The sequence below is a fragment of the Terrapene carolina genome, unplaced genomic scaffold (genome assembly GCF_002925995.2).
Source record: "Terrapene carolina triunguis isolate 2854851 unplaced genomic scaffold, T_m_triunguis-2.0 Scaffold90, whole genome shotgun sequence".
NCBI classification, from domain to species: Eukaryota; Metazoa; Chordata; order Testudines; family Emydidae; genus Terrapene; species Terrapene triunguis.
In genome coordinates this window covers 1,839,625-1,957,829 of record NW_020664441.1, presented here as the reverse complement: position 1 = coordinate 1,957,829, position 118,205 = coordinate 1,839,625, and the positions used below count along the sequence as shown (strand labels likewise).

Here is a 118,205-nt window from a genome sequence, read left to right as displayed (position 1 = left end):
GGGAGGGTGTTTGGGTGCAGGCGTCATATGGTCACACTGCACCTAATCTCATAGAATCCACTGGACATTTCATGAATTTTACTTTTTATTAGTGTCATTTGTGAATTATAGATCCAAAATCCTTCAGGGATTGTCACAAATCAGTGTTAACATTCTCAACTGTGGGGTGTGCACTGGCTGAGCCTGGGGCAGTGGGTTGGGGTGCAGGAGGAGGTGGGGGGCTCTTGAGGGGAGTCTGGGTGCAGGAGGGGGCTCTGGGCTGGGGTGCAGGAGGGGGTGCAAGGTGCATGCTCCGGCCAGGAGGCGCTTACCACAGGTGGCTCCCAGGTGGCAGCGCAGCGGGGCTCAGGCAGGCAGGCTGCCTGCCTGCCATGGTCCCATGCCACTCCCAGAAGCAGCAGGAGCGCGGGTGGTGGGAGAATTTATGGAAGTTCACCAGATCTTTGTGTAACTATGACCCACTGTGGTGAGCTCTGATCACTTAGACATGGTGTCCCTGGCACTTTGAGCTTTGGCACCAATACCCTAGGGCAGTGGTCACCAACCCCTCGATCGCGATCAACTGGTCGATCCAGAAGCCTCAGCCAGTCGATCGCAATCTTGGGGGAGTGGGAAAGTGGGTCTCCGTGCGCTGCCCATGCCTGCAAGCGCCATCCCCGCAGCTCCCATTGGCAGCGCACGAAGGCACCTCTCCCCTCCCTTCCCCCAGGGGCCACAGAGACGTGCCAACAGTCAACTGCTTCCAGGAGTGGTGTGGGGCCACGGCAGGCAGGCAGCCTCTGAGCCCCGCTGCACTGCTGGACTTTTAGCAGCCCGGAGATTGCGATCGACTGGCTGAGGCTCCAAGATCGACCAGTTGCTCGCGATCGACGGGTTGGTGACCACTGCCCTAGGGTATTGGTGCCAAAGCTCGAAGTGCCAGGGACACCATGTCCAAGTGACCAGAGCCCACCACAGTGGGTCACAATTACACAAAGATCTGGTGAACTTCCAGGAGCCCAGGTGGTGGGAGAATTTATGGCAGTCACTCTAGGCTTTGGCTCATCAATTCATGAGTCAGCATTCTAGCACTCGCTTTGTCAGCCTCTATCCCACTCATGGCACAGCCTAACATAGTCATGGTTTAGATGACTGCCACTGTAAAGGCACCTTCATTGCTAAGCTCCTAGATCTGCTAGAGAAGGTGGCACAGAGCAAGAGGATGCGGAAGGATATAAGGAGTGCTCAATCTTGCCCACACTCTTGATGACTTTATTGAGTCTGTTCTGCATATCCAACAGGAGATTGTACCAGCTTTCCGACAGTGACGTCACCAGACCTGCAAGAGAGGAGAGGGCAATGAGGGGCAGGGCTGGACGCAGCAGTTTCCTGGCAACTCTTGGGCCACATGTTGCAGCTTCCAGCAGGCTGGGAATAGCAAGCTCTTGCCTGGCAGTTAATGGGTAGAGATGGTCACAAGTGCTCCCCCCGCCCAGGAAATTGAAATGGAAGTGAAAAAAAATCATTCTCTTGCATATTTTCCACAGAAAACTTCATTTTTCAGCAAAAATTCAGACCCAAAAAGATTAAAATCCAGAAAAGCTGGTGCCTCTTGGGAGCTGTTGTTCAGGTACCTTATGCTCCCATTCCATGTAGGGCAGGCTCCCTGATGGGACTACATCTCCCATGATGCACCACAGTGTCGCCTCTTGGAGAGGGATGGCAGCACATCATGGGACATGTAGGCAGTCTGAGGAGCCCAGTCAAGGAAAGCGAGTGGGAACATGAGGAAACAACTACAACTCACATGAGGCACCGCAGCAGCATTTCTAAATAAAAAAAACTATTTTTTTTTTTAGCAGAAGTATTTTAATTGACACCAAAAAAATCAAAATTTGCTGGTGAGAGCATACACTGTGCAAATATTTTAAATTTTTCATCAAAAACCAATTTGCCCAGCCCAACTAATGGCTCCAGGAGGGCTCTGTTATCGAATCCACTTTAGCAGCTTCCTTTCAAGGCCCATATTAGTGCCCCATCCAGGATCTGAGATCCCACACAACAGGCCCTGGCAGCAGGGCGAGAGGCAGCCGAGGAGCACTCCCCTTACCAATCATTCCGTTGACCGTGCCGAAGAGCACCGAGCCCTGCGTCGGTGTGGACGTCTCGCCCAGGTTCTGCATGACCAGGGAGCCATGGCAGAACACGTTGACAAACTCCCCCAGGTGGAACAGCCCCACTTCCTGCAAGTGCTGGCGCTCCTCATCGGTCGTGGCAGCGCTGAAATGCAAGGACCCTGGTAGGCACCGGGGTAAGAACACAGACCAGAGGCACCACAGAGACATGTCCCCCTGCACACAAGCACACTCCCCATTCCAGTACTCTGAGTTAACACACACACCTCCCCACAGCCACATTCCACACACAGAAAAGAGGCAGGTCCTGCCAGCTAACACCCACCTGTAAAGGGAGGGGATGATAGGATGTACCACCCCACCACCATTATCAGGCACTGCGTCATGCCCAGAGCCAGCTTACCTGTCCTTCTGGCACACAAACAGGTTAAAAGCATTCTCTGCTCCCAGGAAGTTGTCATCGTCCAAGATCTCCACAGCGCTCATCCAGTTTGGGTTGAAGTCTCGAGCAATCTTAAAGGGGATGACACACACCAGGGGAGATCAGGCCCTGCTGTGAGCCCCCAAGGTGATATCCTCATGGAGCCACCCTGCCCCACCCAACACCAAGGTTACAATGGCATGGGGGAAGCCCAGTGATGAAGTCAGGTGGAAGGAGGAAGCACCAGCCCATGTCAGAGCTAGAGGAAGGAGGTTTGCACATTCATAAGGCCCCTTGGAGGAGCAGCAGGACAGTACAAACTCCAAACAGTTGATGGGATCATTATCCCATCTCCCTAGGAGAGGGACTCTGTGCCAGTTTTCTGCAGAAGTGGCTCTTTCTGGAGGAGCCTAGGAAGGTGGGGCCTTTGGATGGAAAAGCAGGCTGATCCCTGGGAGGACTACACCAGAGAGCCAGCTACCCCAGCAGCACATTCCCTACCCCGAGAACGTAACAAGGATCCTGGCAGGGCAACCCATGTTGCTTGTGAGGGGGGCTGGTCTCTCATCAGGACACCTTGTACTACCAACCCTGGATCCCACCACAGGAAGCCAGGACAACCCACCTCCTGGCCCGATGGCAGGCACCAGATATTGCACAAAGCATCCTTTCCTCAAGGCCTGTGACACTGAACCAGATCCCCCAGCAGCCTGTCTCACAGGAGCTCACAGAGATCTGCCAAGGGGTGGATTCAGTAGATCCTGTTCTTAGGGACACTGGGCCTCAAAGGGAAGCCAAGCTCTGTTGGCTCTCCTCTGGTCAAACTGCCCTCTCCTTACCCCACAAGCTGCTCTCCCTTTCCTGAAAGCCCCTTGCTGTACCACAGGATCGAGACCCCAATCGCTTGGATCACCCTGGGTGGGAAGAGTATCGATACCTCCTCAAAGTTACCCTCCATGGGCTTGTAGGCGAGAAGCAGGACAGAGCGCATCAGATCTCCAACCAGGATGAAGTCGCCCTTGGTCTTTACGTAGAGAGCCATGATGTTATTATAATGGTTACACTCTGTGCGCAGCTCCTTCTCTGCCGTCCACTCATACAGACGCACCTGAGGGAACAGACGTGTGAGCCAGGGCCAGCACAGAAACACGAGAGAGACACAGCAGCCCAGAATAGCCCAGCACACCAGAGCTCAGGAGCTCTTTCAATCTCGTGGCTGAGCCGCCTCCCAACTCTGGAGGAAAGTCTTCCCTGGGATATCCAGGGCCTTGCTGGAGCCTTACCGTGCTGTTGATGCTGGCTAGGAGCTTGCCGTTGAACTCCACCATGGAATACACAGCCCCTTTCACTTCCTTCTCGGCCAGACTCTGCAGTTTCCCTGGAACGCACCAATAGACTCTTTGGTTACCCTCTGTGCCCCCCCAAGAGCAGCTACAAGACCCTCTGTGGAACCCAAACAAGATGCTCTACTCAAGTCTGTTCTCTCCCTAGAAAGGCTAAGTCCATTTCTCAGCCAGTCTGTGGGCAACTGCTGGCCCAGTGACAGTAGAGGAAGGATGTGAGAGGTAAGACTGGAAAGACCATGGGATTCAGACTCTGGCTCCGGAAGGAAGTTAGGGTGAAGGATTACTGTGTCCTAATGGGAGATGGGGAGAAGTTACCATAATTTGGAGGTTGGTTCACAGCAGACCAAAAGCCCCCAAGCAGCAGAAGAGTCTGGGGGGACAAGCTTTCTCATGGACAACTGGCAACCATCTGTCAGCAGGCCTGTGAGGGAAGCCAAAGTGCCTGTTGCAGTGATGTCCATTCCCAAACCTCTGGGATTAGGGGGTGACCTCCCTCGGATGATTGGAGTGCTGCCAGGAGAAGGACCCCGTACAGGAACTCGGCCTTCTCCCTCTTACCATCTGAGTAGTGGAAGACTACAATGCGACCCTGTTTGGGCTCAGCCTCCTCAGGATACACCATGGCCGTGCCCACGATGAAGTACGTGTTGGGGTCTTTGCCCAGCTTGCAGGAGACCAGGCTTAGGGCGTATTCATTCTGCAGGAACTGGTGAGCGTGGAGCACTGGGCGTAGGAAAGAGAAAAGCAATTGGGTTGTGACTAAGAGCCACCTCCCCTCCCACGCTACTGGACCAGCCTATCAAAAGGAATTAATAGCCTGCTCCATGTGCCCAAGTGACAGAGCCAAGAGCTGTCCTGGAGACCCCCTCTTTTCCTGACTGTGCTTCCGCTTAGTATAACCCCCTTGGCCTCACACCCAGCCCTCCTCCAGGAGTCCCCATCCCTTTGCCTTTCCTTCTGATAAAGCCTCTTTTTCATAGAACTGCTGGTCTCATCCATGCCCCTTTGCCGAATGTGCATTGCAAGGGAAAGTGTTCAGCAGGTGAGCTGGGCCCCCTCCTGGGGGCAGGAAGAAGGGAGTATTTGGGGTTGGTACCTTCAAAGGTGTGCTGGTCTATGATGAGTAGATTGTGCACCTCCACCTCCTCTCCGAAGGATGTCTCGTGCGGAGCAGTGCTGCTGGAAAACAGCTTGCTGGAGCTGACGCTGCTGGACAGGGCCTGGGACAGAGAGCGAGAGATCACACCCTCAAGCTACTCGCAGCGGCCTGGCACATTGGGAGAGCAGAGAGGCTGAATGAGAGAGAAAGCTGGAAATGCAGGGCAGGGGTAAGAAGACGAATGAGATCCCAGACAAGCCTCTTGGCCAAACGGGCCACCGACGTGGGGGAACATTTCTTCCCATGGGAAAATCCAGATGCAGCTGCTCAGGGGCACATGAGCACATTGGACTCTCCCTCAGAGAGTCTTCTGAAGCCAGACTGATGGAACAGCAGAACAGAATTCAGGCTAAGGGCCCTTTAAGAAACACACAGAATGATGAGATGGAAGTTTCCATGGCAGCTTCTGAGAGGACCTTTGTATCAGCCATGGAGAAAAGGAAACAGCCCAGGATGGATCAGTGATCCTATCTAATGAGCAATCGGAATGGTAAGGCCCAGGGAAACGAAGGAGACCTGGGGCTCCGGGCTGAGAGAAAAGGGGAACATGTGGCAGGGGAAGCTGCAGAGTCTGCTAGAGATAAAAAGATTCAAGAGTCTAAGACAAGAGTCCCACCCTCCCTCCTTCCCAGACTGCCATGGGGTAGGGTAGTGGGGTCCACGTACTCAACCTTGGGATGAAAAGATGGCCAAGGAAAATATGTATCATCATTTGGCTTGAAGAGTCATGTTTCCAACAGCTGCTAATCCAGCGGCCCAGCTCCTGAGCCCACATGCCTTCCCAGAGCTTCCTCTCACCTGGGTGCTGGCACTGGGTCTCAGTGCAGTGGTGCCCCCACTGGCATCCTGCACCTCAATGCGACTCGAAAGCACGCCAAAGCACTGAGAAACCTCCTGGTAGCAGATCTTCCTGCAGGATAAACAGAGCAAGCCGTGTGGGCAAGGACTCCTCAGGGGGACGGGAGAGAGCATCGCTGAGGCTAAAGAGAACACAGCGGCTCCTGGGACACTAGGCTGTTATATTGCTCAATTCCCAGACATCTCCTTGCTACAGCCCCCAGGCTGCTCTGAGAATGCCAGCCACCAATCTCATCGATTTATCCATCTCACCACTTCCACACAACAGTGGAAAGGTGGGGCGGCTCCTCTTTGGAGAACGACGAGCCGTCCCATCGTCCTTCCCCGCTCACATACAGGGCGCGGGCCCAGAATCCCTAACACCCCACTGCTTACCTGGGTGACTCGTAGAGGGGAACCGTGCGGATGTGCAGCTTCTGGATCTCGTCGATGGTGCCGATTGTCAGGGTGCTGTTGTTGGCCAATGCCAGACTGTAAAGAAAGGAGACTGTCAGTGATCAGGGTTGTAAACCAGGTGCCCAGAGAGGAAGCCACTGACTCCAGGGCTCTGCGTAGCTAGGATGCTGGGAGAACAGCCAGACTAACACAGCACTGATCTCCTGATTCTAAGGGTTACTGGGACCCAGCCTGGGCAGGAAAACCCAATGCCGGTATATGGGGAGGGACAAAGTAAGCGATGGCAAGTGTCTTCTCATTCAACACCATCAGGGCAACAAAAGAGCTGGATTGATTGTGCAAGTGAGGAAGAGGAGCGGGTCTGACAGCATCTAGGAGGAGGGTTTCCCTTTCCCATTCTCCATGCAGCTGCAAGCTGGCCTGTGGGTATAGTGCTCACTGAACATGCCATCACCTTCCACCTTCTTGTCAGCCAGACCTGAGCAGGGAAGGCACGTAGGGGTGTTATGCCCTTAAGACACTAGATCAGGTAGAAGGATGCAGCTGGGAACCCTCCAGACATGCTGCTCCTTACCTCACTTGGGCCAGTGCAGAGTCCAGAAGCCCGTCCCCTCTGGCGGGGGGGGGGGGGGGGGGGGGGGGCGGGGCGGCGCGGGGGGGGGGGGGGGGGGGGGGGAGGGAAGCTTGCTAACCTGTCAGGGTAGCCATCCGAGTTGAGGGGACACATGTAGTTCACCTCCTTGAGGTTGACATTGGAGAAGACCAGTTTGTGGTTACTGCTGTAGATCACAGTGGGGCGGTCAGAGCAGGCAAAGACATTGGTGGTGGAGAGTGAACGGAATGTCCTTAGGACAGTGGGCTGGGTGCCCAGCGTCACTTTCTTACGGTCGCTCAGCAAACCTATAGTAAGGGAGCAGCAGTGTTAGGAGCTGCCCAACCAAAGGGGATGGGAGCTTTTGGAAGAGTGGGATCAAGCCGTGAGACACACTGGCTGGAAGGGGCCCACGTGGAGACCAGAGGCACTATGCTCTCAACAGAGGGTGGCTGTCAAAGGGCCTGATGCAAAAAGCCACCCCATGTCCCCTCCAGGAGAGGGAAGAATAGCTCTCCCTCGAAAAGCAGGCAAGGGGTGATCCCCCTCCTGTAGCAGGAATCCTGATTACATCGAGTATCTGAACAGAACCTGCCCATCAGACTCCCCAGGGATGTCAGGGTTGTTACAAACAGGTGAGATCCCTGCCCTGTCAGGGCATGGCCTGACCAGGATGGAGAGGGGAGGGGCCATCATGCCATGGAGCCCAGCCCACTAGGGATCAGAGAGAGGATTCAGAAGAGGGAGAAAGGGCATCTGATCAGTCTCATCCCCCTCAAAAACCAGAGTAGGAAGGGCCATGTACTTACCTGTCTCAATGCTGAGCCCAAAGTAGAAGAGAGCCCCATCTCCCAGGGCGCAGAGGAGATAGTGGCTGCTCTCAAAGGTGGTCATCAGAATGGAGCGGGGAATGATCTCTGCAGGGGTGGGGAAAAGAGAAGGCCCCATTAAGTGTCACACACAGCTTTGTTCACTGCTCCCAGTACAGAATGCCCCAGAAGCAGCGCCTACCTCCTCCCAGCATCTCCTTGTGCAGCAGCTCAAACGAGGGCAGCTTTAGGATGCGGGCTGAAATGTCAGTCCAGAGGCCGATGGCACACAGAGGGGACATGCCATTAGAGTCCCCCAGTGGGGTGATGTCCAGGCAGGCCACCTCATGCTCCATCTCTGTGCAGCTGGCAGGCAGGAAGGAAATGGACAGGTCAATAACCAGGTCTGGTTCCTCTGGCCCCCAGCAAGGGCAAGGGGATCACACCCACCTTATTTGCCTGAGCTCCTGGGGCTGGATCTCCAGGTAGTAGAGTGCTCGCCCCACAGCCACCACCACCTGGCTGCTGTTACAGGAAGCCACGCTGATGTTCTTCCCCTTGGGCTCTTTCCATTCACTCACGAGGGCTTTGGGCTCCTGAGTGACCAGCCGCACGGAGGCAGAGGTGATCTGGAGGAGCGGGAAACACTCCAGCTCAGACGCAGGGCACATTCACCCTCAACGACACTCAGCCCAGGTGGAATGCTGCCACCCTCCCCATTACTGGGAGCACATTCTGTAGGCCTCTTCCTATGATACCTCACAGCCCTTTCCATTCCAGCCAGAAGCCCCCTCCTCTCCCACTGGCCTAACCAGTACCTGGATCAGTTGCTGATGGGCCACGTTGCCACAGAAGAAGGTTTGCTGATCATCCACGAATCCTGTCAACTCAGTTTCCTCCACTTCCTCCCCATTTAACATCAGAACCCTACAAGAGGGAGAGAACTCATTAACTAGGTGCAGAGCACACAGCCCAGAGCCTGCCCCAGCATTAATCCCAGAGCCTTACCTGGTCTGGCCTACAAAGGACAGCACCAAGGTGTTGTCGGTTTCACGATGTGAATCTGACCTCAGGGGCCATAGGCCTGCACAGGGAAAGATCCCACTATTACTCAGAGTAAACATCTCAGCAAAAAGCTTAGGGAGATGCCCCTTGACACACCCCATACTCCTGCCCAGCCTGCATGCAGGACACGTCCCCCCTGAAGCTGTAGGTCACAACCACACAGACCTGTAGAACAGGCTGACAGAGCTGAAGGCTGGCACATATGCTCTGCGCTCCCAATGGATTTACGCACCTTTAATCCCTGGCAGGTCGATGCTGGCGTGTTCGTGAATCCCAATCCCGTTCCGGATGATCCTCAGGGAGCCCTCCTTAAAGGCGCCAGAGCACGTGACCAGCTAGAGAGAGCAGGTACCCATTAACGTTCCTCCAATTCCTCCCAGCTAAGGTCTTGGTGAGGGGGAAGGGGTATGGGGGGGGGCATCTCCTCCCACTATGAGAAGAGGCATCCAGGTAAGGGTCTTGGTAGAGGGAAGGGGTCTGGTGTCCCCTATGTCCCAAAGGAAATTCTTTGGAGGTGGCTCATCACCCCTTCCCCACCCCAGAGTCTGATCCTCCAGAGCAGTCTCATGGGAGGGCTAATCTTCCCTCGTGAGAAGGGATCCACGGGAAGCAGCCACCCTAAGACCCCTGCTTTGCACTCACAGCACCACCATTCGCTGCTCCCAACACAGAATACCCCACAAGCAGTACTTATCCTCCCTCCCAGCATCTCCTTGTGTAACAGCTCAAACAAGGGCAGCTTGGATGCCCAGCATGGAGCACAGTCTACTCCCCCTTTGTAGTGGGCATGCCCCCGTCTGGAGCAGATGCACTCAGCACTAACAAAGGGAAGGCAGAGCCATTATTACCTGCCCTTGACCCTGTCGCTCTAGATCCACCACACACATGTCCACGATGGGGCCCAGGTTGGTGAAGGTTTCCATGGCCACTACATAGGAGCCTTGTTCGTTGCTGTCCACACTGAGCTGTGAACACAAAGTCATTAGCTCCCAAAGTAAATGCAGGGAGCAACCAGAGGTGGGCAGCAGGTGGGGAGGAATCTGAGCTGCTAGCAGATATTAAACTCCCATAATGCTTTGTACATAAGTTGCAGAACACTGTGGGACATGAATCAAAGTGCTGGTATTCTGTATCTATACACCTAAATGTTCTCTGTACACAGGTTGAACCTTAGTCTGTGACCAAGTGATGGAATGTGTGTAATCTCTTGCTGTGATCCTATCAACCCACAGAAAAAGTCAACAGATGTCTAGGAAACCAAGAAAAGAGACCACTTGTGACTGACGAAGGATACTTGTTATTGCAGATGTGTTTTGTGATTGATAAGATAATAAACTATTGAGATGTTTTTAATTCATCAGGATTTGCTTGTTGTCAGAGACATTTTCTGTAATAACAACTTTGTCCAAAATACCTATGGGCTTATCAATCATGTACACTGAAATACCATAAAGGAAATTTCACAAGTAATTAGGCTGTTGAAAAAGGAATTCCTTTGTCTCTTTTTGTAAAGACCCATGGCACATAAGGAGCTGAGGTTTTGAGACTTAGTTGGGAGTGAAACAAGAACATTTCTGCAGATCGGTTTGGTAATGTACAGCCTTCCTTTCTGTATTCTGTATTGTGCTATATCAATCCTTAACTAATAATCTGATTCATAAATACTGACTGAGCCTGTTTATTCGACCTCTTATCAATAACAGAACCGAACCTCCAGCGAACAGAGCAGAGAGGCCTGCAAGAGGCAATGGGAAGCAAGGCAGAGCCTCCCTTGACCCATCCACACCTCTTGGGATCCAGCAGGGAGGGGAAGGGTGAACAAACGCGGCTGCAGATAGAACTAGATAAGGAGAGGGCTTCTTCTCACCTTCACGAGTTGGGAGTCCCCAAGCCGAGAGCCGACAAAGACAACACCATTATCTAGGTAGGTCAGGCACTCTGCAATGGATGTCTAGGCGAGGAGACAGATGGACCAGCAGGTTAGGGGGAAAGAGGCTTGTAGCAGATACACAATTCAAGCTCACTGGAAAGCCCCAGGCCAGAGCAGGGCCCTCTACCCTGCAAACACCAATCCCAAACTCCAGCTCCACGGGAAAGCCCCTGGAAGGAGGTTGAGATCCGTAGCCTGAAGGAAAATCCTTTTAGAGAACCACCAAAGAGTACAATGACAGACCGAAGTACCAGCCCCAATGCAACCCCTGAAGGTGGGGACACTAGCAAAGGACCCACACTTGGTCACTCCCACACACATCCTGGTGCCTCAGGGGGTTTGGAGCTAGGAAAATAGCAGGGAATTAAATCCCACCCCATCCCAGTCTCAGTGGAGACTCGCTTCCCTCCATTTAAGTCCCTGAGCTGTGCTTGCAGCTCATGAACTCCCTAGGCAGAGACCACACATGGCACAGCAGCAAGGGGGAAGAGCGCTACCTCTCCAAGCAGCTCCACACGCAGGTCCTTCAGGCTGACCGTGCCATCCATCTGCTCTTCCTTCTCCAGAAGCAGCATGAAGAGACGGCCCTCCATATCCCCCAGGAGGTAACGGGACCCATTGGGATCCACACGGTTGTGGCACACGATTGTACTTTGCTGCAGGCAGAGAAAGAGGTTGGAGTTACTGGGCCCCCTAGCTTGGTGTCCAGCTCCCAGCAGCTGCCAATGCCGAATGTGTCAGAGGAGAGTGAATATGCCCACAATGCACCTGGCCAACAGTACAATCCTGTGTGAGGTGCTGAATTCCCCCAACCCTTGTGGCAATCCACTCGCTCCTTGGGACAGTGATTTGACTCCCCGCTGATTATATTGTGCCAGTGACTATACGTGAGTCTGTGGTGGAACTTCCCCATTATCAACTACTCAGAACTGTCTCAGGAATTACAGGTCAGGCTGAAACGTCTTAGGCCCATTCTCAGCTCAGGAGTGACCCCCTCAGAAACCCCCATTCTGCTGACTGAGCACTTTCAGCAGATAAATTGTCCCGATGCAGTTTTGGGCCCAGACAGCTGCATGCCAGCTTTGTCTCAGGACTCTGAACAAGTGGTTTTCTGAGTGACAGATGCTGCCCAGCTTCTGGTCAAGTCATTTGGTTTGGGATTTAATGGCATGCTCCTGCAGCCCTTACCCAAGCAAATCTCCCATTGACTTTCAGGGCAAATGTGCCTGTGCTAGGTCCGCAGGGCAAGGCCCAGAGAGACTCCCAGGCAGCATGTTACTTTTCTTACTAATGCAGCACGCATCAAAGCATGAGCCTCCAAAGAGCCTGAGCTGACAGCCTGTCAGACACTCAAGCCATGATGCCTGTATCTATTTCCCAGAGATCTATTGCCACATTCTAGCCCATTGTTGTCTCAGCCTTCAAATGATCTTCTGATCATATCTCTGCTTTTCTTTCAGTCTAACACATACTCACTCCCCTTGTTGCCTCTGTGATCTAGTTGATGCTTCCTGTACAACTTGCACCCAGGAATCATACCCCTCTGATTAGGATCAAACCCCCTGGTTCAGATGCCCCACCTGGGCTCCCCTCTTCCCAAACCAAGCATTCCCTCACACACAGTGTTGTATTCAAGCTTCAGATCTTTCACTGCTACAGATCCTACCTTTGCTGTGAGCCTCATTCAGCTACATCTCTGCTTTGGCTTGGACGAATGCCCGAACCTCACTGTGCTACCTAATGTATTTCTTTCTCTGAGGCCCCAGAGCCCCAACAGGCTTTTGGCTTTACTGCATTCTCCCCGGCACTCAAAGCAGAGAGCAGCCCCACCCATATGTGGCTATAGGGGGACCAGGCACATGCCTTCTTCAACACAGAACACATCCCTCAAGTGTCCGAAGGCAGGGATCAACAACTGTACTAGACACTCATTCATGCACCCAAAGGCCACATCCCTACATTGTCACATGGGAGTAGAGGAGTCCCATCCCACAGACATGCGAGGGGGAGACAGCAGTTTAAAATCCCAGTCTGGAGACTCCTTAGTACAGGTGGGCCTTAGAACTTACTACATGCAGTACCTAGGCACAATGTGGAAACTGAAGTGCAAGGGAGCCAGGCTCCAAGAGCAGCTGTATCCATGGCCCTAGGGATCCGCATTCTAGAAAGAAACTCTCTCACCTTTATGATGGGTGGGGCTATAGCCAGATATTTATCGCCATTGTGGTAGGTGATGGACTCTTGCCCAATGATGATAGCTCCTCCAAAGGGCTCAGGCACTGCAAAAAGGGAGAATGCAGACAGCCTCGTTAGAGAGTACCTGTAACAAGGGTGAAGCATCGTCACTGAAGCAAGATGTAGTAGGTAAGATCTTCTATAAAGAAGAACTGACCTGCAATTACCATGGACGCTTCGGCCTCTACATTCTCCTGTTTCCAGGGACCCTTGTTGAATTCCTTCTCTCGCAGGGATACCTCGTATGTTTTGACATGGCGGCCCTGGGGATCCTGCAGAAAGAGAAGCAACAGAAATCACTGCAGCAGGCAGACAGAAGTGGGTGTTTGATTATGAACATAGTGAGATTACTTGCAGAGTAATAAGGAGGCTGCAGGGCTGTAATGCCTGATTAGGGGCCGCAAAACAGCAGGGAGCATGGAGTCTGACCCTCCACAACCAATATCATGTTAGAGTGGAAATGCTTAAGCAATGCCCTAATCACATTATCTGATTCTCTCAAATACAATATAATTTTCTACAACCTTAGCTGCATGTGCATGCAGTACCTTCTAGAGCTGTGCTACTTGACTTGCCCAGAAGGCAATGAAAATACAGACTGTCTTGTTATATTTCACTATTTTCTTTGTCACAGTTTCTCTTTACTGACAGTCTTTTTAAATAAGTCGCCTTTTCTCTCATGATATTTATGACAACACCCATTATTTGTACTGCAGTAGCATCTGGGACCCCAATCATGGATCAGTCTATTGTGCTAGGTGCTGTACAAACACATAATAAAGACAGCTCCTGTCCCAAAGAGTTACAGTATAACAATCTGAGAGACAACAGGTGGATACAACAAATGGAAGAGCACATAGTAACAATGAGATGATACTGGCTAGCATAAAAAGCAGTGGTCTCAGCAGACCCACTCCCTGACCATTATCCAGTTTACCCATGGACTCTGCTCTTCTATTCAGCCAGCAGGGCAGCCTTCCACAGATGCAGTTTAGGAGATCAGGCAGTTAACTATCAACCTAACCTAGCTGCAAACATGTAAGCTAGTGTGACAGCCAGCATGCTGACAAACACCAGGGGGACTGAACCAGGGACCTCCAAAGCTAAAATTGACCCAGAGACTCATGCTCTGTAGCTGGGGCTGTAACAAACTCATATCCCCTGTGGATCAGGCACAGAGAGGGTCATGTAACACACACTGACTAGAGGGTTACATAAACTCTTGCTATTACGTAAAGTTATTATTTTGCAGTATGTTGTGTAAGCACAGTTTACTAGTACTTTTCACAAAAATGATTTTTCTGAACTAATGTTTATCTGACACACAGAATAGTGCTCTGTACTACCAGGTTACAGAAAACCCATACAGCACTATTATTTCGAAACTGTATGGGATCCAGGAACTACAGACTGTATTGTAAAGATGCAGGTGCCCAAATGGGCAGAGTTAAGGTTGTGAGCATGGTTCTATTATGAAAAATTACTCTTTTTTTTGTCAAAGGGCACTGTTAGGCTCTCCGTGTGTTGTGTCTTGGCAATTTTCAGATCCAATCAACAGTTTCTAAGGAAAAGATTTTTACTAACTGCCTGCTCTGCAAAATCAAAGTTAAGCTGGGTTCTTTCCGGCTCACACTTCCAGCTGCATAATCTTTGTTGAACTTAAATCACTCGGTTGGCAATGCTCTAACTCAAGGAGCGTGAGCTGGATTCTCTTCTGATTGTGTTGGCAAACCAGTGTTAACCAAAGTAAAGAGCAGTAACAGCTTAGGTTTATCAGTAAAGCAAGAAACAATTACAAGGAATACAAATGGGGAATAGATTTGAGTGTAAAGCCGCTGTTTTAACAGTAGCTTTTCAGAGTAAAAATGCATTTTAACTCTGGCATTTCTGGACCAATATTGAGTCCTTTCAACTGGGATGTTTTCTTAACAGTCTTTTGTATGGAATTTTATTCCTATTTGTGGTATCAGCCTTTGGCGTAAAAAAAAAAGGGACATCCACCAACATCTAAGAACATGCACTGCAATTCTGCTCAGTCCAAATTCTCTGATCAGGATTAATAAATTGAGAGAGAATTAGACACGAAAAATAAACTCGGAAACCTCTCCTCGCCTACACGCACACAATTCAGAGAGACAGCAACCAAACCAAACCAAACGTTTTATGTCAGAATGAATGAGTCAGACAGAATGCGCATCTCACTCTGCTGCAAGGGCAAAATTTACTGCGCTGCATTAAGTGTTTGTAGGCAGACACAAATCAAACCAACCCTCCCTTCTTATACCAGGACTGTTTATTTATTATAAACAGGGCATTCATAGCTTCACTCTTAATTAGAAACGTTTACAACCCCCAGGTCTGTGGAAACAAAGCCCTGTTTTGCTACTGACTATATGAAAGACCCTTGTCTCTGCTGCTTTGGTAGAAAGAGGCATGTTGTGAGTACAAACCTGGAATTCCTGAGTTCTTACCCAGGCTCTGACATGGACTCTATGAGCTTGGTCAAGTCACTACCACTCTCTGCCTCAGTTTCCCCACCAGCACAATTGGGGAAATGCTTTCTTAATCTCACAGGGGTAATTTGCACTTTATAAACTGTTGTGTAAAGGCCATTATTTATACTTATTAGCTTTAAGGAAGCCACAAACATCCCAAACTGGGTGCAATGGTTACACAAACCTCATTGCTGTAGCATGTGTAAGTTTTATGGAGCACAGATATAATAAAAGCAGTACAGGCAAATGTCATGATGGAAGGGTTCAACATCACTGTGGTTACATGGACATGCCCTGAAGAGGTCATCGCTAAAGATGAGGGGGAAGCTCAGGCTCCCTTGGCCTCTCTGCTCAGACTGCCAACAATTAGCACACTGTGGCCTAGCGGATAGACCACTGGACTGGGAGTCAGGAGACATGGGTTCCATTCCCAGTTCTGACACAGTCTATGTCACAGCTCTACTATGTGTCTCAGGTTTGCCATCTGTAAAATGGGGATAATGTTACTGACCTCCTTTGTAAAGTGTGCAGATCTACTGATGAAATACACATTATAAAAGCTAGATTATTATTATTATTACTTGTGCTCGTGACTTTTATGTGATCTAGCCATTAAGAACTAAACTGAAGCTACCAAACTCATTTCACACAGGCACCAAGAATCCATCAGGCAGCAATGACTTTCAGTCAGTGTCTACATTGCCAGTGCAAATCTAGCCCAGGCAGATAAAGACAAAGGGCTCCATGTCCTCTCACCAATTTTCTCAGCCAGCCAGCCCACAGAGTTGGTTTGTTTTGAGATGTGTAAGTGGAGATTTAACAGTGCTCAGAAATGTTCCCTTTGGGAGACTATCCCAACAGTAAGACAGGCTTGAGGCTCCTACAGAAATGAAAAGTAGCCTTAACCTATAGCTGAACAGGATTTACTGACTCCTTGTAACAACTGAGAAGGAGGCAGATCAGGGCCCAACATCACCTTCTATAAAGAAATAGCCAGAACCTGTAAACCCAATCTGAGCTCTCCTCAACCTACCCAATGCATGCTGAGAGACATTTCTACTAACCATTTAATGAGAAATAGTCACATCTAAAGCACCAGTCATCCAAGAATCTCAATGCTCCTAAAGAGGGAAGACTTGACCTCCTGTGGAGTGCTAATACCCATGTGGCACAGACAGAGGTGAGGTGGCTTTCCCTAGGTCACACAGTCAGTCAAGTCCTAACTCCCAGCCTCTTGCTCTAACCACTAGACCACAATGCTGCTTAGCATAGGTTCCAGGACAGCATAAATGACTTGGACAATTACAAGGACATTCAGGGGCTCCAACTCACACCAGCACTGCCCACTGGATTTCCAATACCCTCTATTCAGGGACAACTCAAGGAAGTCACCCAGGGTACCTGGTAAACAAAGCAGATGGTAGGAGCCTGGCAGCCATAGAGGAATTTGACATCGATGACCTGCAGCTCCTCCAGGCGGATGTTAAAGGCCTTTAACTCCTTGTTGTCCCGGTCCAGAGGAATGACCTTGAAGAGGCCATCATAGAGCCGCAATCCAATCATCCGACACTCTGGGTCAATTATGCCAATTATACCCGTCTCTGACGGCCGACCAATGCGATCCTGGGAGAGAAGAGACTACTATCAGAAAGAGACCCAAACAAAGAAGCAAGAGAAAACTCAGTGAGGTCAAGAGACAATGTCCTTTCCGCCAATGAGCCATGACATCCTCCAAAGATAAACAGCCAGCCTCAATAACTGGACTCTCAGTTTCCTGTAGCACAAACACTTTGCAGTCTTTTTTCTAGGGAGGCAACATGGCTTAGTAGATAGAGCACTGAACAGGGACACACAAGACCTGTGTTCTAATCCTATGTCTGCTTGAATGACTCAGACATGTCACCAACCTGTGCCTCAGTATCCCCATCAGTAAAATGAGAATAATGATGCTTACCTCTTTTATAAAACACTTTGAGATCTATAGATAAAAAACACTATCTGAGACCTAGGTATTATCTGTAGATCTCTTAGCACATTACAGGTAGCAAAACTGTGGCACAGAAAAGCATCTTGGCCAAGAACATGCTCAGCAATTTACTGGCAGATCAAATCTCCTCACATCCAGTCTTGTGCTCAATCCATTGCATCACAGCTGCCAATTATACCTCAATATTTGAAAACAGATGAAAGGTGCTTTGGCTTGACAACTGGTGAGGAGGGTTTTGTCTGAATACTAGTGTAAGAGACCAGGCACAGACACAGAGTCAGTTGCAGGATCAGGATCTTAGGTTGCGAGCTCCACAAGGCAGAGACTTGTAATTATAGTTTGTCTATGCCAACAGCAAAATAAAACCAGCATTCACAAAAGGAACCTAACAAAATAAAACCAGCATTCACAAAGGGAACCCACCAGCCTTTACTGCACTGCCCACCCAACTTACCTGCACATTGCCATGGGCTCGGGTGATGATATCAATGCTCTCACCACTTTGCTTGTACTCAAGGATACAGGCATTATATTTGGCTGTCAGGATGAACAGCAGATCCTTGCTCTCCCCCTAGGAAGAGGGAACATCAACATACTTTCAGGAAAACTCCATACAAAGGAAACCCATCCAAACTCCTGGCACTGAATCAGAACAAATTTCACCCCTCATTCCACAATCTCATCCCTTCAGCACCCCAGCCAGCACCATACCCCACCCCACCACCAGGCACCACACTCACCTTTGGGTGGAAAAGCTCCATAACTGCAATCTTGCCATACATGCCCACCTCCTTGACGGGCCGCAGCCCCTCTGCCGTGACCACATAGATCTCAAGGCGGGTGTTCTTCGCTATCAGCAGGTTCAGGTCCTCCGAGGACGTGAAGTGCCCTGCGAGATAAAGCATCACAAGGCTGCAAACCAAGGGAGCAACCCAGCAGCTGTCTCCCCAGAGGGGCTCACACTACACCTCAAGCGCCCCGCTTATTCCCTCAGCACCCTGCTCACCCCCTTAACCCCACTCACCCGAGTGCTCCCCAGCACCCTGATTGCACTCCAGCCCCTGGGACCCCCAGAACCCTGTTCACTCGCCCCCACACACTGACTGCCCCCATCCACCCACCCACTGGGCCCTTCCCAGCTCGTGCCCCCGCCCCGCGGCCCTGCCCCCCAGACACTCCCCGCCTCAGCCCCAGCCAACTTCTAGGGCGCCCCCCCGCCCCGGCCCCTCACCCCCCCGCGCGGCCGGTACCGGTGACGCAGCCGTTCACGGCCGTTGGCTTCTGCGCCGTCACCACGTAGTTGTAGGACATGGCGGGGGAGGGGCGGCCGAAGAGACACAGAGAGCGAGGCCCGCGCAGCCCTCACCGCCGCCTCCCGCACCAGCGAGATACCGCCGCCAGAGCGCCGCCGCCGCGCGGGGCACCACGGGACGGCTGCCAGGAGGACCCGCGCGCGCGCAGAGTGGGGCCCGGATGAAGAGGACGCTCTGGCCCGCCTGGAGGACCCGCTACGAGCATAAGAGTTGGCAGGCGGGCGGGTGAGGAGGAAGGGGAGGGGGGCGCTGCAGAGCAACCCTCCCGCTCGTGGATGGTACCGTGCCCCCACCCCCCCGTTACTCCCCATGGGTGGTGTCGTGCTCCTCTCCCCGCCCCCGGCACCCTCTGTGGGTGGCATCGTGTCCCTCGCGCTGCCCCACATCTGTATGAAACCCGCTGTGGGTGGCTCCCTGCCCCATCCCTCCCACCATGCCCATGCTGGTAGCACCATGGCTGCCATCTCTGCTGCTTTGCCCCGCGATGCCCCTGGTGGAAGGGGCCGTGCCCGCTCTGTCAGCCCCATGGCCGCCTGCCTTAGTTTCCCCACCACCATGGCCCCTCGCGTTCCCCTCCTGCTGCCTCTCCCTGTGTCTCTGCTGGCCCAGGGAGCGGGGTTGTGGTTTTACACCGAGTACCAGGCTTGGCCTTTGGGTTGGGGGCATGGCAGGCAATAGAGGGACGCCCGTCTCACTGGAGCACTGAGCAGGGCCAGGTGGGCGTATCCCTGGGATCACTCTTCCCTGCCTCTTGGCAACGTCCCCTTCCTGGCGCCAGCAGAGTTTGGACTTAGGTTGAAGTCCGTGGCCCTGGAGGCAGGATTCAGCCTCTTCACAATCCCACAGGGCTGTTTTGCTGTCCTGTTCCGTATCCCGCTCCCTCCCTGTCCGGCCGGAGTGAGACAGACATCCCCCCAGACTCACCCCCAGAGCTACATCTCCTATCTGACCCCTGATCTTTTGCCCCAGGTGAGGGCAGCTCTGCTAGGAGGAATCGGGCCCCTTCTTGCTGGGATTCGTTCTGCCCACAGGGGTGCCTCAATCCCGCCCCCATGCAGGTGAGTCCCACAGCCTCAAAGGAGCAGGGATGGAGTGGGGGGGAGGGGCTATAGCTGGGGCCCCAGTCACACTGCAATGGAGGTGTAAATCCTCTGCCCTGCATGGGCTGACTTGGCCATGTGCCCCTCCAGCAGCATGAGGAGTCCTGGTACCCTGCTGTGATTGGGAATCCAGGGTAGTTGTTGTGCTGGCTGCATTTGACTAGTCTCCAGTCCCAGGTCCTGTTCGTGAGGCCTCTGGGTCACTGGGAGATTTGCCTGAGTAAACGCCTCACAAAGACCTCAGAGTTTGGTCCCTGGCTGGCAGCAGCACAGCCATGCCCCAGACACATGTCACAGTGGGGCTGTCTGAGCAGAGGCTGGCCAGGCGGGGGCCAGTCCCCATGCAGAGCAGGGCTGGGATCTATTGGGGAGGCCCAGGATTGTGCGAGGAGGGGTGTGTCAGCATAGAGCAATAAGAGATGAGGGTGTGGAGATAGGGATGGTGCGGTAATAGGGACCTACGAGGAACCATGCCTCTGCTTCCCCTGTAACAAGGAACTCCCAGTGTCCTGCAGGGGAAAGGCACCGTATCCCATTCCTCAGCCCCTGAGCCAGCCAGTTCCGCTGCCCTGGGTTGGATGGGAGCCAGTACCCTCTTGAGGGGAAAGGTCCTGTGGTCCATTTCTTCCTCTCCCACTAGCCAGCAGTCCTCCCAACAGAGCAGCGTTGTTTGAGCCCCTGCAATTGTTTATTCAAAGCACATCTGTTTCCAGTAACTCATCTACCCCTAACTACCCAGGTAACACCCTCCCACGCCAGCCCCTTCCCAGCAGCAGTGCAGTCAGGAGCTGCATGACTCCCTTCTCTTGCTGCCTCCCAGGTCTCCAAGAAGCTGGTGAACTCGGTGCCAGGCTGTGCGGATGATGCGCTGGCTGGGCTGGTGGCCTGTAACCCAGCCATCCAGCTCCTGCAAGGGCACCGGGTGGCACTGCGAGCCGACCTGGAGAACATTCGGGGACGGGTTGCGCTGCTGTCTGGAGGAGGGTCGGGGCACGAGCCCGCACATGCAGGTATGCGGTGTCAGGAGCAGGGAGCTGGGCCAGGCTGGAGGCATGGTTGGGGAGTGGGGGAGCCTGAGGCTGAGTTACCAGCCTAGGGCCCAGGAGACAATCTCATTGTCCAGCATGGTGAGTCACTAATGCAGAGCGGAGGTACAACTGCAGGCCTTTGGCTGTGGATGGCAGGGCCCTGCTACACAGGAGTGTGCCAGGGTTGGTGCTAGTGGAGGATCCCATTGCTGAAGACATGACAGGAACCAGGGAGGTCAGAGTGGAAGCAGTGCATGCTGGAAGTGAGGCTCTCCCACTGAGGCCCCTAACAGGACACTCTCTCTCTGCCCCCCTGCCCAGGGTACATCGGGAAGGGGATGCTCACCGGAGTAGTGGCTGGCGCTGTCTTCACCTCTCCCGCAGTGGGAAGCATACTGGCAGCGATCCGGGCGGTGACGCAGGCTGGCTCAGGTACGGCAGTGCGCTGTCAGGTGAGGGGGCCCTCCTCCTAAGAGTGGCAGAGAGTAACTGGGGCACCTCACTTCCTTCTGTCTCCCTCAGCCGGGACCCTGCTGATCGTGAAGAACTACACTGGGGACCGGCTGAACTTCGGGCTGGCACTGGAGCAGGCGCGGGCGGAGGGGGCCGACGTGCAGATGGTGGTGGTGGGTGACGACAGCGCTTTCACCACGCAGAAGAAGGCAGGGAGAAGAGGGCTGTGTGGCACGGTGCTCATACACAAGGCGAGTGGGATGGGGCAGCCCCCCAGTGCCAACTAGCTGGGCTGGGGCTGTGCGGCACAGTGCTCATAAACACTGTGAGCAGATCGGTCCCCAGTGGCCACTCACTGTGCAGGGCCCACTGCAGGTCAAAACCATCAGCCCTCAATTACTTTCCCAGCAGCCTTGATCTAGCTCTGCCTGCTGGGGTCAAATCTCCTGGATAGGCTGAAGGGGGCTGATCAGCCGTTCCTGTCCAGGGGATTTAGCTGTCCACATCCAGGGCCCCGGTTGTAGTGCCAGAGACTCTACGAGCTGGGGATGAAGCCTCAGACCCTGGGGTTAAAAGACAGTCATGTTATCAGTCAAATACACAGGCCTGTGTCCCTGCTCCACTGGAGCTGGCGGGGTTGTAACTGACCCCATCTCTGCTCTCCCAAGAACAGTCAGCCTGGTCACTTTCACTTGTGCATCTAGTCAGGGTCCAGCAGAGGCTTTGGAACCAGCAGGAAGCTGTGATGTTTGGGTTGCAGGCTCCGCCCACCCACCAGGGAGTGTTTGAATCCAAGCACAGAGCTGTCTGCAGTGAGTTCGTTGCTTTAAGTTGCAGGAGAATGGTTCTCTGTGATGATTAGCTTGGTGAAATACCCTAGGCAGTCATTATTGCAGTGACTTATTTGTATTTCATAGCAAGTAGAGGCCAGAAAGATCAGGGCTCCGTTGTACCAGGTGCTGCCCAGACACAAGGAGAGTCAGTCCATGCCCTGAAGGACGCGTGATGGAAATGCACAAGACAGGCCAAAGAAGGGTCATTATCCCCCTTTTGCGGAAGGGACCTGGGGCGATTCTCACAGGCAGTCTGTGGCAGAGGCAGATATTGAACCCAGGTGTCCTGGGTCTCAGCCCAGTGCTGTAGTCACAAGACCTTGTCTGTTTGCATCCACTTCATCTCATCCATGGATTGGGAGCTCTCAAAGGGCAGGACCATCTCTTTGCTGTGTGTGTGTGGTGCCCAGCATTGTGGGCCTGGTCCAGTGTTGGGGCCCGTGGGTGCTACAGCAGCACACATGCTAATCAGATGCCTTGCTCCGTGTTGGGTTTTAGCCCTGGCTGTGGCCCTGGACCATGGGATCAGGGCTGGCTACAGGGAGGAGCAGCCTCCTGAGTTGGCACTGATGAAGTCTTTCTCCTGGCAGGTGGCTGGGGCGCTGTCAGAGGCAGGGGCGAGCCTGGAGGAGATTGTTCGCAGGGTGACAGCTGCTGCAGGAGCCATGGGTGAGTGCTTAGGGACTCTTGGCATGGGCTGGGGTTGGCATTACCTCTCGCCATAGTGCCCAGGAGCTGCCAATCGGTGAGGGAGGAGATCTGGGAGGGATGTGGCCCCACAACAATAGGGGGCTCCCCCCGGGGATGTCTCAGCCAAGAGATCCCGCTCTCAAGTCCCAACCTAGATGGTGCCCCCATGCCTAGATGTTCTTCTAGACCTGGCTCCTGCCCCTGCAGAGCCCCAGCCCTGCCAAGTAAGATCTGTCTTCCTCCCCCTAGAGGGCTCGGTGCTGATTACAGCCTGGAGTCGTTCTCCCTGAAAACATGGAAAGATCCCTCTGGCCCAGCTTCCTGTACCTGTCACCGGTGAAGGTGGAGTTAACTCTTTCATTCCCTCCCCATGCAGGTACCTTGGGCGTGAGCCTGTCCCCCTGCAGTGTCCCTGGCTCGGGGCCTACTTTTCAGTTGGCTCAGGACGAGCTGGAGCTGGGCCTGGGTGAGGAATTGCCTCCACATCTGTCTGTCTGTGTGTCTGTCACCTTGTGCCTGTCCTGAGTTTGGCTGCATCCCTCTGCCCTTGTCTTCCTTCAGCCTGTGGGTCTCTCTCTGCAGGTGGGGACTGGGTGCTTGAGTCCAAAGGAGGTCCAGGTACCCATCACCTACAGGGCCCAGGTGCCCATGGGCCTGAGATGTTCATTGTCAATGGTGCCTAAGAATCCACTGTTTAGGATCCTGGGTACGGGCCGGGTGGCCGCGCTGCCCAGAGGGGGTTACAGGCCGGGTGGCCACACTGCCCGGAGGGGATTATGGGCCGGGGCCAGGCGGCTCCCATTGGTCACTGTTGTAGGTGCCCATGGTCCAGGCCCCATTTCTGGTTTGGGATCAGGTGCTGGCAGAGGGGATAGGGGGCAGTCGAAGGCCTTGGTGACCCCTCCTGTCTCCACAGGGATTCATGGTGAGGCAGGCGTGCGCAGGATGAAGGTAGGTTGGTTCCCCCCCCTCGCCTGCCCTCGAGCCTGCCGCTGCCCCGCCCTCACCCATCTCCTCCTCTCCCTGCAGATGGTGCCGGCGGACGAAATCGTCAAGACGATGCTCGATCACATGAGCAGCCCTTCCAACGCCTCGCGCGTGGCCTTGGAGCCCGGTGAGTGACCCCCTCCCCTGACCTGCCTCCCTCTGTGCAGGGCAGGGCTCACACCCACTCTCCTCTGCCGTCCAGGGGCCTCCGTGGTGCTGGTGGTGAACAACCTGGGCGGCCTGTCCTTCCTGGAGCTGGGTGTGGTGGCCGGTGCGGCCGTACACTGCCTTGGTGAGTGCCTGGCCTGGCCTGGCCCGGCCCAGAGCTGGTGGGGTGGGGACAGGCACAGGACAGTGCAGGGGAGGGGACGCCGGGGGTCTCTCCCCACCTCCCATGGGTAGAGGCTGTGCCTGGGTTGTGTGTATCATGCTCCGCAGCTGTGTGCCTAGGGCCCCTCGGCACTGCACCCTGGACCTCTCTGCCCTGGATTTCTGGGCTTGGATCATCCCACGAGGTCCTTCAGCTTCCACTCCCCACCCCCGATCTTCCTGCATTGCCATCCCGCTGGGGGCGGGAGGGAGGGAGAGGGGACTGCTTCCTTCCCTCCCTCCCCCACTCCAACCCCTCCTCCATCACCCCTGCAATCCCCTTGCTGGGTACCCCCTGCACTCCTGAGCTCTGGTTCCTGTTCCGCTCCTCACGGTCTCCCCTCCCTCTCGCCGCAGAGGACCGAGGTGTTCGCGTCGCCCGAGCTCTGGTTGGCGCCTTCATGACAGCGCTGGAAATGGCCGGTGTCTCCCTCACCCTCCTGCTAGCGGATGATGAGCTCTTGAGACTGATTGGTGAGACCCTGGGGCATTTATTTCCCCCTGGCATTGAGCTGGGGATTATACAGGGAATGGGGGCAGGGGAGGTACCCCTGGTGCTGGATGACTTTGCTGTGGGGGAGGTGAGGCTTTCCCTCCTGGCATGAGGGCTGGGGATGAAATGAGGGTTGATGGCCCTGGGTGAGGGGCTGAGGGTCCATCTTTCCCCCATGAGAGGGATGTGGGGGAAGTGATGCTCTTGGTGTTCCAGAGGCTGATGGCAGTGGGCCCCCTTCTGGCACACGTGGGCAGAGTAGCTGATGCCCAGCACCTCGGGCCCTTGGCCTCAGTGCCTCCGGTGGTGGCATCTCCTCCCAGCGGTGGGTGGGCTGTGATCGGCCACAGGTGGAGAGGGCCGTGTGTTCCCTAACTAGCCCTGCGCTAATCCCTCAGCCCTCCCAATCTGCCGGCTGGGAGCCAGGCCCTACAAGGGGCTGGGGTTCTGGGCCTGACCCTGCCGTCTTACTTCCCCCTAGATGCTAAGACCACAGCTGTGGCCTGGCCCAACCTGGCCCGAGTGACCGTGACAGGCAGGAGCAGAGTGCTGTCTGCACCTGAGGAGGGACCTATGGTGGAGGAGCCCGTCCCAGCTGGAGGTACAGAGCGGGGCCCCTGTTCCTGGCCATCACCGGACAGGGCTTTGGGGACACCGGCTGAGGCCCTGCTATCGCCCTGCCTGCTGAGGGCAGAAGGAGTGAGCGCAGCATTGAGATGGGTCGGGGGACAGAGACCAAGCAGCCCTGGTATTCCTGCTGCAGGGAGGGAGCATGGGACTGAGGAAGGGCTGGCCATCAGGACTCCTGAGTTATCTCTTTAGCTCGGTGGGAGCGGGGGGGGGGGGGGGGGGGGGGGGGGGGGGGGGCAGGGCTCCTGGGGTCTATCCCAGCACCGGGGGGGAGTACAGGCTAGTGGTTAGAGTATGGGGGCTGGTGTTCCCATCTGAGCAGCTGACACTCTGTGATCATAGGCAATTTACTTCTCCCCTGTGCCTCAGTTTCCCCATCTGTAAGACAGGGTGCTGTTGGTTCCTTTCTGCCTGGCTGGGGGAAATGGGGGTCTGTGCTCCTGGACTCGCTGACATCTGTAGTGTGCTGTGCGATGCCAGGACAGAGGGCACTGGGCTGAGATGGGGGTGAGGTTGAGTGGGACACACAGGCATGGGCATGCGTGTGTCACGGGATCTAATGCCCGGGCAGTGAGTGTGCGAGGGCACAGGCGTGAGTGTCACAGGATCAGCTCCACATGCCGAGCCAGGCGCCTCCTCCCTCATCTAACCAGCCCCCTCTCTCCCTCAGCACCAGCCTCCCAGCGGGTGCGGCTGGTTCTGGAGCGGGTGTGCAGTACTCTGCTGGGCCTGCAGGAAGAGCTCAACGAGCTGGACCGCGCGGCGGGGGACGGCGATTGTGGCAGCACCCATGCCCGGGCCGCCAGGGGTCAGTGCTGGGACCCAGCATCTGTCACACAATCCATAGCAGCTCCCCCGGGCTGGGGCTCACAACAGGCACAGGGATCCCGCTCGCTGGCTTCTGGGGGGTGGCCTCCTTCCCTCTGTGGGAGGGCAGAGGAGCTGGCGGGGAGCATCTCAGTCCAAAGTGGATGGTTCTGATCCAGTCCTGGCCAGGAAGGACCAAACCAACCCCCTCTGGTAGAGGAGTCTCCATCCGCTTCCTGGCCACCCCTCAGTGCCCACAGCCACGGGGACTGGGCAACCTGGGGCTCAGGCACCCTGCATTGGGGGAGGGGTAGTTGCCCTGGCGCTGCCTGAGGTGCACCCACTGAGAGCACTCTGCCTGCTCACCAAGGCTAAAGTCACTTCCAGGAGCCATCTTCATTATCCCCTGGGCATGGGGCTCCCCTCCCCCACATTATCAGCCCAGGGGTACAGGGTCCCAGGCTGGCTCCCCCAAGGCTCCCATAGAGCAGGGTTCCCAGGCTGGCTTCCCTGAGGACTTCGGATTTCAGGATCCCTCTGCCCCCTGAAGCGCCCCCCCCCGCAAGCCCTTGCTGTCCCTGGGGTGGGGCCGATTGGAGGGAGCCAACCCTCGAGCCCAGCCCCTTTGCCTCTCACCCGAGGTGCCGCGTGTCTCCAGCCATACAGGAGTGGTTGAACTCGACGCCCCTGCCTGCCCGGCCGTCCCAGCTCCTCTCCACCCTGGCCAGGCTGCTGCTGGAGAAGATGGGGGGGTCCTCGGGGGCGGTGAGTGCCGCGGATGGGGACTTGGGTAGGTTTATCCCTGCTGAGCTGATCCCTGCCCCCTCCCCCTTGGCGGGGGGTGTGTTATGGCCCTTGTGGGAAGATATGAGGCCTGCGGGGAGGTTGGGGGTGGCATATGGATCCTGTGTCCCATCGCCCCATGGGAGGGATGGTATTTCATCACCCTGGGGGAGTAGGAGCCTTGCCGTCTCTGTGCCCACCACCCTGCGTCAGGGCAGCACTGCTACTGAGCAGCCTGGCATTTCCCTTGCAGCTGTACGGGCTGTTCCTGACGGCGGCCGCGCAGCCCCTGCAGAGCCGCAGCGACCCCGCGGCCTGGGCTGCTGCCATGGAGGCCGGCATCGAAGCCATGCAGCGGTGAGTAGAGCCCGCAAGGTGGGTGGGAGAGTCACTCGGGTCCAGGGGGAAATTGCAGCAGTGCCTGGCCCTGCCAGGGGAGGGGGGATCCTGAGTGGGAAGGGCAATGAGGCATTCCCACCCCTACCAGTGGCCCGTGACCCCTCCGCGGTGGGTCCATGGCACTGCTCTGTGCTCGCTACTGATCCCTTTCCTTTCTGTGCCAGGTACGGGGGAGCCGCGCCCGGGGACAGGACCATGGTGAGTGACAAACAGCTGCTCCCTGGGCACATGATGCGATGGGTACCAGGCAAAGCTCTGCCCATGCCTGTTACACTGCCACTGGGGACCCTCTTGGTGCTGGGCCTGCTCCCATCTACAGGCAACACTGAGGGCAAGGGAGGCCATTCAGTGCTGATACAGAGGAGTATTCCCCATCTGGCACTGTCCCCTGCTGATTCAGGCAGGCATTGCCCCCTGGTGAGCCCCAGAGGGATCCATGGGGCAACCTCTGCTCAGTAACCCCCACCCCAGCTGCTTGCCCCATCTCCCAGGGGCCCTGCCCTCACCACTCCTCCCACTTGTGTCTTGGGCAGCTGGATTCGCTCTGTGCTGCTGCTGAGGAGCTGCGTGCCCTGCAGGCCCCTGGCACCGACCTGCTGCCAGTGCTGGCCAAGGCAGTCCAGGTATGAGAGCTCACTTCCCACCAGGCCCCTCTTCTCTGGTGGGACAGGGAGGAGCTAGTGAAGGGGTGGAGCCTGAAGCTGAGTGGGCCCGTGAGCAGATTCCAAAGGTGCATGAGGGGAGTTGAGTGTGGGGCTGTGACCCTGTTGGTCTCATGAGCAGAGTTGGGGCAGGCTAGCACTTGGGCACCTTGAGAAAACTGCAGGAAGGGGGGTGAATGGCTCTTAGCAAGAACTGAGCCAAAGCCTAGCGTGAGACATGGGGGGTGCTGTGCCAGTGGATGGCTGTCTTTGATGGAAATGTAAAACACAGGCCCAGGCTATGTCTGGGCAGAAAAATTCCTATGGTGCGGTTTGCAAAAGCAGGGGGTGATGGGTGTCAGCAGAGCTCTGGAGGGGCCGAGATAGCAGGGGAGCTGTGGGTCAGGATTGAGGGGCATTGGCACAGCTCGCGGGGGCAGGATGGAGGGGCATCGGGAGAGTTGTAGAGGGAAGCCCCCCTCCCCCGGCTCCTGGCTGCATACCTGACCCCGTTGTGTTCCCCGTGTCCCTTGGGGACACTCCCGCCCATGACCTGCTCCCTCCCATGGTCTCTTGGCAGAGCGCAGAGGCTGCGGCTGAATCCACCAAGAACATGGAAGCAGGCGCTGGCAGGGCCAGTTACATCAGCTCGGCCCGCCTGGAGCTACCGGACCCAGGGGCCGTGGCAGCAGCGGCCGTTCTGCGTGCTGTGCTGGAAGGGTTACAGAGCTAGAGTGCGTGACTCTGCCACCTCCCCCTGCTCCTGGGCACCTCCCTCACTTTACCCTCCTCCCCCCGCAAGTCCCTGGGGCCCTTCTGTGCTGACTTGCACACCCTTTGTAGGCAAGACAAGGAGAAGTGATGTTTATGGGAGTCCTGGCAAGAGCTGGCTCAATGCTCCTGGATCTGCCCAAAGCAGGATCTCATCGGCAGGAATGGGGGCCAGCAGGGAGACTGGGGTCATCCCTGTGCCCACTGTTCACTGGGTAGCAGGCTCACTGTCCCCGCAGTTCATCCCTGCTACTGGCTGCTCTGAGCACGGTGGCTATAATAAAGAGCTCTGCTCCAGAGGTCATGGCCTGTTCCTTTCTGTAGCAGCAGATGTGTGCCTGCCGCCTCGTTCTCACAGCACAGAACAGCTCCCCGCCCGGGATGTTTCTGGCTTTGGAGTTGCTGTGCCTTCTCCCCCTGCCCCCACCCCCAGAGAATCTCCGAGCACCTCGTTCCAGCTGTGGGTGAATGAATTGTCCCCATCCCAGGAAGTGGAGTAGGTAATGTCCAGATTCTCTATTGCATGGAGGGGGAAACTGAGGCACCCAGCGCTGACAGTCATACGGTGAGTCAATGCAAAGCTGGCACTAGCTCCGAGCTCCAGAGCTGAGGTTTCAGCCCTGGCCCATGCCTCCTCATACAGTGCACCTGGGTGTGCCCAGTTACCAGGGCCCTGTGCTACAGCAAGAGAGGACAGGGCAACCACTGAACTGAGCAACAGAGTTTCCAGTGGAGCATAGGAGCCAGGAAAGCCATTGGTGGGGGGGCTGTGCTCATCTGCCTCCCCTACCCTGGCACAGAGAGCCATAGCTGAGCTGTGGCAAGACCCTGAATAGAGCGCCCCGGGCCCCTTGTTACCAGGAAGCTGGTGACAGATGGGAGGAAGGGGGTGGCACATGGAAAAATCTATATCTGTCTGAGCTTGGCTAAGGGCTGCTGGGGCCCCACACACACATGCTCCAGCAGCTGTAATGGCTACTTCACTGTAAGCACAACACCGGCTCCTGCCGCCTGATGGTGAATGGGCTCGAGCTCTTCCTGCTCTCCTGGCTGGGGTCTCCCCATGCAGCTTTCAGGCTGGGTAGTACTGAGGAGGGATCTTTCTTCCTCTGTGTTCTCCACCTCCTCCTAGCAGGGGTCTCCTCTCTATGTGCTTGCAGGCTGCTCCTGGGCTGGGGACCCTGCCCCACTCTTTGATTCCCCCTTCCTGTGCGGGGAGAGCCAGGCTCCCCTGGTATGTTTGCTCAGCACTGCCTGTGCTTGAGGGAGCTCCCCTAGAATGTCAGGGCTATGAATTCTCAGAGCAGCAACTCAGCAGGTCTGGGGAGGGGAAGGGATGTGGAAGGGGGCAAGGTATGGGGGGGGTGGTCTCTGCATATGCTGGGGCTGGGTAGAGAGGAGGGGGCAGGGGCTGTGAGTGGGAAGCACTGGGATGAAAGAGCAGAATGCGGCCATGGCTCAGCTTCGTAGTGAGATCCAGTGGGCTATGGAGGCCAACTCCCTACACTAGCTGAGTTTAGCCCCTGCAGAGGAGCACCCAGGGTCAGTCTTGCCCTGGCAGGGGCAGGTGACGGGGGGGCTCATTGCTCCCCACCATGACTACACCCTCTGTCAGCCCTTCAGGGCTACTATGCAGATATTTTATGCTACATAGCTCCTTTGCTGGGGTTTTATTTATTCCTCAGCCCTAGCCTGTTACACCAGGTGTTTCAGGCTTTGTACTTCCTCAAAGAGAGTCATTACCTGCCCTCTCTTAGGGCTTATGGTTACTTTAACTCCATGCCTCTGCCCTCCCCAGCCCTACCTTGCTGAAGGGATCATGCTGCTCCTCACAGCTCGGTATGGTTTAGTTCTGCCCTGCAGGGCCTAGCTTTGTGCGGAGGGGCTAGCAGGCCCTTTTTCCTCTGGGTAGAGCCTTTCCCCAGGCTCTCTTCAAGCTCTCCCTGGGCTCCCCTTTTCCCCCTAGGTATAGTCCTGAGCAGGTGTCACTCCATCCCTCAGCAGGCAGCACCTGTTTGGTCTTTAGGGACATTAGACTTGCTTCATTTAAGGGTCCAGCCCCCTGAGATAAAGGGCCTGGAGCAGGGGGCTTCCCTATCTCACTGTCATTTGAATCAAGGGTCGGGGGGAAGAAGTGCTGAAGCCAGGCAGAGGTCTCCTCCAGCAGATCCTGAGCTGGTTATTCCAGCCCAATGTACCACCCTGAAAGCTGCCACTGGAGAAACTCACTCAGCCCATGTGCCCTGGGAGAGCAGGAGCTGGCACCAGCCCAGCTGCACAGGTCACATAGCACTGCAGGAGGATTGCCCCAGGCCAAGGGCCATCCCCACTCCACCCCATCCAGCCGGCAAGATTTGCAGGCTGCTATGGGATTATGAAACAGGGCGAGGCACTGCCAGCACGTGGTGTGCATGGTCATGAATCCAACCAGGCAAGGTCTGCTTCCTGGAGCATGGACCAGCACGGTCCCAGCACATGGAGGGACCAGCTGGATGTTGCCACAGGCAAACACTGCACCAGCTGGGGGAAGGGCCGGAGCTGAGCAGAGTCCAGGAACAGGTTGAAAGGGACCTAGGAGTGGCAGGGAGATTATCCTTTTCCTGGATCAGCACAGAAGGGAGACTGTGGCACTAGCTGTTACCTGCCAGAAGCAGCTCTTCCAGCTGCCGGCACAATCCATAGCTCCAGCTAAGCCATGACATGGCAGCATTGCTGGGGGTGGGAGGGGTTTGAGACATGAGCCCAGGTAACCAGCACAGGGGAAAGTGAGCAACCAATGTGCTAGAATTAGAGCAATGAGGAAATCCAGCTCTGGGTACACACACACCCCTTCCTCTCTCCTGGAGCAGGGTTTGCAGCTGAGCGCAGGGCATTTGAGGCAGAGGGCGAATTCATCAAGCCAACAGATCAGAGCACCCTGCCGGCACCAGCCAGTTCATGGAGCTGAATGGTTAAAAGGAGTATCTTCACCCCAGCAGCCTGCACCACTAGGCTCTTTGTCCTGCCTTGCTCTGAGGAGCCGGATCGATAAGGGTGGCCTTGCTCCCAGACTGTTAGAGCCCGCTGAGGGGAAATGTATCTGAAAGGCCAACCTCCCTCTTGCCTTTGCTCAGCTCCAGCCAGTTACTCCCAGCACTAAGCATATTGAGCAACAGCTGGTTTTTAGGAGGCTCAGTTTCCACCCCTCCCCCAAGTTCCTCCCCCAAGAAGACACCCCCTTGACTCCAATTCCAAAACAGTGCTATTTATTAAACAAAGGGTAGTACCACCACTGAGGCCCCGGCGTTTCAGAATAGCCTATTCAGGTGTACGGTTTCCCAGCAAGACATCAGAAGTACCCCGGATATTAACATGGCTAATGCTAGAGATAGGAGACAAAGCCCGGGGGAAGCCACACACTTCAGCCAAGCTTATGAGAGAGAGAGACACACACACACACACAGTGGGCTGGAATACACTTCCCAGTTTGGAGCTTTAAGTCATGAATTCTTAGCAAGGACTCAGCAGCCAGCTCCTTTCCCTGGAATTAGGTAGATGTCCAGGCTACACCCCATGAGCTCTCTTTGCAACAGTCACTCTAATTCATTCCCGTAAGCCCCAGTACTCAATGGGATGATGCTGGATTGCACCCTGCCTCTCCTGGGTACAGGGGCAGCTGCTCCAATTGCTCCCACTGTCTGCTTTGGCCTCTTTTTTCCCCTTCAGCCTAGGGCCACCTGATTTTTCAAGGTTGTCTACAGAGCTGGTTGGACATTTTCCACAAACAGTTTTCCATCAGAAAGAGCTGATTGACAGCAGGCAGTGCATTTTGGGGAATGCCTGGAGTTAGCTGAACATTTGCGGGAAATCATCCCTGTCAAACATTTCACTTCTAGGTAACAAGCCAAACTGAAGCATTGCTCCATTGAAACAAAAGGTGTTGAGACCATCAAACTGAAATCCTCACCGTGCTGTGTGTCACATGGAGTCCCGCCACCGATTTATCATCCCAGCTCAGAACAAAGCCAGAGATTTGGAAGTCTGAGAATTTCCCAGGGGACAGAAAACTCAAATTCCAACCAGCTGTCGCTGCATTCCACCTCTCCAGTAGCATGTACTGAGCCTCTGTGTGGATGCTATCAAACCCCCTGGGCTGGTCAGCTTCTCACATACAACAAATACATTTAATTGCCTCTCTCTGGAAACACTTCTAAGGAAGCCTCCAGTGTCTTCCTAAGATCTCAGCTTGAGCCACGTGGGCTCACTCCCAACTTACCGCAATAGCACACACCCAGAGAAGCAGAACTCACAGCCATAGAGGATAGGAAGGGCCATCCGTCCCACGCCCCTGCAATCAGTCATGGGGAAATATTCCCCATTGAGTCAACCATACTCCCTGTCTGCCCTTCTCTGGGGGGTCTGAACCCTTCCCACCATGTCCTTATCTGTTACACCATGTGGGGATGGGAGGGATTAATACCTGGCGAACAATTTAGCCCTAATCCTGTACATGAATCCTTAAACCAGAGTGAAGTATCTGCTTCATGGGGACCCCACACCACCCCGGCAGATCTAGTGCCCAGAATGGACAGGATCTTGTCTCAAAGCTTCTGAGCAGCTCGTGGCAGATGCCACCAAAGGATGCGTAAGCTATGAGTCCATTTTCATTAGTGCTGGCTGGGTCAGGCACCAGAGCAGTGAGTGTCTGTTGTACAGCCCCCAAATTACGTCATGCCAATGGTAGCACGTAGGCACTGGAAGGAGATACAGCTCACGGTGCCTGCTCGCGCTGAGCCGGGACCTGGGAGAGGCCAGCCATGAAGACTGTGAATTGGCCAGGCACTAGAGAGCCTCCAGGCCCAAGCACTTGGAAATTCTTGCTGGGGTGGCTTTCGGGGCTCAGCGCTGCTGAGGCCAGAGCCAGACACCCCAGGTGAGGTAGGAAAGGCAGACCGGAGCCTGGTGTAGGACTGTGCAGGGTGGAGCTGTGATAGAGCACCAGAGACGGCAATACAGCCTAGATCCAAATGGAGAGCTGCAGGTGAGTGGATTCTGAGCTTGAGCTGTTCTACTAGTCAGAGAAGCTCAGTACAGAGTTTATCTGTGGATCCTGGTCAGAGGAGTGAACAGCATGGCCCCGGACAGCTCCTCCCACCTTCGCATCCCCAGGGCAGTCAGGCACTGCAGCCGGACTCCCCAGCCCACCTGCACATCACAGCGATGCATGGACAACAGCTTCCTGCTCTGCAGCCCTCTCCTGGCAGGAGGAAATGTGACTGCTTCCTCCACTCAAAGAGCTGGGACAAGGGAGAGGGAGTATGACCAGGGCTGGAAGCAAACCCCATGGAGAGCAAATGCTCTGAGTAGGGTGACCAGACAGCAAGTGTGAAAAATCAGGGCAGGGAGTGGGGGGTAATAGGAACCTATATAAGAAAAAGACCCCAAAATCGGGACTGTCCCTATAAAATCAGGACATCTGGTCACCCTAGCTCTGAGCCCTAGCAGAGACTCTCCCAAGGTAGCAGGGGACAGCGCCAGAGAGCAGAAGTGGGTGCTAAGCAGGCAGTGGGAAAGGGAAGCTGGCTGGAGCTTGGCACGCTGATGCCCCAGGTGCATGCACACTGCTACAGCTGAGCGGCCAGCACAGGCTCCTTACACACAACCGGGCCCCGCCTCCTGCAGAGCCGACGCCAGGGCAAGCGCCACAAAGCAGGATTTTATTTTAGTTCAGGGTACTTGATCTAGGTCGTAGCGTCAGCCAGGGCCCCTAAGGCACAGCAGCACAATGGCAAGAGGGGCCAAGGCTGCTTGGTGAATCCCAGGAAGAAGCAGCACGTGCAGGAACCCAGAGCAGAAGGCAGGGGAGTGGCAAGAGCCAGGGATCCGGGAGAGCAGCCGGGTGGTGAGGGAGCATGGAGAGCACCTCCACCCCTTGGCCCCGTGCTGGCCAGGCTCCGGAGATGACTCAGCGCCAACTGCAGGAGCATCAAGCTGCCCTTCTCACCGGAGAGTCTGGGCAGCGGCTCCTCCTCCAGGCGGCTGCTTCACTTGTCCTAATGGAGCAGGGGCTGCGGAGAAAGAGGCCATGAGCAAGGCACCCACCTCTCCCAGCACTGAGTCGCTTCCAGCACCACATATTGCTGCTCCACCAGGGTGGCTCCAAAACCGCCCTGGCCTTCGGTGCCACCAGCCTGTACTGGACATTCCTGTCTGACTGCTGCCCCCATCTGCCCCACTGGCTGAGCCGCCGGTTTCCTGGCTCGTCACGTAAGCAGGTGTCTTCCCAGGCAGATCAGCGGCGAGTTGACTCGTTATTTCTTGCCCATGTTTCCAATCTCATCTCCCACCCTTCCCCTACCACTCCTCCCCACACGCCAAACCCCTCAGCCCTACCCCCGCCACACATCACCTCCATATTGATGCACATAAAGGTAATTCCGCACATGGATGTAAAATATTAGAGGGAACATTGCACCCACTCTTCCCCTCCCACATCCGCCCTAAACCTGGCCTAACTGCAACACTCCACATGCCCAACTCCTCCCCGATCCCCAACCCCACGACATCCCCTCCTGCCCACGCTGCTACTCCTCCACAGTTCCCATGTCCTGGGCCACCAGCAACGCGGACTTGGTACCTGTCGGGCCTCCAGTGACTCTGACTCTGGGCGCTTCCAGGCCGGCATGGCAAGAGCCCACAGCACCAGCAACCCAAAGACCAAGATCAGCATCCCCAGAGAATTGGCGAACCAGGCCTCAGGGGGGAGTTTAGCGTAGGGAACCGTCTTGTTCGTCCTGAGAGAGAAGAGATGGAGCCACCACCTTCATTCGGAGCCAGCACCAGTGCAAGCACCCTCGCCCCTTACAATCCCAGCTCCCTCTGGAGAGCCCCTGGAGGGGGAAACCCTGCCAGCACCCCATCAGATGGGTGGGGAGGGGCCTCTCCCACTTCCTGGAGCATCCATTGGGCCCTGTGAGATCCAGCCATGCCTCAACCCATCTCCAGGGCAGGAGGTTGTAGCCCTTCCCTGGGCACCTTGCCCAGTCATCTTCACAACCCACTCCCACCCAGCTCCCCAGCCTCTTGAACAGCTACCTAGAGCTGGGGATGCTTCCCAAGTCTCCCCTTAGTCATCCTCTCTGCACCAAGCCTGCGCAGCCCTTAGATCTTCCCTTCTGGGACTGTCACCATTCAGCCACTTGCTGGCATCTCTCAGTCACACAGTGTGTATGTGTGGTAGGGGGAGGTCACCCTACCCATGCTTGGGGTGACTCCAGAGCTCTGACTAACATAAGCCAAGAGTGGAAGACAGGGGTGGGTCACTGCGTTGTTCTGTGCACTCCCCCGAAGCTCTGGTATGGGCCACTGTCAGAGACAAGACACTGGGCAAGATGGACCCTGGTTTGGCCCAGCTCTTAGGAGTGGTGGGGGAAGCCCTCGGCCAAATGGAGGCCCACACACCCCACACCAGCTCTGGCACTCACAGGCTGAAGAAGAGCTTCTCATTGATGCCGGAGATGGATGCTGCCATGGCCAGCGCGAGGATGATGGAGCCGAAGAAGACGTGAATGGGCTTGTAGATGATCCGCAGCCAGGCAGGGGACCAGGGTAACAGGAAGGCAGCGAACCCCATGAGCCACTAGGATGGGGGAACAGAAAAGAGTTTGGAGCACAGAGTGGATCAAGCCATGGCACAGGCAGCCAACAGCAAGAGGGGGAGCCAGGGCAGAGCTGGGCATCAGAGGGGGAGGCTGGGCACCCACCTGGCAAGAGAAGAACAGCACAGCTGCCAGCCCCAGCCAGCTGTGCAGCGAGTACATGTTGGGGGTGCCCTGGGCATTGTGGAACCCGAAGACGGCGACGAGCCCCAGCACGACCAGGACAAAGGCTGCTAGGGTCAGCGCCGCGTGCAGCAGCTTCCACGGGAGCTTGGGGCCCGCCCAGGAGCTGGGCACCCGGTACACCAGCACCGCTGCAGGGGAGAGAGGCCGGCACACTCAGAGCAACCCTTGTATCCACGTCCCAGCCCCCGACGTGCCACCCAGGGACAGCACCCACTTACCTGCCCCATACAGCACCAGCATGCCCGTCACCATGAAGACCGGGTGCCAGTTAAACATCTTGGTGGAGCCATCCCAGGCAAAGCCTCCGCGCCAGTGCTGGGACCAGAACCCTGTGAACACCACACACAGGAGCCCCAGGGTGCCCAGCAGGGCCGAGAAGGGCAAGAACTGGAAGGTGGGCATCACTCCAGCAGCAGGGACTGCACCTGAGGGGGGAAATACCATGCCAGCTGATTGTACTGCCCAGCCTGTGCCCTGCTGCACTCTGAGCAAATCGCTGCCCCCCACGCCAGACCCTGCACAGCCCATTAGGCTCTGCTACCTCTCGCCCGCCCTCCCTCCCTCCCTGACCTGCCACCCCTCACCCGCCCTTCCTCCCTCTCCTCCGCTGGGCTCCGTCCGCCCCTCACTCGCCCGCCTGTCCTCCCTCCACTGGGCTCTGGCCACCCTCGCCCGCCCACTCAGCCTCCCTCCTCTCCAGCCACCCTTCACCCGCCGGACTCCGTCCACCCCTCACCCACTCGCCCGGCCTCCCTCCTCTCCAGCCACCCCTCATCTGCCCTCCACCGGGCTCCAGCCACCCCTCACCCGCCCGCCTTCCCTCCTTCCCCTCCACCGGGCGCCGTCTGCTCCTCGCCCACCCGCCCTCCACCGGGCTCCGGACGCCCCTCACCCGCTCCTCACCCGCCCACCCTCCCCACCTGGCTCCAGCTGCCCCTCCCCTCCGCCCAGCTCCAGCAGCCCCTCGCCCTGCCTCTCCACTGGGCTCCACCACTCACTTTCCCTCCTTCCCTCTCCAGCAGCCCCTTGCCCGCCAGCCCTTCCTCCGACCTCCACCAGCCTCTGCCAACTCCTGTCAGCCAGTGCCCTCCTGTCTCGGAAGGCTGGTTATAGAACCAGGAGCAGGCGGAGCCCCAGAGTTAATCAGACCGGATCAACAGCTGCTTTAAGTGCAGCCTTAAGTAATAAGCTGCAGGTGGGCGGGGAGGAGCAGCCAACTGCCCTGAGCCCAACCAGAACGGATCCTTCTGGTTGGGAGCCGGCAGGGAAAGTCCTCAGAGACAGAGATGATCTTAGATAATCAAGCCTCTGCAGCCAGAGCTCAGAGGGCAAGAGAGGCCTCTGCCCACCCTGCAGCCTTCACTCCCCTTCCCCTGGAGGACAGCAGGGATCCCAGGTTCCCAAGTAGAGAAGAGCCCTGTTCTCCCCCCTCCTCCCCAAGGAGTCCCTGCCCTGCAGCGCTCACACTCTGAAGACCTGTGCTGAGCCAGTCAAACCCAACAGCCAGGAGCTGGGCTTTGGGGATGCTGTGCCCACGCGCCAGCAATCAGCATGACATGGACCCAGCCCCCGCAGCACCGAAGGCTCTCCCACCAGCTGCCACGAGTATCCACAATGGGCTGGCCAGATCACCAGCTGGCACCAGAAGCACAAGCAGAGCCCAGCAGCCTTCCCAGGTGGAAAACACAACCTGATCAGCCACAGAGAGGGAGCTACCTTCAGCCCAGGGGTTTCAGATCCTCCAAAACACCACCCACTCCCCCAGCGCCCAGAGAGAAAGGAAGGGCCCTCGTCACAGTCACCGAGCCTCCTGCCTGCCACCCTGACGGCTGCACCTGTGCTTGGCACTTCCTGTGGGGAGGCAGCGGGTCATGAGATCCTCCCAACTTCTGCTTTCAGATCAGCACTGCACAGGCACCGGGAGGGGGAGGAGCATAGAGCTAAAGGCACTTGAGACCAACAGTAGAGAGCTCGGGGGAGGGACATCATACATGGGAGTGGGGCTGATCCCCCTGCCTCGCTCACCCAATGCTCAATCCTGCCCTGCAGCACCCCCTGCTATTCCCATCACAGGGCCCTCCCCAACTCTGCACCCTATTTCTGACAGTACCCCACTATGCTGTTCCTGTACCCCCACCTGAGATTGAGTCTTTAAAGCCAGAAGAGATTATTAGATCATCTAGTCCAGTGGTGGTACATCTAGTCTACTGGTGACTCCTTTCACATAGCAAGCCTCTGAGTGCGACCCCCCCCCTTATAAATTAAAAACACTTTTAAATATATTTAACACCATTATAAATGCAGGAGGCAAAGCAGGGTTTAGGGCGGAGGCTGACAGCTCGCGACCCTCCATGTAATAACCTTGTGACCCCCTGAGGGGTCCCAACCCCCAGTTTGAGAACCCCTGATCTAGTCTGACCTCCTGTGGAACACTGGGTGACCGTTCTTGGGGCGCCCAGGACTGAGTCACCTCTAGCTGCCAGCCACAGGGAGCCTTGCTTGTGCTTTAACTGGGTGATAGCCCCCTGACACCGCCAGCCTGTTAGCCACCAAAACCATCTCCGCTGGGCTAGGCCAGTCCTCACTTTGCCTTACAAGTTAACAATCGGTGCACCCCAGTCCCCGGGCCCCTTCGAAGCTTCCCCTATGATATCCAGCCTCTTCTCCACTGAACACCCACAGTAATACCAGCTCTACTGTCCCCACGGGAACAGCGCTCACACCAGCTCCGGATCAGCTCCTGGTCTAATACCACAGCACTGAGATATATTTATAGTGGAAATAAGGATGATAAACTACTCAAGATTCAAGAGATCATGAATAAGGATGATGGAAACAAAAGGGTTACATATAAAATAAAATCATAACATGATTCCTAGAGACTAAACTGAGCAGGCTAACCTTCCATCTAAAGACTTTATATCTCACCCAAACATCCTTCGCAGCATTTCAGGCAAGGCTGTGATCCCGTTTTCATGAAAGTAACCGCACTGCCCAATTACTTCCTAGGTGCAGGACAAAGGGGCGTCTTCCTTGCCTTCCCCAGAGTTCACTGTTTGTACCCCGAGTCAGCATAACCCCTGGGGCTTATTGTCCTGTGTTTTGCTATCCTGTTGTTGTCATATCCCCCTGTTGACTCTGTGACTGTGGGTTTCCACTGTGTCAGCTTACACTGCTTGATTTAGACATCAGCAGACAGGTGACTAGACATGCCTGTGTCCAACAGAAAACCCAGACCTGAAGAAGAGCTCAGTGTAGCTCGAAAGCTTGTCTCTTTCACCAGCAGAAATTAATCAAATAAACGGGTGAAAGTAAGCCGGTATGGACTGGTACGGCCTACCGGTAAAAAGTGGCTGCCGGTACTGGCTCGTAGCAGTCGACGTTAAAGCGCTGCCGCGGCAACACTTTAAGCAGGGTCCTTTGCCACGGCAGCGCTTTAACGTCATTGCCCCTTTTGCCCCCCCGGGCCACCGATGGGGGGGGGGCGCAAAAGGAGCAGCTGCCCTGGGACCAGCAATTTAAAAGGACCCAGGGCTCCGGCCGCTAGCACAGCAGCAGTGACCGGAGCCCCGGCCCTTTAAATCACCGCTGGAGCCCTGGGCGGTGCGGGCCAGGCAGCACGGACGGGCTGACTGGGGGACGCTGAACCCTAGCCCCGCCCCTTCCACCGAGGCACCGGCCCCCGTACTGGTAAGTGTTGAGTGTTACTTTCACCTCTGCTAATAAAAGATATTACCTTGCCCACCTATACGCACCAGGATATTCTTGTAACCCTGTGTCAAGTGGCGCTGAGGGGTTCTTAAGGTCACACGTAGGCCATTATATTTCACCCTGGTAGCCCTGTGTGGAATCAAGTAACTTGTAACACTTCCCTACAGCACTCCCAGTCTGGCCTTGTGCTGAGCTGACGCCATCAGGAGAGACGTCTCTCTGCAATGGGACAGACTCTCCACACAGGGTTACGCCAACCCTATGACTAAGTGCACACCAGCAAGTTCTCAGGAACTGGAGGGTGGCATCTCATTTGCTTAGAGATCTGCATCCTCCACCAAAAATACACCCAGCCACCTCAAGGGAGGAAAAGAGCTGCTCATGGGTTAGATTACCAGCAGTGAACACTACAGCCTCCCAATGATCTCTAGGAGTGGGTGGCTGCAAACTCCAATAGGCCCTGGGCCTCACTTTGTGTATCCCAGTCTAGTGTCATTCCTCTCACATGTCTGCAGATGCAGGGACCTTCAGTCCTATCCACTGTGGTTTATGCAGATGAGCACACATGGACTAACCATGCGGTGATACAGAGTTTAATATCTGCAGCCACAGGAATCCTGCCTGCTGGATGGTCAGCAGTTAAAATGCCGGAGATCAGGAAAGGAGTCTAGGAGTTGAAAGCTCTTTAAGACAAGTTTTACGCCCTCTTACTTGCATCCAGTGCTCAGCACAATAGGACACCGGATTCTGATTGGAGCTTCTGCAATAATGGTCTTCAGCATGTATGTGAAGAGCACCATTTCCTAGTCAGGATCTCAATGTGTTTGTGCATTGAGAGGTTAGATAAAACTGCTAAGCAATCGGACAAAACAGTAAGTACCTCTCGGCAGGGACCAATCAGCGTCATGCACAGCTGTAGCACTCGTGATCATTTGCACCAACGGCTCTGCCCCGACTCACTCTGTAGCCCCTCAGCCTCATCTTCCTCACCAGAAAAATGGGGATTGTGATGCTTGCCTGTTGCCCAGGAAGGGCTGGAATGCATAAAGCACTTTGAGAGAGCTGGAGGGAAAGTGCTGTACAAACATATTGTCTATTATACCCAGGAGCTGCTGGTTCCCAGCCCCCTGCTAAACCCACAAAGCCTGAGGGAGGATCAGCAGGACTCCTGCTGCCCCCCACCCAAATAGAGCAATTCCAACCCAAACCCTTCGGGAGAGGATGCTCCAGAGATGCTGAGAGGATTTCAAAAGGACAGAAATCCCAGTCCCGTGTCCAGTCTCACACAATAGCACCAACTCCAAGCATCCAAAAGTTACAGGTCCAGTCCTAAAAAATCATGATTGCACCTTAAAAAATCATAAGGCCTTTTTAAAATAAATAAATAAATAAATAAATTTGGGGAGAACAAGCTGGTGGGAGAAATCTGAAGTGCAAGAGAAACAAAAAAATGAATGACTCAAAGGAGCTTGAGAGAGCAGGTCATGATAATGAGACCATCAAAAAATGCACACAAACAGGCCAAAGAAGGCTACAAAGGCAGTTGCTAAGGCAAGAATGGAGGCTAAAGAGGAATTAGCTGCAGGAAGATGATGGCAGGAAATCGGTTTTTGGGTTGGCAAAAAAAAAAAAAAAAAAGAGGAACACTAAAGCACAAGAAATGAAGAAATCTTCATATGTGAAGGATAGGTACTGTGTGGTGGTAACTAGCCCCAAACAAGTTGTAGGAGCTATGGAACAAATATTTCTAAAGGCTGTTAAATGAGAAGAGAGTTGCAAGTGCAAGCACTGCTGATAATTTTGAGGAAGCCTCCAAAAGTATAGAAGAGACTGAATAGGATGAAGAATGGTAAAGCATTTGGAGAAGATGAAATAATTGTTGGTATGATCAAGGTAGTTGGAGATACTGGAGTAAAGTGGCATCACAGATTACTCAGAGTTTGCTGGGATCAAGCTAGGATACCAGATGACTGGAGAATAGGGTTGATTGTGCCGCTCTGGAAGGGTAAAGGTGATGCAAATGTTTGATCTGAACTGCTATCACAGCATCACCTTGTTAAGTCAGCCTCAAAGTCCTGGAGAGAATTTTGAAGGCAAGGATGAGGTGCAAGGTGGAGGAGAATATAGGAGAGAAGCAACATGGCTTTAGGAAGGGAAGGAGTCAATAGACACAATATTTTCAATGAGACAGAAGTTTAGAAGAATGATAAGTGGAGGGCATAACTACTATGTAGCATTTATTGATCTGGAGAAAGTGTATGACTTGGTTCCATGGGAGCTGGTGTTTGCAGTATTGAGATAGATGGGCAGGGGTGTTCAAGAAGTGGAGATGATAAACGAGCTGTATCAAGGGTCAACAGCTAAGGTGAAAACTATACATGCAATTTCAGAATTTTGAAGTGACAATCAGATTGAGACAAGGCGGTATGCTGAGTCCACTTCTCTTCATCCTAGTTATGGAGTTAATTAGTAGCAGAACCAAGTCTGTGGAGACACAGAGAAAACTAACGTATGCTGGTGACCTGGCCCTTTTGGTTGACAGCAAAGAGGAATTAGTAAATATCCTATGAGAGTGGGCCTCTGTGTTTGAAGGTAAACATAAAGATAACTGAAGTTGTGCAAGTAGGCAAGGCTCTTGATAGAAGTTTCAGGAGAGATGCTGAATCAGAAGAATTTGTGTACTTGGGAAATACACTTAGTACCACTGGAGGGTGGGGAGAGGGAAAGCACCCAATGTGCATGGGCCACAGTGAAAAAAGTGGCAGGAGTACTGTGGGAGTGGCAATTAACTAACAAGCTACAAGGAAAAGTGTATGCTGCCTGCATTTGTCCCTGCCTGCTCTAGTTTGGAAACAGTGGGTCTTACAGAGATGGAAGAGAAAACAAAAGATATAGGTAGCAGAAAATACTATAGTGAGAAGAATGGCAGGCAAGCAGAGAGTAGACAGAGCACACAGGGAAGAAGTTAGGGGGAAGTTGAACTTGGGACTCTCAATGAGAGATAGGCAGGAGAGCACCAGAGCTCGTTAGAACGACCAGCAAAGAAAGCACAGGAGAGAGAGGACAGCAAGAAATGGCATGGAAGACCAATGATACAACAGAGTCAATCAAGAGAAGTTTGACAAAAGGGCTGGAACTTCGAGTCCTAGACCTACAAACCCAAGTCATGGACCCAAAGGAGTGGCAAAGAATCATGGGCACCTCTGGGTCTGTGTAAATGGAAGAGGTCAAGAAATGAAGTGAATGAATGCGAGGCTCACTGTATTTCCCGCGTGCTGTATGAGTCTCCGAGAGCATGCAGGGTCACAATTTCCAGATTTTCTCTGCAACCATGACGGCTAGAAACTTACTTAACTCAAAAGGGCTGATTCTTGTGCAATCTCCAGCAGCTGAGGCCTTACGAGCGAACACTAAGAATCATGAGACTCACAACAAAGGGGTGAGCTGGCACCATTTAACAGGGCAGGATTCAGAGCAAGGCATTGGCGATACAGGGGTGCCTATCCCCCAGCCTGTAACTAGCCCCCTGTGAGCAACCCCTTTAGCATGCCAGGTCCCCAGGATCCGCACAGTCCCCTGAGGGCAGGCCTGGGGCCAACACACCATGAAAAGTGGGCCTTGGGGCACCAGTGAGCCGGGTAGGGTAACAAGAGAGCAAGTGTGAAAAATCGGGACAGGGTGGGAGGGTAATAGGAGCCTATATAAGAAAAAGCCCCCAAAATCAGGACATCTGGTCACCCTAGAGCCAGGGCTCCCTGCAGCCAGGCCAGCCCCTCGCACCTCCACCCAAGGGTCAAAGCCAGGCCCGGCTGGGGAACTGGGGCCCTGTGCCAAGGGAGTGCTGCTGGGCCATGACACTGGACTGGGGGAGGAGTCACCAGGTCACCTGCTGCCCCACAGCAGCGCACCCCATTGCCCCTTGGACTGGTCCTCTGACCCCTCCCCTGCGTCCAGCTCGCACCTCTCCTCCGGCCCCGCCGCGGTGCACGCTGGGAGCGGTAGTTCCAAGGGTCCGCGGACCCCCCGCGACTCACCATGAGCAGCCGCGCGGTCGGCTCGCCTCCCCCTTACAGCCACGCCCCCGCGCCAGACACCTCCGGGTCGCGCCCGCCCCCGCGGCACTCTGGGAAATGGAGTCTTCGCCGTCCAGCAGCCTCCGCAGCTCACAGAGACGGGGAGACGAGAACTCTGCCCCACTCTATGATCCAAGGCATCCGGAGGTGCCCCTGGGTTCTATCTGAGCGCTTCCGGTTCCGCCGGCCGGACCGGTCGCCAATGGCTGTGCGGTCTCCATGGGGATGGAAGATGGCGGCCCGAGGTATGTGCGAGGTCCGGCCCGGCCCGGCTGGGGGAAGGCAGTTGCGCCCGGGGGAACCGCAGGAGGCGCGATCGGGCCGCTGCGCCCTGGTTATGCAACCAAGGCCCGGGGGGTTCCTGGTGGGGACCGGGGCTCGGGGGGTTCCCTGGGCGGAACCATTGGAGGGGGGCCGAGGGGGCCCCTAGGTCTGGAGGCATCAGAAAGCTCCTGGGTCTCCGGGTCCCGAGTCCCCGGAGGCGCTGAATTAAGAGGGATGTCAATTACGATGTCCCAGAATCACCCCCGTAAATGTTGGCAGGGATTCGCCCTGGCCTTCCTGCCCCCACCTATGTGCGATCCCCTAGTATTGTTGCCCCTCCCACGGGGGGTGACCCAATTTGTTACCCCCACCCCCAGGCGGTGTACGCAGGGCCGGCTCCAGGCACCAGCCCACCAAGCTTGTGCTTGGGGCGGCACCTGGAGGGGGGCAGCGCGGCGCTCCGGCCGCCGGGGAGAACGGGGCCACAGCCGGGCTCGCCGCCCTCCCCCCGGTGCTCTGGCCGCCCTCCCCCCCGGCCGGGGCTCCGCTCTCCCCCCCGGCGCTCTGGCCGCCTCCCCCCTCCCCGCGGCGGGGGGGTTGGCCGGAGGCTTTTTTGCCTGGGGCGGCAAAAAAGCCAGAGCCGGCCCTGGGTGTACGGTACACGCGCGCGCGCGTTGTAGCAATTGGGGGAGGGGGCTGGCTGGCTGGCTGTGAATTGCATTTCCTCTTTTCTTCTATGGACAGACCCATATCCCCTCCCCACAGGTGGGTAAAACCTCATCCCTGGTGTGGCAACCTGCCTCAGCTCCTATTCCTTGTCTCCTCCTCCCTGCCCGGGGTGATTCTGAGTCTCCAGGAAGGATCCCTCTGCTCCAGTCTCAGGCTGTGCGTGAGTTGCCCCAGATAAGATCACCCCATTGTCCTCTGCTCAACCCCGTGTCCCTTCACACCACTACCATTGTGGCTGTGCCCCCGCTGGCTCCCAACCCCAAATATATTTATGATCCTCTTCCCTTATGGGTGTCTGTAACCCCCCAAGATTCTGTCTCCTCTATTCTTCCTCCAGGGTCATGTCCCCCCCACCTTTCTCCAAACGCATTCTCTGCCGGTCTGTGGCCTGCCATAACCCTAAAGTAACCTGGGTCAGGCAGAACGAGAGCCCTCTGACTATGACCCACAGGGTAGAGAGCACCCTGGGTTAGGGCATGGCTCTGTATGGAGCCCCTGAGATCCTCTCCCTGGTATGCCTGCAGCCCCTAGGTAGGAGAGCACCTGTGTTCTGGGTGAAGGGAGTCCAGGGTTACTGCTATGACCCTTAAGGGTGTTCTCTTGTAAACATCTTGCTCTCTAGCCTGGAGCTTGGCTGCTGGGTAGCTGAAACTGAGAAGGTCCCATGGATTTGGGCCCAGGTACTGTCTGGGAGCATGTGAAGCAGTTTGGGGAGAACCCCTGGCCAAGCTGGGCTCTTGGTTGAACTGCAGCTTCACCCCTAGGTCAGGTAGGCATTTGCCACAGGCCCTGCTGGAGATAAACCCCTTTTGACCTTCTCTTCCAGACTCCAGAGCTCAGCTGTAGGGAGCAGGGAGAGGCTGTGGTGCAGGAGGGGAGCCGAAGCCCCTCTGGCCCTGAGGATGAGCTGGCTCTGTTCTCTGGAATGCACACGCTGAGGGCCCTGGGAAAGGAAGATGCTCCGGACTAGTAACTACAGCCTGGTGCTCTCCCTGCAGTTCCTGCTGATCGTCTATGACCTCTTTGTCAACTCCTTCTCGGAGCTGCTCCGCACGGCCCCCGTCATCCAGCTTGTGCTCTTCATGTGAGGCGGCAGGGGCTAGCGGTTGGAATTGGGAGAGCTGGGTTCACTTCTCAGTTGTGGGAGAGAGTGCAGGCTAGTGGTTAGAGCAGGGGGCAGAGTCAGGAGCCCTGGGTTCTCTTCCAGCTCACTGCCACTGTAGCCAAGAAAATGGGGACGAGAGGACACACTGAGGCAATGGAGTGGAGGGGGAGGACTTGGGGAAGGTTTTTTCCTCCTTCCCCCACAGTGTGAAGCAGTACCTGACTGCTTTCCTCTGAAGCATCAGTTACTAGCTGCCATGGAGGTGGGGGGCGTAGCTGCAGGGAGAGCCTGGTCTGTGGACAGTGGCTCCATTCCCAGAGCCAGCCCGTGTTCTTGGCACTAAGCCAAGTGTCAGTTACATAAAGATCTGGGGAGGAACATCTGTGTCTGCCCAGATCAATTATCAAAGCAGGGAATTACTGCACTAGGAGGGGCTGCCTGGGCCGGAGGAACCACCCAGAGCTGGCTGCCTCTCCTTCCAGGGGCCTGGTGCACGGTGGTGTTCCAGCACAGGCTTTGTGTTTTGCTGTGTAGGCCAGGGCAGCTGGGACACCCCCTAGGACAGAGGGCAATGCTTGTGTTGGCCACTGTGTCCAGCACATGGCCCCAGGGAGGGCTGTGGTCTCTGGAAGTGTGCTCATGGCATCTGTCTCCCTGCAGCATCCAGGATATCGCCATCCTCTTCAACACCATCATCATCTTCCTCATGTTTTTCAACACCTTCGTCTTCCAGGCCGGCCTGGTCAACCTCCTCTTCCACAAGTTTAAAGGGACCATTGTCCTGTCGGCGGCTTACCTGGTTCTGAGCATCGCCTTCCACATCTGGGTCATGGTAAGGCAGGGCTTGTTCTCAGGGGGCGTAGGAACAGCTGTACACATCTGTCTAGATGGGTAGCTCACCCTCTTCCGGAGCAGCTGGGAGCCTGGTGCATCTGATATGATACCCACTTCCTGTAGTCCCAGAACCACCCACTGGTCTGATGTCCTGCCCCAGCTGGACACTGGTCCATCTGCTCTGCTAGCCCCCTTCTGGCATGAAGGTTTAGAGAGGGCCAAAATTCCCCATCGTGCACCAAGCCAGTCCTGCCACACTCTGTAAGCAGTGTGTTGTCTTGGCCTCCTGCTGGAGAGCAGCTTATCCTGAGGGAGGAGGGCTGACCCCTGAGCCTGGAGAGGTCAGAGCTTCACTCCGGGCCCCTCTCCCCTTGCAGCTCCAGAGAGGGAGGATTGCTGCTCTGTGGAACGTTTCCGTCTCCCAAGGAGGCAGCAGCGCATCTCTGGAGAGTGTGGGGCACTCTAAGGAGAGGAGTCAGGTACCAGGAGCTGCCGCTAAGCACCCTTGCACCTGGGCCCTCGCTGATTGGGGGATTCACCCCATGCTTCAAGCAGGGGGATTGGGCCTGGAGTAGAAGCGGGGGAGGGATACCAGCCCCACTTCCTCTCCTCTCCCTTGGAGGGAGCTCAGCTGGGCTCCGTGCAGCCCTTCCCCAGCACCTTCCTCCCAGCTTGTGACAGGGAGCATTGTTCCTCCCCAACTCAGATCCTTTCTTTGGGGGCACATGTGCCTCCCCAGCCTCCCCCTCTCTTCTTGGAGATTGGCCATGGAGCCGGGCAGAAGCACGCCCCATCTGCCAGATTTGGGGAGAGCTGCTCCTCCCACTAGGCAGCATAGTCAGTTATGGCTCTTTGGGGACCTGATCTGACTCGGGTCTGCGAGCAGCCCTCCCGGCCACTTCAAGCGGAGTCCCCACTGCCGAGAGCAGGAGCGGGACCTCACACAGCAGCCTGTTGCATGGCCATCGGCAGGTGCTGGTGTCCTGGGCCTTGTGCTCTCTTGATGCCATGGTGGGAAACGTGGCTGGGGGAGGCAACTCCACAGTGAGAGTTTATTTGGAGGGGGGATAGTTTGGGATTCAAAATACATTTGAATCCAACTCCTCCCTTGGCGGCTGGGGCCAGAGGATGGCGGAGGCATTGGTTCTGCCCTCAGGAGCTGTCCCAGGAGTGATCAGAATGCTCACAGTGGGGAAATCAGAGGTGTTCACTCCTAAAGGGGTGGAGTGGCTGCACCGATCCATCTAGTGTGGTAGCCCACCCCCTCCTGGCACAGCTCGGGCCATTGGCCAGTCTGTTGATATCCCATCACTTCCTCCCAAAGGGATTTTGCTCCATCTAAAAACCCAAATCACTGCTCAGCAGAAGCCAGGCCTCAGAGAACACCCTCCTGGCAGGGGACTGTTGGAGCTAGGGTGGAAACTGACCCGTGTCCTCAACTGTGGTACCCATGAGAGGGCGGTACAGCAAGAGCCTTTCCCTTTGAAATCCCCCTCCTTCCCTTTTCAACTCCCCCCTGAGCAGCAGCTCCTGGTCTTGCCGGTTCTGATCAGGATCTAACAGATGAACAATTGCATCCTGGGTTGGATCCTGTGTGGGAGCTCTAGGGAGTAGGGTTTACACGGATGCCTGGCTTGGTCGGTACTTGCCCTGGAAAGCTCCCAAGCCTGCTTTAGAGTCTTGCTGGAATGGCTTCCCCACCAACAAGGCTAATCCTTGGGTGAGCAGTGCCAATGTCCGCGCAGGGCACTGCATGGGATAAATCCCCGCCAGGAACCAGCGCTCAGGGGCGCAGCTGGTTGCAGCAGCCACAGGCTGCGAGTGTCTGTCCCAGTTTGGGTTGGAGCAAGCACAGCTGCTGGCAGCTCTGCTTGTGCCCTGCCCTCCTCTCAGGAGAAGGGTAGGGAGGGTTGCTCTCTCCCCATCCTCAAGACACCCACCATCCCCTCCTCGCCACTCCCATTAACTCTTTCCTGCCCTGTCTCTTAGGCACTGCGCCCTCCCCCCTTTGATCTCACCCGCAACTCGGAGTCTGTCTCTGCTACCTGCTGCAACAGTGCCAGTCTCTTAAAGGGCTAGCTCCACAAATCCCATTTCTCTGCTGGGGCTGCTGCTTGGCTCTGAGACGCCGGGGTGAGCACTGGGGTGACCGGCTGGCTGAGTCTAGTAGTACCTGGCCCAAAGCCACAGGATAATAAACCAGCCTCTTGTGTTGGATTCGACCGTTTGGTGCTGCAGAACATCAGTAATAAGAACCACTGACGCTTGTAACCCGCTGGAACAGAGCATCATGGTGAGGCAGTGCCAGCCAGATACCAGCTGCCTTTGCTGCCATGAATGCCGTGGTCCCCCTCTGCCCTGCTTCAGCACCCCGCAGCCAGGGATTTCAGAACACCTGCCGTCCAGCGACACCACCCCCCCCCCCCCAATGAAACAGGGAGCCACCAGCATCATCTCCCCTCCCTCCCTCCCCCCCCCGCCACTGCACAGAGGGTGACACTGAGGCACAGAGAGGGGCTCAGAGTCAAATCCTCAAGGGTATTTAGGTGCCTAACTCCCATTGAAATCAGTGGGAGTTAGGCACCTATATACTTCTGAGGAACTGGGCCTAGGTGACTTGCCCAAAGCCCCCGAGTTAGTGAGTAGCTGGGCAGCGGGATTTAAGAGGATTTTCTAGGATCTGTGTTGGGAAGCTCGACTGGGTCTTGGTGTTCTGTATAAATCCGCTGATCTGATTAACCTTTGAGTGCACCCTGAGCTGCTCCCTGCCACTCACACCCCCGCTCGTAAGGAGGAGGAGGGAGGCCTCTAGACGGCTGGGCCCCAGGGACGGGCTCAGAGAGGGGGGTGTTCTTGTTGGGAAAGGGTTTCTTTGGAAAGTGGATCAGTACAGTGATGATGCATTTCTCCCCCTGCTGAGGGGCTCAGCCACTAGCGGGAGTCCTCTAACACTGGGGAGATAGGGAGCTGCTTCCCACTGGGGATCTGGAGTAAGTGACATGGGGAGGTGACTGAATGGAGCAGCCCGGAGAAGAGAGGAGCAAGGAAGTGAGTAAAAGGACCCAGCGTGCTGAGCTCTGTGGTGGGCTGGGCAGGTGCTCACGTGGCCGTTTCCTGTCCCTGATTTCCCTTGTGCCTCTCTCTCCTTCAGAACCTGCGCTGGAAAAACTCCACCCGCTTTGTATGGACGGACGGGCTGCAGGCCCTCTTTGTGTTCCAGAGGCTGGGTAAGGGCCAAGCTCCATCATGTACCCCAACACGCACACACAGACCACAGCCCCAGAGCAGAGCTACCAGAGGGCTGGCCCCATCTGCCTTCCCTGCAGTCTCCCTAGGCTGGGCTTGGGGTGGGTTTGTTAGGGAATGGCAGTTCTATGTTCCCATGAGCCATACCAACCCCTTCCCATTGGTGCTGGATCTCAGTGAGGCTCTGCCTGTCCTGAAGGTCCCCAGGGCACACTGGGGTGATCCAGCAGGTGGAGGATGGGGTGGGGGAGAGGACATTCCCCAGCCGGCTGTGTTGTCTCACCTTCCTCTCGCTGTCCCCAGCGGCCGTGCTGTACTGCTACTTCTACAAGAGGACGGCCTTGCACCTGGGGGACCCCCGCTTCTACCAGGACTCCCTATGGCTGCGCAAGGAGTTTGCTCAGGTCCGCAGCTGATGGCTTCCTCCAGGACCCAGAGCCGTGGCCGGTCCATGGCTGCTCCCAGCTGGCTGGCATGGAGCCCCCCATTCCACCTGCACTCTCTATCAGCTGTCTGAGAAGCCAGTGTCTCTCAAGCCTGGTCTCGCACTCCATCTCATGAACTAAACAGGCTGGAGAGGTCCCATCAAGAGACGTGTCATCCTCGCACCTGCTGCTTTGCTGGTTGTCCGCTCAGGCTCTCCCTCATCCCCAGGCTCTCCCTCATCCTCATTCCACTCCCCTCTTGCAGATCAGCGAGCTGTTCCTGCCCCTTTCTCTCTAGACCCAGCTGCAGCCTCCCTGAGGAGTGATCTGAAGTGCCAAGCAGGTTTGGCTGAGGACTCCTGTCCTGTAACTGCAGCATGGCTTCTCTTCATCCAGAACAATCCTTCCACCAGCCCTACGCACAGCTCACTCGCCGCCTGACCAATGGGGTTCTGTTGGTATCTGCTCCATTCGGCCTCCGCTTTGCATATCTGGTGGGATGAGGTGCCAGGATGCAGCCTGTCCTAGCCGCGCAGCGTTAGGCCTGTCCTGGTGGTAGACCCTCCTTTTGTACCTGTGTATTTTTGTAAATTATGAGACAATAAATTGGCTTCATTTTCCAGAAACCTCATTGTGTGTGCATGTTTTGGGTGCACCCTCCGTACCCCAGGCCCTGTTCTATCCTAGGGGTATGTGTCCCCCTCCCCCCCAAAAAACACTGTTCTGTTCTAGCCCACATTGCAGCTAATTCCCCTACTGGGGACAGGAGTCCAATGGCCAGGACACACTCTCCATGCAGCTGCTGAGCTGCCTGTGATGTTTAGTCATTCCCCAGTCATGGATCAGGGCCCTGTTGAGCTAGCCACTGCAGAAACACAGAACAAAGATGGCTGCCACCCTAAAGAGCTGACAATATAAGCAGTAGGCAGGAGACAATAAGACAATACTGGTCACCTTGACTGGCGGTGGTAGCAGTAGGGTCTGCGTTCCTACCGCACAGTAGGCATTACTGAATGGGCAACCGCTGAATTCCTCCATCAGCTTGTTGGAGGGCTGAGCAAGGTGCAGAGCCTTGGTAAAGGCCAGGGCAGAGGTGTGTATCGGGAATGGTGCCGTAACATAGGGCAGGCAGAGTTACATGTAGACCCACATAACACAGCCCTTGTTTCCCATGACATTCCAATCTTGGAGGGGAGAGAAGATAAAGCACTTGCTAGCCTAATGATCTCAGCTGGATGGAGAAACCCTTCAGCTTGCCAGTGAGCTGTGTTTTCAGCATTGGTTTATTTCCAAGCTGCCTGCTCCAGAGGAAGGGGCCTGGGTGGTGTCTTGTGGTGATCAGAGCAGAGGGAGTACAGCTCAGGAGTTAGTTATTCAGAAATAAATTCTGTAATTCAGAACCATGGTATTTCCTTTTTCCAGACAGGCTGGGGGGAAGAGGTGGGACAGTGACCCAACTATGTTGCTTAGGGGAAGGGAATGGGGGGTCACTGGTGAGCATTACACCAATGCTGGGGGAGGGATATCTCCAAATGACCTGTGCTGTCTGTGGGTTGGGGTGCTGAAGGAGGGAGCAGGGTCTCATTGGGAAGCAGTGCCAGGGGTACTGCAGAGTGACCAGCCTTGCTGTTAGAGAGGGAGATCAGGATCCATAGCGGACTGTGAGGCACTCAATATTAGCCATGAGCCCCTGGATAGGAGGAGGAGCCAATAGCTGCGTTGCCAACTCTTGTGATGGGATGACAAGCCTTGTCATAAAGCTCCTGGAGGCAAGAGGCCGGGGGAGCATCGCAATGTCCCCAGCTGCGGGTGGGCAAAGGCAACGAGCCACGCAGGCAGGAGACGGGCTTCGAACTCAGGAGATGTTAAACCAATAATCAAGGGCGGGGACGAGGGTGTCTGAGCCTGTAGGCTCCCGGGGGGTCCCTGGGCTGGCTGGAGGGACCCCCCGGGACAGCGCGGAGATGCCGGGACTCCGGGAGCGGTTGCTTTACGCAGAGCCCCAACCCCGGATGCCCTGCCTCTGCCACCGCCACCACCCAACGCAGCCCCCGCTGCACAAAGCCCGGCGGGTCCTCCAGCACCATCGAGCCGCGGGGCTGAGCCGGTTGGAGCGGCGCGAGCCGCTCTGGTCCCGCACTTCCGCTTCCCTGGTCCGCGTTGCCGGAAGCGATGTCTCTGGGTGACAGTTTCCATGGAGATGGAAGATGGCGCCCAGAAGTAAGTGCGGGGCTGGGGGAGGGGGTCCCGGATTCCCTCCTCCCCCCCGCCCGGTGCATGGGACACCCCCTCCCCCCCAGGAGCCTTCACTGAGTGCGGGGCGGCAGCATCCCGGGGGGGCATGCCGGGGGGCTGTGCCACGTGACTCCTAATCCTTGCGGGAAAGACACGTGACCTCCCCATTCACACCTTCGGGGCGCACGTCCCCCTGCCCCACCTTCTACATGGGATGCCACGTGACCCCCCACTTCCCTGACCACCCTGGGGCTGCCACGTGACCCCGTCCTCGCGGGAAGGGCCCTTGACCTTCCCCTCCACGGGGGGGAGGGGCACATCCCTTCCCCCAATCCATCCCAGGGGGCCACCTACCTCCCTTTCCCCCACCCCATGGACGGAGCTATGCCCCCCCCAGCCCTGTTTCCCCCTGATTCCTTCCAAGCCTTTCTCCCCAGGTGCTGATGGAGAGGGTGTCCCTGCCCAATCGCCACCTCCTGCGCCTTCGGGAGCTGGTTTAAAAACAAAACGAGCAGATTTTATATTTCAGGAAAGCACGGAGCCACCCCACACACACACACAGATCCATTGACCCCAGCTGGCTCAAAGGGTGCTGAAAAGCAGCTCGCTCTCAGAGCCCAGGCCTGGAAACTTCCCTGCAAAGCGCAGAGCTACAGCCAGCAGGGGCTGGAATGGAAACGGTCAGGGTCGGGCAGCGTTAGCTCTGGCAGTGAGATCCATTCTCATCACTAACCTGATTACGATCTATCGATACCTTGAAAACAGCGCATACTACAGGGTTCTGTCATCTCATAGACTTTAAGATCAGAAGGGACCATCATGATCATCTAGTCCGGGGTGGGCAAACTTTTTGGCCCGAGGGCTACATCTGGTAATGGAAATTGTATAGAGGGCCATGAATGCTCACAAAATTGGGTGTTGGGGTGTGGGAGGGGGTGAGGGCTCTGGCTGGGGTTGCGAGCTCTGGGGTGGAGCCAGACATGAGGAGTTCAGGGTGCGGGAGGGTGGCTCCGGGCTGGGGCAGGGGGTTCGGAGGGCAGGAGGGGGATCAGGGCTGAGGCAGGTGGTTGGGGCGTGGGAGGGGGCCAGGGGTGCAGGCTCCAGGCGGTGCTTACGTCAAGCAGCTCCCAGAAGCAGCGACATGTCCCACCTCTGGCTCCTATGTGGAGGTGCAGCCAGGTGGCTTGGCGCACTGCCCTGTCTGCAGGCGCCGCCCCTGCAGCTCCCATTGGCCATGGTTCCAATGAGAGCTGCGGGGACGGCGCTTGAGGTGGGGGCAGCGTGCGGAGCCCCCTGACTGCCCCTACGTGTAGGAGCGAGAGAGGGGACATGCCGCTGGTTCCGGGAGCCACACCCTGCCCCCTGGATTAAAATATCTGAAGAGCCGCATGCGGCCTCCGGACCGTAGTTTGCCCACCCCAATCTAGTCTGACCCCCTGCACATTGCAGGCCACAGAACCTCACCCACCCACTCCTGAAATAGACCCCTAACCTCTTGAAGTCCTCAAATCATGGTTTAAAGACTTAAGGTCACAGAGAATCCACCATTTACAGACATATTCCTGGGAACTTTATTTCACCCCAGTCAGAACAGAAGACAAGAGCTATGGGTCTCTGGCTTGTTACTTCCAAAACAACATGTTCTACTGCTAAATGACCAGCCCGCACACAGCTGAAAGCTTGTCTGCCACATCACTGCTGGTGGAGTCAATGCTTCACCTTGGCCTGAAGCACCAACCAGATAGAAACAGCCGGCTTGAAGAGTGCGAAGCCAGCTCCTGCTGCTGAGTTTCACTCCTTGCTGCCTGATACCCTGCTGTAAAGTGGGGCAGGTGGCACACTACTGTGTGGCTGGTCATGTGTAGGAGCTCTTTGATCTTAGTTGGGCCTGCTGCCCTGCCATGTTTTCTCTTTAAATACAAGTTTCCTGTTCTCAAAAATCCTCTTCCTGCCAAGGGTGGCACCAAGCAGAGGGAGAAAAACCAAAATGTAGTGGGGAAAGCTTCTGTCTGCAGACAGAAAGTGGAGAGGCTTAGAGAACCACACTGCCTGCTTCTAGCGGAGAAGAGCCAACCACGAAACAACGGCTGGAAGCTGAAGCTGAAGCTGGACAAATTCAAATTAGACAATAGGCCGACATTCCCAACAGTGAGGGGACAGACCACGGGAAAAAATGACCCAGGGAAGTGGGGGAGTCACATCACCTCTCTGGAAGATGCTTTAGTCAAACACAAGTTACTGGACTCATGCCAGATGTGAGGTCAGCCCCGAGTGGCAGCTCGTCTGGCCTCTGGGGTAACTTGGCAACCTGTGCTATACAGGAGGTCAGACTCAGTGATCCCTTCTGGCCTTAGATGCTGTGAAATCACGATAGCACCCAGCAGCCCCAGCTGAGATCAGGGCTCCATTCTGCTGCACTAATGCATTGCGAGAACCAGCCCCTGCCCCAGTGAAACAAAATAGATAAAAGCTGGGAGAAAGCACTGGAATGGGTTACCTAGAGAGGCGGTGGAATCTCCTTCCTTAGAGGTTTTTAAGGTCAGGCTTGACAAAGCCCTGGCTGGGATGATTTAGTTGGGAATTGGTCCTGCTTGAGCAGGGGGTTGGACTAGATGACCTCCTGAAGTCCCTTCCAACCCTGATATTCTATGAAAGGAAGGATTCTTATCCCCATTTTACAGATGGGAAACTGAGGCCCAGAGAGACTCAGGGTCAGATTTTGAGGTGCCTAAAGAGGCAGGTGAGCACCTGTCTACATTTTTAGGTGCCTACATCTCTTTGTAAGTCTGTGCTCAGTGGCTCGCCCAGGGTCATGCAAGGAGCCTGTTGCAGAGCTGGGAAAGGATCCAGGCCAGTACCTTGACCACCTATCCTCTCAGTCAGTCCCTTGTGTTCAGCCTATCTCAGAGAGCCAGACAATCCCTCATCCTACGAGGGCGGGGCTCCCATGGGGAGTTAGGGGTTAATGCAGCTCAGGCCCTTTTGGCTTCCTCTGCCCTCTTTGGAGGGAAGAATGAGGCCGGCAGGCCTGCATGGGGAGCAGCACCTCGCCCATTCATGCTATTCATCTGCCCATCCCCCAGGCCGCCAGCTCTCCTCTACACCGCTGGAAATCCTGCTCTTCCTCAATGGATGGTATTATGCCACTTACTTCCTCCTGGAGATCTTCATATTCGTCTATAAAGGTGAGTTCCCTCCGCTGCCATTCCAGCCTCCATTCCAGATCACCAGGGACTACTACGGAACAGCCTTTGGCAGCAGGGCTGCCCTCTGTGCTGTGGTATCAAGCGCCACTTGACTGAGGGCAAGGCAGGCAGGACAAGCCCAGTGGAGTGCCAGCTGACTTATTCCACCCAAGCCCCTCAGGCCTCCCAGCCCATCCATGCGTTTCAGCCACTCCCAGCCCGTTGCAGGGCTGCATCTGGTGGGAGGGAGGAGTAAAAGGAAGCCTTTGGCTCTGATGCTGGGCAAGGGCTGGGACCCATTATATGAGCCACTCTCTGCACTGCATTTCTGTGGTCCTGCTGGCACCTCTCTGGGGCTCTCCCCCAGACTTGCTGTCCCTGGAGGAAGGCCTTCGGGCTGAGAACCACTAGCTATTCACGGCCATCTCCCCTTCCTTAGGGACCTGTCCCGGTGAGGGACAGTGGCACCCCAGAAAGAGGGTTTGGAGGCCTTGCGCTCCTCCTGAAACAGGTGACTTGTGTCCACAGGGCTGCTGTTACCATACCCCTCTGCCAACCTGGCCCTGGATCTGGTCATGCTCTTCCTCTACCTCGGCATTGAAGTCACTCGGATATTTTTTGGTGAGTGCCTAAGATTAACAGCCAGCTCTGGAACAACAGGGCGAGCAGCCCCCTGGGGGCAAACAGCTCTGAGACGGCTGGACTGGTGCCTGATTTCACTGGGCCGCCAAGCAGCCAGCACATGATTGGCTTTTGCTCACTCAGCTTGGGGATGGATCAGTGCCTAGAGCTGAAGAGCTCTTTGCCTGAGCCAGCCAGGTTTCTGGACCAGGGGCCAGAGGCCTAGAGAGGAAAGGCTCCATGTCCCATTCCCTGCCCTTGGGCTGGATTGGAGCCTGTGTCCTAGAGGGGATAGGCTCTATATCCCAATCCCCCAGCAGTCTGTCCCCCCAGTTGTGCCCCTCCAGGAAGCTGCATGCGTGGATGGCTGCAGGGCAGGGAGCGGTTGCCTTACTAACTGTGCCACGTGGCAGGCTCCAAGGGGAACCTGTGCCAGCGGAAGGTGCCGCTCTCCATCAGCCTGGCCTTGACATTCCCGGCGGCAGTGATGGCGGCCTATTACCTGCTCCTGCAGACCTACGCCCTCCGGCTGGAGGCCATCCTCAATGCCATCCTGCTGCTCTTCTACGCCGTCGAGCTGCTCCTAGGCATCCTCACCCTGGTCTCCTTCTCCAGGTACCCCACCCCCTCCTGCCCTGAGCAGCAGCACCACTGGGAGGCAGTGGGAAACTGAGCAGGTGTGGGCAGGGTCTGGAAGGGTAACATGGGAGGAGCTGGGGTGGACAAACTGGCCAGGAGGGAGACAGGATCCAAGGGGTGAAAAAGCACTGGGGCTGGGGAAGACTGGACCATTCATGGGCTAGTGGAAATGTGGGAATAACTAGGTCATGAGCAAGGAGGGAGGCTGTGGTGGAGACAAGATGAGGGAGGGAAAGTGTGGAGAGAAAACGCTGATGATACAAACGGAATGGCTGGGCAAGTGGCTCATGCACACGCCTGGGGATCAGGACTCCTGGGTGCCATTCCTGACTGCCCCTGCCTCGGTTTCCTCATCTGCACTCCTCTCCTCTGATTGGCTGCTACGAGGACAGATTCCCGGGGGGGGTGGGGAAGCAGTTGGGGTGACAGGGTTGCCCAGGGATGTGAGGGAAGCTTCCCCCCCCCCCCAGCCAGAGCCGTGTGCAGGGTGGGGTTGGAGAGGCTGCTGAGGGTCTGCAATTGACGGCCAGGCTCTCTCCTGTTTATTTCCCTCTAGGGTGGACTCATACTAAGGCTCCATCCAGGCTGTTCCAGGCCAGACAAGGTGACGCGTTGCCCCAGCGCCTGGGACTGAGGCCACACATTCCCTCCCTCCACGGCTGGTCTGATGGCGGCGTCTCAGCCCCTCGGAGCAGAGCTAGACCCAGCCACAGCCTCATTCCACATCAGCCCCTCCTGGGCAGGAAGCCACCGCTGGCGTGCCCAGCGACTTGGAGAGAGACTTTAACTCGCATCCCAGACCTGGCGCCTCATGAAGCAGCCATTCCGTGTGCCCAGGCATCACTCACCCGCTGCAGGCACTGCCCTCCCCTGCCTGCCGGGCAGTGGGGGTGGGGGGGGAGAGGCTGCTGGGAGCTGACATGGATCCCATTCCGGCCCCTACAGCCAGGGCTTAGAGTTTGTCCGAGCCCATGCACACAAGGCCAGGTGGCCCCTGGCCCAGACCGCACCCCCATGGATCATGCCTGCACCTTCTGTATCCTCCCATTTCAGCACAGGGGCGGAGGGGCAGACACCCAGGGCCCCCCTTGTAAGTATTAATAAGCTCCTGTCTATCGCATGTGTGACTGATTGGGAGGTGCTTCCACCCGCTCCCCCAGATTCAGTGTTATTAGCTGTAGCAGTGACTCGTGGCACTTTTCCCCCTCCTCTCGCATCCTCCAAATCAATACTATTTTCCAATAAATATTTATTTTTCTGCTACTGCTGCTGCCTGGAGCCTTTTCATTAGAGTAGGGCTTCCCCCAGGAGACAGCAAGGAGGCACCTCCCCCTGGGCCACTAGGGGGCAGCCTGCTCCCACTTCAGGGCACATGAATGTTCCCTGCGCTACAGAGCACTGCTCTGGCTGGGAGAAGCCCCATCCAGGGCCGGCTATGGCTTTTTTGCCGCCCCAGGCAAAAAAGCCTCCTGCCGCCCCCCGCCCCCCCCCCCCCCGCGGGGAGGGGGGAGGCGGCCAGAGCGCCGGGGGGACGAACTGGAGGGTGAAGTTGCTGGGGTGGTCTCCACTCGCCATGACCAGCCCGTCCTGGTCCAGGCTCCAGTACTTGTTGGCTGTGGGCCAAAGGGAGCAGTTAGGGCCGGGTGACATGGATCATGGCGGAGGGGGCGACCAGAGTGAAAGGGCACACTTGTAACCTAGGGGAGGCGCTGCTGCAGGATGTTATGGGTGGAAGCACTCCAGGAGATGCACACCAGAGTCTTGCTGCAGAGCGGACACTAGGTGGGGCCAGCATGGACTCTGCTCCTAGGAGGATTATGGGAGGGGCAGGGGGCCCCTTGCCTCTGAAGTGCTGGCTACTGCACCAGATGGGAAGGGGAGGAGCTGGGGGCCTTCAGCAGTTCATTGACTGTCCCCCCAGTGATGGAAGAGGGCATTTCCAGCCTGGGCAGAGGAACCCTGGGCAACCCCCCTTCCTAAGACATGGCCAAGGGCCCCCCCCCCCCCTTCCAGTCGGTTCCCCTAGCACCCCAATCCCCAGGGATACCCCAGTGCCTGGCACACCCTCATCACCCTGCACCCCCACACTCCAGCCCCTGGCACAGATCCTCGGCCCCCTCCCCATGCCTGGTACTCCCCAGCCCCCTGGAGTCTCCATGTCCCAGACCCTGGCAGGAACCCCGTGCCGCACCGACTCTGAAGTGGCAGAAGCCGTCCTCGCCGAGTGTCAGGGCACTGGCATCGTAGGCTGGCCGGTTTCCGTCTAGGCGCTGCGTCCCGGGGAACAGCCCCACGAAGCCCACCTCGCTCTGCAGGATCAGCAGGGGCCGGTTCACCAGCAGCAGCAGGAACTCCTCCCCCTTGCCTGAGGGCACAGATCCCAGCAGGCAGCGTTAGCTCCAGCTGGCCCCACACGGGGCACAGGATGGAGGCTACCAGCTGGCCCTGCGGAGGCGCTGTGTGGTGGCAGACAGGGCCAAAGCTCTGTCAAGTCAGGTCAGGAGGGGCTGCTGCTGAGAACCATCCCTTCGGTATATGGGGCAGGCCAGGGCCCACTCCCCTGGGGATGGGGGGAATGGGGGTGACGCTCTAGAGCAGGGCCCTGGACCCCCTCTGCCCCACCTCTCCAGGGCAGGGATCGAGCAGAGAGGCCAAAGCTGCTGTGTGCCCAAAATCACCATCGCTGCTGAAGAGCAAGCCCTGGAAACGGACGCTCTCCTTGCAGGGCAGTCCTGGCCCCTACCCCAGGGCCTCATTCCAAGGCCAGGGCGGACCCTGGCTGCAACCAAGGGGGGCAGTTAGTGCCAGTGATCTGGGCAGAGACGTCACGTGAGCCCCACAACAGCCACTGCACCGGAGGGATTTATCAGTGCCGCCCCGGGGCTGGATGGGAAGCGTGGGGCACTGAGGTGAAGGGCCTCTATCGCATTGCCAACCCCCCTCCCCAATTAGGGGTATCGGCTGCGTCCCACCCCTACCTGCCGCCTCGGGCACCAGCAGCAGCTGCCCATTGGGCCTGGTGGCCATGTGTCTGCCGTCAGCCATTCGCAGGGTCACCCTCTGCTCCCGGTACTGGAGTGAGAACCAGACCCCCTTGTCCTGGGTGCTGGTGCTCACCACAGAGTCCTTGGGGCCCTGCAAGGAGGCAGCATTAGGGGGCGGGAACGGGTGCTCAGCCCTCACGTTCCCCCTTTGGGGGGGACCAGGAGCTGCTCCCGTTCCCAGTTGGGGTCTGGCCACAGGCCCTGTCCTTGGAGCCATGTTCCCCTGCCACAACCTAACACCTCCCTAAGAGAGGGGCGAACATGGCTTTGGGGCAGGGCTAAGGAGGGCACCAGCTGGGCACAGGGCTGGGCAGAGGAGGGACAGAGGGACTGAGATTCAAAGCTCTCCTACCCAGGCCCCGGAGCAAGGGGGTTTAACCCCTAACCTGCTGGCACCTTCTGAATAGGCCACTCCTGGAACGGGGCACACTCTAGCAGCTGGGATTGGATAGCAGGGCAGGGGAGAGCCAGGGCCAGCCTGCCCTGTGCTGGCAGTTGCCTACATCCCTGTCCCAGCGATGTGTTCGCCCCCTGCTGGTGGATCGCCAGAGCTGCACTGCGGCAGGCAGCATGCTGCAGGCCAAAGCCGGTAGTTCTGTCGATCTCCCCGCATCGGGGGATCTGTGCCAATCCCCTGGCTCCGGCCACACTCACCACAGCGAGATAGGTGCCGGAGGAGCTGCGAAAGCAGGCCTGCTTGGTGACATCGTTCAGCAGCAGCTGGAAAATCTCCGTGTTGCCAACGGACATGGCATTGGCATAGATGTCAGCCCCTGTGGGCAGCAAGAGACACATGGTAAAAAGGCGGGCAGTGTGGTGCCAGCCTGGAGAGTCAATAACACCCTCCCCCATGGCCCAGAAGGGCTGGTATGTGGATCACTGCTGCCCTCTGCTGGCTGCAGCCGGACTTGCTCCAGTCACGGCAACTTCCATCCACCACAGCAGATGGGGACACGGCCCTGTGAAGAGATCCCAAGGGCTAACTGGGACCCCCTGTGGCTGCCCACATAATGCAGAGCCCCCTTGAAAATATGAATGGAGGGTAATTAACAATGGGACACCTGCCTGAGGCTGTAGGCAGACAGCCTGAAACAACAGCTAGGAAAGGAAGTGCCGGCTGATCCGGCAGCTCTATGGACTGTTAAGCATGAAACCTACTGACTATCTGTCAATGCCAAACCCCATGGGCCATGTTCAACATGTGGGGGTAGCCCAGTATACAATGCTTTACACAAAATAAACAGCACAGTGCAGATTTCCATATTCCACTGGGTGCAATATTGCAAACGACTTGTATCTTTGTCAGAGACCACCGGATTTTGCTGCAGAATTCAGATCACGCCGTAGTTTAATATGAACCAAGATCAGGCACCGTTGTGCTAGGGGCTGTATAGACACAGTGACAGTCCCTGCCCTACAGATCTGACTGTTTCACTACACAAACGGGAGAAAGGAAGGAACGTTATCTCCATTTTGCACATAGGGAACAGAGGCCTAGAGAGATGCAGTGACTTGAGCTAGGTCCCACAGGGAGCTGGGAAATGAACCCAGATCCAGTCCCAGCCCAGTGCTGCAACCACTAGGCCTTCTATGTGCAGAGTGCCCCAGAGTACATGGGGCCTGGCTGCCAGGTCTGCTCCTGCTGCAGCACGTGCTGCCCGTCCGGAGAGCAGCCCAGGGCGGGGGAGGGAGGGGGGAGTTGGAGTGGGAGTAGCAGCAGCCAGCAGGGCAAGTGGAGCCATCTGGATGCAGCACTGGGTTCCCCACCCTGCCCCGCTCACCTGGCCTGCAGCAGACAAAGCGGCCCCCGGCGAAGGTGCGCAGCGAGACCTGTGCAGCACTGGGCTCCAGAGCAAAGAGCTCGTCGCGCCCCGGCTTGTCCGTCTTGAAGGTCTTGACGGTGCCCTCGCGCCCAGTCAGATACCTGCCATCCGCGTCCCGCAGGGCCAGCAGGCCACCCCGCAGCTCCAGGGAGTAGAGCGTCTGAGGGGACAGCTCGGCCTGTAGTGAGCCGTCGGCAGCCAGGAGGCTCCCAGCCCCGCTCCGCAGCCCGTACTTCTTCTCTAGAGACGGGGCAGGGAGGCAACATTAGAGAGAGAGTCACCCTGGCACTGGGGCACCATGGCCCAGTGCTGCTGGCCTAACAGCCCTCCCAGCTGTACAGGATCCGAGCCACTGGCAATCCCAGTGATGCTGCAGGCCTGTGGGACACATGCAATGGGCGAGCATGCACCCCACCTCATCTACACGTATATTCCCTATCCCACCCCAGTGCCCTGGCCTCCCACATCCTTCCTTGCACCCTCAGATCCTTCCCCACCCACCCCAGCGCCCAATACCCCACTCCCCTACTCACATCTTCCCCCTTCCCTCCGATCTGCTCCCACATGGCACCCCCCCTGGTCCCCCACCCCCTTACTCTCCAGTACCTCCCCTCAGTTCCCCCCACCCCAGCAGGGCAGAGCACCCCTGAGGAAGCGGGGAGGGGCTGCCCACCTTTGAGGTCAAAGTGGAGGGTGATGACGGCCTCAGGCCCCCAGGGCAGATCGCGGTCGCAGCGCATGTGCCCGGTCTGCTGGTCGCAGCGCATGTAGCGCTGCTTGCCGGGGTTCAGCATGTGCCCGTTGGGGTGCTGGGCCAGGTGCAGGCTCCACTTCTCGCCCTCGCTCACGGTCTGGGCAAAGCAGGTGACATTGTCCTCGGCCCCGCCCAGGTAGCGCTGGGAGAGCTCGCACTGCAGGGACACCTGCCGGGAGGGGCAGCCCGTCAGTGCCAGGGCAGGGTGGGTACAGACGGGTCTTCCCTGTGGGCAAAGCACATACCCAAGCAAGGAGGGGCCGGTGCCAGCATGGCTCGGGGGGCAGTGCTGGCTCCTCCAGTGCAGACCCCAGCACAGCAATCGAGGGCCCCGGTTTGCGTGTGGGAGCCTGGGGGGAGCCACAGGAAGACCTGGGTGTGTTGGTACATGGAGGAGAGAAGCCGGCACTGTCACATGAGCCACGCTCAGCAGCCAGAGGGGCCGGGCTGGCTGGAAGAGGGCCCAGGAGAGGGGTACGTAGACCTCTCCCACCTGGGCTGCAGTGCAGCAAGGGATCCCCAGTGGCACCCACATCCTTACCTTCTGTGGGACCAGGGACCTGCAGGATCCCCCATTTCCTTGGTAAAGTGGAGGTGGGAAATCCTCAGGGCTCGTATGTCTGAGGAGAGGATGTCCGGGCCTTAGAGCACAGGAGCGCCCCCAGCTGGGTCCGTGCTGGCACGTGAGCTTTGACGGCTCGTCTTCTGCCTGCTCTTCAGCCCCTGGCTCCGTCCGACCCATGGGCAGGACCCGCTTGACCCCAAGACCCCTGAGCAATCATGCCCCTGGCTCCGCTTCAGCCCACATCCAAAGTGACTCAGTCAGTCCCAGCTCAGGGGCTCCACCCACCCCTCATGCTGGCCCCGTGGCTTGTTCGGAGGCTCCCAGCCATGGCATCTGAGACATGGGCGCCTGCGCCACCAGGTTTATCTGACCCAGACCCCTCAGCAGCCGGCCCGCGGGAAGGCTTTTGGTCACTACCAGCTCCAGCCAGACTCCAGTCACTGTCCTGGAGGCAAAAAGTGCCTCCCCCTCCCTGGAGCTTACAGTGGGACCAGCGCCCTAAAAGCAGGCCCCGAGCCGACCAGCCCTCAGGGAGCACCCAGTCACCTCCAGCCAGTGACACAGCGACTGTGCCCACAGAAAGGGGGATTCCTTGGAGGATGCGTGGCCCCCTGGTGGCTGCAGGGTAGAGGATCTGAGCAGGCACAGGACAAACTTCCTTCCCAACACACAAATCCGGGGGGTGGGGGAGAGAACTGAGATGAGCCCACCCATCCTGTGTTGTAGAGACCCACTAATGGTGGGCTGAGGCCATGGTCACTCTCCAATATAGTGCGGTGCCCCTAAGGCCTTGGCCAGAGCAGAGAGGTCGCTTGGTGGGAGAGCTAATTCTGACTTGACACGGCACCCGAGCTCGTCTGCACTCCCCCATGCCCCGGCTCAGTGCAAGGACCCCCACTGATCTGTGGGGAGCCCCTTTGCCAGCTGAGCCACAGCCAACTTTGTTCCTCCCCCAGCTGTCAGGTCCCCCTAGGCAGGGTGCTGGGGGATTGCCCATAGGGAGGGCAGGGGGCTGTGGGCTCTACCATCAGATGGGCTGATATGGCAGCAGTATGTGGGTGCTAGGTGCTGGGGCAGGTGGAGGCTCACACCTTGCCCTCAGGTGCTGCTGCAGCAGGAGGGGGGCCCGGGGTCAGTGGAGCTGGTGCCTGGGGGGGGGGGCAATGGGGAGTTCTTGGTGGGTGGAGTTTGCACACCTTGCCATCTGGGTACTGCCGCAGCAGGAAGAGGGCACCTGGGCCCGGGCTCTCCTGGTCACAGGTGACTTTGCCGTTGGGATCGGCCGCCAGGAAGCGCTGCAGCCAGCTGAGCAGATGCAGTCTCTGCCCGCTCTCCTCGGCCTGCCCGGCCGCCCCGGCTCCCTGTGAGGGCACGAAGCGGAGCATCCAGACCTGGCGGAGCCGCAGCACCAAGCCCGTGGCCACCACCTGGAAGCGGAAGGGCTCAGCGCTCAGGTACCGATTGGCGGCATTGATAAGGCCACAGGGCAGCGAGGGGGGTACAGTGGAGTCAGCCATGGGGCTCTGATCACTCCCACTCGTCCCACCTGGGCCGCTATATGGCACTGGGACTGCTCAGACACGCCCACAACAATGGGCACCAGGCAACTGGGCAGTCACTGCATAGGCCCCACCCCACAGCACTAGCCCCGCCCACTCCACCCCCACACATCTAGCTCCACTTACACCCTGGCTCCACCCCCACCTTATGTGCCCCACTCAGGCGCTCATGGCTTCACCCCCAACATGGACACGTCACTAACGAAGCAGCATCCACAATGGAGGGGCCATAGCCGTGCTCCATCCCTACAACCTAGGGGGATGTTACACTGGCTGGTAAGGGCTTTGCCCCCAGCCCTCTCAGGGACCACAGCCCAACCCCCAACCTGCGTTAGGAGCAGAACTCCTCCCCCAGGCCCTCCAGCTGCAGCCAACCCCAAGCGCTGCTAGGCTAAGCTGGTGGCAGGTAAAGACACCCTGCCCCAGGCCCCTGGGGGAGGGAACAGAAGACAGTGAAGCCATTGAGAACGAGAGTGCACATGCCACCCCAGGGTGAGCGTATCAGCCAGCTCCCCTCTTCCTGCAGGTTCCAGAGCATCTCTGTGACAGCCCCGATTACTGGGGGGATGGAAAGCTGGAGGGCCAATAGCTGACATCAGAGCCATGGCATCTCATGGCCCCACAGAAGTGCTGGAAGAGGACAAGATTGAGCCTTGCAAGACTTCACAAGGGAGGGCCTTAGAGTACCAGCCGCAGCTGCCCATCCTCCTGCGATCCCCAGAATGACCAGAGTCAGTTCACGCTGCCCCAGCCACTCTGGCCTGGGCTCGGAGGCAGGACTTCACACTTACCAGGGTGAAAGGCTGCAGACTGAGCAGTGTGAGTACAGACACCTGACCTCTGGCCCCAGCCTAAAGCTCAGTGCTATCACACCCGGTCTGAAGGGCACAGGGGTAGGGGATGCAGTCTGATTGCCACTGGCACTTCAGCCATACCTGGGAAAGAGAGGCCTGAAAGGGCAGCGGCTTACAAGACTGACACCCAGGGCCGACGAGAGGGGGGGAAGCCGGTACAAATTACTGGGGCCCGATGGTCCAGAAGGGGGCCCGGCTTGCACCCCCCTCTCAGTGGCCCTGTTTAGCTGGTCTGCCCTTGCTGGGGGGCCCAAAAAAATTCCGGGCCCAGCTTCCCCCCCCCCCCCCCGTTTAGCTGGTCCGCCCTTGCTGGGGGGCCCGAAAAAAAATTTTCACCAGGGCCTGAACCCGCTCTCGGCGGCCCTGCCGGCACCATGCAGGGCTGCTTTCTTGATTGCTGCCTGAAGGATGCCTCGAAGAGACAGGCAGGCTGTTTCTCTGCAGGAGCCACCAGCTAGCCCTCATCATCCCTGGTGGGAACCATTTCACATGTGACCTGAATGTCCCTCAGCTTCCCAGGACCTCAGTGATTGGTCCAAACTCAAAGAAGGTATTGTACCCTGGGGCCCAGCACACAACGTCCCAGGGGCCCTCACACTGGGGCCAGACGGAGCAGCCCTGCATCTGTCTTGTTACATGTGCTCCGATCTACCAGCTCAGAAGGGCTCTGGCTTTTTCTCAGCAGGGTGGCAGAGGATTCACATTCAGTTTCTACCTATCACTCTGGGGGGCTCTCACTGGACTTCATATGTAGCTGGTCAATGTAGGTGCAAAAATCACAGCTAGGCAGGGCAACTGACTCCTATCATAGCATATACTTCCCTCCTTGCCTCTTCCTCCCCCAAATCCTGCTGAGGGCCACAGCTCCTTCAGAAGGGGAAGGGGATCGCCCCCACCAATAGAGTCATTGAGTCAGAGTTCAAGGCCAGAAGGGGCCACCAGATCATCAAGCCTGACCTGAATGCTCCAGGCCATCACCACCAGCCTAATTGGATGTGCTCCATTCTCTCCTTCCCCTCTAGTTTGGGTCTCCCTCCCTCCTCACACATACACGCACCACAACATGGTGCTTAACTAACCAAGAACCAGTTCATAACTGACACCGAGTCCTAACCCCTTGTGCAGGGCTGCCAGAAGCCTGCATTTGCCAAGTGTCTTCCTTTTACAAGGAACCACCCCTGAAATTCAACTTGGAAGGGGCCAATCAGGTCCCACTTAGTCCATCAGGATTGGTCCCAAGAGGACATCATCTAGGAATTTGTCCCTAGTCTAGTTTTAGGTGTCTTCAGTGGTGGGGTTTCCCCCACTTCCCCTGGGAGATTGTTCTGCAGATCTCACCTCTGTGTGGTCCTCTCCATAGGGAAGTCTGCAACTAACCTTCTGCCATGCCTCACTTGAGAGCTACCTCCAGCTCTGTCAACACTCCTCCAATCCACCCTACAGCTCATGTTAGCTGCTTTAGCCAGAGAGCTGCCTCAGGGAGGGATCAGAAGAGACGTTCTTGAGGGAGAAGAGTTTCGAGGAGACTCAAAAGGGTTTTTAGGTTACCTGATATTTTGCATGGCCCTTCTAAACTTGATGAGGTCTCTTGCACCCATTGTAACAGCAGGGTTCCAGCCCGAGCCAAAGGCTCTGAGCAGCAGCCAGGAGAGGGAGGATTTTGACTAGGACCAGGCGTGGCAGAGATGTAGGAATCTGTATGCGGTTTCGAATGGCGCAGGCCGCGCCTATGAACTCCAAAGCAGTCACAGCCCCGGGGGAAGGGGGGGACCTCTGCTCCCATCGGCCGCAATTCCATCTACAGAAAGTTCCACACATTATAAAAAGCCGTCGCCAAAAAAGTAATCTCCCAACCAAAAACCCCCTCAGTAAGGTTGTAAAGGAACCATGCAGCTGCCCTCTGGCAATGAAATCATTAAGCACTTGAAAACCAGGAAATATGGAGATAGGTTTAAAAAGCACGATTTTAGAACACTATAGTTCAAAGAAACAGAAACACTGCCAACCCCCATGCTGGCAGTATGAGAGAAAACCGCCACATTACCCTACACATGATCTATCCAATATCCTGTCCTCATCCACCAAAAAGAGCTCTGCCCCCGTCACCCTCCCAAAGAGACCCAAGGCCCCCCCAACAATCCAGATCCAAGCCAAGGCCAACTTTCCCTACATTCATCATGGACATACAGGCCACCATCCCTTGATACAGGGGGCTAGACCATCAACAGAAGTCTGTATTATTGTAATGCGAACACTCAACAGAGAAAACAGCTGACAGTGGTGTCAAGTATCAGAGGGGTAGCCGTGTTAGTCTGAATCTGTAAAAAGCAACAGAGGGTCCTGTGGCACCTTTGAGACTAACAGAAGTCTTGCATCTGAAGAAGTGAAGTTCTTACCCACGAAAGCTTATGCTCCCAATACTTCTGTTAGTCTCAAAGGTGCCACAGGACCCTCTGTTGCTTTTTACAGCTGACAGTGGGTAGGTGGCCAGGGGAGGATAACAGAAGGCAAGGGGGGCCGTTTGCGTTGACATGTACACCTCAGTGATTATTTCCAGAGTCCGGCATTTAGGGTTTCATTCTAAACCTCTGACTTACCTACTTCTGATTATTTTAACCTTAACTCAGGCCTACCCAGAATGGCGCAGTTTCCACCCGCTCAAAAGCACCACGACATTCAGATCCTCTTGGATAGCAAGGACTGACATACAGCCTGAACCACAGTCTGCTGGAGAGCACTCAAAACTTTGCCTCTGTTTCTTTTGAAGAGTGGATCTCAAAGCATCCCACAGGCACTGATCTGACCTCCTGGGGTGAGGGGCAGCATTCCCTACACTTCACAGGGCATGGGACTGGCCTGCTGAGGTCAATGGTGCTGCCTAAGGGTAGTGCTGGAAGGTGGTGTTTTTAAAGCGCTACAGCCCTGAATGCTGTCTTGGCTGAGAAGCAGAGATCCACAACTCCCAAACACTGCTGCTGGTGAACGGTGTGCCCTTAAAGGGTCAGAAACCCACGAAATCTCCCCTACCTGGGGAGGAGGTAGCCAGAGTGAAGCCATGGCCAAGCGGTTGCTTTCAGTCCTAGCCACTGCTGCAGAGCAGGAGGCTGGGCTGGAGGTGTAGTTTAGAAGCATAGACTTGGCTGGGGGAGGGCGTAGCTGGCATAGTGTCCTAGGCAGCCTCCTATATGTCTGACCATTAAATGCTGGTGCTGGTTTTGAGGACTCAGTGCCTTGGAAAATCAGACCACAAGGCCAAGAACCCAGGAGTCCAGAATCCCAAACCCTAGATCCCCATTCACAGCACCAATACCACCACGACCCCGGAGAGAGAATATTATTCAATGCAGGTTCCGTAAAACAGCTCACACCCCATTTATTATTTAAAATATTTTGTTACAAAAGGAAAAAAAAGAAAACATACAATGCAGTATAAAAGATTGACAACGTCATCAAGTTTATTACACAATTTCCAACCTATCAGAAAGAGACAAAAATCAAATCACCGAGAACTGGGGGAGGGGAATTGGGGCGTTGCTTTTTATTTTATTTTTTATCATCCCCCCTCCCACCACTATTCTGAAATAAACTAAAAATTTGTGTCATTACGTAAAAAAACAGAACACTCTCCTGTCAAAAGGTTTTCTGGTATTTTACACTTCTTTTTTAATGTCACCTCACTTTAAGTTTCCGTTTTTTTTTTTTTTTCATTTTCTTTTTAAAAAGACATCCAGAGCTGGCCTTTGCTCACCGATCACAGTTCTTACGGAGGTGTCACTTAACTTCGCCAGCCTCCAGGCAGGCTGTGCACTCTCGTCCCCTGCCACCCTCTCTGATGTGTCCAACTGGAGACCCCTGCTGGGGGGATGGTGCCCAGGTTTTGCCCAGCTGTGTCCACAACTTGCCAGGAGGGCCACACTGAATGGCATGAAATGCAGCAGATGGTTGCTGTCTTCAGTCTTACATAAAGGTGCAGGCTCTGGAGACTACAGGTCCCAGCATACAATGTGTTATAGCTTGAGCTAAGTGACTGGAGAACTGCATGCTGGGATGTGTAGTCTCCACAGGCTGCCGCTCAGATGGGCAGTCATGCGACACATGCAGGCTGCTCTCTGGCCACCTGTACCCTACAGCATCCTTTGCTCGAGGGAACATGGCTCCTTCCACACCACCTATCCTACCAGCCTTCGAGAATCACCAGCTGAAGGCTGTGGTGGAAATAGTGGTTATGTTTCCCCCTGGCCCTTCAGGCATCGCACTGTTGGGCACAATCAGCCCCATGTGCTGGAACAGGCACCAAGACTCCTTAGCTAGATGCAGACCAACTCTCAGCCACCCCAAACCCTTTGCTCACCATCACGCACCATAGAGCAATAGCAAGCAGCGGTACTGTCTAAAGAAACCCCCCACGCAGCGCTCGACTGGGAGCTCCCATTCCTAGAGCGTTTATGAAGAGGCGGGAGTCCCCACCAGAGTTCTCGATCCCTGGAATCAATGCACCTCCCACCACACAAAAATGCTAAGCAGCTCGCCAGGTTAACAGTTGTTGGGCTCATCCAGCCAGCCCCCAGCCCCCCCCCATCTCCATCCACCGATATCACAACACTCAAGTCTCTCCCCATGCCGCTTCCTCTAAAACAAGGAAGGCAGCCTCTCTGGGAGGAGGCTGGCTCTGAAGAAACAGGTGGCTGGGGCTTGCGGTAGGGAAAAACGTGAACTGGAACGGTTATTGCATGAGATCAGCATGGAGAGCCAGAGGCATTGAGTGCAGCCAAGAGGGGCCACCTCTGTTCCGGACAAGCCCCCTAGAGGAGCCAGGGCAGAATGCAGAGGACTCAGAGGCGCCTACAGGAACGGCAACTGGGAGCAGAAAGAGGTGATGGGAAGCAGCAGCCAGCCTGCTCTCCATGAGGCGGGGGAAGAGGAAATGCTGTTATCTAAGATGAGTATAATGGGCCAGACAAGCCAGGCCTGGAACTGGTTGGGAGAAGGGATCGCACTCCTCAAGAGAGCACCCCCACACGGGACGAGAAGACAGTGCACCATGGGAGGACATGGATACTGGCCCCAGTGAGCCAAGCAGGCCAGGCGCCAGACACCACGCAGGGATATCTGCGCCCCCACCTCCAACCCTCCCCAGCACACACGAGGGTGATGGATTCCCTTCCAGCTGTCCCCGGAAGGGCCACGGAGAGGAAGGAGCTCACAAGCTTCCATGGAAAAGCACCATTTCTCTTTGGGTCCAAGTATCCGTGGACTGGAGCACTCCCTGCTCACAGTGGCCCCGACGCTATCCCTCCCTAACTCGTCTTCCAGCATTTCCCCAGAAAGCAGCAGCAGCGAGTGTGGGTCCCGAGGCCACCGTGTGCCAGCTGGAGTCCCGCAGGCGACGTGGCTTTCCCTGGGTGCCTGGAAGGAGCTGGGGGCAGTGGGGAGGAGAGGGGTGGAGCGGCCTCCGTCCTTCAGTCCTGATCGAGGTGAGGAGATACAAGTCCATTAAAAACACTTACTGCCAACCAAACTCCTGGAAGGGACAGAACAAGACAACAGGTCACAGTCTCCCTGCTGCGCTGACCAGGCACTGAGTCGCCGCTGATGCCAACTGCTCAGCAAGGATCTGCCTGGGGCCCAGTCAGCCTCCCCCACTGGAGGCAAAGGCCCCCGCCACGGACCTGCCTTTTAACATTTGTCTTCCTGCAAGTTTGGTGCTGACAGGATCAAGGTGCAGGATCCACAGCCTTGGAGAGGGAAGTCCTCCACCCCCAGGGCAGGCTCCACCAGGTGAGGTGCCTTGTCCCTGCCCCAGTGGCCACCTCTAGGGGTGAGGCAGACACTCCATCTCCACGGCCCCATTCTGGCCTCGGCTGAACAGCTGGGAACGCCAAGGAGGACAATGCATGTCTAACAGAACGTGGGCTCTCCAGCGAGGACACTTGTGCACTAGGAACTGGACTGAGATCAGCCAAACCTGCACAGGTCAAATCGCCAGAAGGTCTTGGCCAACCCAGGCTGGATTGGAACTGGTGACCTAGAGGGGAGTTATTTCACCTGGAATATTTAATGACAGCTAAAGTACATTCTCGGCTGATCCGGAATAAATCCTGCAAGCCACACAGGTTCTGCTGAGAGGGAACTTGCCCCAGGCAGTTCTCTACACCAAACAAGACCAGGTTACACTGGGCATTTCTACAGCGTCTTTCAGCAGAGGATCTGAGCGCTTCACAAGGGTAATGGGTAAGCCAGACGTACATGGCAGGTAGGCAAATACTACTGCCATGGGGGGGGGGGGGGGGGGGGGGGGGGAGAGAGAGAGGAGGGGGGACTGAGGCACAGAAAAGGGAAGTAACTTGCCAAAGTTCACTGTCAATCAGTGGCAAAGAGAGCTGGTCTTCATTCCTAACTCCCCCTTTCTTTGATTTAACCACCAGGCCCCCATCATGCCTGGACAAAGCTCACACTGGAAACATTTTGTGGTGGGGGGGATGAACGTTTAAAAGCATAAGGCAATCGTGGGTTTGAAACCCAGGGCTCCCCAAGAGACCAATGGTTTGATCTGGGTAAGAAACTCACAGCAGCTGGCCCAGTCGCAGTGGGGGGCCTCTCGGTCTTACCCTGGTACAAATCAGTAGTGTGTCAGGTGTGGCAGTGCTCAGAGGTGAAGGCACTCAGCAGTAGGCAGATCATTTAAGAGGCATCAGCCCATTGCTAAATAAAATCCTCAAAGCAGAACAAAAAACGCAGAGCACTCCCCCCGCAACAGACTAAGGACACCGCCATCCTATGTCTCACCCAGAGGCAGCCCAACCGGTGCACTGAGTCCTGCAGGGAGAACTTTCCCACACAGCAGGAACGGGACCAAAACACCATGGCCTCTCGGGAGGACACTGGAGGCTGGTCTGTAGTTCTAACGCCGCCCACCTCAGTACAGCTAGAGGTAGGGGAGGCAGCAGAAATTCTGGCATTAGCCCAGGATGGGGAGAGCTCCCATGGGATGTTATGTTTGCAGGGTTGATGCTATGTAATTTCTGAGTCAGCTTGTTCCTTAGTGGCAGCCTCTCTCAGAGGGGAGCAGGAGCAGCGTATGGGTCACATTGCTGGGCTTTAGTCAAGACCTTCAAAGGCAAATCTAGTGGGTAACGGTTTTTAATTCTTTAGGACCAAGTGCTGTACAAAAGCCCCAACACAAAGCAGGAGAGGCTGTACATGTGGGTGACACAGGGGAAACTGTGCAGTGCCCCCCATTCTCCCCACCCACCAAGTGATTCTGAAATGTAGGAGTGACAAACTTGTTGTGGATTGAAAGGCGCACATGGCCTGAAGCTGGCAGCCCTGACCCATCAGCCCTAATTTAAAAGGTCGCATGGCCCTCTCCAGTAGAGCTATAATAGAACCAGAGACCTGTAGGGTTAGAAGGGACCGCAAGGGTCTAGTTCTAATCTAACCCCCTGCCAAGATGCAGGATTTGTTGTGTCTAAGCCATCCAAGACGGGTGGCTATCCAGCCTCTTTTTGAAAACCTCCAGTGAAGGAGCTTCCACAGCCTCCCTAGACACGTCTGTTCCACTGTCCTACTGTTCTTAGAATTAAGAAGCAGATTTAATCTAAATCTGCAGTGCCGTAGCTTGAAGCCATTGCCTCTTGTCCTGCCCTCTGTAGCAAGAGAGAACAACTTTTCTTCATCTTTTTTATGGCAGCCTTTCAAGTATTTGAAGACCACTATCATGTCCCCCAACTATTAGGCGTGGGGACATGCTATTGACACTTGCATCCTAAAAATCCAACAAGCTTTCGTACTCTGCCCAGCTACCACCACGTGGGCAAAGCCACTTCTCCCCAGCCAAGCCACCCACCAACAGCAGAGCTCACTGCCCCTTGGCTCTGAAGATGGTTAACAGGAAGTGAGAACACTGCAGGGTGCTGTAATCAGCCAATGAGGGACTCTGGCAGGCTAACCACAGAAGGGAATTCCATAGCTGGAGGATACCTGACCAAGGAAGGCCCCGTCCTCACACTGCCCGCACTGAACCTAGAAAGGAGGACAGAGCGCAAAGGGCAAGGAGCTCGCTCTCTGCTGTTCGGCGTGGGCAGTGTAGGTTCACAGCCTGCTACAGATCGATCAAGTGAAGACACAGGAAGGAGAGGAACGGGGCTGGAAATGACTCTGCTGATGCATGTGAATGAGTAGCAGCACCAAGCTGGCTGCAGTTTCAATGGAAAACCACCAATGAGGGACTTCAGTGCTGGTTATTCAGCAGCCATCAGAGGAGATTAAGGGACATTCCCTTCTCTTCTCCCCTGGGGCTTTCCCTCTTGGAACACCCGCTGTGGGCAATGAAAGATCATTTGTTGCTTGAGATCCGGAGGGTGGCCACTGACTGTGTAGTTATGACACTAACTGGAGGGGCTGCCATGTTAGCCATGGAGAGTCAACTGCTAAAAGCCAGGGGAAATAGACTGCGTAACGTCCAGTCTGCACCCCCAAGAGGTTGCCATGTTCCTCTAAGGGAAGGGGTGCTCCATCGGCAGCAGGTAGATGGCCTCGCCGCCCAAGGGAGATAGAAGGAGCAGGGCCTCGAGCCAGCTCACCTTTCTCAGTGGTGCCGGTCCCTTTCTCTGTCCCTGTCCCGATGTCTCTCATGCTCCCGGTTCCTTTCTTGGAAATAGTCCTCGTGCCGATCCTCATTATGGAGCGGGTCCCGGTGCCTCCTGCTGCTCTCGCGGGAACGACTGGGCGACCTCTCCCGAGACCGGTGTCTTTTTCTGAAAGACAAGACTAGGCGCTGAGTATCTCCCAAGCCGTGCTCCCCTCCAGATCTTCAGACAAAGAGGGGCTGCTGCCTCCGACTCAGGTCTCCCCAAAGGATAGTGAGCTGTGCCTGCCCCCCAAATCTCCACCAAAGGCCCAAGATGAGAGCAAGGAGTTCTCCCCTCCTACTCTGGTTGGCAAGGATTTACCTGGAGGAGCTGCTGCTGGCACCCATGCTGTAGGACTTGGCTTCGATCCCATGAAGACAATCCTTGAGGGAGGAGATGAGGACGCGGCACCGCTCGTCGTTGGCTACGCGGGACTGTTTGATAACGGCAATGGCCGTGAGCAGGGTCTCTATGGCATCACTGTAATCCCCTGCAGGAGATGAGGAGAAGGGTGAGGAAAAGGACCGGGCAGGGGATGGAGGATGACGGGTGTCAGGGGGCCGCTGTTACCTGCGCTGGCTCCGGACACCGCTTTGGAAATGGCACTGCTGGAAATCGCTCGGTTCCTGTTCATGATCTCCTCGAACTCGGCTTCGCTCACCGGGGGAGGCAGTGGGCCCAGCTCTCGACTGCACAAAACAGAGCACGCGCCTGTCAGCCGGGCATGGGGAGAAAGCTCCCACCCCCGGGGACTGACCCGACAGGTGCTGAAGGTCAATACCCACCTGGCAGAGCTCTCCGGGGCACCAACTGGCGGCATCCCAGGCTCACTGCCCACCTGGCAGAGCTCCCCAAGGGCACCAACCAGGGAGCATCCCAGGCTCACTGCCCACCTGGCAGAGGTTCCCCGGGACACCCACCTGGCACCCCATAGCAACACCTTTTGCCCTCTTGGGGCCCAGTAGGCCCAGATCTGGCTGACACACCGTTATGACGGTGCCGATGTCTCCTGCCCCCACGATCTCAGCTCGTCCTTTCCAAATCCAGCAGAGGCTGCAGCTCATAGACTTTAAGGTCAGACTCACCAGCCAGCACCCAGGAAAGAATTCTCTGTAGTAACTCAGATCCCACCCCATCTAACATCCCATCACAGATCATTGGGCATATTTACCTGCTAATAATCAAAGATCAATTAATTGCCAAAATTAGGCTATCCCATCATACTGCTCTCACCTGCTGTGGTTATATGCTGCAGAGGTCTTGTAGGTGTCCGGCGGGGGGGGCCAGTGCTGCATTTGGCGGGGGGAAGAAGGCAGGGTTGAGGTGCAGGGCGGGAGGGACTGCCCCTGGAGGTGGCACGGCCAGGTGTGGGGGCAGTCGAGGAGGAGGGGGCATTAGATGCTGGTAGTGGATTCCTGGCGGGGGAGGTGGCACTCCAAAGCTGGAGGAGAGAGGTGGCGGGGGAGGCATCGGGGGAGGGGGCAGGGCCATGAGGGGCATGGCGGCAGGGGGGCGGTTAAAGAAAGACAGCACGGAAGGGGGCTTCTCCACACGAGGGGGCGGCACAGCATTCTCCGTCGGCGTGGCTCGGCCATCCATCGAATCCCAGGAGTCCCGGGAGTGAGCCCTCGGCGGCACCCCTGTTAGCCAACAGAGAAGAGGAATGGCCTGTGAGTATGGGGGAGACTTCACCCATAGGAAAGCCACCTGAAGAGAGCCAGCTGGTGCGGCAGACCCCACAAGCCTGGGGAGGGAGGAAGGAGGCGGGGGATGGAATGACCCAGTGACCGAGGGAGGGCTATATCGTCCCCTCGACCCTGCACCAGCCCCCATCACCTCCCCACCTCGAGATCGGGGCACCCGTCTCCCACGGCCACACGCCTGATTTCAGCGGAGCCTGAGGTGCCAAGAGAAAGATCCAGCCAGCCAAACGTAGCCTCCACTTCCACGGGCCTCAGCCAGGGCGTGATTGCTCTCCACCAAGACATCAGGAAAGCTTCCAAGGCAGTGCCCCGGTGGCGAACACAGGGGATGGAAGTTGCAAAGCAAACTGATTACCCGGGCAGAAGCCAAAAGCCCTGACAAATGGCAAGAGGCCGCAGCGGAGAGGCCACCGGGCACTGCGTGAGTCAGAGCTTGCCTGTTTGTTGGTTAATACAGCTGGTTTGGGCCTGCACAGAGGCAGAGTCTGAAATCCTGCCAATAAGTGACCCTGACCCAGAGAGCCTGCAATCCCCTAGGGGAGTGGATCTGGAAAGGGCTGATGGGATTATAAGGTGAACAAACTTAGAGGGACATAGCTTGGATCCAAAACTCCCATGGCTACCAAGTATTGGAGAGCAAGTAACCAGATGCTGACCATGAGGGAGTCTGAGGGGGTTAGATCTGCAGCAGACATGCAGATGTTGCTCATCTGCAGCCATGGGAACAAGCCAAGGGAGATTACTACTACAAGGAAACTTTCCCTTCTCTAGCCCCTTTCAGCCCAGAATCAAAGGGCTGGAGACACACTGAGGCCTTGCCTGCCCTGGTGAGTGGTCCTGTAACAGCCACTGGTGCAAACCCCCTAGTGTCCATGGTAAACTGCTATGAGCTGGCCCGGTTTCATCCAGGCAGAAGCTCCATTAATGTCAGGTGTTGGTAAGCTCCATCAGGGTGAGCACAGCTACACCAATGGCTATAGCCAGGGCAATTCCCCAGTGCAGACAAAGCCACAGCCTCACAACAGCCCTGTGAGGTAAGGGACAGAACAGAGGAACCTCTCACCTGCCACTGAAATACAGCCACCTCCATGGCAGAAGGTGGCAGCGGTCTGACAGTGCAGAGCACTTCTTTTTGACAATTCAGGATGGGCAATGGAAAATTTGGTGTTCCACTGCAGTTGCCTAGGGTGCGTGAAGGCTGCAGGACAGTCACCCAGTTGGAATTTGTCCAGGGCACTGGGGGCAGTAATTCTCCTCTTACGAAACGTGCCATGGGATCGACAATGACCACAGGTGGCCAGTTTCGTCATGTGTGTCCCTGGAAAGATGGCACCTCCAGCTGCACAGCGCCCCCTAGCTGGGGCGGGGCTGGGACGCTGGGCTGAGCCATCAGACTGAGGAAAAAGGCCATTGTACAAGGCCCATGGTGAGGCCCCAGCTGGAGTACTGCGTCCAGTGTTGGGCACCTTACCTCCGCAGGGATGTACAAATTCTGGAGAAGGTCCAGAGAAGAGCTACTAATAGATATGAAGGGTCTTAGCTATGATGATAGGCTGAAGAGCTTAAGCCCATTCAGTTTGGAGAGGAGGAGGCTACGAGGGATCTTCGCAGTCTATAAGCACCTAAAATGGGATCATAAAGACTCGGGTCAGGATCTGGTCAGACTCGGCAGCAACAGGAAAAACACGCAGAGACTCCTGGGAATTCAGCCCCCACCCCAGGGTTTTGGTGGGATCAGGCTACTGAAGCTCTGCTCAGGATCTCTAGGGCCCAATGGGAGTCTCCCCTTCCTCATGCACCCTGCGCCCTGCCCTGGCGGCGGGCCTGTCCCACTTACTTTTCCGAGCCTGTGCCTCGAACTGCGACAGGTTCTGCCGGGTGGCCAGTCTCACCTCCACCTTATCCCCATTGAGGATCTTGCCAGGCAGCAGCTCCAGGAGCTTGTGGACTGAGTTCTCAGAGGCAACTACCACCTCTGCATACCTGGGGGGAGCCAGAGACAAGCAGATGATGGCAGGCCAGTACCCCATCACACCGAGGGACCAAGCCCACCCTCCTCCCCGACCACAATCTGTGGGGACAACCCAACGAGCAACCATGGGTGCTTCAATCTACACCTCTCCCCATGGCCCAGGCAGCATAGAGAGCAGCAATCCTCACCTCTCACTATGGACATCTGTCTGCAGCTGAACCCAGCCCACCACCGCAGGGTAACCGGCATTCCTACATGCCTCCCATCAGCTCCTCACCACCTCTTCACTACCTCGTCCTCTGTGCTTTGGCACACTAGCTCCATTCACACAAGCATCTTTCAAGCCTCCACACAGCTCCACAAGAAGGCCTGCTGACACCTTGCCCACTGGGAACAGGCCGGACAATCGTGGTGACAAACCCATAGGAGAAAAGGTCCAGGGTCTCCCCCAACAGTGTTCACTCTTTGGACTGGCCCAGTGCCAGAAGGCCTTGGGTCCCTCCAGAGCTCTCACCCTTTGGATTGGCCATTGGCTCGGTTCTCCGCGAATTTCAGCTCCACCACATCGTAGACCCCCACTGAGCGAATAATCTGGATCAGCTGCTGGTCAGTTGTCCACTGATTGAGAACAGGTGGAAGAGGACAGCGTTAGCAGTTGAGGCCCTATGGCAGGATCTCTGGGCCACACACCCTTGTTCCAGGACTAGCATTATCGATCACTCACCACCACCAAGGCCCACGCCCTGCTCAATCTCCCCCTAGGATCTTTAGCGTAGGCTCCAGTTTCTGATGCCACAAAGGCTTTCAATGGGAAGACGATACAGCCCAACCTAGTAACCCTCTGTCTGGGAGACACCAATACCCAGGGAGACAGTTGTAAATGACAGTCGTAAGATCTGCGAAAAGGCACCCTGGAGAGCTGTGGTGATTGAAGGGCTCTGTCTACAGAGTTTGAGCAGGAGGCTAAGATTCCCCCACGTGCCACTCCACCAACAGACCTGGAGCAAGAAGGATCACAGGGGTTGTGGGGCCAGAGCTCAGTCTCCAGGCCCATTCAGTCCTTGGCTTCTCTTAGGGACTACCAACAAAGGGGACAATTAGTCCCAACTGAGTCAGTGGCTTGTGTGGTGGGGACATCTGTTCTTCAGAGAGCAACCACCTCATGTCATATAAGCCAACCCACAGCCACAAGAGCACATAAGCTGGCCCAGAGCCACCACCCTCCCACTGCACTAACTCTGAAGTGTTAAAGGCTCCATATCCCAGTCCCATGCAGACCGCACCATGAGATCACCATTGGCCACAGGTGGTCCAGGTCTCTGTTTTACCACACCTCACTAACTGTTTGATAGCACAGTCCTTGCAATCCCAGGATGGGGCACTGGTTCAGTATTGACACAAAGGGAAGAGAGCTCCCTATACCACACCCCTTTCTACAGAACATGGGTTTCCTTAGAGGATCCCCATCCACGTACAGACCAAGCTTGATTTCACTTCACTTGACAGCAACGATTGCAGCCCAGACTGCAAGCACTGAAGACACCGCATCTGTCCCCAGTAAGTGGAGGACAATCATACTAGGCCATGTGCTTCCAGCAGGCATCAGTGACCTGACTCACCCAGGAGAAGCTGCCAACATACACGGCAGCCCGTTTGTTACGCAGGCCGCTGTAGGTGTACAAGATGGCAGGCGATTTGCTGTTTGGCTTGGGGGACTGCTCCTGGCGGATCTCGGTCGGTGCCTCCGAGCTGCTGGTGCGGCTTTCGGGTGGCTGCGAGCTTGCTGCTAGCACGTCGTCGTACAGATCCATCTGGTCAGCATTACTGAATTCGGAGTCCTAGGACACACAAGAGATCAGTGAGCATTTCTGTGACAAGCCCATGGGGCCAGTTTACCAGCTGGGCAACAATCAATCACTAGCCAGTCACGTCAAGGGAGAGGCTCCAGCAGGCCAGAGGTTTGCCCTGCCCAGTGCTTCTGATCTGCTGGTAAACAGCCCGTGCACCCAAGAGATTAAACACCAAGCACAAAACAATCCTGAGGAGGAATCATTCTCTCCTGCCCAGACTGAGTTTCTCTAGAACTTCCACTCTCAGAAGCCAAAGGGAAGGAATGCTACTGGGCTGAGAAGTACCATGTAACAGGGACACTCCTGGTTCTTCAGCCTCTCTGTGTCTTCCACATCCTAAATCTGAATTATTACCTTGGGTATAACATTTTTCCTGTCTGATTCAGACTGTAAGTGGCTTGGGCAAGGAATCGTTTCTCTACATGCCTGCAAAACTCCTGCCATAAATTTCAGACAACGAAGGAGTTCAATGACAGAGAAGATTTTTCTCATTGCCACCAACTCTCCCTGAGAACCTCAAATCCAGATTGGTTCTCACTAGCCCCACCTCCTCTGCCGTGGAACAGAGACCACGATTCTCCCAACGCAGGAGGCACAGTGGAACGTGGCTCACTCTTCTGTAGCTGTGTGGGCTCTGCAGCCTCATGGGAGTAGCGTGTGTCAGTGTGCAGATGTGACTCATTCAGGTCACAAAAAGGACAAAGGCTTAGGACAGGAAGTGAAGAACAGTGCATCCAAATGAAACTATGGGGAGAACTTCCAAATGAAGAATGGAATCTGGCTAGGGCTCCTCTTCTGATCACGAGTGGCCAGGACCTCTGTTTTACATCTGATCCCAGAGGCACAGCACCCCCGGGCATACTTTTGGGGCACTGATTCAGCACTCAGAGGAAAGAGCACTGCCTACTGCAGCATCTGGGCTTTCCTCTGCGATCTCCTGGCCAGGCTTAACTTAGGAGACCTGAACCCGAGGTGGCATGAGGCTTTTGAGGAAGCATTCAAGTGGGGGGCAATTTCCTCCTACCGCTCTTATTAGACCATAAAGCATTAGAGCCCTTAGCGTATCATTTTATCCCAGTTACTGTTACAACAAATGCTATGGTCCTTTCAAAACTCTTATAAAGCTGTTTGCTTTATTGACACCCTGCAACAGCAAGTGCCACAGGTTAATTATGCATTAGCAGCCATTTCATATGCTTGAAGTTAATTATCTTAATTCATCAAGTGCACACTTGTTCTTGTACTGAGACAATATAAGGAGGAGTGTAAATCCAGGATAGGCCACAGGCATGAGATCAGGACAATTCCTTCGAGAAAGAGAGCCATTTTAAAGCTATTACACACATCTAAAGGCCTGCTCCTGCTCCCAATGAAATCAAGGATAAAACGGCCAATGAGTTCAGTTGGGCGGGATCTGACTTGATGCATCATTTCCATGCTACAGTTCCTGGAAGTCCAGAAAAGTACATGCCTTAGTCCAGGGGATGAAATAGTTCACCCCTAGTGCCTGGACCAGTCCATCTCTCCAGGGAGGGGTGACCATCCTCCTGCCTTGGAACACTAACCCCACATTCCTATAAAAGTCTCCACAGGGGGACCTTTCTGGATACTTGGTCTAAAACTGCCCTCTTTCAATCTCCTTCCATTCGTCCTAGCTAGACCTTCTACCACTGAGTAAGTCATCTTCAGATCCATGGCTCCTTGCAAACGGTTCTGCCTCCCCATAGTCATCGCTTAGCCAAGACACAAATATTTTTTACAAGTCACAAGTCAATCTCCCCAGCTCCCGGGCATTTCTCCTGCCCTTTTCTGAACCCCTCCTCCCCCAATATATTGCCACCTTTTCGATAACAAAGTGCCCAGAAATGAATTTTGTAGCTGGCATCCCACCACTGAAGGTGTACAGAGATTGCTTCCCTGCTTTGTAATGGGCTGTGTCTGTAAATGCAGTGCTGCAACCGCTGCTGGAATACTGTGTCCAGTTCTGGTGCCCACAGTTCAAGAAGGATGTTGATAAATTGGAGATGCTTCAGAGAAGAGCCACAAGAATGATTAAAGGATTAGAAAACATGCCTTACAGTGACAGACACAAGGAGCTCAATCTGTTTAGCTTAGCAAAGAGAGGGTTAAGGGATGACTTGATCAGAGTCTAAGTATCTACATCAGGAATGACGACTGGCAAGTAATCGAGATTCAGCCCTAGAAAGGGCTTTGACTGCAATCCACAGCTTGGATCATGAGTACTCCCACTATTAACCAGGTAATCTTGGGTCACGCAATGAGAATGCTGATACATTGCTGCCGCAAACTGGTCTGGCAAGCTTCACATTTGATAAGACGAGTATTGACATGAGGAACAAATATTTAATAATGGGCTCTTCAGTCTAGCAGAGAAAGGCAGAACATGATCCACTGGCTGAAAGCTGAATCTAGATAAACTCAGACTAGAAATAAGCCCTAGATTTTTAATAGAGTAATTAACCATTGGAACAATTTACCAAGGGTTGTGGTGGATTCTCCATCACAGAAGATTTTAAAATCAAGATTGGATGTTTTCCTGAAAGATCAGCTCTAGGAATTATTTTGGAGAAGTTCTCTGGCCTGTGTTGAACCTCTGGTCAGACTAGATCATCAAAATGGTCCTTTCTGGCCTTCGAATCTCTGAATCAATATCCAGAATCCGACATTTGCTACAATTCCTCAGTTGTGGAATCCACCACAGAATGCGCTTTCTCCCCCATGACACAGAAATCCCCTTCCTTTGCATTTATCCGTGTCCAGCTGCCCTTTTACACTGCCTGTGTCTCCCCATCCTAGTCAAACGCCTGCCCTCCAACCAGTCAATCATTAGCATACTTTGTAAAGCGTGGACTCAAGTCCCTTTTCTTTTTGGCTACTGCTGTGATAACAGGAGGAGGATTGCAGCTAGCATCCCAAAGCAGAGCCTATCTTCTAAAACCAGTCTCTTCCTTTCTTTATCTTTCAGTCACATAGGGGGAGGTATTCATAGGTACAAATGGTGTTAGGTGCCTAACATTGGCAGTCAATGGGAATTAGATGCCCCCTTTGAAAACCTCCCCAATGAGTTTCTGCCTACAAATGTGTTGCTCTTTTCTATTAACCCCCGCCCCCCAGTTAATTTAATTTAACCAGGTGCTACTGTGTGCCATACAAACCCCAGTTAATGGAATGCTAAGGTGGCCTGGTTGTGCTTTCAACATCTGCCAGGAGACCAGAGCCAGGCCAAACTTGGTATTTCTAAGGTAAAAAGCAATCAGAAAACCCTGACCTTTATAAGGGCACACCAAAGAGCAGGGGCTCAATGAAAGAAAACACCTCTGCAGATCAGACATCCTAAGGTCATCTCTGTGCCACTGCTCATGCTCCTCACAACCTGGGAGTTTAAAAGACTATACTGAAAATGTACCAGACACATATGGACATTGGAGAACAATAAGTGTGAAGTCGATTTCCTGGGGAATCCCTAGGGAGAAGTTAATGCAAATTCCCCACCTCCAGTTATGAAGCTCCACCCTGAACAGATTTCAGAGTGGTAGCTGTGTTAGTCTGTATCAGCAAAAACAACGAGGAGTCCTTGTGACACCTTAGAGACTAACAAATTTATTTGGGCATAAGCGTTTGCGGACTAAAACCCACTTCATCAGCTGCACGGCGTGGAAAATACAGTAGCAGGTATATATACACAGTACATGAAAAGATGGGAATTCTAAGGTGCCACAAGGACTCCTCGTTGTTTTTACCCTGAACAGAGGGTCAATGTCTGCTGATTACCCATTACAGCAGGCCAAGATCAAAGGGCCGAGCTGTATAAAGAAACAGCTGATCTGCCCAGATGGGAGTTCTGGATCTAAGACAGATGAACTTGTAACCAGGGGGAAAACCCAGTTCTGGGTTTTGAAGGACTAAAATCTATCAGAGCCCTGGGCAGGAGCTGGGGGTCTGATAAGCTTCTGAGCGGTCATATAAGGTTTTCTTATTGTTTTAATAGGTTTTTTCTGTAGTACTTTTTAAGAATAAATGTAGGAGCTGCATGGTAACTTATAACTGCTGGCAATACACTGGCCATAGCTCTTTGGAGAGACAGCAGAGCACAGGTGCTGTTCTTCTTAGGCAGTCTGGCTTGCTGGGGATATCCCAGTGCAAGGCTGGGCGCTCTGCAATTAAACTGGGTGCCCCACAAAGGGGAAATACAGATGCAGTTGCCCTGACCCTGTGCCATGTGTCTCTAAGGTTGCAGCAAAGAGCAGTAAGATACACTGCATTCCGTACAAAAGGAAGTACCAAGATTGCAAGGTTAGACAATGTGAAGTTGGGAAATACCTGTTAAGGTTCTACAGAAAAGCTATGACAGGCCGTTGAACTCTCCTTCATTCCCATAACTGCCTCCCTGTCCTGTTCATCCCTAACACCATACTTCAGCCAGCACTAGCCACCTGTTTCGAAAGACCTCTCTGGCTTCAAGATTAGGCTAGATAAGTTTATGGAGGGAATGGTTTGATGGGATAACGTGATTTTAGTCAATTAGGCAATAACGTGCCATCGCTGGTAAAATGTGGGTCCGGCTGGAGAATCTTGCTTGTATGCTCGGGGTTCTACTGATCGCCATATTTGGGGTCGGGAAGGAATTTTCCTCCAGGGTAGATTGGCAGAGGCCCTGGAGGTTTTTTGCCTTCCTCCGCAGCATAGGGCAGGGGTCGCAAGCTGGAGGATTCTCTGCGACTTGAAGTCTTTAAATCACGATCTGGAGACTTCAACAGCTGAGATAAGGGAAATTGGGTGGGTCAGCTTTTGTGGCCTGCATCATGCGGGAGGTCAGACTAGATGACCATAATGGTCCCTTCTGACCTTAAAGTCTATGAGTCTATGAGTTTCCAGCAGATATTTTAAGAGAGGGAAATAGAAGAAACTGGACTGTGCTGCATTGTACAAAGACCTTTCAAGATATACAGGGGCTAAGGCAAGGGCTACACAGCCACACTATGCTTGAGATTTTCAAAGCAGGCCAGAGGCTAACATATTAATCAATCATGTTTATTATCGTAGTGCCAGGGCCAAACAAGAGGGGGGCCCCATTGTGCTAGGGGCTATACACACTATACTAAATAGTCCCTTCCTTGAACAGTATACTGTTTAAATAAACCAGACAGACACAGTGTGAGGGAAAGGGAGTAGAACACACAAGCAGAGTGAACTATGTGATGGCAGCAAATGTCATGTTAATGCAGCAATTTTGGGGGGTGGGCAGCTGGGTTTATTTCGGAGGTGATCAGCTAAATGGAAAGAAAGGGGAAAGAGGTGAGGGGGGCAAAGGCAAAGAGGGATGGGGTAGGTGTGGACTGAGTGAAGCTGAAGTGAAGAGTCAATGAGGGAAGGGAGGGTTGGAGCAAACAGACAATCTGCACAGAGCAGAGAAAGTCCAGTCAAAATGTAGGAAGTTGTCTGAATGCCCAGAGGTCCCTGCTTTGGCTGCTTCTGCTCCTACCAGCCAGAGCTACATCTTCCATTAAAGGTTTCAGAGTAGCAGCCGTGTTAGTCTGTATCCGCAAAAAGAACAGGAGTACTTGTGGCACCTTAGAGACCATAAGCTTTCGTGGGCTACAACCCACTTCATATGCATCCGAAGAAGTGGGTTGTAGCCCACGAAAGCTTATGCTCTAATAAATTTGTTAGTCTCTAAGGTGCCACAAGTACTCCTCATCTTCCATTAAAGTCAACCTGTGTGGCTGAATCCCATATGCTGCTTTAACAATCTCAGCCTACACTCTTTAATGTGAAGGTAAGGGAGTTGTGCATGCACATATGTGCAGTCTGGCACTTCATGAGCTTGGGAAGAGGGGGTGGCAGGGACATACAGCATGCAACTTTCAAAGGGTCACAGCTACATGAAACCAACTCCAATTTTCACAAGCCCTTCTCAAAAGCAAGGGCTATTTCCAAGCCAAATTTACATTTTCTGCCCCCAGCTATTTCAGTTGCAGAAGTGATTAAAAAGGTTACATGAATTTTAACAGGGAAAATATTTTTGTACTCATTCTCAAAAACTGCTCAGCTGTTTCTGTTTAAACTCCTTCTCCACCCCCCAAAAAAGTCACCTTTGCACACAGACCAAGCCTGAAAGGTGAGTTTCAGAAAGTTACAAGTGCATAAAAATAGGGGGTTGGAATGGAAACCATTCTGCAGCCTTAAATATGCCATTTGCTGCTGCTCCAGGTATAAATTATCAAAGATCTACCCAAGGTTTGTTCACTTTTCCATCTTGTCTCACCCCAATATTGTCTTTGCCATGAAGAGAACTGGCTTTTCAGGGCCTTTCCCCACATTGCCATGTGCTGGCTGTAAAAGGCTGCCTCATTCACTAGGACAAAGAGAGCACTTCACAGCCTATCCCCACCTGGGATGTATGGCAACAATGTTCTGCAGCTAAGATCTCCCTGCTGCAACTCAAATCCGCAAACATGTCTTTATTAATTATTTGAACCTTCCCAGGACTGAGTCCTTGACTAGTTGTATATTGATTAAGAGGTGCATTTTTAGATTTAATTACAATCTTGTGCTCTGAAATTATTTTGTGAACGAATAGCTGCAGTAGAATTTTTATTTTGCCACAGGATGTAACACTTATCACAGGAATCAGGAGTAGGGGTGTCTTGTCACAGAATTGAGATCCAACATGCAGCAGGATACAGAAGCCCCAACTCACTAGCCACTATTAGGGCTTGTCTACCCTTACATTTTTTAGTGCTCTAACTTGCTGGCTCGGGGGGGGGGGGGGGGCTGGTGAAAAATCACCCTGACTGCAGCACGTTTAAGCGCTTTAAAGCGCTAGTTTGGACAGCACCCCCAGAGCTCGGAGCTATTCCCTTCATGGAGGTGGATTACCAGGAGCTATAGCTCAGTGGTTTGAGCACTGGCCTGCTAAACCCAGGGTTGTGAGTTCAATCCTTGAGGGGGCCATTTAGGGATCTGGGGCAAAAATCTGACAGGGACAGTACTTGGTCCTGCTGTGAAGGCAGGGGACTGGACTTGATGACCTTTCAAGGTCCCTTCCAGTCCTACACTTCTAGGAGCTCTCCCACTGTTCACGTAACCACACTCACACTTCAAAGCGCTCCCGCAGCACTCTGAAGTTTCTAGTGTAGACGTAGCCTTAGAGAGACAAGGTGAATGAGGTAATGTCTTTTATTGGATCAACTTCTGGTGGCCAACACTTGTCTCTTTCACCAACAGAAGTTAGTCCAATAAAAGACATTATCTCACCCACCTTGTCTCTCAAGATCTGTGGACCAACGCTACAACACTGCAAACTACCCACAATCACGCCATAGCCTCTTTCTCTTAGCACTGTTGCTTTCTAGGTTTCTTCCTCCCATTGAAAATGAAATTCCATGGCCTTGGTTATGCAGGTTAGACTAGATGGATCACAATGATCACTTCTAGACTTAAAAACTACATCTATTCGTGTGTGTTGGAGAGGTTTTATCAGTGAATATTTTCATCATGCTGTTAACTTCCAGAGAACTTCTGAAGATGTTGAGTAAAACCATGTCCAATACAGACTTTTTTCTGCATCCAGTAAACATCTTCCTCCCAACTCAATACATTGCCTTTTATTACCATTCTTGGTTTCTGCTTTTCCAGGCACTTCTGAAGCCACGAGAAAATACTCACCGCCAACCCAACCTGGATAATTACTGTGGCGCAATAAGTGCTTTAAAATCAAAATAACAGAAAGCCATCAAATGAGAGGGGCTTGATTGTTTTTCTTCATAATTCCATGATGTTTACGCTGCTCATATCTCTGCTATCCTCCAAGATATGTACAGACTTTTATTTTAATTAGGAACTGACATACCTTCCAAACAGTAATTGCCAGGGTCTTTCTCCCTTTTCTGAAGATCGGTAGCACATTTATTTTTCTCCAATCTCCTCCCCCAGGACTTTTCAAAATAATGGCCAATGACTCAAGAAATCTGTTAGTCATTTTCTATTACCCTAGAATGCCTGTAATCCTGATACACTAATCTGCATATGTTCATATTTTCCAAGTTCTCTCATACCTACTCTCTTTATCATACTGCCCAACTGTCCAAAGTTACTTTCTGGATTTTGCTTGTTAAAGGTTAATTACAAGGAAACTAAATTAAGCATATTTCTGTGCTGAACTGTTTCAATGGCCACATCCCAGAACATAATTCTGACCTATCATTATAGCATGGGATCCAGTGAGACTTGGATAACCATGCTGTACTCTAGGATGCTTTCAGTCAATCAGAAAGTCCTAAGAGGATTCCAAACAAGGGGAAATATTTATTTTAAAGTTAAAACTGCTTTCTGTGGGGGATGAAGCCTGGCTATTGGGGATCATACAGCACAGAAATACCATAATTTTTATGCAGTTCTTTTAAAAGGTAAGATTTCAGAAAGGCATTCAAGACCTCACCCATTTAGAACCATCCTCGATTTCATCCTCATTTAATGCATCTACTTCCAATCAAGCACTATTTCTCCCAGGATAGCTGTAAAAGCCTCTCACATTTCCCTTATGGTTAACATTCTTTTTTTGCCACTGTTAACTTTTCCCTCAAGGCTTAACTTCTGGTATAGTCTCATTTGGTAACCTCCCACCTTTTCAGAACAGGGGTTTATTGCCTTCAAATTTCTGTTCAACCCCTCATGAGGCCACACTGGCAGTCTCTTGGTTCTTTGCATTTTGCTCCTGGAAAGTAATCTAGATTGATTGCAGTTTCCTAAGACTCTCTAACCTTCTTCCATGATCTCAGACTTAGCACTTCCATAGCATTTTCATCTCCAAGGAGCTGAACTTTCTTCCATTATACCCACCTGTCCAGATTTCTTAACTCTTCAAAATTTGGTCCTCTGAAATCTAATACATTTGGACCACTGCATTCACGTTCCTTACTACACTGAATTCAAGTAGTTCCCAAGCTTCCTTATTACTCACACATTCTCAATAATTTTCTCCTTGTAAATCTAGGATAGATTTTCAGTTCCTGGTATCATCAGGGTGATTTCTTTGTAATTTAGGCACCTCTCTGATTATACCCAGTTATTCAAGCAGATAAAATTCCTTAAGAGCTCAGCATCCTGAAGTCCTGAGTACCCTAAATCGGGTTGTGTTCATGTGCCTACAGTCCCAGAGAGATCTCTAGTAGTTGCCCCATCTAGCTCTCTTCTGGTTTCGTTTCCTGTCTCTTACCCTCATGTTTTGCAAAAGAGGATGGCTAGGCTCCCAATCTATTGTATCCACCACTGCCCTCTTCTCCAACAACACAGATCTCCCTGGCTTAAGGGATGCTTCAGTCCAATAGGTACTGCCCACTTCTTTCTCCCTATTGCCCACAGATTGTAACCAGACAAGCACTAGGTCCAGCTGAAAAAAACGTCCCAGCAGATTCCAGTCATCACCCAGATAATGCCTTAACAACACTGCCACTCTTTGCAGGCGTCTCAAGATCTGTGGGGATTTTCAGAGCCACCCTTCAGCACCATAATGCTCCTTTGCTGGCACACAAGCCCCATCACGTGTCTTTACCAGACGAGTAGGAACCAGACCCACCTATGGTCCCTTGCAGCCTACTTCACAGCCTCCGAGTCTCAGGAGTTTAATATCCTCCGCAAGGGGGGCCCAACCTTCTCCAAACAGCCCCCTAAACTCCATGAGACTTCCCAGCAACTCTCTACAAATCCCCCCCCCTTGCCGTGGATAGGGGTGGGGCTTTCACTCGCCGCTCACCTGGTTGAACTCTTCGTCGGCGTAGATATCGATCAGATCCACCCCCTCGGACATATTTCCAGCCGCGGCGGGAGCCAGAGCCCGGGGGCACAGGAAGGAAGCAGGTGCGGTGCACTGCGGGGAGAGGCGGCTCAGTAACACGGGCCGGCCATGTGCGCCCGGCCTGAATCTACCCCCCCTCCCCGGACCTACCCGCCCTGGCTCCCCTCCATCTGCTCCCCCCGGCTCCCTCCCCGCTTATATCTACCCGCCCCGATCTGCCCGCCAGCTTCACCCAACCCCCCCGGGAGAACAGGGGCCCCGTCCGGCGCTGCCCTGGCGAGGCGGGCGCAAGAACACGGCTCCTCCCGTCCCAGGGCCCTGCCGCCAGCCGACCGGCCCCCCCTCTCCGCGGGCCCGATCCCCGCGCCAACCCCGCTGCATCGAGTCACCGGGGGGCCCCCACCGGCCCGTTACCGCGCCGGGGCCCAGCGTCCCGAGCAGGCCCGAAGCGCGCGAACCGCTCACCGCCACAGCCAGCGCCGTCACACCACGCCCCTTCCGCCGCAGGCCACGCCCCTTCCGCCCCCACCCGCCGGGACCGGAGGTACCATAGAGAGCGGGGGAGGCCGGAGTAGAGCGGCCGGGCCCAGGAAGCGGGATGGCGGCGGCGATGGGGCTTCGGGTGAGCGGGGCAGGTTTCTCCGGTGGAGCCTGGCGTTCAACCCCCGCCCCAGGTGGGCGCCCGGCTCCCTGCGGCGGGTCCTAGCCCTGCCGGGTGTCTGGGCTGGGGGATGCGGGCCAGTAGGGGGCAGCCCCTCCCCCTCACGCGCCCCCTCTCTCGGCAGCTCCTGTCTTTCTCCCGACGGGCTCTCCGCACCCCCCGCCCCAGCTCGCTCCCCGCCCGGCGCGGCTATCAGGGGGGCTCCCCGGCCGACTCGCGGAAGGACCTGCTGGAGATCCCCTTGCCCCCCTGGCAGGAGCGGCCCAGCGAGCCCCTTCAGGCCAAGAGAGCCCGGCTCCTGTACGAGAGCAGGAAGCGAGGCATGCTGGAGAACTGCCTGCTGCTCAGGTAAGGGGGGCCCCGCGCATGGGGGGCCGGATCGGGGTCTCTCTCTGGCTGCCACGTTCCCTGGGTGGATTCGCTTCCTGTCCCCTTCTTGGGGGACGGGGCGGGCATGAGGGTCTGTCTCCGTCTCCCCAGCAGCTCTCCTTGGCTCTGCCGGGCTTCCCTGTTCCCCCACGGCGGGGAACCGAGGTTGCCTTTAGGTTCCGGGCCAGGTCCCGTGCTGTTCAGTGTAACTAGTGATCTGCAGAGCGAGGTCACAAACGTACAGAGGACACGAAGTTACTGAGATTAGTCAAGCTACAGGGGACTGCGTGGAACTTCAGCGGGACCGAGCCCAGCTAGGGGAATGGGCAGCACCATGGCAGGTGAAATTCAGTGCTGATAAAATATTTTAATGCTGCCCTATAAATTAGTAGTGCGGCCTCAGCTGGCTAATGTGTGATGTTTTGTTACCCCATCTCCAAAAGGGTATTGCCGAAAAGAGGTGGTTGAGAATGATCAAGGGCCTGGAAAAACTCTCCTACAAAGAGAGAAAGAAAAAACGGAGATTATTGTTTTAGAAAGGAGACAAGTAAGAGGGGACATAAAATGATAAAACGATGACTGGTCTAGAAAAGCAAGGTTGGGAGCTTCTGTTCTCCCTGCCTCATAACAAGCACAATGGGACAGTCAATTAAATAGAACAATGGGAAATTCAGAACTGATAGAGGGGAATCCTTTTTCACACAGTGCATAATTAGCTTGTGGAACTCTCTACCACAAGAAGTTGGTGAGGTCAGGAACATGGTAAGATTGCCAAGTGACCTGACATTTCTATGCATAACTAAAATATCCAGAGTTATAATTAAAGATAACAGATGTTGGCAGGGATATTACACCTCAGCTACAGGGTTAAGGTGATCTTTAACTACTAGAGACCTGGATGAGCCCTTCTTGGGGGTAGATTATCTCACATCTGCCTGCTGCTGGCACTGGCCAGTGTCATACAGGATGCTGGGCTGGACGGACCCTGGCTGTGAGCCTGGCAGTTCCTATGTTCCTCGTGCTTCCTGGTTTCTCTCTCGCCTCACTTAGCCTCTTTGCAAAGGAGAATCTGAACAGCATGACTGAGCGGCAGCTGAACCTCTATGACCGTCTGATCAACGAGCCCAGCAACGACTGGGATATTTACTACTGGGCAACCGGTACTGTATTGCAACAGGGCCCTCTTTGGGGGAGGCAGTGTGGCCTAGAGGATAGAGCAGTGGGCTGGGGCTCAGGAGACTTGGGCTCTATTTCCAGGTCTGCTGGGTGACTTTGGACAAGTCACTTCCCCCTCCCTCTGCCTCAGTTTCCCCAGCTACAAAATAGGGGTGATGATACTGATCTTTGTAAAATCTACAGGAGCTAGGTTTTATAACTTGGCCCTGTCTCCTATGATGAGATGGAGCAGGAAGCTTTCTGGGATGATGAGTGTGTCTCAGCTCACCTGGGCTCCACATGCAGCAATATACAGTATAGGGATCAGAATAGCAACTGCAGTGACTCTTGCTCAGAAAATGTCCACTGCTTCCAATCCTCATGCTTCAAGGCACAGGATGATCATAAACTGGGGGCAGGAAGGTATTCCCCTGTACTGCACTAATTGAATGGGTGCAGGGTTTTACTCCCTCTGTATCCTAGAGCTGTTTGCTGCCATCTGAGATGGGTCTCACTAGGAGGAGTGGTTAGCTGCTCTGACCTGAGTTCCCATGGTGTTTAGTGAAGCAGACTTGAAAGAGGCACTATAACTTTAGAGGGATACGAGACTGGGTTCAGTGTGACTCCTGATTGGCTGCACAAAGATGTGAAGCTGGTGACTTTGAGAAATGGGGGTGGGGATGCTGTGTCTCATCCTGTGTCCTTTCTCCCTGAAGAAGCAAAGCCCACCCCGGAGGTGTTTGAGAATGATGTCATGGTGATGCTGAAAGAGTTCACCAAAAACAAGAACAAGGAGCAGAGGCTGCGGCAGCCGGACCTGGAGTACCTCTTTGAGCTCTCACGGTGAGGCACCCTGTCTGCTCCGGGATCCTCTTCTCATCCCTAGCAGCAGAGGCTGAGGTGCCTATACCTATTTGGCAGCCTGCAGTGCTACGGTCCTGGCTCCTGAAGTCCTCCACCCGGTGGTTGCTTCTACCCAGGTTTCCAAACCCCACCGAATAAAGTTTCAAGCACTATCCCTGACCGTGGGAATTTCTACGTGGATTTGTCCCACTGTTGTACGGGTGCAGCAGTCCACCTCAGAAGTGGCTGCATTTCAGTGGCACTATATGTATATAGCTTGTAGAGCATCTTGGTGCGAGAGAAATAGAAGGTGATAGCATTATGACAGTGTGCTTTGATTCATTGTGAAATTCCTCTTGTTGTTTGACCGTGGGGGCCTCTCTGATGGCTACAGCCTCTCCATTAACCATTCCTTGTAAATCCTTGTGGCCAGGGCCCACCAATGGGTAAATTCAGTGTAAAGGGAGGGGCGGGGGGGGAGAAGATAGACCCGCCCAGCAGGAAGAGTATCCACCACTCGCTCTTTTCCAGCCTCCTGTTGAAATACACTTGCGCCAGGAAGGGAACAGCAATGCTCACTCCCTTGTGAGGTTAATGACTGATTATGTGCCCAACCAACCCTGCAGGCTGAAAACAGTTTGCTTAAACTGAGCATTCTCCAACCTTTTCCAAGAGTGAATCCTGTGCAATTATTTTTTGTTGCAGAAGCACCCATGAGTTGCAGTCATGCGCCAGGCCCTCATTGTGCTAGGCCCGGGGTTGTGCAAACACAGACCAAGTGGGCAGTTCCTGCCCCAAAGAGCTGCCATCCTAGAGTGTGTGTCTCTTGGCCGCTCCCCTCCCGCTGGTGTTCAGATTGTGTCCCTGCAGCAATTGCTGCCATGGGAAAGATGCTAGGAGTGGGTTTGATGAGTTTAGCTTCATTTATTGCAATGTATCAGCTGGAAAGGAGGAGGAGGAGCCAATGCGATGTGACCAGCCTGTTCTCAGCTACTCCTTGGACCGCAGTCCCAGGATGCACCTGGCCTGGCTGCCATCTCTCTCTCGTGTTATCGGTAAGGCCCTGTTAAATCACGGTTTCAGGGACTGCATGGAAATTGTGAAATTAGCCCAATATTGTGATTTTTCCAGTAAAGGGGGGAGACTGAAGTGGGGATGGAACAACTCACAGTAATGGGGTGCAGGCTGGGCTGGTTTCATCAAATGACACTGTCTATCCAGCTCAGGCTGTTGTTAGAGCTGCCTGCCTGGCCAGCAGGGAGAGGGGAGCAGTGCTGACAATGCTGCGGTTAGGAGCCCTGGCCCTGCAGCAGGCCCAGGGGAGACACGGCAAGGGCTGAGCCCAGGATCTGCCACTGGGTGCATGAGATGGTGTGTTAGGGGGCCCTGCCCCAGTGCTGGGGAGTGGGGTGGAAAGATGGATTCCAGACTCACCTCCACTCTTTGCCAGGGCAGGGCCCCCTCACTCACCTGGTTGTGTGCCAAGTGCAGATCCTAGTCTCAGTTCCTACAGTGTTTCCCCTGGGCCTGCCAGGGGCTGCTGTAGGTTGAGACAGCCCAGGGCTCCTAATCACCATGTGTTATCGGTGCCGTCCCCTTCTCCCCACCAGCCAGGCAGGGAGCAGCAGCTGCAGCCTGGACCGAGATGGGCTTGGACAGCTGGTGCCATGTAGTGAGACAGCTGCACCGGCCCACCATCCTACCTTGCTCCTCAGCGTAGGACTGACCTGTCGCCTACCCCCATGAGTAGCTGTGGCTTCAGGTGGGAGGTGGAAGCCAGGATGCCTGCTTCCATCGCCCCATGGGGGAAATTGCAGCAGTTTGGGGCAGGGAAAGGGGAGACTTGGCGGTTGTGCCTGTCCTGTGAAATTCAAACATTGAGCTGTGACAAACACCCTGCAATTTATGCAGGGCCTTAGTTACAGTGGCCAGGCCTTCATTCCTCCTTTCTTTTTCTCTTCTCTCATCCTCCTTTCCTGCAAGCAGCCTCTGCAATGAGGAGGCCTACAGTGCTGGCCAATGGTTGGCTTTCAGAGTCCTGGGGTTGTGAAGGGAAGAGGTGGGGGCTGGCTCTGGATAGCTGGGGACAGTAGGTTTTTAGGTATCTCATTGCTACAGGGAGGGGGTGGGACCTGTCATTTCATTGCAGGGCAGAGAAGTGGGCAGAAGACAGGACCTCTGGCTGGTGGAAAGGGGGGAGCAGGGACACACACAGCAACTGATCTGTTCCCTTGAAGCTCTTGGGAAAGATTCCCAGCTCAGTGTCTTTGAGACTCAGCAGGAGCTGTCCCAGGATCAAGGGAGATTAGCCTCAGCTGCAGTACCAAGGAATGGCCATGGGGTGTTGCTGCCTCTTCAATGCTGAAGGGCTGGGAGCTAAGCAAGGTGAAGGCTCCCCTGGGTTTGCTACCCGATGGCCTGGCCAATCCCTCCACCGCTTGCTCTCAGCCAAGCACCCTGTGGCTGCATCTCTTCGCCCCTTGCTTTCTGTCTAATGCAATCGCCTCTTGCTTCGGCCACAGCCCCACTGGCTGCTCTCCCTGCCTCTGTTGCCTCACAGTAATGCTGGGACGTGGGTGCAGCGGGCGCTTGGGTACTCTGGGCACCTGCGCCTGTGTAGTGCCCTCTGTGAGGCTCAGGGCCCATCCAGGCCAGATGCACCTATCGGCCTGTGCTGCGATCAGGCAGCAGGGCTGGAAATACCTGCAGCCCTCATCTGGGATGTTGGCCTGCATTGTGAGTGCTTGTAAAGTGCTTTGAGATCCCCCTGCAGCCTGGGCCTCCGCTCCCTCCTGCTGGAAGCTGTCCTGTTTCTCCAGCTGGTTGCTATGCACCGGTTGCTAGGATACTGGCTGTGACTGGGCAGGCCTGCACATTCCTCCAGCGAGCTCCTAACCCTGCCCAGCGCCTGCCAGGACCTTGCCAGAGCCTTGCCTGGGGCAGGTAAGGGGGGAGTGGGAGAAGGGTGTGGGGTGGGCAGAGCTGGGAGGCGGCAGAGTGAGCGGGGGAAGCTGCCCGTGTGGTCCCTCTATCCCCAGCACCCTCCCCAGCCCAAATAAGTGTGGCTCAGCCCTGCCCCTGCTGTATTGACCCTCAGCGCTGAGGGGGGACTGCTGGCTCCATGGTCTCTCTGCTGAGCGTGCCAACAGGAGGGGCAGCCAGTGGCAGTAGCCATGATGGGTTTATACTGCTCACTGAGACCCCCAAAGCCCCCTCCCCCTCAAAACCTCCTCCCTCAAGGATCTGAACAGCTGTCTACCAAGGTCTGCCTACATGCAGCCTGGGGTCAGATGGGAGCCAGGGGAGGTGAAAGACCCTGAATTCCCTCTGTTGGGCCAGCCAGTGTCCCTGTTTATGGCCATTGTACTTGGCTGATGGTGGAAGAGCAGGAGCTTCTGGCTCAGCCACATGTGCTGGAGCTGGGTTGGGTTCAGTGGCATGGCAGGGCCCAAACCGGCCCAGGGCTCTCCCCTGGGATCTGCCCTATCGCTGAACAGGGAAGAAGTCTCAACCCCTGATTTTGTACAAAACCTTTGTGATGCAGCCCCTCTAAGGGCCTCAGCCTGCAGCCTGCCTGGAATGATGGCTCTGAGAAGGGGCACTATCCCCATTCGTCTGCACCTGTTAACCCGGAAGCCTAACAATGCGGTGGCTGTTAACACTGTCAATTCTTTCACTGTTGATCAAAACAAATGAGAAAGAGGAGGGAGGATCAGATGATTGCCAGCTCTTTGGGGCAGGTCTTTTTGTTTGGGTTGTACAGCACCTACTGGGATTCCTAGGCACTACAATAATACAAATAATAATGATGGGGAATTTCATAACCTAGTGCGGGTAGCGCCTCCTGCTTGTGTCATGAGTGAAGGGGTGGAGCTTGGATTGTGGGCAGAGCCTGGAAAAGTACCAACACATCTTATTCCTGTGCTGACCCTTGGAACTCAGAGGTGGGTACAAGCCCCTGAGATACCCAGGCAGCAGCAGGAAGGCCAGGTGCCATGAAGGGGGTTCCAAAGAGGATGGATCTAGATTGTTCTCAGTGGTACCAGATGACAGAACAAGGAATAATGGTCTCAAGCTGCAGTTGGGGAGGTTTAGGTTGTATATTAGTAAAAAACTTTTTCACTAGGAGGGTGGTGAAGCACTGGAATGGGTTACCTAGGGAGGTGGTGGAATCTCCATCCTTTAGAGGTTTTTAAGGTCAGGCTTGACAAAGCCCTGGCTAGATGATTTAGTTGGGGATTGGTCCTGCTTTGAGCAGGGGGTTGGACTAGATGACCTCCTGAGGTCTCTTCCAACCCTGATATTCTATGATTATTATTAAGTAGCTTGGAGGGGCCTTCTCTGGGGCTTCTAGAGTTCGTAAGGACAGCTCCTCGGGCAGAGTACAGCAAGAAGATGCTCAGCATGTGCCACTTCTTTATGGGTGGGGGGGGATGCACATGTGCTCCTGCCATCTGAGCCTCTAGTTGTGCTGGGCCCGACCCTCTCCGGTAAGTTCCTGGACTATCTGCAGACTCCAGTCTGGGGCCAGATCATCCTCTCTGTAGAGACAGAGCCTCTTGCTAATCCCCAGCCTGCACTGGGTAAAACTGCCCCAGAGGAGATGGGGTGGATAGCCAGGCTTGGGGAGCTCCACCAACAGGTGCAGGGAGTTCTCTGCTGAGGAGCCGGAGCAGAAGGGCTGAGGGAGGGGGGAAGAGAAGCTGAAAAAGGAGCCTTGAGGGAGAGGAGGGAAAGCAAAATCCCCTATTGGGCTATCACCTGGTAACTCTCTGGGTGACACTGTTAGTATGTGACCCTCTGAACCCCTCAGTGCCAACTGGCAAAGGGTTCCCTATCCTGTAACAGCATTGTCTAACAGGCCTGACAAACTCACTATGCCTAGCACCCCGCTGTCATGGTATTTATCCAGAAATAGCATAGTGTAAGCCTAGGTATCAAATGAAAGCTGGCATCACGCTGGTCACTAATACCATTGTGAAATGTACGTACTGAGCATATAAATTAAAAGTGATGTGTACATCCTGTCACTGTGTCTTAAAGTCTGTAACCAGGCAGAGCTGACCCACAGGTTTCAGCCAGACAGGAGAGAAGATATGTCTCTGTATCATGTAAATTAAGCCAAATCTGTCTACGACATATACAGGAGGCTGGGAAGACACTGGAGACTAGACTGCAAGGGCTGTCCTGTCAGGGTGGCAAAGACAATGAACTTGCGGGGGGGGCGCATAAGAGGAAGGCAAAAGGACACCTTCCGTCAGGCAGAAAAAAGATCAGCACTTTTCCCATTAATGAAAGTTGGCTTCTGGCCTCCTGGGCTAGTGATACTAGGAGGTTGCCTTAGATGAGATTTTCACCTGTTAAAAGTTGTTTAGGCTTTAAGACACATGTTGTACCTTTGGTTTTATGTGTAACTGGCTGCTCTTATTACCCTTGCTCGGTAGCTCTTAAATCTTAACCTTTGTTAATAAACTCGGATTGGGTGTCCCTGTAAAGAGGTGCCAGGGCTATGTTGTTATACTGGAGTGGATACTCGGTTGACTCAAACAAGCTGGTGGGTGTATTGTTCCCTTGAGAGTAGCGAACATAGTAGTTACTGTGAGGGTTCAGTGTCAGGACACTATGGGGGGATGATTTTGAGGAGCACCAAGTGTTGCCCTTCAAGGCAAAGTAGGGGCTGGCACAGCCCTGGGAGAGTGCTTGAGTGGTTGAAGGGCTGGTGGGGTCTGGACACCCAGCTACCACCAAAAGTCTCCCTCTCACTGAGATGGGGGTAACACAGTGACTCATGGCCCCGGGCTCTCCAAGAAAGTATCCCATAGCCCCAGGTCCAGCACGGTTCCCTGTCACCTCCAGGATCATAGAATATCAGGGTTGGAAGGGACCTCAGGAGGTCATCTAGTCCAACCCCCTGCTCAAAGGGGGACCAATCCCCAGATGGATTTTTGCCCTAGATCCCTAAATGGCCTCTTCAAGGATTGAGCTCACAACCCTGGGTTTAGCAGGCCAATGCTCAAACCACTGAGCTATCCTTCCCTGGAGTCAGAACTCTGATGCTGGGACTCAGGGCTCTGGGCCTGTCCCCAGGATATCCAGGCCTCTGTGGTCCTTCCCTGCCCTGGCTCTGGGATCTGCTGGCTTGCTGCCCCAGAAGGGCAATGGGCTCAGAGCTGGGCTGTGTCCTTGCCCCTGCTCTGACATCACAGTGCCACAGGTATGACCTCATACTCTGTTGCCAGGGAGACACCGGAGGAGCAGCTGAGCCGGGCAGGGTAGGTGGCAGTCTTCTCGTCCCCATGCTCAGCTGTACCACGTCCTCTGTCTCTATAGCCACTGGGCAGCCTGCCCCCCAGAGATACAGCCCTCCCTCCACCATGGGGCGCATCCCCCTGGGCGGTGTCTCGCCCTATGTGAGGACCAGCGCTGGTGGGAGCATGGACCCTCTGAAGTTCTACGCCACCAGCTACGGCACGGCTTACGGTAAGGGCCCCGCAGGAAGTGGTGCCTGACAGGGCACGTGTGGCTGTGAAGGATTAGGGGAGGGGATGGTGAAGTCCATGCCAGCCCTGGAGCCGCTGCCCCAGAAGGCCGTATGAATGACCTTCCCTCCATCCCTGTGTGCTGGTCATCACTGACCCGCTGGGCTCAGGGAGCCAGCCGGCAGCGCTTCCCTCCCACCGTGCACCACTTACCCACGGTGCACTGCTGGCCTGACCCCAGCCTCAGTATCCCAGCAGGGCCAGGACCCTGGGCAGCTTCCCTAGCAAGGCCCCTGTGTCCCCAGCGCTAACCCACTAAGGACTGAATCCCGCTCACAGTTCCCCACCACGCTTGGCCCTGTCCCTGTCTGCAGTCACATAGGCTTGAACTGCCTATCTGTGTTCTCTGGTCCCTTCTAGTGGCCAGAGCCTGTATAGCCATGTATGAGTCCTGCCCTGGTGCCAGTTTAACGGACCTGCTGCTTCAGCTCAGGCTCCCAAGTTTAATCCCTGGTGATGCCAACTGCCAAGGCGCCATTGCAATTTGGAGCTTGGGGATTGTCCTGGAAGAGCAAGTCCTTTCAAAGGCTCTAACAGCATTAGGGGCTCAGGAGGAGTCTCTCACCCTGAGCAAGTGTCTCTCTCTCCATGGGCCCCCCCCATTGCCTGTGTGGCTGATAGCTGCGATTCCCCTGCTCTGTTCGGCAGGGCAGGAGCGATTCCATCCTCGCGTCGGCCACCATTCCGGAGCCGGGTACAAATCCAATTACCGGCCTGTCGTCTCTTACAAGGCCAGCCTGGATCAAGTGGATAATCCAGCCATGGGGTAGGCTGTCCTTGAGGAGAGGAGGGGGGCTGGGTACAGCTGGGATTGTGTGCAGGGTGGGGACCGTCCCATGGACTATAGACCCCTCTCCCACCCTGGGCGTTCATCCCAACAGGACAGCCCTAGGAGTGTACCCCAGGTTGGTGGGTCTCCCTCACTGCTCCCCTCTCACCCCTTGGGGAGGTGGGTGTATCAGTGCAGAGCTGGGATCACGTTCAGGGAAGAGACTGTCCTGCAGTGTGACCTAGCGGATGGAGCACTTGCCTGGGCCTCGGGAGATCTGGGTTTTCTTCCCAGCTCTGTCACTGGCCTGCTTTGCCACCTTGGGCAAGTCACTTCCCTCACCTGTGCCTCAGTTTCCCCATCTGTAATGACCCTGACCTCCTTTCTAGAGCACTGTGAGATCTACAGAAGACCTAGCTATCATTATCCCACACTTGTTCTCTTCCTCCTGCTCCAGACAGCTCCTTCAAGATAACTATGACACAGTGACCACCAAGCAGTTCCGGCCCCTCCAGCTTCCCGATGGCAAGTACCCCCTGCCCTGGAGCGTCTACCAGCCGGGGAGCGGGTTTGTTCGAGACAAGCCCATTTCCTTCCCCACCACCAAAGCCGTAAGTGTCCAGTAAGCCCTGGCTCTGTGCCTGGCCAGCTCATGGATGAAGACCCTGTCCGCCATGGGTTTGCCATTGGCAATGCAGCCTGGTGACATTGTGGCTAGAGGACTGTGTAGATGGTACGTTCCATCCCAGAGCTAGTGCTAGATTGTAGGGCTGGGGGCAGAGAGGGCCTTAACCCTTTAATAATTATACACAATGCGACCCTTTTACTTTATTAACTACATTCAACAAGGAAAATGGAACTTACAAAATTAGCTTTGGTTGTATCCATCTGTTGTCTCTTGTCTTAGATCATCAGGTCTTTGGGACAGAGCTCATCCTGGTTTTGTGTCTGTACAGCACCTAACACCTTTGGGTATATCTACACTGCACACAAAGCCCAGGTTCTGACTCAGGTCTGAGTCCAATTCCCCCTTCCATCCACACACACATTGGTCTGACTCAGGTCAGCAAGCACCCAAGAGCCAAGTCATAGGATCCTGCTAGACTTTGACTTGGGGCCAAGCCCTGGCATTTTGCAATGTGGACACAACTTAAGCCACAGACCCGAGTCAGGAGGTCTGCATAGTGTAGTATGGACACATTAGCACAGCTGTGAGACCCTGGTCCAGTGATTGTAAGCCCAGGTTTACAATGCCATGTGGACAATCCAGTGCAGGCTTGGAAACACAGAGTCCACAAGCCTGGGTCCCGCAGACCCGGGTTTACAATGCAGTGTAGACGCACCCACAGGGCCTGGTCAGTGACTGCAGCTCCTACATGCTACTACAACACAAATAGTAAACAATAGCACACTTTGGTTCTATTCGGATGGGAATATAAATAACCTGACTGTGTTAATGAGTGTCCACAGGCCTTGAAAGTGCTGCAGTCTGTCTCCTGAGCGCAGGCTCCGTCAGGGAGCGGGTCCCATTGGCATGATGTGACCCCAGAGGCAGGGTTACCCAGTGACTGCTTGGTGGCCTATGTGAAATGAGGAGTTTGCAGGGAGGTCTCAGTCTGGATTGGACAGGTGCCCCTGCTACATGCAGCGCCCGCACAGCTGGGGTGGGTTGGCAGCTTCAGCAGATAGGGCAAGGACTGAATGGGCATGAAGTCTGCCCTGCCCTCTCCCCCTTAGAGGGGGGAGCAGCGCTAGGGCGTTGGGGATTGCACTGCAGCTGGGGGCATCCAGAGACAGTCAGCATCCAGGAGTGCTGATTTAACACACGTACAGGTGTCTGTGCACTTGCGATGTTCCTCCCCTCCTTGGACACTCCCCATCACATCCTGCAGCAAAGGTCCATATAAACAATTCCTCGGCTCTGATCACCCCCCTGTGGGGATATAGAGGCTCAGCAGTGCCCTGTGCTGCCTTGCCCATCCTGGCTGAGTGGGGACCTGGCGCTTTGCTGCCATGGAACCAGGGCCGGCTCCAGGCACCAGCCCACCAAGCTGGTGCTTGGGGCGGCACCTGGAGGGGGGCAGCGCGGCGCTCCGGCCCGAGAGCGGGGCCGCGACTGGGCTCGCCGCCCTCCCCGCGGCGCTGCCTCTGGCCGCCGGGGAGAGCGGAGCCCCGGCGGGGCTCGCCGGCCTCCCCCCAGCGCTCTGGCCCCCAGGGAGAGCGGAGCCCCGCCGGGGCTCGCCACCCTCCTCCCGGTGCAGCCTCTGGCCGCCGGGGAGAGCGGAGCCCCGGTGGGGCTCGCCGCCCTCCCCCCGCGCTCTGGCCCCCGGGGAGAGCGGAGCCCCGGCTGGGCTCGCCGCCCTCCCCTGCCGCCGCGTGGGGTGTGGGGTGGGGGACACGGCGGGAGGCTTTTTTGCCTGGGGCGGCAAAAAAGCCAGAGCCGGCCCTGCATGGAACTCACCAGAGGGGCTCACTCTGCAGGTTAAGAAAGTCCACTTCAATATGCGGGACCAGGGGCCACGAGCCATCACAGGGCTGGAGCCCAGACAACTCCCTGTCCTGCACAAGCCACAGGGGAAAGGCTCCGTCGAGGGGGAGAACGCCAGACACGTGAGTGCAGCACCGGCTCTCCCCGGGCCTTGACCTGCTGGACACATGTCCTGGGCATTGCAGCAAAGCAAGGGGGACAGCCCTGGTGTGCCTGTGTGCTGGAGTGAAGGGGAGATACCCTGGCACCAGACTGGAGGGCTCCTGCCAGGGGAGGAGGGTGAGGGTGTTCTGCCAGGGTATGTGAGAGCCCTGGGTGGGGGTCTTCTGGCAGGATGGGTTCTAGGCTGGGGAGGTGGGTAGGGGCCTACTGGCAGGCCGGGTGCAAGGCTGATTCCCCCTCCCCGTTCACTCACTCTCTCCTGCTCCTTGCAGGGCCCTCTCTACATGTCCACAGAGTATAACTCCAAGTTCTGCTTCGACGGTCCCAGCCAGCCAGGTACGGTCCTTCCTGGAGCCCCTTGCACCCTCCTGAGCCATGTCCTGGGGCAGCCAAGCAGGCCTCTGCCATAGGCTCACTCATAGGAATTACACCTGTACCCATCCCCCCCGTCTAAGCAGCACTGGGTCTAGCCAGGGCTTGGAAAGGCACACCGGGTACTCTGTAATGAGCCAGTGCCCCAGCCTGGTGCCAAGGGGCATTGCGCTGCTGGAGGATGCTGTCTCTTGTCTGAGACAGGAAGCCGAGATCCCAACAGCTTGTGGTTATTAAAGGGCCCCTGGGACTTTTGCTAAGAGCAAGACTTTTAACCCGTTTCCCAGCCAAATTCCAGTTCATGCACTTACCTCCTGCCTCCCTAAATTCCCCTGGCAGTTTCAATTGGCCGTGCTCTTTGTTTCCCCTGCCTGTCCTACCTCGTTATGTCATGTCACTGTGAGCTGGTAAGCACGTTCCAGCCCTGAGGTGGCTGCATTGCAGTGATGGGGAAGTGATCCCATGTCTTACTGGAAACCCCTTTACGGTCTGTTGGATGGAAAGTGCTATGTACAAGATGACTTGCTATTCTCATCCGGCAGCCTCTCTCTGTCCCCTGCCTGGGAGCACAACCCCCTGTCCCTCTAGCCTTAAGGGGTGGGGTCTCCCTGCTGATGAGCTGTCTGACCCTGGGGAAGTAGGGAGGGGGTGTTACTGGAACCCCTAACACGAAGGGAACCCTAGGTGTACCATGCTTTCTACTGGTTAGAACTGTCTGGGAATGGTAAGGGGTGTGGTGTTCCCAGGGCAGGGGGAGCACGGGGAGCTCTCTGAATTGTCCCCTGGGCATGAGCCGTTCCTGGGGTTCCCAGTTCCTGTCTCCTGCGCAGAACATGCCAGCTGCACAACTTCACCCCTGTCATTCGCATGGTTCTTTATCCATATGATCGCTCTCGCCTCCATGCAGCCACCTATGCTGAGGTCACCCTTCAGGCCGGGAGCGTCAGAGGCAGGGTTCCACGCGCAGCCCCCTATCCAGCTGCACCGCTACACCACGGCCCGAGCCCAGGCTCACTTGCTGTTTCTCCAGAACAGCCCGGGGCCCTCCTTGTGATCTTAGCTACCCATGGGCCACCTCGAGATCTTTCCTCCCCCTATGTGGGCTGGTCCCACAGTCGTCACGGCCCAGCTTATCTGAATCCATTGGCTTGTCCGGCGATCGTTTCCTCTCTGGTGCTCTCAGCTCCCGTGTGCACCTCATTTTTCATTCAACCCGCAGCCCAGTTAAGTGTGAGGCTAATGCAGACACAAGCCGGGCTTGCCCTATGGGAGGCTCTGTCTCCCTCTAGTGGCTAGACCAAATGGAGGTTGATGAGCCAGCTCCCGCCTTCATTAACGGAGCTGATCTTTCTGCTCTGGCCGGAGAGGCTGGTGGTTTTAGAGACAGAGGTTGGAGGTTCGAACCCCGAGGTGCAGCATTACGTGACTTCAGGTGGCTTAGATATGTTGGTTGTTGCCCAGCATTGTTGGACTCCCTCTGGGAATGTGAGTGACCGTGTACTCCCCCGCCTCGTCTCCCGTTACAGATTTCTTACAGAGGAAGACGATAGGAGCCAAGGAGGAGACGGGATTCACTGAGGGCACCCAGCGGAACCCCATTGCAATCCTGCCACCTCCTCTGGGAGAGCCAGTAGGTGCTGGCCCCTGGTCTGCTCCCCCGGTGGTCATCTCTGCACTGGGCTGAGTGGAGCACAGCACCCCCTTTGTACCTGGGGGTGACCCAGCTGTGCATGCCCACACTTACCCAGGAGCCTGTGCAGCTTGCCCCCCCCCCCCCGGTTTCCCACCCACCCCAGTGGGTTTCTCTTCCCCCCGCCCCTTTTGTTCGGAACCGTCTCTGAGCGGCAGCTGGGGTGAGGCTGAAGGCTCCTGTGCCCCCTCAGGGCTGCCCTGGAACACATGCCAAAGCTGTTTGGGGCCCAGCATCCCAAACACCATCCCCCCCCTAACACACACACACAACACACACAACTCAGCTACATGGAGGAAGAAAGGGGAGGTCACCCACAGCCTGGCCTCATCCCTACCAGCCTACCCCCCATGTCATGGGCCAGCTCCATACACTGGCAGATTCCTTAGTAAGATCTCAAGGGATCCCCCTTAGATCCCAAGGGGAGGAGCTGGCCAGGCCTGGCCCAGCCTGTCTGGGGAATCCTGGGCCCATCCTGCGTGGGGAAGGGGCCTCACTGCCCACTGTTTCCCTTGCAGAGGAGCCAGCCTGGCATCAGCATCACAAAGACGGACTTCCTGCCCAGTGCTCTCCCCCATGTAAGAGGGGCCGGGAGGGGGGAGAAGGAGGAGCAGAGGGAGGATAGCAAAGGGTGGGAGGGTCATCCAGAGATGGGGGGCAGGATGGGCAGAGTGGGGGAGTCACCCAGAGACTAAGTGGGGAGGGCAGAGTTAGGGTCATTCCTGGGCTATAGCTCCATGCCAGGGAAGCCATTTGGGGTGCCCTCTCCCAGGATCCTGTAATAGGTGGCCAAGCCCCAGTGCTTGGGCAGCTTCCAGTTCGATCAGGGCCTGTGACCCCGCAGAGGCTGGGCTGTGATGCCCTCTGCCCTGCTCCCCTGTGCGGGCGAGCTGGGTGGCTGCAAAGTCCTTGGGATGGGGGAGGTGACACTTTGCCCCTGGCTGCATCACTTTGTCCCACTCCTGTCAGGGCGATGAGTTCCTGCCTGTGCTGTCGAAGGGCTCCGAGCGAGAGACGGGATTCAGCCGGGACAAAGACAACGGCCTCAGTGCCATGGTGAGCGACCTGCCTGCCTCACCCCTCCAATCCACTGACACCCCCCATCCTGCCTGCACCCTCCATCCCGCCTCCAATCTGCCCCCGCCTGCCTGCCTGCCCCCTCCAATCCACTGGTACCCCCCATCCTGTGCCCCCTCCATCCCACCTCCAATCTGCCCCAGCCTCCCTGCCTGCCTCCTCTATTCCACTGGCACCCCCCATTCTGCCTGCACCCCCCATCCCACCTTCAATCTGCCCCTGCCTGCCTGCCCTCTCCATTCCACTGGCACCCCCCATCCTGCCTTCAGTCCTCCCTGTCTGCCTGCATCCTCCTCTCCGCCTGTAATCTGTCTGTGTGCTGGCCTCTCTGTCTCCTCCCTCCCTGTTTGTGACTGCTCCCCCATTCACCTGGTCTCCTCCCGCCCCCCAGCGCCCGCTGCATGCAGCACCCCAGCCTGGGGCCGAGGGATCAGGGCCCCTGAGCCACGCTCAGTTCCGAGGGCTCCAGAGGCCCCTGCAGACCCAGACCAACCTGCTGGGCCGGGAGTACGTGGGGAACAAGGTGAGTGTGAGCACGGCCTGTGCTGCCTGCCCAGTGTCCCGCAGATCCCTCGGGCCTGGCCAGCTCAGACCTGTGTCCCCCCTCCCAGGAACTCTCCGGATTCAGCATCAACAACAAGAAGTATGTGACACCTCCCTATGACCCGGACTTGCCCAACAAGTACCTGAGCAGCTACAACTCCAAGTGAGTCTGGAATACTGCCACCTCCTGCCCCTGGGGGGAGCTCTATCTGCCTCCCCACAACCCATCCTGCCTCTAGGGGAGCTCTATCTGCCTCCCCCAGCCCGACCTGCCCCTGGGGGGAGCTCTACCTGCGTCCCCCAGCCCACCCTGCCCCTGGGGGAGCTCTACCCTGCCTCCCCCAGCCCTCTCCCCTGTCTCCATGTGCATGCCCTGTGTGTCTCTTGGTTTGAGTGGGGGTGCCCTGACCGGGTGTGTGTGGGGGAGGGAAGCGAAGAGGGTCGCTCGGCCAGTGGGGAGGGGTCTCAGCAGCTGACGGACCCAGCAGGATGCAGAGCTCTTTGACTCTGTTTCCTCCCCTCTGGCAGGTTTTATGACAACACCCTCAAGGGGGTGGACCGTGAAGGATGGACCCGCGGAGGAATCCAGCCCCAACAGCCAGGCGGCTTCGCCACCAACAACCACGTCACTGAACTGGGCAGCGACCCCAATGCCACGGAGACCCTGAGACGGGTCCACCCTCATGTCGGCAGGTGAGGCTGGCCGGCTCCCACTGTCCTCCACCCTGTCCCTGACATCCTCCTGCCCCTCCTCTTCCCTCTGTAATGCTCTCCCCCTCTGCTCCCAGGATGATCACAACGGTGGACCCGTTCTATCGCGACACCCCTCACGACAGCCGCTTCTCTGCTCTCTACCAAACCGCCGTACCTGAGTAGTAAGGGGCCTGCGTGGGCTTGCTGGGCACCTCCCAGGGCAGCGGGGCTTGGATTGCGCTGCCCCCCAGCTATGCAGTGGAGCACCAGGGCTCGCCCTGGTGCTGGAGCTGATGAGGCCAGGTGTCAGGATCTGCTGGGCCTGGATCAGGCTTTCTGCTCCCTCCAGGGCACAGCTCATGGCATTTCCCTTCAGGGGACGCTGGGAAGGGAGTCCCAGGCCCTTATGAAGAGTGGGGAGCATGACTGCTGTAGGCTAGGCTGCCCATCCTCATCCCTGTCCTTTCCCCAGCCTTTGGGGAGGTGGTATGGGTTCCCCAGGGCCACTCCACATTCTCCATTCCCCTCTTGGGGTCCCTCCCCCCACTTTACCAGATTTCAAGAACCTCTTCTTTGCTTTCTTGCAGATCTGTGCCTCCACCCTGCAGGAGCTGGTCTCCCCTGGCGAGGCAGGGACTCCAGGGCTGGTCTCCCTCGGTGAGGCAGGGACTCCAGGGCTGGTCTCCTCCAGCGAGGCAGGGACTCCAGGGCTGGTCTCCTTCGGCGAGGCAGGGACTCCAGGGCTGGTCTCCTAGCCCAGCGATGCAGGGGCTTCAGCATCTCCCAAAGGGCTTTACTTTTCCAAGGATATAAAGAGAAATCATCACCCAGTGAAGGCTCATTGGTTCTCAGTGGCCTAGCTGCCAGCCCCTCTCCCCTTAGATCCCATAGACCTCTCCTCCTCTTCCCCATGGCCCCATAAACTTCTCCTCTTCCCGAGGGACCCCAGGGGCCCCTTCCACCCCTGTCCCCTGCTGTTCTCACAGGGGAGCCCTCTGCTGTGCGAGCTGACCCCAGCTCTCATCCCACACATGTGCTGCCATGGGAGCTGGATGGGGTCTTTGTATCTGAAGGATCAGCTGGTGCCTTCTGGCAGAAAGGGGAGCGCAGCCCTTCCCCAACACCTTGCCTGCTCTGGCTGCGGGGGCTGAGGTGTCAGGGCATTCCTGGACCCTGCAGTTCCATTCTTTTGGCATTCAGGCCCCATCCCGCACGGTGCTGAGCAGTGGGAGAGGAGGCAGCCTGGCACCACGCAGGATCAGGCCCTTTGACTTGAGACGGGAAACTGGGCCCTGTGTGTGCAGCAGTGAATGGAGTTAACCGTTAGACATGTGCTGCAGCCACCTGGGCTACCCCAGCTCACCCCAGGGTCTCTGCAGGGCCTGGCACTGTCCCTGCAGGGCCCTGGGGCTGTTACCGTGGGGCCTAGGGCTGTTCTCACGGGGCCTGGGGGACTTGTAGCTTTCACCGGCACCAGGGTTGCCTTGATTTGGCCATTAAATCATCACCATCAATGGAACAAGGCTCATTTACAGCAGTGGAGGAGCTGGTGATTTGTTCTTCAAACGTGGCCCTGTTGCTAAGGCCACCCAAGACCCAGCGGAGGCTGCTGAGCTCTGGAGACGGGGGACTGAACCTGCCCTGCAGAGGCACGCTCGGAACCAGTAAGGCTAGGTCATGCTGTAATGTCCCCCTGCCTGCTCGGCGGAGTCTTCACTCAACGGCTGCTCTCCAGACTTAAGTCCAGGGCCCTGCACTGACTCCAGCTGAGTAACTCTGGATTTGCCTGGCAGGATCCCCCTCTGCCTGGCTGTTTCTCTTTCACAGCTCAATCGCAGTGCTGTTTGTGATGGTGGAGGCAGCTGTGTGGTGATGCTGCCTGGCTCAGGTGCCCCAGCATGGCGGTAATGCCATCCCGCTCATGCACGTGTGTTAGGAACCGACTGGCGAGCTTTCCCTTGTGCCCTGAAAGGAGCAGCATTTGGCCCAGCAGCACTGTGGCGGTACCCAGATGGGAGAGGGGTAATAGCAGAGCGATGGGCTGGAATTGTCTCTTCAGCTGTCAGCTGGTAACTGTTAATAGACAGTCTGACACACCACTGCGTTTCCTCTTGGTCCTGTCACACTGTGCATCTACACACGCTGCATTTAATGACTCCCTTCCTACTGCTCCCCTCCCCATCCCAAACAGCTGGCAGCTCGATTCCCACACCCTCAGCATGTCCCAAATTCACCGGCACCACATGGGGTGATGTACAGGTAATAGGATCTTTTCCCATGCCCCATAACCTACTGTACGGTGTAGTGCATGCACACACAGAGTAGTCTCCACACTCCCAGCATGGTGTGATAGTACACACACAAAGCAGGGTCTCCAGACACCGAGCATGGTGTGATAGATAGATAGATAGATAGATAGATATACACACACACGCACCACATTCCCTGCATTGTGTGATGCACTCACGTACCGTAGGGTCTACACATTCCCAACATGGCGTGGTGTACATGCGCCCACACACAGTCGGAGCTCCACATTCCCAGCATGGTGTGATACACACAAAGACAGAGTAGGGTTTCCAGCCTCCCAACAAGGTGTAATGTTATATAGATACACAGTGGGGTCTCGATTCCCAGCATGGTGTGATGCTCGCACATGCAATAGGGTCTTGAGGCTTCCAGCTTGGCATGATGCACCCACGCACAGCGGGATCTCCCTGCATGGGGGTGATACAAGCCGTAAGCCTTTTTCCCTGTTTGGTGTAGTATTGACCTTTTGGCTCCTGGGGCTGCAATGCACACCCTCTGCACTCCTGCCCTCGATCTCACTTTCTGCCCCAAAACATGATATCTCCCTCTTTCCAGCTCTCATGTTTCTCTCTGGAGGGTAGTTTCATTTCCTAGTGCATGTTTCATGAGCTGGTGTGGGGCCTCTGACTTTGACAACACGAAGCACAATCAGTGATACCAAACAAGCTGGCCTCATGTTGCAGGTAACACTACCTGGCTGCAGCTCTTTCCAGCACACCTGAGCCTGCCGACACCTGATCTCCCCCCCCCCCCCCACACTCTGCAGAGGGGAAAGCTGGGTGGGGGCTGTAGCTTTGCCCAGCAATCCTGCTACATCTCACAGCTTCTCTGGCTACAGCTCACTCGGAGCCTTGAATTAACTCATGTAATGCTAGATATTAAAGGAAACTGCAAGTGAGGGGTGAATTCTGAGTGACCGTGTGTGTGTGTGTCATGGCCTGCATCATGTTTGTAGTGTGTGCAGGAGTATTTAGAGATGGGTAGATCCTATTGGTTCCATCAGCCATAGCCCCTCCTGCACACCTGGGCTAGATTCTCCCCCATAACTGCATCTAGTTTACATGTCCTAAGTGGCCGGCTTCCCACAATCTAATGGATCTCACCGCTGGGAACATTTTCCTGGTAGGCAGCCTAAATTTTCCCTCATCCCATTACTTCTACTTCTACTTCCCCTCCCTCTTTCCACCCACATCCCTGCCCCAAGAATCCCTCCATCAGCTTGACATACTGCAGGGACTGCCAAACTGTCACATTTTCCACTGCCACCTGGCTTATCCAAGCAGGATAGAGTTCACTCCTTTAATCTCTCCTCATAAACCAGCACCTCCAGCCCAGCTGTTTCTTTTTGTTATGCTTCTCTGACCTCCCTTAAGCCTCTCTGGTGATGTGGGACCCCAACCTGACTACAGCTGGTCTGGCAGCAGAGCCAGATAGCTGGACCTCTCTGCCCTTATGATGATCATGATAATAGAAGGGCAGAAGCATTATCCCCATTTTACAGATGGGAAAAATGAGACAGACAGGCAAAGTGACTTGCCCAAGATCATCCAGCAGGCCAGTGGCAGAGCTGGGAATAGAACCGAGGTCTCCTGAGTTCCAGTTCAGTGCCCTGTCCACTACCTTTGCCTGTATAGCACAGAATCACACTGTTTTTTTTAATTTTTGCTGTCCTATCACATCTAATGTCCTGTCCCTTATAACTCATATCTCTGCCTTAGCCTAACTGCCTGCTGGATTTCTTGTTCCTATTGCGCATCTATCTATGGGATTATATTTCTCCAGCTGGATTAGCTGCACTTTCCCAAGATGGGTCTCCCTGTGCTGCTTGCATTTGTGTTTGAGTGCACAGCAGTTCTGGATCTGACTCTGTGTGTGTGTGCCTGCCTGCGTGAATCCCATGCCCGTATGCATGTTTGTGTGCATGCCTGTACATGGCAGATGATCCCAGAGAATGATGATGCACTAGGTAATGGACCATTGTTTCATGGCTGTTCAGAGCACCAGCAATGCCCTAGCACAGGGGAGGGCAAACTCCGGCCCATCAAGTCTTTCAGTCTGGCCCGCAGGATTGCCAACCCCGTGGTGCAGCAGGGCTAAGGCAGGCTCCCTGCCTGCCCTGGCCTTGCGCCACTCCCGGAAGCGGCCGGCACCACGTCCCTGCGGCCCCTGGGGGAGAGGCGGGGCAGAGGGCTCTGTGTGCTGCCCTTGCCTGCAGGCACCACCCCCCACAGCTCCCATTGGCCAGGAACGGGGAACTGCGGCCAATGGGAGCTTCGGGGGTGGTACCCACAGGCGAGGGTAGCATGCGGTGGAGCTGCCTTCCCCACCCCCAGGAGCCATTGCCAGACATACTGGCCACTTCCAGGAGCAGCGCAGGGCCAGGGCAGGCAGGGAGCCTGCCTTAGCCCTGCTGCACGCCACTGCCACCCCCGAGCCGCTCGAGGTAAGCGGCACTGGGCCGGAGCCCACACCCTGAACCCCTCCTGCACCCCAACCCCCTGCCCTGAGCCACCTGCACTCTGCACCCCAAGCCCCTGCTGCACCCCACCTGCACCCCAACCCCCTGCCCTGAGCCCCCTCCTGCACCCTGCTTCCCTCCTGCACCCCACCCCCTTGCTCTGAGCCCCTTCCTCCACCCTGCATCCCTCCCACATCCCAACCCCCTGCCTTAGCCCTACATTCATGGCCCTACATACAATTTCCCCACCCAGATGTGGCCCTCGGGACAAAAAGTTTGCCCACCCCTGCCCTAGCATGAAGCGAGCATATGGGTGTGGAGCTGAAACGTATGCTGGTTGTTGATTTCATCTCAGAAGACAGACAGGGCTGTACATAGCTCTGAAAAAAAAATTCCCTGTTACCTTTACAACCATCTGGAGTGAGACTCATTCAGAGCAAACGTTACTCATGACAACGGATATATAAAGGACTGAGGAGGAGTTAGTACCAAAATAACTAGCCTGGGGACACAGCCACAGAGTGACTGGGGATAAGGGGAGAGCTGGCAAGGACTGAACCATGGTACACTGTTCAGGGGGTGTATGAAGGAGGCTGACCAGCTGATGGCTCACCCCGGTAGTCAGTCACAGTCATTGCCTGGAGTAAGGGCCTGCTCCAATTCCCCTTGAAGTCAATAGACAACTGTCCGTTTCCATGTGGTTGGATCAGGGCCTGAGAGCAGCGTCCATCACAGCACAGGTTCAGGAGGTGTGTCCCCGTTGTGGCTGTGTGCATACACGTACGTGTGTGTTTATGACAGGCCCTCGTACTGGCCTGCGTGTGATTCAGTGTTTGCGCGTGCTAGCCCTGTGCTGTGCACGAGTGCTGCTTGATATAAGCTTGCTAGTGAGAACAGGGTTAACTCCCCCCCCCACACATGCCCACGGGTTCACGTGAGCAGGCCTGGCAGAAGAAGGTGCATGATTGCAGCTACAGTTCTAGCCTGCGCTTGGGTTTGTGTAATGAATCCTGCAGAGGGGTGTTAGTGCACCGGCTGCTGGCTGATGAGGCTGCTCTTTCTTCTTTGGCATCCTTTGCTGTGTTTAAAATGAAAATTGATCACAGCTTGAGACAATCAGGGTCTGAGTTACAGAGGCACTTAGTGCCCCCAAGGAAAGCAATGGGACTTGGTGCACAAAAGGAAGGGTGGGCTTGGAGCTGAGGCACTGGAAGTCCTGGGTTCAGTACCTGGCTCTGCCCCAGATGTGTGGGACCTTAGACAAGTCACTGCATTTCTCTGGGCCTCATTTCCCCATGTGTAAAATGGGGATAACAATCCTTCCTTTGTCTGTGTAGACTAGGTACTCTTCAGGAGAGGGGCTGTCTCTCACAGTGCGTCTGTGCAGCACCTGGCACTATGGGACCTGATCTTGGTCAGTGCCTCTAGGTGCCGCTGTAACACAAATAATAATAGCAGAGCTCAGAGCCTGTGGAAATCAGCCCCTCGGGAACTCAGGTGGGGCACCCAAAATTAATCAACGGTTCTGAGATTCTGGGGCTCCCAGTTTTGTTACAGGTTGTTTAGTGTCTGCGCACTGTGAGTAACACCGACTGCTCCTGTGCACTTCTTGTACAGCAGCAGTTCTTGCCTCCCAGTCAGTCCGTGTGTGACAGAGTAACACCCGGACAGACACACTCTTGGGCTGGACAAACAGGCAGCGGCTGTTTGTTCTGGGTGATGCAGCATTAACAAGGGTGGGGCAGAATGTTGGGCTGACCCAGGGGGAAAAGGGAAGTGAGAGGCTGACCTGACCTAGGGCGATGGGGGGGTGGGAAGTAAAGGGGATAAGGGCAGTCCGCCCCAGGCTTGTGACAGGGGGTTGAGTGGCTGCCTCACTGATCCCCCACCCTGAAGAGTGAATTCTCAGCTCTTAAGTGTTCTCCAGTGCTAGTGGTGGGAATGGACCTCAGACTATCTAGTTTAGCTAATCAAAAATATTCTAATCACATTCTTATCCCACGGTCAGCACTGAGGTATTGTGCAATGAGACGTGAGGGGCTTGGAGTCTCAGCCCCCACTACCAGAACATGGGATGCTGGGTTGCCCCATCTGTAGTTGCAGCACAGGAACAAACCGGACACACATTACACTCTCTCCTAACTTGGGCAAAACCCCCACTGATTTGGGTCCTTACTTAGTACAGGCTACGTCTTTAGTCTGGCAAACTCCTGTTGACATTGGTGGGAATTTTGCCTGAGTAAGGTACAGTACCCCACATGCAATCTATGGGAGATTGTCATTGGGACAGCTGCCACTGGAGGGCTGTCTGAGTATAATTTTTCCCAGGGAAGGTCTTTTGGATGACACGGCTGATTTGAAGAGGGAACTAAGGCAGGAGAGTGGCTGGGTACAAAACACCTGGAGGGATGTGTAAGAGGCAATAAGAAATACACAACTGCTGATTGATAACTATAGTTCAATGCATCTTTTGTCTTGGTGGGATGAGATGGGGCAAAAATGGGGGTAGGGGTTGGGATCTGTGGTACCAGATCAGGGGTCTTGGTTCTGCCCATGATCCTTTTCTGTGACAGCGGGGTCTCCACCTGGTACTTCAGAGCCTGGGGTTGTTAAGCTATTTCTCTAACCTGGGAATGAGGCAGGGTGTATTGAGAGTGGTGTTAATGGATCTGGAGAAGGTGTCTGTGTTCTTCTGGAGAAGGGTGAGAGCTCACTGCCAGCCACAGGGAGAAGGATAGAAAAAGGGGAGGAGAGAAGATAAGCTCTCAAACTGAACCAAAGTAACTAGACTGTGCTGAGGAAGAGAAATTATGGCTTTTTTAGTTATTTCTGGAGGAGAGGAGACTTAGGAATGTCAAAAGATGAGGAGCTGCAACAGTTTCCATGAGCAGAACCTGGATACAGGAGAGGAGCCAGGACTTGATAATTTAAAACTCACTGAATATGAGTGAAGCAACTAGTGGACAATGTTTGGGAACATTACTGTAAGAAGAGTAGGTACTTGGGGTGGAACAGAATTGAGGGTGGCAAGGAATGAGCTGAGGGAAGGGCCAGATGCACAGCTGGTGTACATCTGCATAAATCCATTGACTATGTCCATTCCCACTAGCCGAGGAGCCAGACCGTCATCTCCAGCAGGGCCACCAGCTCTAGGGATAGGTACTGACGCAGACCTTTGCTGTATTCTCAGAATGCAGTGGACACAAGGGTCAGTGCAGGGCAGTCAAAACCCAGTATCTCAAAAGGGATAATCATGACTGAGTCTCTGAAAGAAACCAGGCTGGGTGACGTGGTAGTTTATGGACTGTCCGTTAACATGCACATGCATGCATGTTTGTGTGTGCATGGATGTTTGGTATGTGTAAGCCTTCGGATACCACAGTGGCGGCATGGTATATGAATCTACACAGACTAGAATAGAAATGCATGCATGTTTGTATATGATTGCTGTATGAATTTAGGCACATGTGGTTGTGTGCGAATGTGCATGAGTTTTCTGTGTGTGTATGCATGTATGTTTGGGCATGTAGGTGAATTAAATATTTGTGTATGGCATAGCTTGTGCGTGGGTGTAAAGTCAGTGTGTGTTTGCATGTAATTTGAATGTGTATGTGTTCTTTACATGTGCATATTTGTGCACAAATACTGTATATGTGTGCATGTTTGCTCTGTGTACTTAGGGACACAGGTGAGTGTGTGAATGCAGATATGTATAGGCATGTAGGTGATTTCAGTATTTGTGTATGGCATAGACTGAAAATTCAGTGCGTTTTGTGTTTGCATGTAATTTTAATGTGTATGTTTGTTCTTTATGTGGTCATATTTGTGGACAAATACCATACATGTATGTGTGCTTGTGTGCATATGCCCAGGTGCATGGAGGTGAGTTCATTTGGTGTACAGATCTGCATGTACATGAGGTCAGCATGTTTGTGTATGTGCCTCTTGATTTTGTTGTAGGACACAGGAGCTCATGTATATGGGCATGTGGATCTCTTGTGGGCTGCATTAAGTGGGAGGAAGGGGATACTGAAAAGATACAGGATAAACTACGTATGAGAGAATTTTGTTTTCAACGTGATTTGGTTGAAAATGAATGAGATGAAATGAGAAGGGGGCGGGGGGGGGGAATAAAGGCAGCTGCTGTGACCTCTGGTAACCTCTGGGCTAATTGGCTTCACTCTGTTGGGAGATCAATAAACTCTTGTCAGCACAATTCCCATTCCAGCCTCTCACAGGAGCTCACAACAAACCTACCAGGCCTCTGGATAACAAACAGAAATACCCCACCCCCAACCAAGAGCTGGGACTGGGACACAGGCCTGATCCTTCTTTGATATCAAGACATTCCTACAGGGAGGGGGACAAACAGGGTTTATTATTTATTAAATTGTCACTGCCAGCCATGTGCTCACAAGATACAGCTATACAAGGTACAGCTATGAAGACAGTTCCACCCCTGAGGCTAAAGTGCTTTTAATTGATAAAGGAATAACTCTCCTGATCAAAGGAACTTCCAGGGTACCAGCCCAATCCAAGCCATGCAAACTGCCTGCCTAATCCAAGCCATAAAAGCTGCTTGGCTTGGGAGAGCCTGCCTATCTAAATGCCAACCTAATCCAAACCATGTGAGCTGCCTGAGTTCCAACCAACTCAAGGCTGGTTGAGTGTATGAGAGATGGCTGGGGTCTTGTGGGAGGACCTTTGTTGGGTTTGTAAGGAAGAGTGATTTTGTGCATGCCCAGGAAAGCTGGTTGGGTGTATGCTGAAGGTTGTTGGTTGGATGTGAGTGTGGGGAGTGGATTAGGTGGAAGGAGAAGACAGGACTGGTGCGGTGCTGTGTGAATGTGTTGGTTGAGGGCGTGGAGGATAAGGATTGATGGGTCCTGTTTTGTACACCAGGCTGCGTGAGCAGGAATTGTTACTGTGGTTTGAGGTGTGCCCAGGGGGTTGCCATATGAAGGAGAAAGGACTGGTCGGAGAATTCTAGGAGACTGAAATCCCATGAGATTGAATGCCATTAATAGGCTGATGATCCTCAGCTCTACATCTCCAGTGCAGGGGATGTCACTGATGTGTCTGAAGGAACCTGGACAAAAGGAAGCTGGCTTCTGTTAAATCCAGGGAAGAGGGTACCCCAGGTAATGTTAGTAGGAAAAGGAAAACTTTCTGAGGCAGTGGTATTTGCAGTGGCACTTGCCAAGCAGTCAAGGCAGTTACAAGTCTTGGGGTGCTCATCGCTATTCCTGGATACACAAACAACAAGAGTAGCCAGTGATATCTTCTTCCTGCTCTGACTAACCAGAAGACTCTCTGTTGCGCAGGGGTGTGTGTCTGTGAGGGAGTTGTAGAAAGGTGTGCTCATGGGATGTAGCAGAGGTAGGTTTGTCGGTGGTGGTATACAGGGAGACCTACAGTGCGTGTAGCGGGGGGGAGTTTATCAGCGTAGCTAGGAGGGGAGTTGTGTGGTGGCTATAGGTGGAGAGTCCCTTAGTGTAGCTGGGAAGGGAGTTGTGTGGTGGCTGCAGGAGGGGAGGGGAGTTCCTTAGTGGAGCTGGGGGTTGTGGGGTGGCTGTAGTTGGGGTGCGGGGCGGCTCTTGCTGGGGAGGGGGTTGTGTGGTGGCTGTAGGAAGGTGGGGAGTCTGTGTAGCTGGGCTGGGGTTCTGCAGCGGGTGTAGCGTGGGAAGGGGTTGTGTGGTGGGTGTAGCTGTGGTGTGGGGGTTGTATGGTGGCTGTTGGAGGGTAGGGAGTCTCTCAGTGGAGCTGGGCTGGGGTTGTGCAATGGGTGTAGCAGGGGAAGGGGTGTGGACAGGGCCGGCTCCAGGCACCAGGCACCCAAGCACATGCTTGGGGTGGCACCTGGTAAGGGGCGGCGGGGGGAGCGCGGCGCAGCATTCCGGGGGGGGGGGGG

At 55.3% G+C, this 118,205-nt stretch overlaps 9 protein-coding genes across 14 annotated transcripts in view; 5 read left to right on the top strand and 4 right to left on the bottom strand.

Annotated features, from left to right (window-relative positions):
- The window catches only part of DDB1 (damage specific DNA binding protein 1), a 20,628-nt gene extending 1,773 nt beyond the window's left edge, over window positions 1–18,855 (bottom strand). Inside the window, exons 1-25 of the mRNA XM_024198124.2 lie at window positions 18,658–18,855; window positions 18,148–18,296; window positions 17,862–17,978; window positions 16,822–17,043; window positions 13,083–13,197; window positions 12,872–12,969; window positions 11,188–11,346; window positions 10,628–10,711; window positions 9,609–9,725; window positions 8,993–9,095; window positions 8,704–8,779; window positions 8,514–8,622; window positions 8,146–8,324; window positions 7,898–8,061; window positions 7,696–7,803; window positions 6,987–7,194; window positions 6,274–6,369; window positions 5,839–5,950; window positions 4,978–5,101; window positions 4,440–4,604; window positions 3,819–3,913; window positions 3,473–3,643; window positions 2,518–2,627; window positions 2,090–2,259; window positions 1,216–1,318 (exon numbers count right to left, since the gene is read on the bottom strand). Coding sequence (XP_024053892.1) covers window positions 1,216–1,318; window positions 2,090–2,259; window positions 2,518–2,627; window positions 3,473–3,643; window positions 3,819–3,913; window positions 4,440–4,604; window positions 4,978–5,101; window positions 5,839–5,950; window positions 6,274–6,369; window positions 6,987–7,194; window positions 7,696–7,803; window positions 7,898–8,061; window positions 8,146–8,324; window positions 8,514–8,622; window positions 8,704–8,779; window positions 8,993–9,095; window positions 9,609–9,725; window positions 10,628–10,711; window positions 11,188–11,346; window positions 12,872–12,969; window positions 13,083–13,197; window positions 16,822–17,043; window positions 17,862–17,978; window positions 18,148–18,296; window positions 18,658–18,718 — 3,215 coding nt within the window. The 5' untranslated portion in view covers window positions 18,719–18,855. The remainder of the gene's footprint in view (window positions 1–1,215; window positions 1,319–2,089; window positions 2,260–2,517; window positions 2,628–3,472; window positions 3,644–3,818; window positions 3,914–4,439; window positions 4,605–4,977; window positions 5,102–5,838; window positions 5,951–6,273; window positions 6,370–6,986; window positions 7,195–7,695; window positions 7,804–7,897; window positions 8,062–8,145; window positions 8,325–8,513; window positions 8,623–8,703; window positions 8,780–8,992; window positions 9,096–9,608; window positions 9,726–10,627; window positions 10,712–11,187; window positions 11,347–12,871; window positions 12,970–13,082; window positions 13,198–16,821; window positions 17,044–17,861; window positions 17,979–18,147; window positions 18,297–18,657) is intronic.
- Window positions 18,856–19,641: 786 nt separating this feature from the next.
- On the top strand, window positions 19,642–28,996 carry TKFC (triokinase and FMN cyclase). Its single transcript, XM_024198139.2, has 17 exons — window positions 19,642–19,778; window positions 20,641–20,830; window positions 21,170–21,280; window positions 21,371–21,552; window positions 22,725–22,803; window positions 23,201–23,290; window positions 23,741–23,775; window positions 23,854–23,938; window positions 24,014–24,103; window positions 24,538–24,654; window positions 25,155–25,274; window positions 25,974–26,111; window positions 26,769–26,875; window positions 27,147–27,250; window positions 27,457–27,490; window positions 27,826–27,915; window positions 28,514–28,996. The coding sequence occupies exons 1-17, from the start codon at window positions 19,773–19,775 to the stop codon at window positions 28,664–28,666; spliced, it is 1,731 nt and encodes a 576-aa protein (XP_024053907.1). The 5' UTR covers window positions 19,642–19,772; the 3' UTR covers window positions 28,667–28,996.
- A 5,163-nt stretch (window positions 28,997–34,159) lies between these two features.
- On the bottom strand, window positions 34,160–44,248 carry LOC112105378 (cytochrome b ascorbate-dependent protein 3). Its single transcript, XM_024198153.1, has 6 exons — window positions 44,200–44,248; window positions 36,746–36,952; window positions 36,447–36,655; window positions 36,168–36,322; window positions 35,321–35,477; window positions 34,160–34,751 (listed from the first exon to the last, which is right to left on the bottom strand). Exons 2-6 carry the CDS (start codon window positions 36,927–36,929, stop codon window positions 34,737–34,739), a joined length of 720 nt encoding a protein of 239 aa, XP_024053921.1. The 5' UTR covers window positions 36,930–36,952; window positions 44,200–44,248; the 3' UTR covers window positions 34,160–34,736.
- Window positions 44,249–44,431: 183 nt separating this feature from the next.
- TMEM138 (transmembrane protein 138) lies at window positions 44,432–51,151 on the top strand. Of its 4 annotated transcripts, none has more exons than XM_029911221.1 (6): window positions 44,432–44,556; window positions 45,320–45,460; window positions 46,131–46,388; window positions 47,070–47,241; window positions 50,395–50,470; window positions 50,793–51,151. In XM_029911221.1, exons 3-6 carry the CDS (start codon window positions 46,261–46,263, stop codon window positions 50,903–50,905), a joined length of 489 nt encoding a protein of 162 aa, XP_029767081.1. In that variant the 5' UTR covers window positions 44,432–44,556; window positions 45,320–45,460; window positions 46,131–46,260; the 3' UTR covers window positions 50,906–51,151. The 4 variants fall into 4 exon arrangements, with proteins under 4 accessions (XP_029767081.1, XP_029767082.1, XP_024053856.1 ...); XM_029911222.1 differs by having other exon boundaries at window positions 45,320–45,464; XM_024198088.2 differs by lacking the exon at window positions 45,320–45,460.
- Window positions 51,152–53,070: 1,919 nt separating this feature from the next.
- On the top strand, window positions 53,071–58,818 carry TMEM216 (transmembrane protein 216). Of its 2 annotated transcripts, none has more exons than XM_024197563.1 (4): window positions 53,071–53,134; window positions 56,233–56,334; window positions 56,863–56,955; window positions 58,151–58,818. In XM_024197563.1, exons 1-4 carry the CDS (start codon window positions 53,122–53,124, stop codon window positions 58,693–58,695), a joined length of 753 nt encoding a protein of 250 aa, XP_024053331.1. In that variant the 5' UTR covers window positions 53,071–53,121; the 3' UTR covers window positions 58,696–58,818. The 2 variants fall into 2 exon arrangements, with proteins under 2 accessions (XP_024053331.1, XP_029767093.1); XM_029911233.1 differs by lacking the exon at window positions 58,151–58,818 and adding an exon at window positions 57,369–57,647.
- A 116-nt stretch (window positions 58,819–58,934) lies between these two features.
- LOC112105544 (fascin-like) lies at window positions 58,935–64,354 on the bottom strand. The gene is made up of 7 exons (XM_029911228.1): window positions 63,135–64,354; window positions 62,420–62,701; window positions 61,293–61,411; window positions 60,573–60,729; window positions 59,786–59,959; window positions 59,128–59,207; window positions 58,935–58,955 (listed from the first exon to the last, which is right to left on the bottom strand). Exons 1-7 carry the CDS (start codon window positions 63,955–63,957, stop codon window positions 58,935–58,937), a joined length of 1,656 nt encoding a protein of 551 aa, XP_029767088.1. The 5' UTR covers window positions 63,958–64,354.
- Window positions 64,355–69,544: 5,190 nt separating this feature from the next.
- Window positions 69,545–90,664, bottom strand: CPSF7 (cleavage and polyadenylation specific factor 7). Its single transcript, XM_024198045.1, is given in 11 exon segments — window positions 69,545–71,714; window positions 74,776–74,949; window positions 75,145–75,313; window positions 75,394–75,512; window positions 76,057–76,103; window positions 76,105–76,463; window positions 78,364–78,509; window positions 79,013–79,116; window positions 80,118–80,336; window positions 90,124–90,237; window positions 90,631–90,664. Coding segments are annotated over 9 exon segments (1,386 nt in total). The 5' UTR covers window positions 90,178–90,237; window positions 90,631–90,664; the 3' UTR covers window positions 69,545–71,714; window positions 74,776–74,780.
- Window positions 90,665–90,697: 33 nt separating this feature from the next.
- On the top strand, window positions 90,698–93,515 carry SDHAF2 (succinate dehydrogenase complex assembly factor 2). Its single transcript, XM_024197550.2, has 4 exons — window positions 90,698–90,787; window positions 90,951–91,174; window positions 92,246–92,355; window positions 93,067–93,515. Exons 1-4 carry the CDS (start codon window positions 90,764–90,766, stop codon window positions 93,195–93,197), a joined length of 489 nt encoding a protein of 162 aa, XP_024053318.1. The 5' UTR covers window positions 90,698–90,763; the 3' UTR covers window positions 93,198–93,515.
- A 5,836-nt stretch (window positions 93,516–99,351) lies between these two features.
- Window positions 99,352–107,709, top strand: PPP1R32 (protein phosphatase 1 regulatory subunit 32). 2 transcript variants are annotated; one of them, XM_024197531.1, is made up of 12 exons: window positions 99,352–99,673; window positions 100,381–100,498; window positions 100,959–101,112; window positions 102,983–103,111; window positions 103,424–103,487; window positions 105,050–105,153; window positions 105,732–105,791; window positions 106,183–106,269; window positions 106,682–106,813; window positions 106,902–106,996; window positions 107,362–107,526; window positions 107,622–107,709. In XM_024197531.1, the coding sequence occupies exons 1-12, from the start codon at window positions 99,352–99,354 to the stop codon at window positions 107,707–107,709; spliced, it is 1,518 nt and encodes a 505-aa protein (XP_024053299.1). The 2 variants fall into 2 exon arrangements, with proteins under 2 accessions (XP_024053299.1, XP_024053307.1); XM_024197539.1 differs by having other exon boundaries at window positions 99,568–99,673; window positions 106,706–106,813.
- The last annotated feature ends 10,496 nt before the right edge of the window (window positions 107,710–118,205 follow it).

What these genes read in the sequence shown, in the direction of transcription:
- TKFC (XM_024198139.2), top strand. An exon ending in GCGCGTGGCCTTGGAGCCCG is followed by an intron (nt 23,939 to 24,013) that starts GTGAGTGACCCC and finishes TCTGCCGTCCAG; the next exon opens with GGGCCTCCGTGGTGCTGGTG. An exon ending in TGCTGGCCAAGGCAGTCCAG is followed by an intron (nt 27,916 to 28,513) that starts GTATGAGAGCTC and finishes GTCTCTTGGCAG; the next exon opens with AGCGCAGAGGCTGCGGCTGA.
- LOC112105378 (XM_024198153.1), bottom strand. Translation starts at nt 36,929, where the DNA reads ATGCCCACCTTCCAGTTCTTGCCCTTCTCGGCCCTGCTGGGCACCCTG. An exon ending in GCTGGTGCTGTATGGGGCAG is followed by an intron (nt 36,656 to 36,745) that starts GTAAGTGGGTGC and finishes TCTCCCCTGCAG; the next exon opens with CGGTGCTGGTGTACCGGGTG. An exon ending in GAGAAGCTCTTCTTCAGCCT is followed by an intron (nt 35,478 to 36,167) that starts GTGAGTGCCAGA and finishes CTTCTCTCTCAG; the next exon opens with GACGAACAAGACGGTTCCCT.
- TMEM138 (XM_024198088.2), top strand. Translation starts at nt 46,261, where the DNA reads ATGCTCCGGACTAGTAACTACAGCCTGGTGCTCTCCCTGCAGTTCCTG. An exon ending in ATCCAGCTTGTGCTCTTCAT is followed by an intron (nt 46,389 to 47,069) that starts GTGAGGCGGCAG and finishes GTCTCCCTGCAG; the next exon opens with CATCCAGGATATCGCCATCC. An exon ending in CTTTGTGTTCCAGAGGCTGG is followed by an intron (nt 50,471 to 50,792) that starts GTAAGGGCCAAG and finishes CGCTGTCCCCAG; the next exon opens with CGGCCGTGCTGTACTGCTAC.
- TMEM216 (XM_024197563.1), top strand. An exon ending in CTTCATATTCGTCTATAAAG is followed by an intron (nt 56,335 to 56,862) that starts GTGAGTTCCCTC and finishes TTGTGTCCACAG; the next exon opens with GGCTGCTGTTACCATACCCC. An exon ending in AGTCACTCGGATATTTTTTG is followed by an intron (nt 56,956 to 58,150) that starts GTGAGTGCCTAA and finishes ATTTCCCTCTAG; the next exon opens with GGTGGACTCATACTAAGGCT.
- LOC112105544 (XM_029911228.1), bottom strand. Translation starts at nt 63,957, where the DNA reads ATGGGTCGGACGGAGCCAGGGGCTGAAGAGCAGGCAGAAGACGAGCCG. An exon ending in CCTCCACTTTGACCTCAAAG is followed by an intron (nt 62,702 to 63,134) that starts GTGGGCAGCCCC and finishes CCCCGTCTCTAG; the next exon opens with AGAAGAAGTACGGGCTGCGG. An exon ending in CCGGCACCTATCTCGCTGTG is followed by an intron (nt 60,730 to 61,292) that starts GTGAGTGTGGCC and finishes GCCTCCTTGCAG; the next exon opens with GGCCCCAAGGACTCTGTGGT.
- SDHAF2 (XM_024197550.2), top strand. Translation starts at nt 90,764, where the DNA reads ATGGCGGCGGCGATGGGGCTTCGG. An exon ending in CGGCGGCGATGGGGCTTCGG is followed by an intron (nt 90,788 to 90,950) that starts GTGAGCGGGGCA and finishes CTCTCTCGGCAG; the next exon opens with CTCCTGTCTTTCTCCCGACG. An exon ending in GAGAACTGCCTGCTGCTCAG is followed by an intron (nt 91,175 to 92,245) that starts GTAAGGGGGGCC and finishes CGCCTCACTTAG; the next exon opens with CCTCTTTGCAAAGGAGAATC.
- PPP1R32 (XM_024197531.1), top strand. Translation starts at nt 99,352, where the DNA reads ATGGGCTCAGAGCTGGGCTGTGTCCTTGCCCCTGCTCTGACATCACAG. An exon ending in CGACGGTCCCAGCCAGCCAG is followed by an intron (nt 103,488 to 105,049) that starts GTACGGTCCTTC and finishes CTCCCGTTACAG; the next exon opens with ATTTCTTACAGAGGAAGACG. An exon ending in GGGAGTACGTGGGGAACAAG is followed by an intron (nt 106,814 to 106,901) that starts GTGAGTGTGAGC and finishes CCCCCCTCCCAG; the next exon opens with GAACTCTCCGGATTCAGCAT.